Source organism: Girardinichthys multiradiatus, chromosome 1 (assembly GCF_021462225.1).
Source record: "Girardinichthys multiradiatus isolate DD_20200921_A chromosome 1, DD_fGirMul_XY1, whole genome shotgun sequence".
NCBI classification, from domain to species: domain Eukaryota; kingdom Metazoa; phylum Chordata; class Actinopteri; order Cyprinodontiformes; family Goodeidae; genus Girardinichthys; species Girardinichthys multiradiatus.
Window position 1 is genome coordinate 6,995,504 of NC_061794.1, and position 144,179 is coordinate 7,139,682.

The window sequence follows — 144,179 nt, forward strand, 5'->3', positions numbered from 1 at the left end:
TCTTCACAAAAAATTAGAATTGTATGTCTTTATGTTTGAAGCCTGAAATGTGGCAAGAGGTTGAAAAGTTCAAGGGGGCAGAGTACTTTCGCAAGGCACTGTAACTGTAGGCAAGACACACTTGTCTTTGTACTCCTCACCTGGTTGCCTCCACACACACTTGACACCATCTGAACCAGGATGACCAAGATAACTTTATCTTGGTCTCAGCAGACCACAGGACATGGTTCCAGTAATCCATGTTCTTAATCTGCTTGTCTTCAGCAAGCTGTTTGTGGGCTTTCTTGTGCATCATCTTCCTTCTAAGACAACAGCTGTGCAGACCAATTTAATGCAATGTGTGGCGTAAGGTCTGAGCACTGACAGGCTGACCCCCACCTCTTCAACCTCTACACCAATGCTGGCAGCACTCCTCTGTCTATTTTCAAAAGAACCCTCTTGATATGACTGAGCCCTCAACTGAACTAGGTGAGGCCTATTCTTGTTGAACCTTTCCTGTTAAACCGTTGTATGGTCTTGGCCACCATATTGCAGCTCTGCGTGCGTCAAGGTGTTGGTAATCTTCATTTAGCCTAGCACAAAAACACAAAAAACCAATGCAAAGAAAAAGTCAGCAAATCCAAACACAACTGCAAATAACAAAAACAACAGCAAGTAAAAAAAAAAGCTACAAACTCACTCCACAAAACGAAAGTGCACCAGACCACTAGGTGAAGTCAATCACCAAGTCACATCAGACCAGAAAGCTAATTGGGCTCAGTTTGCACATTTTCAATTAGAGGTTTACTCACTTCTGTTGCCAGTGTCGTGAAGCGACATCTTTGGTCTTTGTTGTGGTCTTGTGTTTTCGACCTTTCCATTAGTTTGGGTTTTGTCTAAGTTCCTTTAGTGGTTTCTTTTCTATTACTTGTTATGGTTTTCTTATTACTATTGTTATATTCGTTGTTATTCTAGCTCCTTTGTCTTCCTTGTAGTTTCTAGTTTAGTTTCCCATTTAGTATATCTGTGTTTATTTATGTTTTGGTATTTGTTCACCTGTGCTCTTTGTTTATTAGTTTATTTTCTCTGTTCCTCCTCATCCTGGTTCCCTTTCTGTGGTTTAGGTTTTGTTTATTTACAGTCTGGATTTCTTCATGGGTCCTTTGTTAATTATTAGGTTTTGGTGTTTCTTCTATTCCCTCTAGTTTCTCAGTTTACTTTAGTTAATGATTATTCTAGGTTCTTATGTCTCTTTTGGTTTATTATCTCCATCTATAGTTTTGCTTAGTTCTGTTTCCCTGATTTTTGTTATTTATAGTTTTGTTTTTGTAGTCAGGTTTCTTTGGTTACGTTATTGCCTAGCTTCCCTCATGTTCTCTTTGTATTCTAGTTCGGTCACCTTTGCAACCATCCAGATTCCGTCAGTTTTCTATAGCCTGGTCCACACCTGATTTCCATTCTCACCTGATTACCTGCCTCAGTATCTCATTGGTCCATACTCCACTTCCCTCTGTTCTCTGTTCGTAAGCTCTCTGTTTTTGTCTGTTCTTCACTGGTTCCTTGGTTCGTTCACCTATTCCTCGTCCAAAGCTTCGACTACTATGTTCCTGCTCAGTCAACTCTGTACGTTTTTGGAGTTTCAACTTGTGTTTTTGTACCTGCAGTGATTTTGCTACGTTTGGAAAACCTTTAGAACTTATCTTTGAATAAAGAAAGAAAGACTCCTTTAAACATGCAGCTGCCGAGCTCTTGTCTGTGCTTTGGTCACTCTAAACCTCAGAACGCAACAGCCAGTGGTTTATGCATCAATGACTGTGTTGAGGTATTTTGAAGGAACAGCCAATTAACACTGTTATACAAGCTGTTCACTGACTACATTGTATCAAAGTGTCATATCTTAAATGTTGTCCCATAAAAAGATATAATTAAATGTATATAAAAGTGTCAGGGCTGTACTCACTTTTTAGAGATACTGTATATAGGCAAAGCCAACATCCCTAAACCAGTGAGTGAAAATGGAGACCTGACTTCCATCTTCACTCCTACTCTCTAACCCAGCTCTGTGACTACGTCCTTTTGTGGCACAGAGACGTCACAGCAGTAGGTCAAATTCAACCCCCTACAGAACATATCTAGACTCCAGCTTGAAAGTCTCCTCTGAAAGGGGCTACAGACAAAGAAAAGAGCACCTCCTTTTGTTTCTCTGTCTGTAGCCTCTTTAGACTGCACATTTAAAGATTGGGCAGACTGACTTTTCAGAATCAGAATCAGAAAAGCTTTATTGCCAAGTACGTTTTTGGACATACAAGGAATTTGTTTGGGCGTAGTTGGTACAATACAATACAAATTAAACAGTATAAACATATCTACAATATAATATAAATATATGTGCACAGTTTTAAGTGAGTGAGAGTAAATATAGAGCAGTATTGGGTGCGAGAGCAGTACAACAGCGCAGGTGATCAGTGTGCAAGTATGGCAGTGCAAGTAAAGCAGGAGTCCAAGCTGAGCGTTAATGTAACGCATAGAGTTGCAAGTTACAAGTGTCCTGTCAGCAAAAAGGGGGGGTGTGGGGGAAAGGGAGAGTGTCAGGGTGGTTTCCAGGGTGGTTTGTTGTGCATTGCTGTCCTGTTTTAAGACACAGAGAAGATAAAATGTTGCTGTAAAGACATTAAAAAGACAATGTTGCCTTTCATCTGAATAGCATAAAATGTGTCAAAAAGACATCCACATGAAGACATCTATTGATTTCTGATGCATTGACACTGCAGGCTAAAGTGCCCCAAATCCAACTTTCTTGTCCTCATTTTAGCCATATGAAACAATCTGAATACCAAATCAGACTCAGACTACATTCATTTGTGGTCCTAAATTAAATACATAGCTGATGTTTTCCCCCTCAGTCTGAACATTTATTTCGCATTTTATCTGTCTTTTACGTCACCTAACTATGGCAGACTCCCAGTTTTGAGGCAAAAGAGGTGGCAAGATCAAATGTAAACAATGGACAAACCAAACATGGCATACACCAATGATTCAGTTACGATTTTGTTGGCCCAGATCGCGCAGCAACTTCAGAATTAATAAATGTATCATGTTTAGCATCTATAGTTTTTTCTGTAAACACAACATACTGTTTGTGACGTCTCATCTTCTTCTGTGCATGTGTGTTACTTCAGGGCTGTAGACTCCTTACACTGAAGTCTGACTGTTGTCACCTTTAAATTACCATATGAACATTCTTCTGGGCCTAATAAAGACAAAGACTGGCCATGGATGTCTAATGTTTGGAAAGCTCATCTAGAGCTCCCATTTAATAAAACTTGTAGTTTTCGAAATATTTTTGTGTAAGACTGAGCAGCACAGAAGTGAGAAATGTAGATTCATATGTGTCCACCATGCCAGGGCCTGCAAACTCTTTGTTCTTGTGAACCTGAGAACTACAAGCAAAATAATCTCATGACTCAGTTCATCTGCTGTTGTTTAAAAAAATAATAATAGGGATATGTATGTATGTGTATACTATTTAGTTATGCATGGCACTTCCTCCTGGGATGTGCAGCCAGCAGAGCTGCAGCAACTGTGTGATGCAGTCATGTCAATTTGCAGCATAATCTCTGAGGATTGTTTCTGGCACCTTGTACAATCTATGCCATGGAGAATTAAGAACATTTTGTAGGGTCCACCTGGGTACCAGCAAGGTATACCTAATAAAGTGGCCAGTGAGTGTATTGTTGACGCCTGCATCCCCATGATTTAAATGAAAGACAAGAGTGAACCAAATGTAATATTGTCAGTAAAATAGTTTGCAGAGCAAATTCGTGCTATGCTGCCCTGTTTCATAACCAGTTTCTTACAGTTGATACAAATGGTTTGCTTCAAAGTGAAGATTTTAAATCATTTGACAATATGATTTAAAATCTGACAATATTGACAGCGCAATCTTTGAAAATACCAATGTCCTAATACAGATTAGGACATCCCAATAGTGTCCTAGCTTCTAGTTACCAGTCAGTCTATTGGGATGCTTCATGTGCTCAATAATAATGCTAACCACTATTCACAATACAACCTGATCATTCCTCAGTGACTGATTTAATGATTTAAAGAGAGAAATGCTAATAAATAACTTAAGGTTGGTGAGAAACATATGACTTTGTTTTTTTCAAGCTAGACTTCCAAATTTAAGGCAGCATTACAGCTGATTTTTTTAACCTGGTGTGGACTACTCACTAATCACTAATGAACCACACTATCGGTTTGTGATTAGTGAAAGCCGAGAAAGAGACTCTTTTAAACTTATCAGTTACATAAAGAGGCATTTTAATCAAGGAGTCCTTCCTCCCATCATTTTTCCAATAATAATGAAACTAAATGGCCCCTTTTGCCCACTTTGCCAGCTGAAACACTGACTTCATGTGATGTTGCCAGAGATGTCAGACATATCAAAAGTTCACATTATTTCCCAAGCTTATTTTTAGTGCTTCATTGTCATTTTGAAATATTTTAGTAAAAGAGCCAGAAGTGACACATCAGAAAAGTTTCATTAGAATGAGAGTCAGTGAACTGATAAAGCAGGAGTAGTTAGCCAGGATCTGAGCCGGCAACCATCTGCATGATAACACTTCAGCATTAACATAACTGTGATTAATCTAAACATTTCTTTCACTGTATTTTGGATCAACTATTTTTTACAATTCTCTTAGAGTTACTTGAACTGAATGGCTATTAACTTAACTTAACAAAAATACAGACTGACTTAGTTTTTTTGTTTAGTGATTTGCTAAAATATCTCAATGATGAAGCTTTGAACATTTTGGCATGTAGCCTAAAAACTGGAGTGATTTTTATTGTTCAAAAATGATTGCAATGGTTTAAAAATTATTATTCTGGCCTCCAAAGAGGGTGTTAAAAAACAAGTTCTATACCTGTTTAATCATGTTCACTGACATGGATGAGTTGGAGCCAATCCAAGAGACCAATGAACGAGAAACAGGGTACAACCCAAACCAGTTAACCTACCCTGCAAGTTTTCTGACTGATGGAGGAAACCAGAGAACTCCCAGAGAAACCCCAGGCAAACACAATATGAAAGTGCACAAAGAAAATCTCCAGATCAATCAGCTCATATAAACTGTAATGAACCTGAAATTTCAGAGATTATATCTCGTTTGATGCAAACTATTGAGTTTTTAATAAAAGTTTAGAATGAGTTGCAACTCTTAACAAATCTTCTGAAACACATTTTGGTTCCTGTTACAAAACATGGAGCTACACTGAAAGCTCATCATTGAATAAAAATCAGTTTAGACAAGTGCTGGGATGCAATTTAAAAAGATTGTCATTAATTAGATAGTGATGAGCTAGACAACCCTGAGACTGCGAAGCTTGGTGTTACGAAACAGGGAGCTGGAGCATGGTTTATTTAATTTAAGTCACATGACATTACATGTGACCCTTTCTTATTTATGTGTTGTGTTTTGGTGCAACCACCATGTACCGTCTGAGTGTAAAAGTGTTTGAGGTGAATCGGCACAATGTGCAGAATGCTTTGAATGCTTCATGAAGCTTCCCTGACAATGTGCTAATTAGAGGCTGTTAATACATTTCCATTAAGTGTGATTTCATCAGCTAGCAATGTTTGACTCAATAGTCAAATTTTCAGACAAATTATTGTTGATGAGCAAATCGATAAATAGACATATAAGTATGTGACCATACGGTCATGTCAGAAGTAGACTGACTTACTCTGGCTCTGAAACCCATCGTCTGGTCTGTTGTAGCTAACGTTAGCTCTGGTGTCCATGCAGCAGCAGTATTTGCAATGATGTGATTCTGTATGTGTTAGGTCCTGCAGTACACAACATATTCTGTACATCTGCTTTATAGCTGGCAAGTAATCTTTAGGTGCATTACTGCCACCTACCAGGCTGGAACATATGCCAGACATGAGGGTGCTATTAAATGCGTTTTTTTGTTTGTTTGTTTGTTTTTATCTGTCATGTTACTAACTGATCAAAATTAAAGCATTAAATTCCCAACCCTAGTTTCAACTTTTTTATTTCAAACAGCACTGCTGTAACTATGCTCTAAAATAGACCTCAATTATTCCATACTGTTGGCATATAGATAAATCACAGTATCAGCTGTATACAATGAAAGGGTTAAAGATTGAAATCCAGATCCAGATAGATCTTTTTAAATATTTTCATACAATATATTATCAGAGGGTATTAATGGTCCTATCTGCAGTTTTCTGTTAGGTCAGAGGCTGCAATTTGAGTTAAAACTATTGATTCAAGTTCAACAAAGTGAGAATAATGCCAAAAGTAAAGAAAATGTATAAAGAAGATCAATCTTCCTATTTTAAAATGCACTCCTCCCTGTCATAGCATCAACCAATCTACCACCTTTATTTCAGCTTTTTGCAGACAAGCAGCTGCTGCTCCTCCTCTCTAGCTATATGAGTGAGTGTCGATCCCCCTGAGAGGATAAGAGAAGTTGGAGGATGAAGGGAGGAGGAGGAAGAGGAGCTGGCAGGATAAAGGGTGGGAGCGGATGGGCACAGCTAGACGATTCAGGTCATAGGTCAGACCTGCATGTGCTGGTTGCTTTTGTTCTGAATCCCCCTCTATCACCACTGCAAGTGTTATTCTGCTTTGTGCTCCACCTTTGCCGTGAGCTTCAAAGTTGCAGCCCCACACGCACACATGAAATAGCCTCTGGAGGTTTTTGTCATTGACACACTCACTTGCATGTTCATGGGTTTTAAAACAAGATGTGTGATATATAAAAGCTTTGATTCAACTGCGAAGTTGGAGTCAGAGCCCAAGGGAAAGACCATTTTCTGGCCTCACAGATCCACACGAGTGATAATTCATAACCCACCTATTATGTCATCCACCGTACTTTCTATTTTTGCCTTAGCCTTCTCTAAAGTTTGGTGCTTGTCTTAAAAAAGTGCTGCCTCAATCGATTTTATGTAATTAAAGAAAAGCAGGTCACACAACTTCTCTTTGTTTCAGCACTGCAGACAGGAAGCTGCCATTAGCAAACTCTAAAAATGTAAAATGCTTTGCACATGTACCAGAAATTTCCATAACACTGTGCTAATCTTGTACCTCTGGGAGAAAACTCATAAAGCAAAACTGCAAAGCACACACTAGAGTGCACTAAGAGGGATTAGTGTAGTCGTATGAATGTACTTTTTTAGGTAAATAGTGAGTTGAAGTAATGGGCTGGACAGGTGTTCCATGTCGGATCTGGGAAGGTTTGACAGGACGATGAATGATGTGTGATTTTCAGTGGATGCCAATCATGTTATTTATAGCTGGTGTGTTTCTTTTGTCCTCATGATGCTGTTTGCTCACTAATGTTCTCTAACAAACCCCAGAGGTCTTCACAGAACAGCGGAATGCAGATTATATTTCACACATCTAAATTATTTACTAATTAGGTGACATTTGAAGGCAGTTGGTTGCATTGGATTATACACTGCTCAAAAAAATAAAGGGAACACTTAAACAACACAGTATAACTCCAAGTAAATCAAACTTCTGTGAAATCAAACTGTCCACTTAGGAAGCAACACTGATTGACAATCAATTTCACATCTTGTTGTGCAAATGCAATAGACAACAGGGGGAAATCTTTGGCGATTAGCAAGACACACTCAATAAAGGAGTGGTTCTGCAGGTGGGGACCACAGACCACTTCTCAGTACCGATGCTTTCTGGCTGATGTTTTGGTCACTTTTGAATGTTGGTGGTGCTTTCACACTCGTGGTAGCATGAGACGGATCTACAACCCACACAAGTGGCTCAGGTAGTGCAGCTCATCCAGGATGGCACATCAATGCGAGCTGTGGCAAGAAGGTTTGCTGCGTCTGTCAGCGTAGTGTCCAGAACCTGGAGGCGCTACCAGGAGACTGGCCAGTACACCAGGAGACGTGGAGGAGGCCGTAGGAGGGCAACAACCCAGCAGCAGGACTGCTACCTCTGTCTTTGTGCAAGGAGGAACAGGAAGAGCACTGCCAGAGCCCTGCAAAATGACCTCCATCAGGCCACAAATGTGCATGTGTCTGCACAAACGGTTAGAAACCGACTCCATGAGGATGATATGAGGGCCCGACGTCCACAAATGGGGGTTGTACTCACAGCCCAACACCGTGCAGGACGCTTGGCATTTGCCAGAGAAAACCAGGATTGGCAAGTTTGCCACTGGCGCCCTGTGCTCTTCACAGACGAAAGTCAGGCTACCTTGTTATTAGGTACCGAGATAAGATCCTCAGACTCCTTGTGAGACCATATGCTGGTGCGGTTGGCCCTGGGTTCCTCCTAATGCAGGACAATGTTAGACCTCATGTGGCTGGAGTGTCAGCAGTTCCTGCAAGAAGAAGACATTGAAGCTATGGACTGGCCCGCCCGTTCCCCAGACCTGAATCCGATTGAGCACATCTGGGACATCATGTCTCGCTCCATCCACCAACGTCACGTTGCACCATAGACTGTCCAGGCGTTGGTGGATGCTTTAGTCCAGGTCTGGGAGGAGATCCCTCAGGAGACCATCTGCCATCTCATCAGGAGCATGCCCAGTCATTGTAGGGAGGTCATACAGGCATGTGGAGGCCACACGCAATACTGAGCCTCATTTTGACTTGTTTTAAGGACATTACATCAAAGTTGGATCAGCCTGTAGTGTGTTTTTCCACTTTAATTTTGTGTATGACTCCAAATCCAGGCCTCCATTGGTTCATAAATTTGATTTCCATTGATGATGTTTGTGTGATTTTGTTGTCAGTACATTGAACTTTGTACAGAACAAAGTATTTAATGAGAATATTTCATTCATTCACATCTAGGATGTGTTGAGTGTTCCCTTTATTTTTTTGAGCTGTGTATATAGATGTATCAGAGTAAATGGGAAGGAATAGATATGCCTGCAATGCTTTTGTATCATTTTCCTTGTACTTTACAATTAGGTGCTACTTTGTGTTGGTTCACAATCCCAACATAACACTTGAAGTTTGCGGTTATAATGTGACAAAATATATTCAAGGAGTATGAATTCTCTTGTAAGATAGCTAGATCCAACAGGTAAGGTAGGGTAAGTTCAGGTTTGTTTGAGAGGCTTATGTGAAGTTATCAGCAGTGACCGCCTTACCTGCACTAGGCAGCACTCACAATAGCCTTAGTTTTGAAGAAACAGAGCAAGGTACTCACCAAATAGTTGAGTCCAGTCAAAAACAACATTTAAAAAAAAATGTCTAACTTTAATTTTTTTTAATCAATATGCCTTACGAGCCCAGCTCGTCAGTTTGCTCAAAGTCCATTAAGAGTGGATTACACCGTGTTATTGTGCGTAAGGATGTCATTCATGCAGTGGTACAGAAAGTGGCATAACCCGAGCTGTCCAGGTCTTGTTTTATCAAATTATTCAGGCAGGAATATGATCAACTGATCAGGCAAATCCATGCAGCTAGGCACTACAATCAACATTACTTTAGCATAGTAACACAAGCCTTGTGTGCCTGAGAAAATAACAGCAAAAAGAACATTTTCAGCTTGACTTGTTCTAAATTGCTAAATCAGCTAAAACTGGAGATTTGTCTGATTGACTGTAAGCCTTCCACCCCTCAGGATTTTTTTTTTATAGATTCACTGTTATTTGACATCTGTCTTATACATGTAAGAGTTACTGATAATAACTTTACAAAACAACATTTCTGAAATCTGAACTATCCCTTGAAATCGCCCTGCTTTACTAGCATGTTTTGCAGCCAGTTTCGCAGGGAACATTTTTGACCAGACCGCAGAACAACACGCTGCTAAAAGTGGAAAAATTACGAACACACTTCTCCGTAAATAAAAATCTGCAGCAGAAATCTGAGGTCTAAAACAATATAAAATAACATATACATGGATTTATCTTTTTGACATTAGAGCTGATTTACAACAGAAATCCACCATGGGGCTGGAATCACTCTCCAGGGATCACTCTAGTAGCTCAACTCTCCAGTCAAAGCTTTTTTTATTTTTTAAACTGATGTTGTTCAGAGATCTTTCTAGTGTATGCAGAAAATTAAAAGCTCATATCAAATCCACGTCAAAAAAACCAAACTATCTCTTTAGGTTATGAAAAATCACTGCAGCGAGTAGAAGAAGCATGTGACTATTATAACTTTCTGTACATGGACCCAGAGACACACACCTAAAATCCATTGAGTATGATGCATTGAAGGGATAATTCATTTTTGAAATGAAGCTTTGTCACAAGCAGTTAATATCCTACCTACAGTTGAGAACTCTCTTGGTGTCTTCATTTGGTATAAATCCAGGTCAGTTGGCCCTGGAGGCTGGAGCTAACGGCTAGTCAGAGATGGTCCAAGACTAAAGCAGATTTTTTCCATCTTAAAATCAGCAATCTCAAAAAATCATGGTGTTGTATATAAATACTATTTTATAAATGTTTATACAGCTGTCATGTTTGCAATGGGGGGCTATTTAAAAAGAAGCCATTTGGAGACACCCAACAGTATGGAGGCTGGATAATCTTCCTGTGAGAAACACACACTGAGAACAGAACATATAAAAGGTTTCCAATAATTTTCTAATAGAAAATGAGGCAGTGCAAAAATCATTTAAAGGGTGCTCGTTTAAAAAACAACAGTATTTTTGAGTCCTTGGTATTTAGAAAGAGGTCAGATAGAGAGAAGGGCACCTCATGCAGCTTATGACTTATTTTTAAATGTATTCATTTTGTGAAAAGCTATGCAGAATCTAGCTATGCAGGCTAATACTAACCAGCCAACAGGCAGAAGTTGACACCTGAAGACACAGCCCCTTCTCATTTGCATAATGAGGCAGAAATGCATACGGAAATGTAAAATGCACCAATAAATAGCATTGAACAAATAAATAGAGTAAAAAAAATACGAAGACACATAAAACCGACAGAAAATATTAAAAGATACACATAAAAACATAAAAAAGCCATTAATAGATAAAACTGAAAATTGTAATGGATAATAAATAAATAAGGTAATTATTACAAAGGTGAATAAATGAAGAAGCTAATTAAATTAGACATATACATTTATGTCTCATTGAATAATTTATTTACTGCATACATTTATTTATTTACTGTATTTTTTGTTTATTTAAGTGTATGATTACTTATTTATTGAGCATTTATTTATTTCTGTATATATTCGTAATTATGGCAGGATTGGTCCTCCATAATTTTCATCCATTGTCTCTTGGGAAACAACCTTAAGCAATCACTACTCTGACGCACATCATGATAAGATGTTTTTCTGGTCTTCTGGTTTCTAAAACATTGATGCTCTCATTTTTTTGTAATAGCTCTGCAGAATCACTGCCTATATACCTCAATACCAGCAGATGAATCAGTCCCCCCTGAACCCTAAGCCCTTAATTTCCACAGTGTCTTCTGCATTAGAACCCCCCTCCCCCACCACTTTCCTAATCTGGGGCATCGTGTGGGGCTTGTGCATGATTGCAGCAACATGGAAACCATAAGGACCCTCTGCTATTCACATGTAGAGGCACTTCACCAAAACCATGAATTATAGATCTTGTGAAAATGAATAATGAATCAAACATAATGAAGGTGGGCAGAGATACGGATGTATAGTTTAATCTGCCACACTTGGACATGTTTGTTAACAAACATATCGTTTTGGATCTTTGGGGTTTGATAACATTCTGCTCTGCCATCTGAATCCAGAGAGAACAAAATTAGAGAATTGATTACTTATATTTGTGCTGTGTTTCTAGACACAGTCTAGCAAACAAGCCTCCAAACTGGTCGTCAGCAGACAAAAAGTTCAGGAGCATGAATAAAAGCGATAAAAATAGGTACTGCTGATGTGTCTGAACCTCTGTTTGTTAATAAAAGGTTTTAAAGTTATCTTATAAGATTAACTTTGTACTGCAAATTACATACTGCAAATAATGAATAAACTGAGAGTGGACAGAAATAAGAGAAAACAGTGCTAAAAAGTGGTCAGCATTTCTTCCGGCAGCCTACGCCGACTGCAACATAATTTCAGAGATAGTTCAGGATAATCCAGTTCACCCCAACTATAATGTTTATCAAAGATGACCCATCCTTTCTCAGGAAGTTAAAGTTAATACTGGATGTTCCTATTAGAACCATTTGCAACACCCTTGTCTGTTTTCAACTAATCTGCTGACGTTTTAGTGGAAAATTCAAGTTTTCCTTTTTGTGTGTTGCTGGCATCAAATTCTGGACTTGGTTAGATGTATGTACTTTTTATGTTCCTTTTGGTTAAGGTTCTTCTGATATTTTTCAGACAGAAATCAGGATTTTGAAACAAGTATAGATTTTTCATATTGTTATCTAGGCATATTTGTTGTACTTTGTTAATGCAGCTATCTCCTTGCATTGTTGGTAAAAACAGTCAAACACACGTTTGTGTGTGTGTGTGTGTTCTTGTACTTGTTGCTGAGTGAGAACCATTTTTCGTATTTTTATCGCAAAGTGAGGACATTTTCCTGGTCCTCACTTTTTCAAATTCTGTTCTTGGGACAGGGGTTAGGTTTAGGACTAGGGTATGAATTGAGTTATTGTTAGGGTTAGGGTTAGGTATTAACTGGTTAGGGTTAGGGTTAGTGTTAGGGTCAGGGTTAGGCACTAAAAATCAAGGAAAATGAATGGAAGTCAATGGAAGTAACCGAAAAGTCCTCATAAAGATAGTAAAACACGGATGTGTGTGTGTGTGTGTGTGTGTGCTGGCTGCAGGCTATCAAACTGACGTAGGTCAGTGTGAAGTTTAGGTCAGATGTGTTTCATCAGTAGAAGTTTGATATAAAGCAAGAAGACTGCAACATGTCAGAGGAGATCTGACGGCACCAACAAAGCCCAACTTGTTTTTCTCTCTGCAGATCCTCTGTTTGGAATCTAGGATACACAGACAGGCTTTCTGAACATTCCTGCTTCAGTTTATACAGTGGGTCTTTAAGGAAGGGTGTATTATTTTCCATATGTGTTTGCCTGTGCTGGCAATGATAAATTAGCAATTTTGTGAAATTTGCAGATTTCATGTTGTGAGTAACTGTCTCAGATCTAGATTGTGTAAGCTTGAGAAAACTGGTTGATGTCGAATGTAAAACGAGGTTTTTAGACTTTTGGAGCTGGTCACAAAATATTGAAGACCCTAAATGATGGAACATTTACCTCCATCAGATAAAATACATGCATTTGGTAACCAAACAGGTTCTCATGGTGAGGTCAGTTCAACCGTTCTGTTCAAGCTGTTGCTTGACGGTTACCTTTACATTCATCTTAGTTTACACATAAATTCACTTCATTACTAGCCTATTATGTTTAGCTTATTCCACACCTTACTTGTCTGATATAATTGTTTAGTTTATGTTCAGTTGCACATAGATGAGCTTTGTGAAAAGCATTAAATTAGCTGAGACAGTTTAAGAAGGAATTGTGAAGCATGCTAGGCAAAAGTATTCATACCTCTCAAACTTTTTCATATTTTGTGTTTCAAGATGTAGTTCAAGGGAAATCTTGTACTCGTAGTCTTCTGCCTGTCCAACACCGGGTCACAGGGATAGCAGACTAAGTAGAGATGCCCAGACTTCCCTCTCCCAAGACAGCTCCTTCAGCTTCTCTGGGGGACGCCCAAGCCGTTCCCAGGCCATCAGTGGGACTTGCCTGCAACAACTCCAGGAGGCATCTGAAACAGATGCCCCAGCCACCTCAACTGGCTCCTCTCTATGTAGAGGAGCAGGAGCTTTACTCCGAGCTCCTCTCGGATGGCCAATCTCTAGGGGAGTGACCGGCCACCCTGCGGAGTGAGCTCATTTCAGTCGCTTGTATCAGGGATCTCGTTCTTTTGGTCATTACCCAAGGTTCGTAGCTGAGGGTAGAAACGTAGACCGAAAGGTAAATCGAGAGCCTCACTTATCGGCTCAGCTCTCTCTTCACCACATTGGACCGTCACAGCGTCCTCATTACTGCGGTGGTCTTGTTTGCGCCACAATGGCGCAAACAAGACCCCGACATACGTAACATCCTCCACTCCACTCCAAACTGAAGAGGGCAAGCCACACTTTTCCATTTGAGAACCATGGCCTCAGTTGGAGAAGCTGATCCTCATCCCAGCCGCTACATACACACTCGGCTACGAACCGCCCCAGTGCATGCTGCAGGTCTTCGTGCAGGGGGCCAGCTCTCTGGAAGAAGTGTCATGTAAACAAATGATGGACTAACTGTAACAGTTATGCTACCAGTGTCATGATTTGTGCTTGGCTACTCTCTGCCTTTGCCACACCCATGTGCTCTGCTCTGCTGCAATCAAACTCGCACCTGCTCACAGCTCTATTTTATGCCCTCCTGCCAGATTTTCGAAAGCTTTCTTGCAAGTAAATATCCAGCGTTCTTTCCATGCCCTTGCCTGATCTCCATTTTCTGACCTCGCTTTTGTGCCACGGATTCTACTGCCTTGCCTTGCTCCTGCCGGATTCTTGCAGAATTTCTGATGTCTGGACAACGACCCCGTTTATGCTCCCTGACGTTCGAGTTCTGTCTAACCCCTGGATTTATAAGCCTGCCTCAGCCTCCTTGTGAATGACCTCTGCCTGCTTTTCGGATTTGGTTTTGCTCTCTGACAACTTGCCAGTCAATACTGCAGTGAAGAAAAACCCGGGTCTTCCCCTGCCTCATTAAGACCTGTTGTGACATCATCACTGCCTCTAAAGCATACGTTTGGAGATTAAAGGAGCAAGCTATAAGGGCCAAGCTCTTCAGTCAGTCTCTAAATAGATTAGAGGCGTTTCCTTTGAGTTTTTCTCTTGACACCATTGCAGCCACCAACCTGTCCTTCCATTACAGCATTGCCGGCTTGCTCCTGCAGAGGCTTTCTGACTCCCACAAGCTTGATTAGTAAAATAAATCTTCTTCAAGCTCTGTTTGGTTGAAATTTCAGGTCTTCATTCTGGTGCATTACAACCTGTAGCTACTTGCTAAATTACCACCAAATTAACATAGAGTGCCACCGGTTGGTCTGCATTTCCCCATCGATATGTTTGACTTGGTGAATGACATCAGCCAAATTCATGTACGCTGCACTGCTCCAGCTCAAAATGCCGAACCTGGTGTGAAATGTAAATTGGTGAATCTGTGACACGTAGGGGTTCAGTTTCAGTTTAGTAAAATTAATTTTCAAACCAATGCCTTTAATTCCTAATTACGCAAATACAGATTCAATCTGAGCAATTCAAATTCAGTTTGTGATGGCACAAGTTTCTGCCAGTACTATTAGCCTATATGCCAAAAAAGCTATGTGTGATGGAAAACCAATATTAAACATTACCCTTGCAAAATACAGGGGCAGAGGTTTACTTTCCAAAATGACATTGACCCAGAGTTTACAGCCAGAGCAGTGGCAGTTCTTGCATGTGTGGCACTGTGGGCAAGTTCCTCCTTCTGCTGCCTCCAGATCAACTACAACGCAGAAATTATCTGATATTTTGGGGCTGGCTAAAGACATTGCAGCCCCACATAAAGCACTAACCTTATCACCTTTTCTCTGTGGCAAGACTTGGAAATTGCTGTTTATAGTTTGTGGTTCTAAAGTGAAATCTTTTCATCAAAGAGACGTATCATGTTTGGGTTTTATGATAGACTCAAATGCAGGTAAAGCAGAGGCAGAAAGGTGAAATTAAGTGTCTTTAATAAAGACATAATCCAAACTTACAATGGTGAATTGATGACACGAAAGGAAAACAGGACATCATACCAGCAAGGAAAAAAATTAGGCAAACCAACAGAACTTGGACCAGGCAGGCAAACAGGATAATACAACAAATTATGAAAACAAGAGAGCTGATATACAGAAGGAGAAGTGAGGAGAAAGGCATGGCAAACAGGTGAGAGTACACAGGTGGAAAAGAGGGACAGCTGAGACCAATGAAGGCTGAGGAGCAGAGGGAGAGAAGAGTAAAACAATAAGAGCAGAGAAAAATAGGAGAGGAACACAGAAAATAAATCCAGAACAAAAATACGAAATGAACAAAAATAATAAACCTGACAAAAACCTAATTTACAATGAATGAACTAAGTTGCATCATTAAGAAAACATAAACAACAGGGAAGAAAGAGAAATAATAATAAAAAACTAAAGTTCAAACAGCCAACACTGCAGAATCATGACAAGAACAATTTAACCTTAACCTTATAATTATTTTAACAACAGTTTAAAGAAAGAGAAAAGAAGAAAATCTCAAAATCAGTGTTTGATTATTTAGTTTTAAGGTAATCATTGTGTAGTTTGGGTCAGGACCCCAGGCTTGTTTCCACAGGTCATCCATCATGGGAACTGAATGTTTCCTGACACACAGAGGACGGCCCACAGCTTTAAGGATGCAGACAAAAACCGACCCTTCACCGCCATGGTAACCAACCAACACAGCAGAGCCAGAAACAATGTCACAAGAATACTAACTGAGGAACAAGTACATTGAAAATGAACAAATTTACTGTTATAGCCAATTTTATAGCCTTTTATGGCTTAACTGTAGATTTTTCGGTTTGCTTAAATAAAACAACACAGCAACATCGGCTATTATGTCTGTTATGTGACTGCAATCCTGAATGTGCTGCATATAACTCTGCTGATTAAGACTGGAGTCTGCACTGGTGGTTTATAACAAAAAATCTTTATTATGTAAGAATTTTATTTACTCATTTGATTTGCCAGAATTATAAAAAAGCCAAAAAGAAGAAACTTATTCAGAAGAATCTCTGCACATTATCCTCACATAGTCAGGTACAAGACTCGACAGAAGAAATGCTTTGAAAGATCTTCAGAAAGCTTCAAGAGCATCACTTTACAAGAAGATTAGAAGATCTGGCTGCTGTCAAACAAGACAGAGTGCCTGGCGAAAGTATTCACTTCAGTTTGTTTCACCCTTCGTCACCTATACAACCAAAACTTTAATGTTAATTCAATTCAATTTATTTACACTCGTATACTTGTTGTCTTCCGCTTCATCCAGGACCGGGTCATGGAGCAGCAGACTCCATAGACTCAGTAGAGACACCCAGACTTCTCTCTGCCCAGACATGTCCTCCAGCTCCTCCAGGGGGAGCCCAAGGCGTTCCCAGGCCAGCCGAGAGACAGAGTCCCTCCAGCGTGTTCTGGTCCGTCCCCTGGGCCTCCTCCTGGTGGGACGTGCCTGGAACACCTCCTGAGGAGGCCGCCTAGGAGGCATCCGGTATAGATGCCCGAGCCACCTCAACTGACACCTCTCAATGTGGAGGAGCAGCGGCTCTACTCTGAGCTCCTCCAGGATGACCGAGCTCCTCACCCTATCTCTAAGGGAGTGCCTGGCCACCCTATGGAGGATCTCATTTCAGCCACTAATTTCCAGGATCTCGGTCTTTGACCCAAAGTTCATGACCATAGGTGAGGGTAGGAACACAGTAAATCGAGAGCTTCGCTTTTTAGCTCAGCTCTCTCTTCACCACAACGGACACAGCGCCCCCATTACTGCGGCAGCCACACTAATCCGTTTGTCGATCTCCCGCTCCATTCTCCCCTCACTCGTGAAGAAGACCCCAAGATACTTGAACTCCTCCACTTGAAGCAGGAACTCCCCTCCAACCTGAAGAGGACAAGCCAACCTTTTCCGGTCAAGAACCATGGCCTCAGACTTGGAGGGGCTGGTCCTCATTACAGCCACTTCACACTCGGCCCACTCTAGCCAATATGTCCCAGTAGGTCATCTGCTGGTCCCCAAACCAGACCCCCTAAAGGCCTTCGGCTACGCCTAGAATTCCTGTCCTTTAAAGTTATGAACAGGACCGGTGACAAAGGGTAGCCCTGCCAGAATCCAACATGCACTGGATCAAGACCGACTTAATGCCAGCAATGTGGATCAAACTCCTGCTCCACTTGTACATAGACCGAAAGGCCCCTAATAAAGGGCCCTCGACTCCGTACTCCTGGAGCACCCCCCAGGGGGCACCACAAGGGGCACAGTCAATTGCCTTGTCCAGGTTCACAAAACATATGTGGACCAGTTGGGCAAACTCCCATGAACCCTCGAGTACCCTGTAGAGGGTGTAGAGCTGGTCCAGTGTTCCACAGCCAGGATGAAAACAACACTGCTCCTCCTGAAGCCGAGGTTCGACTACCGGACGGACTCTCCACTCCAATACCCTGGTGTAGGCCTTACCAGGGAGGCTGAGGAGTGTGATCCCCCTGTAGTTGGAACACACCCTCCGGTCACCCTTCCTGGTGCAAAGAGGATGGGGCAGTGGACGAAGGTGGAGACCTTAGGGACCCGATCTCCAGATGCTTAGACTGGCTCAGTTTATTTATATAGTGCAAATTCACAACAATTGTCATCTCAAGGAACTTTACAAAAAAATGTTACTTCAATCTAATCCAGCAGACATATTCACAGTCAATTACATGCATTGAAGTTTGAGTTATTAAACAATACAGTCAACTTCACTTTATTATTCAAATTGATAAAAGTTTTTTCTATCTTGCAGTAATATTATTTTTTTATTTTATGTCATAGGTCTCAGAGGTTTGTTGAATAAACAGCATCATGAAGACAACCGAACACCGCATACAAGTCAGGGAGAACATTGTAGAGAAGTTTAATGCAGGGTTTGGTTATGAAACGGCATCCCAGGCATTAAACATCTCACAGAACACTATGCAATCCATCACCTGGAAATGTTATAACTGGGAACCTTTCATGACATTACTTTGCACCTGACAGGTTAGGCAAGAAAAACATTATTCAGAGAAGCAACCAAAGCGATCCTCTGGAGGAGCTGCAGGGATGCATGAAAACCTATTAGAGGCTGTGAAATAACTGAGACTGGGTAGAAGGTTTACATTCCTGCAGCAGAGCAACCCTAAACATACATCCAGCACTCAATTGGAATGGTTTAGATCAAAGCAAATTCATGTGTTAGTATGACCTAGTCAAAGCCAAGATTTAAATCTAATTCAAAATCTGTGGCAGCAGTTAAAATTTGGTCCTACTTGAGGTTCTCCATCGTATCCTACTAAGTTTGAATTATTTTGCAAAGAAACATGGACACAAATGCCAATGTTTATTGTGGTGGTAAAAACATACCCTAAAAGAAACCCTTGCTTCTGTAAAGTATTGACTCAGAAGGGCTGCAGACAAACGCACCAAAGCGTTTTTATTTATAAACACTTTGAAAACTATGCATCAATTTCCTTCCAGTTCATGAATATGGTATACATTATGTTGGTCTGCAATACAACATGTCAGTGAAATATTGTGAGACTTGTGGCTGTTAAAGAATGATGGAAACATTTCTTGTAAAGAACTATATCAAGGCACGATAACGAAATTAGGGACAATTTAAAACTTTTACACAGTACATTGGGTGTTTGGATTTCAGCTTCATAAAAAATAAATCTTCCAAACCGACTCCTCATGGCCATTGCCAGGATGCAACAAGTAATCCTGTTTTCCTCCACAACAGAGTACTGTATATTAAAAGCACATGGTGATTGTGATACAATATGTTCAGTAAAGAAACATGCGAATGCCGAGCCCAGACACAAACAATGTTATCTCTCCCCGGCAGACTTTCACTTTAGAAAGTAGGCTAAAAGAGGAGGAACTCAGAGGAGGAGCTTTGAAGATAGACAAAATAAGGTCATGATGGAGGAAACAAAGAAGGAGAAGCCTCATTGCTGACAAGGCACTTTATCCAGGTCAGCATAAAAAAAACAAACAGAGGGAGTCTTTCATCGGATGAATGGACATATAGCTGCTGATCTGTTGATCATATGTGCCACAGCATGAGACTAATGTTGGCTGGTAGTGTAAGAGTTCAGAGACACCAATGCAAAGAATCTGATCAAAAATGTTACCAAATGTTTATTTCTTGAACAAAGAAACCAGAGAGAGGTTTTGAGGCTATGTGGTAACAGTGAGTCTGCTGAAGAGTCTGCCTCACATTGAAGAGGAAAATAGACTCAGACATGCTTTGATTTTCATTTCAGGCCTCCAGGAAAACATATAATCTCTGTGGGTTTTATGTTCTTCATGAGGACTCATGATCCTGTCTTCTGTAGTTCATTGAAGGTAATAAATCAGTCGTCAAACAACTGTGCATCTATCCCTGATGTTTTTTCCATATAAATGCTGGGGTTTGTGGGACAGATTATCACCAAACCCTAGATACTTGGAGAGTGTCCAGTACTGTTGCCACGGGATTGTTTGCTTTTTTTTCTGTTTTATCCTGTTTAGATCATTGGTTTCTGAAGTTTATCCTATATTACAGCAGGCAAGAAGTGATAGCAGTATGGACAGGTTCCCAGGCCACCAGACAAATAATAGCAATGCCTGGCATATATTTGCTTGTGGTAGGAAAACCAGAGAAAACCAGACACATGGAGAACATGCTAACTCCCCACCGAACTGCCTTATTACTAATCAAGAATTGTGTTTCTGAGAGTTGACAAAATACCAAGCTCATATGAACATCAGAGGCATGCATGCTGAAGGAGAAATGATGTTTCAGGTCTGCTACTTGGACATCTGTTGGCCAAACAAATTGGTAGAGTTTTTTGGACATGCTTTAAGTAGTTAATGTGTTAAGTGCAGAATAATATTTGGACAGTCCCTGTGAGCTAAAGGCTATTCAGGGTGTGACGAAGTATTTCTTTTATCCTCTTTAATCTCAAATGTTTTACACCATATCACATAAACATATTTAATGATGTATTTTTAAACCAATGACACATTTACATTGGACAGTTGTTGAGGAGTGGCTGCACGGGTGGTTGATTTGGCTGAGTGAGAATGCATGCAATGCGGCGTGCTTGGGGACAGAGGCTGGCCAGCAGAGCCATTAGCTGTGCACAGCTTAGAGTTGACCTCCTGCAAACAACTGCATCAGTTGTTTTTTCCTGCTGTCTGATTCAAAACCAAATGCAGTAATGGAAGTAGTGGAGACTACCAACACTCATCCACCTCTGCAGTTGGTTAAACATGGAGACTGTACACAAACTTGTGGACAAGCTTCATTGCTGACTATGGAGTCACACTGACTTCTCAGAAATCTCTCTCTCCTGCATGGGCATGAAGAGATGTGACAGGTGCTGCTTCAATCCAAAGTGCTGTTTGATATTCTACTTCTGAAAAGTCTAATTCATCAATATCATCTGATCAAGAGAAACACAATTTTATTTCAATGTATATTTTTGACATAATCTGTATAGCATAGAGTATTAGGTCACCCCTCCAAATATTTTAATTTTGGTGTTTCAGGTACTTCCTTTGCCACAGGTTTAAAAATTTAATCACTGAGGCATGCAGACTGCTTCTACAGACATTTGCAAAAGAATGGGTTACCCTCAAGAGCTCAAAAATTCCAGTCTGTTAATGTAATAGATTGCCACCTGTACAGTCAGTGGAGTTGTAAAATTCCTTCACTACTAAATGTTCCACAATCAACTCTTAAGTGGTATGACCCTATGGAAAATAATGGGAACGAAAGAAACTCAGCGCGGGGTTAGAGGATGCTAACGCACAAAAATCACAGAGGTCACCAACCTTCTACGGAGTCAATAGCTACTGACCACCAAACTTCATGTGGTTTTCAAAATACCTCAAGCGAAACCAAACCCTTCATCAGATGAGGTGGTGTAAAGCGTATAGCCACTGGATATTGCTCTAACTAAGGTGTGTGAATCCAAGTGACCCAATACTTTAGGCAATATAGTATTTATTAAGTGAAAATACATTACTTGTTACAGACATCCAAATCTATAGTTCCTAATGCATAAGGCTCCAATAGTTTGTTGTCTGTAATGATGATGTTCCAGTATCAAAGTTACTTTGGATAAGTAACGTAGTGTAAAAGTCATTCAGTTGAACCTGTGTAATATCTAGATTTTTTTTTCTTTTTTTGCAGTTTCTTAGCAGATGCTCAACCCTTTGTATGTGTTTGACATGGAAAGGTCATTGTTAGAGATGGCTTGTTCCAACAATCTGTACTACCCCTTCTTACAATATTGTGTTTCAGGAGAAATACAGCTATAGATAACCCGAAATATGGTTCTGACTACTTAGGGTGTTTTGGTAGGATAACAGAGACAAACATCATGTCCCTAATACTTAACTATAGGCTTCTGTGTTCTGAATATATTTTATGCAAAAACATTACCTATGCATCTTGTGTATGGAGGGACATTTAATTTTTAAGGATCCAGAAAATAACTGGTTCAAAATAACCTCAACCCAATTTTCTAGCAAGAAAAGATTGATTTTATATAAATGGAAGCATAGAAGAATGAGGAGCATTATTTCTACTTCACTTGATGTAGATGATCATAAAAAAACTGATTTAGGAACCATATTTTGAATCAATTTTGGATTATGCACGCATTGCAAGCTGCTTGCTGGTCCCTTTCATCCTAAGTCATGCTTTGGATGTTCTCTTTGAGGAGATGCCAGCAAGGGGGTGAGAACACAGGGCCCACCAATGCAACATAAAGCAGCAGGGTAGAATATGACAGCACTCTATGGCAGCAGGAATGAGGAGAGAAAAGAAGAAATGCAACATCGTTGATATGGGGGAGACAGGAGAATGACCCAGTTACATACAGTCTCTTGGGAAGGGTCTTGCATGCTCAGGTGCTGACAACCCCATGCTGCTGGGCACTGTCAACGTCCACACAAGTTCTGCAGGTGAAGCAAGGCCAAGAGATGAAGAGGTTAAGAAGTGACAGATTGAGCAGGACACGAATCTGGGGTTTCACATAACGCTTCCAGACAGATCTGAGCCACACACCATCACAGAGGGCTTTTTGCTTGCTGTGACCTACATTTGCAGTGGTAGAGGAATTAACGGTTGGTTGCAGATACATTCTCGTGACAGTCAGTGCTCGTAGTGTGTTTTTGGAATTCCTTTAGTAGAGGGAGATTAACACCGTTATGTTGCTATATATGGAAAAATGATGGACATAAGTGAGACACAAAACCCGGACAATTGACAGTTTCAGAGTGTGACCATCAGAGGAAAACTGAACTGAATTCTTTAAAACACAAAGGCATCTAGTTACACTTTATCCACCCAAAACACATCAGTTTTAATGTTAGCAAGCAGCAGGTTAAATCTGTCAGTTGTCTGAATGTCAGATAGGAAATATGTTCTGTTGTTGGGGCTGGTTTAAGGAGGTGTGTTTCTGCGTGGCTGCATGGCATTTGGTCCCTCATTGACAGCAAGCTCCTTTCCAGCTTTCGATCCTTCATTCTGGTGCCGTTACCATTAAGAAAGGATGATGGGTAAGGGATGAACAAAAGGAGGAGGCCTCAAAAGAAATGGAGGAACACCTCCACTTTAAAGGGGACGGAGCTGGGGGCTGGAGGTCAAAGAGGGGTAAACACCCCGCAGAACTCGGAGCACTGAGTGTGAGGTGGAGGAGGGGAGAGCCAGTGTGTTTGGGGATATCTGCACCGTCACGGTCCTCGGCTAATTTCCATAAATGAATGAGGGACGCGTGTCCTAATGTGTTGTGCGTTGAGCTGGCAGCTGCTGTCTTGTTTGACAGATGCTTTGGTTAAATAGCAGGGGGGCAGCAGCTTTTTGTTTGGAGAGTCAAATAGAAGCTCTTTGCTTTAATTTACTGGGATGTTGTTTTGGCTTTGTTTCTTACAGGGCGTGCTGCAGGTTGTTTCAGTTGGTTCGTATTAAATGAGTTTCCAAGATGGAAAACTGAAGCCTGACTGGTTTGGCAGCCTGTTGGTGAAACTGACAGATGACTGTTTTCTAAAGCTGGAACATAAGCATTAACAATTAAATCTGTGTTTAAAAAAAAACAGCTTGGCATGACTTTCAGTATAAACAGATAATCAAATCCTAAAATAGAAACTCAACTATTCATGGAATATGTAGTGGGCTCCTTAAATAACAGTAATTTGACACGCTTAGTAGCCAAAGAAATTCAGATATGAGAAGATTATTTAAAAATATGTTCAGTTTCTGTCTAATAACGTTTTGAAGCTGGTTGTAAATCCTCCGAACACCTGCAGTAAGCGGAGGTAGAAGGGGGTAAAAAATGCAAATGCTCCAAACAGGGCACTGTTTCAACACCAACTGACAAAGTTTTTACTTTTACTTTTTCTCTGAGATAAATCCAAAAGCTTGTTTCTTGTATTTACTGTTTGTGTGGTACTGCCATCAAGTGGACAAATGTGTTATTACTTAAAAGCAATCCATCCATTCATCCATCCATCTATTGTCTATACCTGCTTATCCTTGCAGGGTTCCAGGAGAGCTAGTACCTATCTCCAGTTTAATTTTTTTTTTTAGTTTAGTTTCCTATAATATTTTATGGATCCTTATTTTCTTGTAAAGTAACCTTGTTTTTATTCCAACTTAACAGGAATCCCCTACAACTGACTGATTCATATCTCTTTTTTAATTATTCTCTGTTTGTCTGTTTAGTTAGTTGGATTATTTGTAATGCGTATGTCTAGTTTTTTAAGTCTGTCTTATTTTTAACTTCTGTAAAGCATGTGTTAGACCTGTCTGTAAGAAAAGGGCTCTATAAATAAAGTTTGATTTAAATATCTTTGCTCTATTTGCATATTATCTTTCTAAATTCTGATCTGAAAATAATTATAAAAGATGTAACAAACCTAACAAACAGAAAGTATTTGACAAAATTGGGGGACCCTTTCTGGCACAGTCTCATAATAAATCACAAATATTGTAACTTTGACATGTATGACCTTTGGAGCTTCTTCCTTGTTCCTGTTGAAGAAAAGGAACGGACTGCATGATGCTGCCATCACCATGTTTTATCATAGGGGTGGTCTGTTCAGGTAGATGTGGAAGCTTCAGTTAAAACTAAGATCACAAACTATGTGTCCCTCTACATCACAGATGTCAAACTCAGGTCCTTGTGGGTCCGTGTCCTGCAATGGTTAGATGTTACTCTGCCTCAATACTCCTAGGTCATTAGCAGGACTCTGTAGAACTTGGCTGCCTGAGGAGGTAATTCAGTCACCTGATTCGGATGTATTGGGTTTGGAATGTATCCATATGTTGCAGGACGTCTGCCCTCGAAGACTGGAGTTTGACACCCCTACTCTACATGGTTAGTGGCAAACTTCAAGCAGGACCTCTTATGGTTTTCTGCGTACCACTCTTCTTAGGAGGCCAGATTTATAGTGCAGAAAGAACTAAGTAGTCCTGTCAACTGATTGCAACCGGAGCTGTGGATCTCTGCAGCTCTCCTAGAGTTGCCATGGGCCTCCTGGCTACTTCTAAGATTAATGCTCTTTGCCTTAGGTTATTGTTTAGTAGGAAGCCCAAAATAATTTTTAACCCTTTTTGTGTTTGGCAAAATTATAATAGTTATCTAATTTTCCTAATTTTGGCATTAATGTTAATCCTAGGAGTTTACATGATGGACTTCGTATTTTATTTTCATTGGGCTGATACATGCGAGCAACGTCCCAAGAGAACATTTGTTATGTGGACGCTTGTGATATCAGGTTACATTAGTTAAGGCTTTCCGCCCTCATGCCAGGCACAATATGGAAGATAAGCAAAACACATGTTCATTGCTGCTACGCCTTTTCTGTACCTTACAGAGTTATCATTGTGTTACTCCGATACCAATCCTGGGATCCATAACATTTTTAGAACCTATCTGTGCTTTAAACTTCTCTGTGATTTTATCTCTGACTCGTCTGCATTCTTGATGCTATTTGTTCAGATCAGCTATATTTATACTGAGAACTAAAACACATACTGAAATAACACTGTCTTCTTGAAATGACTTTAAAGTTTCATTTATCAAAACATTTTCAATTTGGAATACATATTTTAAGATTTCTATGTTGTACGTGTGAATAAAACTAACACATAAAGTCTGGAATAACCATTATTCAATGCATGATTTGGTACCTAATGGGTTTGTTTTAAAGGTCAAAACAGAGCCAAATTGACCAAGAGGAAAAAAGAAATTGCTTAAATAACCTATGTCGATACAATCCAGACCAACATTTAAAAAAATGTTCAGTTTTGTTTTTTTCATGTCAGTCTATGAATCCCCAGCGGGTCCAGTTTCCCAGGCTGCAGGGAGCAGAGGCTAGTCCACATCCTGTTTGTACATTTGGACCTTCATGGTGCTGACTCTAAGGAGGGGTGTGTTTATATATTTTTGGTTTACAAAGATACCCAAAACAACAGCTAAACAGAACTAAATATTAGAATTTGAGCTGGTCAGCCCATCCAGAATTAGCCAGGGCACTTCTGTTTATCCTGATTTAGACTAACTGATTCAGTTTCACTAAAACAATAGTACATAAGTGACCCTGGAAATCAATTCAGTGGAGGAGGCCCATTCTTGACCAAGCAAACAGTCAGCTTTAGTTTTCATTGTTGACTCAGGAGTCACAAAGACCAGGAGACAGTCATCTAAAAAAATGTTCCATGTTTATTTTAATGTCTTCTGCACTTTGATTTAGATTCATCATTTAACATTAACCATGTTCAATTTGCCCAACAAACTGAAATTTAAATATGTGATTTAACCATTGTATCATTTTTACAATTTAAGGTTTGGGTATCAGATAATGTAGTTATCCAAAGGTGATGTTCTGTTGATGTTAAACCCATAATGTTTTGACCTGTTTTACTTAAAATGAGTCTTGGATTCCAAAATTAGCACAACTACCAATTTTTCGTTTTAACTGACAGTATTGGCAAGAGGAATGGGGGGGGGGGGCGACCCCTTTGTGGGGATGCCACCCTGGCATCTTTAGTGATCTCTGAGGGGATCCATGGCCTCGGTCATCGCTGTATAGGTGTGTATAGGGGAGCTGGCCCGCATGGGGATTCATGCCAGCACCTAGGCGACCATCCCCTCCTCCATAGCATATGTAACACCACACACCATACATCATTGTGGTCTTGGGATGTAGAACAATGGATTTTGCAGGCATGGGGACAACATCGTGCATTGCCCAGACCCTACCAAAACCCCACAACCCCCAACCCCACCCCCACCCAAGCTATGTTTGGCAATGTCCTGTTCCTCAATTTTAGCACATATAGACACTTAGGACTTTGGGGTTGGGGTCAGATAGACTCTGCAGTCAACAAGCAGTGGGGTGTCGCACAACCCAGCCACAACCACGATTTGAATACACTTCAGACATATCTATCTGCATTAATCAAAACATTTCACATTATTAAATACAAACACTGTGGGGTGGCTTAGGGGCACTGTGTGGTCCTCTTTTGAGGACCCAGTTCCTGTGCTGGGACTGGAGGTGTAGGAGGCCCTGGATTCTCTGACGGTGCCATGGGGTACCGACAGAGGGCTGCCCCCCCTTGGTGGGGTGTTGTTTGTGTGGGGGCTCGGACCATGTCCCAGAGTGGTGGCCTCCCATTGGGTGGCCAATGGCTCCTGGGCATGTGTCTGGCCAGTGGTAGGCTGCAGGGGTTACGCAGGGCTCTGTTGGGTATCCCCCCGTCTTGAACTCCCAGGGGTTAACTCACCAGATGGGAATGGTAAAATACCCTCACAACCTTGGTTCTTCCTGGCTGCCGGCGGACTCCTGTCTGACATGTTGGGGGGATTTCCCCTGCTTGGTGCTGGGTGGTCTTTCTGCCAGTGGTTGGTGGCGGCTGTGGGCCACCAAGGGGACTGGGTCCCGGGCTTGGTCTGCGAAATGGGGGATGACAGTGTGGCTGGGTCCGGGGGGCTGAGTCCCCCACATCGCACCCTGTGCCTCTGCTCCTTTGTTTCACTGACAAGCTACCTCTGTGCTGGGCATATGGCTGCCCATTGGTGTAAGACTACATGATGCTGCTGCGACCTTCTGGACCCGACACCTCCTGTTCTTTGCTGCTCTTGAAGCTGTGTGTTGAAGGCCTTTTGCTGTTCTCATCACTCTAAACACACTTATTTCTACACATACACTCTCACAGACACACACACACCTACACACACCTATACACCCACAGATCAACACACAGATAATCCAAATGTTTGAAGATCATAGAAACACAGGTACCTATTACATTAATGTGGCCTGCCTACTTTGAAGCTGGATTCAGTCTTGACTTGATAAAGTTAATCACGCAATTAGGATTTCGCCCTAATGTATCCTTTTTGTAGAGCAAATCTAGTACATGTAGTTTCTCAATATAGTATGCTTGAAATATCAAAACAGTACACGTGGAAAAACTTAAACACTTAAATCTGACTGACAATCTGAGGAAGATTTCAAAAATACTGACTACAGTTTTATCCAGTCTGACTGAGCTGCTTGAGCTCCCTCTCAAATATAATGACACCATAAGTCTTGCAAAATATGGTAAATAAACTTGCACCTTAAACATTAACAACACTTTATGCCATGAAACCACAGTAAAACCCATTGCATCTGTTAACAGAAACAAGACAAATATTGAGCACTTCTTTCATTTTAAAGACTACTAACTGCCCAAACATTCTCAAAACTCCCACCTGATGTACTTTAACCCGAGTGGCTGCAGATGCAGGGATCAGGTGAACATGCAGTATGCAAACCTAGACAGGGTTAGTTATATAATATTTTGAGTGTTGACCAATGAAACACAAACCACTGACTGACTCCCTAACTCAGTATTATAACAATGACAGAAATTTTGTGTATGCACTGTTAGTTGAGCATTCTATTCATGCCCACAGCATTATTTTGAGTGTTTGTTTTCCTGTGGGAGCAACAGAGAACTGTTTGAAGGTGAACCTGAGCTGTGTTTTGGTGGCAGGAGGTCGCTCAGAGAAACGTTGTCCTTATTTAACCTCTCCTGCCTGTGCTGCTGCTGACGTTTGTCTACCATGGTAAGATAAAGGTGGCCCGGTGCCAATCAGAACCTGTGGAGTTGCTAGGAAATATTTCTGCCAACATATCTTTTAATTTCCACACCTCCTGTGACCCATAGCCCCCCTTTACCCTGAAGAAACAGCTTAAGGACTCTGACGGCCCTACTTGGCCTAATTAGAAGATGGAAGGAGGGTATAGAACTAAAATGGTGTTCTTGTTTTACTTCTGTTCTGCAGTCAAACTAAACCCCTTCTCTGTTTTTGCCAGTCCTCTCACATGCTCTGCTCAGTTGTTTATTTGCCCAGATAAGATCTCCCTCCCCTCATCTAAACTCCATCCCCCTTCCAGCTTCCCTCTTTCTCCCTCTTCCTTTCATGCAGCCTTTGTCGCCCGCCCACCAGTTGATTCCTGCTCAGAGTTAGGAGGTGACAGGAGCGACAGGAAAGAAGCCCGAAGCAGACATTTTTTCACAAGGACTTGGTGCTTTCCTGCTGCATCTTTAAATCTCACCACTACAGTGAGTATCTGGCTTTGGTCACTTAAATCAACAGATGGAGAAGAACTTAAGGGGATAAAACCAGGAATAGACACCCCACCACCACCCTCCCACACACACCAAGTTTATGTCTTGAATCCCAGAAGGTTAGGGAGAGAGAGGCGGACGTGCAGGGAAGATAGGACCACAGATTGACCACAGAGATCAGTGTGAGAAGGCTAAATATGCAACAAAGACAAACTATACTTGTAGAACGAAAGTTGCAACTTAAAAAATAACTTAGTTCTTTCTGCAAGTTCCCGAAGTTTTTGTCCTTGTAGGGATTAAACAGCTGAGCAGAAATAAAATCATGAAGGCTCGCTGGTATTTCAAACATCAATCTCTCCACTTAGATTTCAAATGTAATTCAAGAAAGAGGTCTATTATGAAAACTGTGAAGAACAAAGTTTACATTTCTCTCAGTTTGAAGTGTATATTTACTTCTTTATAAGAAGATCAACTGAAGATCCTGAATTCACTTAATCCCAGTTTCCAGCTCTTTCATTTGCTGTGTGTTTCTATAAAATCAGGGAATTAAGAAACATGGAACAGTTTTTCTGCAATGCAAATCAGAGGTAAAATAAATCAGAATGGCAATACATTTTCTTAGAAATACGCCATAAAGTCTTCGTAGGGAAAAAAGATCAAATCAGTTCAACTCAGTGTCATTTAAGTCTATGAGAAATACTTAGTAGAAGACTGGGATGACATTTAGAGGTAGAACAGTGTTAGTAATGGTTGGAATAGTCCAAACAGTGAAGGGAACAGCATCTGGAGTGTTGCATGAGATAATGCACACAAACACAGATCTGTACCTCTACTGAAAGTCCCTGGTGAACATCACAGCGACTTCAAAGCCATCCTCTTTTTTCCATCCAGTGTCAAGGAAAAATTGTGATTCTGGAAGAACTCACACAGATCAAATCTAAAACATTCAAACATCAAATATATGGAATACATTTTACCAAGTGCCTTTGGGTTGTAGATTACAGGGTCATGTGTGATTAACAGCAGTAGACAGCGAGAGCTAGATGGGCTAAAAAAGGGATTTGGTTTTTTGCCAGTATACGGTTCTGAAGCTCTTAGTGCGATGGTCTGCTTCACTGTTGTAAATAACAACATGGCATACCAAAGCTTAGATATTTAAAGAGACAACAACTTAAATCTATACCAGATTATAGCATTAATTAATAATACCCAACACATATGTAGAGAAGTTGTTCATCATAAATGTAGTAAATGTACTTTATGTGTGTACAAAAGTATAAATGTAGAGTTTAACTTTCTGCCTGAGTTAACCGCAGGTAGTGGTTACTGATTTTCTAAGAGAATAAAATCATACTTTCTGCTTAACAAGTTGCTTTAGTTCACCTTAATACAAAAATATGTAATTATAAGAAATACCAATGTAGTAAAATATAAAAAATAATAGGTGCTGTTTTACAGGTGCTGTGAAATGTATTAGCAAAGTTCAATAAGTATAAGGGCTAATTTAAAAAACATGCAGGATAAAATCTCTAACTTTAATCTATAGCTGCTCTGGCAAAAGGCAAAGGAAAAAATCTAATTTAAATATATGGAAAGTTTTAAATTACCTGAAACACAAGACATATGGTTGGGGAATGAAATGAGGAGCATAAACAGGAGCTTTCATGACTTCCTGTGAACAGGAAGGTAACTGTGCTGCTGTAGTCAAGGAGGTGATGGAAATTATAAAAAACACAAAACAAAACTATCTAAGGATGTTTATGGCTTTTTTTCCACAGTTTTCTACTATCTTCTTTATTAAAGCTACCTGGTCCTGGTTGCACAGATGAAACTAAATATATTTCATTCAAATAATAATAATAATGATAATAATAATAATAATAACAACATTGGGCTGCACGGTGGCGCAGTTGGTAGCACTGTTGCCTTGCAGCAAGAAGGTCCTGGGTTTGATTCCTGGCCAGGGGTCTTTCTGCATGGAGTTTGCATGTTCTCACTGTGCATGCGTGGGTTCTCACCGGGTACTCCAGCTTCCTCCCACATTCCAAAGACATGCCTGTTAGGTTAATTGGTCTCTCTAAATTGCCCTTAGGTGTATGAATGAGTGTGTGTGGTTGTATGTGTGTTGCCCTGTGATGGACTGGCGACCTGTCCAGGGTGTACCCCGCCTCTTGCCCATAGACTGCTGGAGATAGGCACCAGCTCCCCTGTGACCCACTATGGAATAAGCGATAGAAAATGACTGACTGAATAAAAATAATAATAATAATCACTCAATCAAAAAAAAGGTTCCCAATTTTATTTCAGTAAAAACTTAGTAACCTAATGTTGACCGATTTTATATTTACATTTTTTTAGGTTGTTTTATTTTTATTAAATAATTTTTAGATGTACCCACCTTGAAATCTGTATGAATTAATCGGATTGACTTTGTAAAATGCCTTCAGACAACGTGTTGTGAAATGGCGCTATATAAATAAAACTGAATTGATTTTATTCCTATTTTGTCATTTTTATCCTCTTGTTTTTTTGGTTTCTAATTACCTTAACTGTACAATGATTTGGTCCAACTTGCAAGGTTTTTAATTTGCTTTACAAATAAACTAATTTTGGTTCAAACAAGGAGGTGTGTGGTTCCTTCTGTGTAGTTTTCAAAAGATAATTTAAAGTCAGGCCATACAAGAGAATTTGACAGCCATTTTAGGCTGCTTCATCAGTGTTTGTCCATTGAAGGAACAACTGATTCCGGATGCTATCTCTGTAAAAGACTCAAAATATCTAATAAAAAACATTTTGAAAAGCAGATAATGCATATATACATATACAGTACAGCCCAAAAGTTTGGACACACCTTCTCATTCAAAGAGTTTTCTTTATTTTCATGACTATGAATATTGCAGCTTCACACTGAAGGCATCAGAACTATGAATTAACACATGTGGAATTATATACTGAACAAAAAAGTGTGAAACAACTGAAAATATGTCTTATATTCTAGGTTCTTCAAAGTAGTAGTAGTTTTGCTTTGATTACTGCTTCGCACACTCTTGGCATTCTGTTGATGAGCTTCAAGAGGTAGTCACCTGAAATGGTTTTCACTTCACATGTGTGCCCTGTCAAGTTTAATAAGAGGGATTTCAAACCTTATAAATAGAGTTGGGACCATCAGTTGTGTTGTGCAGGAGGTGGATAGAGTACACAGCTGATAGTCCTACTGAATAGACTGTTAGAATTTGTATTATGGCAAGAAAAAAGCAGCTAAGTAAAGAAAAACGAGTGGCCATCATTACTTTAAGAAATGAAGGTCAGTCAGTCCGAACAACTGGGAAAACTTTGAAAGTGTCCCCAAGTGCAGTCGCAAAAACCATCAAGCGCTACAAAGAAACTGGCTCACATGAGGACCGCCCCAAGAAAGAAAGACCAAGAGTCACCTCTGCTGCGGACGATAAGTTCATCCGAGTCACCAGCCTCAGAAATCGCAGGTTAACAGCAGCTCAGATTAGAGAACAGGTCAATGCCACACAGAGTTCTAGCAGCAGACACATCTCTAGAACAACTGTTAAGAGGAGACTGTGTGAATCAGGCCTTCATGGTAAAATAGCTGCTAGGAAACCACTGCTGAGGACAGGCAACAAGCAGAAGAGACTTGTTTGGGCTAAAGAACACAAGGAATGGACATTAGACCAGTGGAAATCTGTGCTTTAGTCTGATGAGTCCAAGTTTGAGATCTTTGGTTCCAACCACCGTGTCTTTGTGCGGCGCAGAAGAGGTGAACGGATGGACTCTACATGCCTGGTTCCAACCGTGAAGCATGGAGGAGGAGGTGTGATGGTGTGGGGGTGCTTTGCTGGTGACACTGTTGGGGATTTATTCAAAACTGAAGGCATACTGAACCAGCATGGCTACCACAGCATCTTGCAGCAGCATGCTATTCCATCCGGTTTGCGTTTAGTTGGACCATAATGCATTTTTCTAACAGGACAATAACCCCAAACACACCTCCAGGCTGTGTAAGGGCTATTTGACCAAGAAGTAGAGTGATGGGGTGCTGCGCCAGATGACCTGGCCTCCACAGTCACCGGACCTGAACCCAATCGAGATGGTTTGGGGTGAGCTGGACCTCAGAGTGAAGGGAAAAGGGCCAACAAGTGCTAAGCATCTCTGGGAACTCCTTCAAGACTGTTGGAAAACCATTTCAGGTGACTACCTCTTGAAGCTCATCAACAGAATGCCAAGAGTGTGCGGAGCAGTAATCAAAGCAAAAGGTGGCTACTTTGATGAACCTAGAATATAAGACATATTTTAAGTTGTTTCATACTTTTTTGTTCAGTATATAATTCCACATGTGTTCATTCATAGTTTTGATGCCTTCAGTGTGAAGCTACAATATTCATAGTCATGAAAATAAAGAAAACTCTTTGAATGAGAAGGTGTGTCCAAACTTTTGGTCTGTAGTGTATGTATATAAACACATTCACCCATCTGCTTCCAGATGCTGCGCCTGACCTCAGGTCGCCTGGGAAGTCTTCTGGCCAGGAGTCCCATCGCAGCCCTGACCACCAGCAGCAGAGTGAGGATGAAGAGCCAGCAGAGTCATGGTACAAATATAACTAAGAGTATTCTGTTGGTTTTCAATGAGAGCTTTGTTTTGCAGTGTTTTAGTTGTAAACTAGCACATGTTCACATGTTGGACCTAATTCTGGACCAAAATGTAGAGCTGCTGTGAATGATTTCTGTTCTTTATGTTTTACTGACTGTTTGTGGGGGAACACTTTAAAATAAGGCTAGAATTCATGTAATCCTCAAATAACACATGACTTATAACCCTTTGAGTATCTGATAGAAGATCCTGATTCTCACCATGGATTAACAAGCAACCCAGTGAGTATTCATGAGATTACTTCACATTAAATACATCAACCTCGGATGGGTTTCACCTATTTGTTCCTTCATTCCAGGTTCATGTCCCACTAAAGCACCCAATGCGCTTAACTGAAGCTGTTGTGATAAATTGAAATACAGAACCCTGTTAAAAGAATCCTACAGACCATAAAAAGCAAATGTTTCAATTAAACAACCACCTAATCAGAGGAAATTCTTCTGTAGAGATTGAAAATAAATAAAACACATAAGGGTTTTCCAACTGATCCATGAACAGGTATTTAATTGACAACTTTCTGTCTAAATACAAAGAGCAACTCTTTTATTAAAGACTCCTTGTTAACAGAAGACAGCTTTAGATTAGAGAAATGTGTCTTATCAATAATAAATCAAATAAAAAACAATGCTTAGAGGAACATTTCGTTTCTTTTAGTTTATTTTTTTAATAAATGTAAGGTCATATGCCTGACAACTGGCCCTTCAGGGCAATAATATTTACATTAAAAAATATAAATGAGGAGATGTATGTCTGTAAAACCAGCAGATGGCACTGCTGCACCATATTGAACATATTACCATCCTATTATAATCCTAGTCATTTTTCTCCTGTCCTTCCAGAGGTGGTAGAGACAGTGGACATGTCTCGGCCTTTGTACTACGACCGGCTGGACACCCCTCTGCCTGACAAACCCTACATTGATATCCTGAGTGATGCTGACAAGAGCCTGAAGCAGAAGGAGAAGGGACCCTGGAGTCAGCTGACCAATGAGGAGAAGATCACCTGTAAGTTTCTCCCATTTCTCAGTCTGAAATGTTACAATATTCCTCCTCTGGTGAGAATTAGCCAAACAAGGCACCCAGTGCACCCAATATCAGTAGCTCTAGTCAGATATAACCTCCCCACCGGGGAATCTGGATACCGACATCATAGACAGACATCAGAGCACATTATAAAGGTTATTCTGGTTTCATTTCCTCTATTCATATTTATTGTTATTTTGAATTTCTAGTCAGCATCACTAGTTTTAATTGCATTTCAAGATAAACTCGACTCAACCTGGTACTGTATTATTATGACAGGGTACTAAAAGTGGTTTTACTTTGATGTGTCACAGTAATAAATTAGTCAAGGAAAATTTTGACTGGTGAACTGAAATTAGTCAGAAATTAAACAGAAAATAGAAACCTTTACATCATCACACTGGTAAAATACCTTGCTATACAGAGCTGTGTTGTAGGTTTAAACCAACATTACTTTTCACACTTTGTTCCTGAAGAAAGTCTGGCTCCAAACAAGCAGAGTGTGCAGAATTGTATCGAACTCCAGACATTTGCGCCTTGAATGGACCATCTGAATTCCTCTCTACTTCTTTAGTGATTCATAGAAGTGTTTACACCCTCAGATATATTTTTCATATTTTGCAGCGTTACCCACTTCTGTGATGATTTACATGGTTTTTACAAAACAAATCTGAAAAAGGTGCAATGCATTTGCTTAACTTTTGGCACAGATCCAGTTTTGGATTTAGGATTGGACTTTGACTTGGCCATTCTAAATAAATATGCTTTGATCTAAACCAGTCCTGTTGTCCTGCTGTATGGAGGACCTCTGCATCCATCTTTCCATCAGCTCTGACCAGCTTTCCTGTCCCTGCTGAAGAAAAGCATTCCCGCAGCATGATCTGCCACCACCATATTTCACCTTGGGGATAGTGTGTTAAGGTTGATTGCATGGTTTTCCACCATGAGTGGCATTTTTGGATGTAGTACAAAATGTCTGGTCTCCCCTGACCAGACCACCTTCTTCTACATGTTTGCTGAGTCTCCCACATAGATTGTAGCAAATAGCAAATGGAAATTCTGAAGACTGTCTTCCCACCATTGTTCCATAAAGACTACATTTGTGGAGTACACCTTTAATCGTTATCGTGTTAACAGATTGTCCCACCTGAGCTGTGGAAGTTTGCATCTCCTCCTGAGTTTCCATGGGCCTCTTGGCTGCTTCTGATTAATACTCTCCTTGCCCGGCCTGTTAGTTAAGGAGTTTGGATATGTCTTGGTAAGTAAACTCTTCTCCTTTTTAGTTAATCAAAGCTCTGTCAGATGTTCAGAATTTTAGTTAATGTTTTATAACCTAAACCTGAGTTCAGCATCTGCAGAACTTTATCCCTGACCTGTTAGCTGTGTTTCTTGGTCTTTATGATGCTCTTTGTTCCCTAATGTTTACTAGCAAACCTTTGAGGCCTTTACAGAACAACTGGGTTTAATCTCAGATTTAGATACACACAGGTTGACACTGTTTAATAGTTAGGTGACTTCTGAAATCAACTGGATGCAATGAATTTTATTTGGGGGTGTAAAAGTAAAGATGGCTGAATACAAATGCGTGTCACATTTTTAGACTTTAGTTTAATATGTACCACTTTGTGTTAATTCCATCACATAAAATCCTGGTTAAATTCATTGAAGTTTGTAGTTGTAACGTGACAAAATGTGGAAAATGTAAACGGATGTAAAAACTTTTGAAAGGCACTGAAAGAACCATTAAAACCCTTGGAAAACACTGAAGTGAGGGGCGTCTGTGACTCAGTGAGAGGAGTAGTCATCTTGCAATCTGAAAGTTGTGGGTTCGATCCCAGCTCCCTCCTCTCACCAGATGTGCCCCTGGGCAGGGCACTTAGGTCCAAGTTGCCAACAGATCTGTGTATGGGTGTATGACTTTGTTCACCTTAGTGAGTGTGATTGGGTGAATGTGGCTCTAGTGCAAAGCGCTGTGAATGGTTGATATGACTAGAAAATTGCTATATAAATTCTGTCCATTTAACGATTTCTCATTTAAGTTGTCAAACTTTTTCCTTTCTTGGTGTTTATATTGTTTCTTTTTAAATAGTTTATAATAATGTAAAACATGAAGGTAGACAGTCATGATGCTAGAAAATTCCTCCTGATTTCCATACATGCCTCACCCTGTCCTTTCTCCTTCCCTCCAGTGTATCGTCTCATGTTCTACCAGACCTATGCAGAGATGAAGGAGCCTAAAGGAGAGTGGAAAACTGTAGTGGGTGGCATCTTCTTCTTTCTGGGCTTCACTGGTCTGGTGGTCTGGTGGCAGAGAATTTACGGTAAAAAGCTTTCACTCTTTTCAGGTCTGACAATAAAAGGAGTGTTTGGTCCCTTGAAGTGGATTACAATCTTTTGTTTTCTCCAGTCTACCCTCCGCATCCCAGGACCAATGATGAGGACTGGCAGGCCATGCAGCTCCAGAGGATGTTGGACATGAGGGTCAACCCTGTGCAGGGCTTCTCTGCCAAGTGGGACTACGAAAAGGGCCAGTGGAAATGAAAGGAATGTCTGGATAGAGCCTGGGATGCCACAGAGTTCTGACTTCATTCTGTTTTATCTCCGTCTCCCCACTCTGCCTCCTCTACAGCTACTGAGGGCTTCTGGCAATTTATTACTGTGGCCATAACATAATTATAATAAAGCCTTCTTATAACTCTGTTTATCTTGTTTTGATATATGGAGCCAAACCAAAACTGTAAAGAGAGGGATTGATGGGATTTTTCTTTTCTGAACTAAAAATTACCTTCTAGCTTTGTTAATAACTTTTATTTTTTTTACATTTTGTCATTTTATTCAGTGAAATTGCTTATAACCCAACCCATCAAGGCTAAGTGATGCATTATGTGCGCAGAAACTACAACCTTAACAATTAACAGTAAAACTAGTAATTCTGAGTTTACTCTGACTGTTATTTCATTGTTTACAGTCTGGGCCCAAGATGCAAGCACTGCTGTTCTACCATCCATGCCCAAATAGTTTTTAAAAGGATTAAACATGTAGAATGGCCCAAAAGATGGACATCTGCTAGGAGGTTTCACCATCCAACCTGCAGGATCCAGAGGAAGAGGGCAACCTTTGTCCCTTAAGCTGCAGTTCTCTTGAACTGCTTCTAATTTTGCTGATATTTTATTTCCACGTTCTATTTCTTAATAAAGTGAAACTGCTTTGTTTCTTTGGTTACCTCTTCGGGAGTTTTTATTTTTTTATCTGAAATATTTTTTCTGTTGAAAGACCCACTCGTTACTCCACTCAGTCAAGAAGGATACTCTCTGCAACATCTCCGCATCACCAGTTGCATTTCGAAGCCCCTTCACAACCTGAAGCTCTATGGTTCCACTGAAGGTAAAAGCGGTCAGATCTTCGGCTGTGGCAAAACATCTCCAGTGGAATCTCCTTTCCATGCCAATAATGTTGGAAGCCATTATATTCATTTTTTTCTTGTCTGAGCATAAAACTTTCTCAAACCTTACACCAAGTTTGTGGCATGAAAGAAGGTAAGGCCTTTAAAGACAAATTTGTTGTTTGAGCCATCCTCTAGACGACGACATCCTTATGCCCGAGTATACCGGTACCGATATGAGCAGAACCACGCCCAGTAAAAGTAGGTCAAACACAGTGTTTTTTTTCTCAAAAACCTCAGAGGATGATGTTTTAATGTTGATGAAACAAGCTGTCAAATTTGTTTTTCACAAATACTTAAGGTTTTACAGCAATTTAAACACACAAGATGATGCTTAGGGGTCCTTCAGGAATATGTGAATCTACACATAGGATGCTACAGGAAACACATATGCTTTTTCCCCACCCTGTCTTTATTGGTATCAATGGAAAGTAGGGAATCCCACCTTTGCGGGACGTATTGCACGTCGTCGTATGACCTTTTCCGGTCATATGATAATTCCCGAGGTAATAAATCTGGGAGTAACTTTCGCTTAGCTTGTTATGTGTTTTTTCCGTGGATTTCGAACATTAGGTGTAAACAAACAATTTGGCAGCCTTGGAAACAAGCAGGGCGGTGACCTCGAAGTAGAAGATTCTTCGGACAGCAGCGAGGATTTTGAAGTGGATGAAGATGAGAAACGTCTTCGGGACCCAGTTCACTAGTAAGTTATAGTTTTACTTTTTATTTCTAGCAACTTTACATTACATGTCAGCTATTTCAACAATGATTTACCGTTTTTTACGTGTGTAACTACTGTTGTGTGGAGGGTCGGTATTTGTGTAACCGGTTGTACTGGCCCCCCAATCCCCCTGGGAATACCAGGTTTGTTTCTGGAACTGGTTTCTGGAATAGCTTGTTATATTGCTATTACATCATTGGCACTTTACCAATACTACTTTACTGTTACAGAATTACATTATTGCTTTTGTATGTTATTTTGTTATTTTTTGTGTACAGTAGGAAATAATTTATTATCTGTATTTTTACATCCAGGAGGCAGGACCATCTGGCACTGAAAGGAACCAGTCTGCTACTACTTTATCCTCTTCTTCAAAGGGAGAAGTCTATTCTGGAAACTATTAATGTTACAAAATAAACATGATGTGTCATTACAGTGTTACCATTGTGTTCCAAATTCTAACGTTGTAATAGAAATAAGTATCCTGTCTGTCATAGAGCAATTCTACAAAACATGCCCACACCTTCTGGGCGGGATGGCTTTATTGAAACTCTTTGGAAATAATGTAGCGACAAGTTTTACAGGAATGAGTGGAGGTGCTTCTTTCTGAAGACTTGAGTGAAAAATGTGTCAGAGGTTGAAGAACAAAGTAAATGAGGTATTTTTTTTCTAGGGGAACATGTCCATGCCTAATATCTTTCAAATAAATGATAAAAGAACTTTGATTTAACTCTTGAACTCTATCACTGAAGAGGAAAATCCACATATTATCTCTTTTTGCTGCAAGCTGTGATTGTGTTTCTGTTGACTGGACTTTATGAGGCTTTTATTTGCGAAAATCTGACACGGGGTAAGAACATTCAGAAACTGCTTGAGGCTCAGAACGACACTGGACTGAAATTTGAAAATCATCATTACTTCATGCCTGACCTTTCTTTGTACTTGCTCTCACAGACATGTTTGATTTTTCTTGATTTAGGTTAGCTAGGATTACCAAATTATGCTTATTTACCAAATGTCAGAATAATGACAGAGAAATCTTTTGGATACTTTCCATTTCTATGCCTTTAAATAATTAGGGAAGCCCAGATGATGATGTTATGGTTTCTACCCTTCTGTTTATTCATATTTGAGGTAAATGCAGACATACTTGTGGATTTATTTTAAGCCAAGACATAAAACCCACAGCCTCCTTGTGTGACTTAATTGGAAACTCAGCCAGACTTAGCAGAAGAGATGTGGAGCTAAACCTGGTTGTGGGGTTTCATTATCCACTGAGAGACGAGTCATCTGTCAACCAAAGCTGACTTTAAAAATGCACCCAGGTACAAAGACCTTAATCTTAAAAACATGACCTGTGGTCTGATGAATCTAAAATTTTATTGTTTGGCCATAACGACCATCATTAGGAAGTCAAAGGGAGAGGTATGGCGGTTGCAGCATCAGGCTGTGTGGATGTTTCTCCACAGGAGGAACTTGTACACTTCACAAAATAAATGGCATAAGGAAAGAACAATATGTAAATGCTGAAGACATAAGCCAGGAAGGTAAAACTTGGGCACAAATGGGTCTTCCTAATTGAGAACCTTTCAGTGTTTTGGAGTGTCCATCACATCGTCCAGAGTTAAAAAGGCAGCCTAGAAACCTCGTACTCGTCGTCTTCTGCTTATCCGGGACCGGGTCGCAGGGGCAGCAGACTCAACAGAGACGCCCAGACGTCCCTCTCTCCAGACACCTCCTCTAGTTCCTCCAGGGGGAGCCCAAGGCGTTCCCAGGCCAGCCGAGAGACATAGTCCCTCCAGCGTGTCCTGGGCCGTCCCCCGGGCCTCCTCCCGGTGGGCCGTGCCTGGAACACCTCCCGAGGAAGGCGTCCAGGAGGCATCCGGTATAGATGCCCGAGCCACCTCAACTGGCTCCTCTCGATGTGGAGGAGCAGCGGCTCTACTCCGAGCCCCTCCTGGATGGCCGAGATCCTCACCCTATCTCTAAGGGAGTGCCCGGCCACCCTACGGAGGAAGCTCATTTCAGCCGCTTGTATCCGAGATCTCGTTCTTTCGGTCATGACCCAAAGTTCATGGCCATAGGTGAGGGTAGGAACGTAGACCGACCAGTAAATTGAGAGCTTTGCTTTTCGGCTCAGCTCTCTCTTCACCACAACGGACCGGCACAGCGCCCCCATTACTGTGGCAGCCGCACCAATCCGTCTGTCGATCTCCCGCTCCATTCTTCCCTCATTTGTGAACAAGACCCTGAGATACTTAAACTCCTCCACTTGAGTCAGGAACTCCCCTCCAACCTGAAGAGGACAAACCACCCTTTTCCGGTCAAGTACCATGGCCTCGGACTTGGAGGAGCTGATCCTCATCCCAGCCGCTTCACACTCTGCTGCGAACCGCCACAGCGCATGCTGTAGGTCTTGGCTAGAGGGGGCCAGCAGGACCACGTCATCTGCAAAAAGAAGAGACGAAATCCACTGGTCCCCAAACCCGACCCCCTCCGGCCCTTGGCTCCGTCTAGAAATCCTGTCCATAAAAGTTATGAACAGGACCGGTGACAAAGGGCAGCCCTGCCGGAGTCCAACATGCACTGGGAACAGGTCCGACTTAGTGCCGGCAATGCGGACCAAACTCCTGCTCCGCTCGTACAGGGACCGGATGGCCCCTAGTAAAGGGCCCCCGATTCCATACTCCTGGAGCACCCCCCACAGGGCATCACGAGGGACACAGTCGAATGCCTTCTCCAGGTCCACAAAACACATGTGAACCGGTTGGGCAAACTCCCATGAACCCTCGAGCACCCTGTAGAGGGTATAGAGCTGGTCCAGTGTTCCACGGCCGGGACGAAAACCACACTGCTCCTCCTGAAGCCGAGGTTCGACTATCGGTCGGACTCTCCTCTTCAATACCCTGGCGTAGGCCTTACCAGGGAGGCTGAGGAGTGTGATCCCCCTGTAGTTGGAACACACCCTCCGGTCCCCCTTCTTATGAAGGGGGACCACCACCCCAGTCTGCCAGTCCAGAGGCACTGTCCCCGACCGCCACGCAATGTTGAAGAGACGTGTCAACCATGACAGCCCTACAACATCCAGAGACTTGAGGTACTCAGGGCGGATCTCATCCACCCCCGAAGCCTTGCCACCGCGGAGCTTTTTAACCACCTCGGTGACTTCAGCCTGGGTGATGAAAGAATCCAACACAGAGTCCCCAGCCTCTGTTTCCACCACGGAATGCGTGATGGCAGAATTGAGGAGATCCTCGAAGTACTCCTTCCACCGCCCGATAATGTCCTCAGTCGAGGTCAGCAGTCTCCCGCCCCCACTATAAACAGTGTTGGCGAAGCACTGCTTCCCCCTCCTGAGGCGACGGACGGTTTGCCAGAATCGCTTCGAGGCCAACCGGTAGTCCTTCTCCATGGCCTCACCAAACTCCTCCCAGGCCCGAGTTTTTGCCTCTGCCACAGCCCGGGCCGCAGCACGCTTGGCCTCACGGTACCCGTCAGCCGCCTCAGGAGTCCCACAAGCCAACCACAGCCGATAGGACTCCTTCTTCAGCTTAACAGCATCCCTTACTGCCGGTGTCCACCACCGGGTTCTGGGATTGCCGCCGCGACAGGCACCGCAAACCTTACGGCCACAGCTACGGGCAGCAGCATCGACAACAGATGCGGAGAACATGGTCCACTCGGACTCTATGTCTCCAACATCCCCCGGGATCTGGTCGAAGCTCTCCCGGAGGTGGGAGTTAACTACATCCCTGGCCGAGGGCTCTGCCAGGCGTTCCCAGCAGACCCTCACTATGCGCTTGGGCCTGCCAAGTCTGTCCGGCTTTCTCCTCCTCCAGCGGATCCAACTCACCACCAGGTGATGATCAGTGGACAGCTCAGCCCCTCTCTTCACCCGAGTGTCTAAAACATGCGGCCGAAGGTCTGATGATACGACAACAAAGTCGATCATCAACCTCCTGCCTAGGGTGTCCTGGTGCCAGCCTAGAAACCTGACTCAGTTAAAGTTGTCCTGTCAGGACGAATGGGCTAAAAATCCAGCAAACTGTTGTGAGAATTGAAATGTCAAGACAGTAGACAAAAAAAGAAAAACACTCCAAAAACTCTTCCTCGTTATCCTGTCATTTAGCACGTCTAATGTTGGTAATCCTAACTGAGCTAAAACAGGAAATGTTTCTTCTGATTTAAAGTCAGACAGTGAGAAAAAAAACTCATGTGTTTCCCCTGCTTAAAGCCATTGCTGTGATGCCGTGTGTGTGGATTACGAAGCTTCTCGTTCATCAAGACTTAGAAAAAAAGACCAGAAAAACTCAGGATACCGTTAAACATTGTTTTATTGGGTTCAGTGTCATCTCAAAGTTTACAATGGCATTCTAAAGACATACTAAGAGACGATTGGACAGAAATATGATTTTTTTTTTTGTTTGTTTGGCTTGTTTACCCAACATCAAAGAGAGCCAAATATCAGTCTCACTTATCTGTATGTTCCTGTCCAGTAGCGTTGGAAAAACCCTTAAACAAAAGAAAAGAAAAAGAACCGACAGGTGACAACACACATCGATGCAAAGATGGAGTATAAGGCCATTTGAAGGGGCACAAATCTGCTTTTTACATCAAATATAAATTAGTTTTAAAAAGCCATCAGTTCTGCTCTTTACTTAAATATGTCACTAAGCTAACTTACTATTCTAATCAATTTAAATAACAAGCATATTTATAGATGTATGTATAGGGTCGTGCCAGTGCTGTCACACTTCCTTCATATGTGCCTCCTTCAGAAACAGGTTGCCTGACAGAAACACCATGCGTCCGCACGCTCACACACACACATACACAGATATCTAAATTGGGGCCGAGACAGCAGAGAAAACTGTGAGCAGCTAAAAGGAGCACACACTAGAAAAATAGCTATATAAATATATTGTACTGGAATGTATGACAGCAGACCCTGGTTAATAGGATACTCGAGATACAAGCATTTCTAACATCAATATCGAGTCAATTGTTTTATTGATTTAGAGAGATATTTGATTCAGAGGTAACGATCAGGATTATGGAGAAATAAATCCATATGTGACGTGTGGATTAGGTGAAGATGTAGGAAAAACAGAGGAATGAGAAGATCTGAGATGTGGAAAGTAGATGATGAATTAAACCTAGATGGTTTTACTTGAATTCTTGAACTCGATCTATTTTACTGCGGTGCACAATGTATGAATTTAAGGTTCAGATGAGAAAACGGCACCGACACACAAGCGCACACAGACCTTAACTGAAAGCAGCATCTGGAAGGCGATCCAACTCTGAAGCAGCCTGAAGATTCTGGAACTGGAGATGGAGCACCATCTCAGTGCTCAACATAAAACCAAAACAGACTGCTAAAGTGAAAGTTTGCGAGTGAAAACTGACTGCATGCTCTAAATTAAAGATGGGGGGATGTTCAGAAAGAAAGCAGAGGTCTCCTCTCCCCCCTCACTGGTGTGTGTGAGGGAGGCAGCAGGTGGGCCAGCTGTGAGTGACACACGTGAGTAGCTGCAGTGACAGCCGTGGGACCCACGGAAGAAGAGGAGGAGGAGAGACGGCTGGAGATTTGACAGATCCTAGGTGTCAGGGGAGGACGGAGGAAGACAAGGGGGAGGATGGCGGACTGTGAAAACGATTCATGGATAACTTGGAGGTTTGGGTGTCTAGTTTCATGGTCCTGCAGCCGCTGACAAGTCATCTAACACATGAGACGAGACATCAAGTTAAACACGAAGGTTTGATGCAGAGCTGCCTTCAACGAGAACAGCTGCTTTTGTTAGTTTGCTACATAAATCTCCTGAAGGCTGTAAAACATCTACTGATATTAACATGAAGTAAGATGCTGATAAGTGTCAGGTCTGAGTAATGAGACAAAAACACAAGCAGCCGCTGAAAGGTCCGAGTAAAAACTGCACCAAATGATCAGGATAAGATTGCAGGACTTCATCTTCATCGCTGTGTTTTTTCTAAGCAGCTATGGACACAAACACTATCTCTGTCTGCACTGGAAATCCTCACATGTAAAAAGCTGAATCTGGTCACTGTTACAACCTCACACAAGCCATCACAATGAAGTGACTGTAAACAGACACGAATAAGGCTAAGAAGTATTTGTTCAAGTTCCTTTCACGAGTACAGCTCTTCTTGTAGAACCGGCTACAGATAGATGGTTGGCATTTAGGGTCAATGTCCAAGGCAATCCTTTAATTAGCCGCAACAAATAGACGAATATGAAGCATTCGTTTATAGTTACAGCACCAGTTAACGCTCTGGACCCCTACAGTATCTCACCATGTTAGTTAAGTCAGCCATGATTGGTTTAATCTGTTTCATGTAGTAAGCAAATGAATGATTGCTGAGGACTTAAATTAAACGTAGAATCTGTTAGAAATTGAACACAGCTGTTCAGACACTCTCCATCCAGTCTGACTGAGCCTGGGCCGTTTTCCACCGGTAATGTGCAGCACTGACTCAGGAAAGCCGAATTAAAAAAAGAATTCAGGTTTTTACTTGTAAAGAACGTCCATCACATTTAAACTAGAGGTGCGCCGATTTTTGGAGATCTTGATTGGCCGCTACTTTCATATGAAACCAATCTTATCTACTTGTCTAACCTATTGTGCAAGTTTTGTTTAGTTTTGAAATGTGAAAAATGAAAGACTAAAGGAACTGCAATGAGTATTACCTCATGCAGTTAAAACCAGTTTGTATTGTTTCATGGGTCGTGTTGTTTTTTAATAATGTTTCTCAATAAAATAAAATTGGAACTTTGAAGGTGTATTGTGACCTAATAACACCCGACAGTGTCAGTTATAAAAAAAAAATCTGTATCGGCCAAAATCGGCAGGTCAGGCCTTTTAAACATCAGTAATTGGCCGGAAAACTGCATTCAGTGCACCCCTACATAAAACCCCACTGAGGGTTTTATGTAGGGGTGCATAAATGAGGTATGTGATTGTAATGTGACAGAGTCTAAGAGTACTTTTGCGAGGTGCTGTAACCCGCTTCATGTTTACTTCATGGATACTTTTAAAATGTCTGTGTCTGAATGACTCACAGCGGTCCTCTCAAGCTTTAAAAAGAAGTTTTGTTGCTACAGTATTTTCTGCATCCTTCAGCTACCATGCAGCAAACATGGAGCAACGGTTGAACAGATCCGGTCAAGTTGTCAAACAAATTGCCGTGACAATCATGAGGTCAACATAAACGGCAAGATCCACCGATGCTTTTCCTTTAAACTGCATGTGGACAGATGATGTTAAGTGTTAGGGATCGGGAGAGCGGAGAGGAATTTGGAACTACCAAGGTGCTTTGCGGGGTTTCACTTTCCATATGGCACAGAGGGCAACAAAACAGGCTTCAGGACACTCCAACAACACACTGACTCTGGATGTGACATGTTTCAGTGTAACTGTACAACTAAAAGCAGTTTCAGCTGTTTTAGAGGAGCAGAATGGCAGACAATAATTTGTTAAAACTAATTCAAACATTCCAAAATAAAAACGAAAATAAGATCTTTAATAAATCTGGACAGCAAAAAAGATAGAAGGAAAAAAAGGAATGTGGAAATAAAAACAGAACTAATGGCTCAGTGAATGAAAACAACATGTCAGTCTTTGTAGAACCACAAAGTCGTAGCAAGACAGAAAAAGATGAACACAAGAATACTAAAACTTTCCTTTTGTCTTCCAGCAACATTTGAAGGTTTCTCAGTCTGCTGTAGGATACACAAGTAAACATCTTCAGCAGTTCTGATGAGACAAACAGAACCTTTAATCAACATCGAGCGTAGTGAACGGATGGTGGAGTTGACGGGATAAAGGAGTGGAGGCGGCTCACAGCCGTTTCTGGGCGAAGATCGAACCAGCTATAAAGGCGGTCACCACGCCCATCCCCAGCAGCACCCAGTTCTTGAAGTTCTCCTGAGACCTTCTGCTCTCAGCTGCTGCGTTGCCCCCAAAGATTTCAGCAAAGCGCTCCTGGAAGATGTGAAAAACATGAAAAAAGAGGAGAAAGAGAAGAGTTAACACCTGCAAACTGTCTACTATATGACAAACGCAGACAGTCCACAAAACAGATCACAACAGGTAGGTAGATTCCCTTTGTACGGATCTTCAGACCTCAAACACTCAGCTGGCTAACTGCATTACTCTCACAACCCACACACATTCACATGTGGAAATTTCAATCCACTGCAGCAACCCGGCAGGTAATCAAGCAGCAAGCCCCCCTCAAAATCTCCTGCAAGGACTATCTGGGCTGTGACAGCACGATCCCACTAATTAACAGGAAAAATCCCAGTCTCCTCCTACTGCCACCTTTCCGGCACCTCATTAGCTCTGCAGTGGATTCCTCCAGAACCGTAGCTGTTGCAGACATTCTTTTCCACAGTTGTCCTCCTTTTGCCAAGCCCACGCTGCTGCCCACTGAAAATTATTTCCTGGAAATGAATCAGCAAATGGCGCAGCTTGCATATTTGGCCACGAGAAGGCGCCAGCCAGTCTCTGATCTCACACAAACAGACCAACCTCACATCAGCTGACATGGACAAGGCCCAGTTGAGTCAGTTAGAGCTCCTTATGTTGTCCACACTTCCAAAGCAGAGACGCCTGACCTCGGTAAACATGATTTGTGAGGCTAATGGTCCCTCTTAGCACTGATTCAGGAACATTTCACTGCAACAACTGTGAAAGTGACTCAGGTGACTCATTGTTAGTCAGAGTGAACCCAACAGAAGGTCTTTAAGAGGGGGGTGGAGGAACATGAGGGTGTGTTTGTGACTGGAAACTAATAAAAACAACCAGATATTGAGTGCTAGGACTGAGAAATAAAACAAAAACACTGAAACAGTAAGCTTTTAGAACTCATCTGACTCTAGTATGTGGATTTACATGATTTCTACCTGTATAAAGAACAAAAGAAACTAAACTGAAAAAATGTAACGGGTTAAAATATATAAAAGCCTCTAAATGGAAAAGGACTGCAGTGAACAATGTTTCAGCTGACAGCAAGTTACTTAACTTTGAGATCATATTAAAATGTTATGCGATGGATGTTGTGCCATGATACTGAGTTGTTCCAGTTGGTTGGGAGTGTAAGTTAACATGTAGAGGGTTCAAATGAGCAGGCCAGACGGGAATCACTCGAAATGTTTCTTCCAACTGTTTTTTTTGCAGGTCTAATACCAATAACAAAACAAACCCCAACAAAACAGACCAAAAACCTCCCAAATTTCATGACTATTTAGTTTAATTTGTTTCTTTGAATCTGCTAAATGTTAGGGTCATAGGCTTTGAGATGTTATTTGGGATGATCTTGTAAGTATTTCCCTTTCTATTAAATTCAAGACTGCTTCCTCTATCAAAGACATTTCAGAATGTTTCCTCTTATGTATTGAAGGCCTTGAGAAAAAAAATGGATTTTAAAATCAGAATCAGCAGGTCAGACCTCAGAGAAAACTAGGAGCTGGTATCGAGCAGAAAAACCGTGGAATGGCCATTGGTGACTTTTAATTAGTGTATTTATCTCTTAATAACCGGAAAACCAACATGATCGGTGAGTCGGGCAAAAACTTAACGTCACTAATGTGGTAAACCAGAGATAAAGGACATCGTCTAAATATCAATCACTGCAAAAAAGCCCTTTATTTTTCTGAAATTCCAGTTATTATTGTTCGCATTATGAAAGCAGAAATAAACAACTTTTCATCCTCAACTTGTATTTTTCCATATTTGTCAAGACATTGTTGGAAACTTTCAAGAGGCCTAAAAAGTCAGTCAGTTGATCACCAGGATCTATTGAATCACTAGAGGTTACCCATCAACACATGCATTCTTCCATGATGGCCTGGCCATATTCCAAGAGGACAAAGCCAGGATTCATGAGTGGTCCAGGAACCATGAGATATCATATTAGTAATGGGCTGGGTACCAGAGAGTCTCCACTGGACTGAGTATTTGTACAATGATCAATAACAGGTCTTATTGAAATATGAAATAACTTTTTGAGAGAACATAACAATGTGACTATGTAAATGTATAAAAAACAGAAGCCGTGGCAAATAAATGTCCAAATCCAAGTTAAAAGGTTGCCAAATAAAACATTAGAGTACAAAGTTTATTCTTATTCCCCCATTGCACATCATCACACATTGCACAACCTTCAGAGAAAATTGGTACAAACTGGGAGAAAGAGGGCAGGGAGGACACATTTGACCATGTTTAAAGAGAGAAAATGGGGTAAAACTGGTGAACAGTGATGATCAGAAAAAAGAAAAAGCATGCAGGATAAAAAGCAACCTAACTGGCTTCTACTAAATATAACCAATCAAATAGAAGCCAAGTAATAAAGGTTCTTCCTTCAATTTTCATTTAAAAATGTTTATTCGGTCCTCCCCTTTGCCAAATTTGCTTAATCTCTTTATCTTTTAATTTCTCTGAGTGAGCTCCAGTCTTTCACGTACCATTGCCTGTTCTTACATTATGTACTAAAGATGATCCTCCATCTTCCATTTAAGAAACACAAATAATATGGGTATTGAGTGCTGCAAGATCTTGTGACAGAAACCAGCATCAAGATCTTTTAAACAGGTGTAGGCTTGTTTTTCACAGCTAAACAGTGAAATAAGAAGCCCGGTGACAGCAAACCAACCTACAGGTCCTTCTCAAAATATTAGCATATTGTGATTAAGTTCATTATTTTCCATAATGTCATGATGAAAATTTAACATTCATATATTTTAGATTCATTGCACACCAACTGAAATATTTCAGGTCTTTTATTGTCTTAATACGGATGATTTTGGCATACAGCTCATGAAAACCCTAAATTCCTATCTCACAAAATTAGCATATCATTAAAAGGGTCTCTAAACGAGCTATGAATCTAATCATCTGAATCAACGAGTTAACTCTAAACACCTGCAAAAGAGTCCTGAGGCCTTTAAAACTCCCAGCCTGGTTCATCACTCAAAACCCCAATCATGGGTAAGACTGCCGACCTGACTGCTGTCCAGAAGGCCACTATTGACACCCTCAAGCAAGAGGGTAAGACACAGAAAGAAATTTCTAAACAAATAGGCTGTTCCCAGAGTGCTGTATCAAGGCACCTCAGTGGGAAGTCTGTGGGAAGGAAAAAGTGTGGCAGAAAACGCTGCACAACGAGAAGAGGTGACCGGACCCTGAGGAAGATAGTGGAGAAGGGCCGATTCCAGACCTTGGGGGACCTGCGGAAGCAGTGGACTGAGTCTGGAGTAGAAACATCCAGAGCCACCGTGCACAGGCGTGTGCAGGAAATGGGCTACAGGTGCCGCATTCCCCAGGTCAAGCCACTTTTGAACCAGAAACAGCGGCAGAAGCGCCTGACCTGGGCTACAGAGAAGCAGCACTGGACTGTTGCTCAGTGGTCCAAAGTACTTTTTCCAGATACCCACAGTCAGTGATGGTCTGGGGTGCCGTGTCAGTTACTGGTGTTGGTCCACTGTGTTTTATCAAGGGCAGGGTCAATGCAGCTAGCTATCAGGAGATTTTGGAGCACTTCATGCTTCCATCTGCTGAAAAGCTTTATGGAGATGAAGATTTCATTTTTCAGCACAACCTGGCACCTGCTCACAGTGCCAAAACCACTGGTAAATGGTTTACTGACCATGGTATCACTGTGCTCAATTGGCCTGCCAACTCTCCTGACCTGAACCCCATAGAGAATCTGTGGGATATTGTGAAGAGAACGTTGAGAGACTCAAGACCCAACACTCTGGATGAGCTAAAGGCCGCTATCGAAGCATCCTGGGCCTCCAGAAGACCTCAGCAGTGCCACAGGCTGATTGCCTCCATGCCACGCCACATTGAAGCAGTCATTTCTGCCAAAGGATTCCCGACCAAGTATTGAGTGCATAACTGTACATGATTATTTGAAGGTTGACGTTTTTTGTATTAAAAACACTTTTCTTTTATTGGTCGGATGAAATATGCTAATTTTGTGAGATAGGAATTTTGGGTTTTCATGAGCTGTATGCCAAAATCATCCGTATTAAGACAATAAAAGACCTGAAATATTTCAGTTAGTGTGCAATGAATCTAAAATATATGAATGTTAAATTTTCATCATGACATTATGGAAAATAATTAACTTTATCACAATATGCTAATATTTTGAGAAGGACCTGTACAGTCACACAGGTTTAATGATAAAAAGAATAAGCCTGGTGTCATTCATAATAACCAGTTCTGACACTGACTGGTTTAAATTAAACGTTTTCTTCGTGGGCGGGGTCTTGTCTGGAGTGGGTATTAAATATAGATCCAATCAAGACTTTTCTGTCCCTGATCCAAATCCGAGTCAGATAAAGGCAAAACTATTGCTGATATGTCTCACTTTTTAGTACTTCATTAAAAATGCCATGTTCAATAAATCAAAATATTATTGAAAAGTTCAGTTATTTCAGTAACTTGGTTCACTGAATGAAACATTATATAAATGCTGCTGTGGATTGTAACTGAGGCCCTGTTTACACGACAACAAACCACTGAAAATGGGTTTTTTCCCCCACATTTCAGTTAACACATCCACATGTGACCGACAGTCTTCTGACTTCACGTTTTTAGTACGACTTGGCACTGTTGGAACCACATCCAACCTGGCACTGAAATAGAAACAGTTAGGCCTAACTGTTACTAATGCAAAACGCTAAAAAACGAGTAGAACCATGCCGAAGCACGCCGAATAGGGACTAGTGGAAAAGGGCCAAAAGACAACTGTTGTAAACTGTAATATTGTCCTGTTGAAAGGCCCAGTCATCACCTCTCACAGACGAAGATCCTCAGACAAAATGGAATGATCTCTGCAACATCAACACATAGGCAGCTGTGTTTGGATGCCTCTGCAAAACCTGAGGGTCCATTGTTCTATTGGAAACAAAAAGGTCCCAGATCATGACTGACCTCCTCTGTGCCGCACAGAATTCCCCTCTAGGGGATTCTCCTTGTCAGGCCAGTAACGTTGGAAGTCTCCAGGAGCATTCAGATTACTTTTTGTCTTTTTAGCTAAGAATGTAACTTTCTTCTATTTTTCAATGTCCCATTTTTGATGCTCCTTTGCAAAGTTTAATAAGTTTATGTTTTGAAAGGACAAATGGCCTTTGAAAGGGTTTTTATTCTTTAAACCATTCTCTCACAGATGCCGTCTGATAATTATGAGGCTGCAGTTAGTATCAGTAAGGGCCTTAATTTGGTTAAAGGATCTGTCTGCGTCTTAATGTTGACCCAAAACTCTCAGGATCCTTGAAGAAATAGAAAATGACTGCATCCAACACTGGCAGCAATGGGTCATTGCGAGAGGCCTTGTTTGTGATGCTCAACGATCCGGCCACATTCAGAGACAGAAAGCCTTCTTGCCAGTGCCATCAGGAGGTCACAGCAGTGTGAATGTCTGACAGAAAAGACATAAAGGCCAGATTTAGGTGCAAATTTGGACTTTTTGGGGCTATGGTCTTAAACGTTTGATGGGCAGCTTGTTTGAGTTTAAATGCAGTTTTCAGTAATTTGCCTACTTTCTTTGTTCTGTCCCCTGCTTCTTGTCTTCGGTTTCTTCTTTTTGCATTATGAGAGTCTGGGTGGGCCATTGGCTGCGTTAAAAAAAAAAGCTTTCTACAACAATAAAAAAACAAATTCATTTCAAGTTTTAATAGATCTTTATTACTCTTACACACTGCAACTATAAGCTCATGTAACTGTAATATCATACACATGGGACATGTTAAAGATGAAAGAATATTCCATTAAAATCCATTACGGTAAGTATAACAAGAATAGTTAATCACTGTGACCAACTACAGCATGACAAATATGAGATCACTCCGCATTGATCAAGAGTGTGCTGTGTGTATAAAGCCTCTCTCTGAATAATTCATTATAATGTATCGGCAGAAAACTACAGTAAATTGTATTATAGTGGTATGTCAGCGTCTTACACACAAGAAGCAGGTGTGATGCAATCAGTGCAGTTCAAACCAAGACGAGAGTCACTGTATTTAAATGTGAGAACAGAGAGAACATCTGACTGATCCCCATGCTTGGGCTGATGTTTTTAAAAGATAACTCTAGAGAATGATGTAATATCGAGCCAATCCTGTCCTCCCATACTAACGTAAATCTTAAATTAAAGAGGTTTAATGAAAACAGGATCAATAAAGAGATGCAGCTGTGAGTCTGACTTGTAAGGGGGAGTGGAGGGGCTCTCAGGAACCACTTTTTTCTGGAACGGACGACGCCAGGAGCAGAAAACACGATGAAGAGGAAGTCATTTCTAGAGCGCCTCACCTGTGTGAGAACAGATCTTTGAGGTCTAGTTCTTTACATGCTATTCACTGCAGTCATAAAAGTGCTTGAACAACTGCGCTGTAATACTTAAAAAGAAAATCAGCTCGCCTCCATGTTCTCTGGAAACACTGGATCTTCCAAGTTGTGGAAACACCAACGATGGGAGAACAGGGAGTAACATGCTCTGAAGGGGAGGCGTTGTAATGTTGTCAAAGTTCTGAGGAAACCAATCTTAACTTTCGCAGCTATCAGAACCCAGGGCGTGAGTGTGCTGCTCTGCGATAAGAGGCTTCAGTGATGACTTAAGTCTGTGGCATGACATCACCAACGTATCGTAAGAAAGCCACAGCTCCAAATGGTTGTTATCACAACTGTAACACACAAAACATCATATATTCCCTGCAGCACAGAGCACCTTGCTAAAGGATTCACACTCATTGAACTTTAATGTTTTTCTACTGAGATTTTATGTAACAGACCAGGATAAGGTAGAGCATGATGGTGAAGTAGAAGGAAAATCATACATGGTTGTTTAAAAAGATTTTTACAAATAAAAATCAGAAGAGCAATGATTGTATTTGTACTCATCCCACTGGGTTCAATACTCTGCAGAACCAGCTGCTTAAAAAAAAAAAAAAGAGAGATGGACTAAATTTGTTTTCCTATTCCTCCAATCAAATAGCTCAAACCCATACAGTTTGGGTAGATAGTGACTATGAACGATCACGTTTAAGTCTCGCTACAGATTTTCAACTTGATTTAAGTCTCCACTTCCTATAGGTCGTTCTACCACATGAATAAGCTTTGATCTAAACCATTTAACTGCAGCTCTGGCTGCATGGTTAGGGTTGTTGTCCTGAAGGTAAATTTCCACCCTAGTCTTTTGCAGCTTTTAACAAGTATTCTTTCAGTATTGTTCTGTATTTAGCCCCAGCCATCTGATAAGCTTCACTGACCCTCCCTGAGAGAAGCATCCCCATGGCATGATGCTGCCACTACCAACTGCAAAGTGACCTTCTTAGGGCATTTTTTCAGCAATTGCTGTCTTCTTGCCACCCTTCCACAACAGTCAGTTGTTAGTTGAGGGGGACGGCCATGTGTTGGTAGGTTTAAAGGGTATGGATTGAACAGCGCTCCAAGATATGTTCAACCTGACGTTCTTCATGATGCTGTTTGTTCACTAATGTTGTCCAACAATTATGTGAAACCTTCATAGAACAACTGGATTTCTACTGAAATGAAATTACATTCAAGTGGGCTTCTTTAATTAGGTGACCTCTGTAGGCACTGTGCTGCCTTGGGATTTCATTACGGGTATCAGGGTTAAGGGGGATAAATATGACACCTTTCTAAGTTTTATTAGTCGAAAAAATTAAAAACTATGTATCATTTTTTCTTCCACTTCAAAATTATGGTCTCCTTTGTGTTGGCTGGCAGGACCGATGGGACTAAGGGGTGCATTGAGATGTGGACGTAGACTATTTAGAATCGATTAACAAACACTGATTATATAATACTGATTTCTAACCTCACTTTAAGAAATGTAAGATTCTATTTGATAATCATGACAAATTTGTTGTTCGAAACAAAAAAAATAAAAAACTATCATCAAAAGTTTTAAGAAATGCTTTTTCTGGTTTGCCTCAGCTTTGAACCCTCTAAAGATTCACAAGTTTTTAATGGTGTGACATAATGAAGACTATGTATTCTCTACTTACACACTCTTCTTTCAGTAGTATCAGCTAACAAAAACAATTGTGCAATAAAACCGGTCAGGTCCTGTCAGGAGACTTTGGAGAAAACACGCTCATCTAGACTGGTCAGTAGAAAAGAGCATGATGCAATTCAACACACCAAGAAAGTTCAAGAATGCTTATCAGAGTTAACAATGAAGCCTTGTCTTTTAGCTTTTACCTGACTTTAAACCCGTTCCGCTAAAACACTCAATTAAACCCACAGAACTCCTCCTCTTCATTTCCTTCCAGCTTTTAGTGACTTCAAAGCTGAAAGCTAACCTTTCGATTCGACTAAAAACCAAAAAGAAGCTGACCATGTTGAACAGTAGCTCTATTCATGCATGGTTTCATTTTATGTAAACACACACAGAAACACACTTCTGCTGTAAAATATTACCACAGTCTCAGTGAGCAAACACTTGAGGAGCTTTTCTTCCACGTCAATGTCGAGTGCATAACCCAGTCGATACCTACGATCTGAGGAATTTCGTAATATGTAATGGATCTTAACAGAGTGGCGGTTTTTAGGCTTCACTGACAGCCTGCGCTGATGAGGCTGGAATTTGTCCTTTAATGTCTCTCATTTCTGATCTCTTACTCAATGAAACCATTTGTCCCTGCAGAGCAAACGCATGACCCACTCTACCAAAGCCTTGGTAATGAGTGTGAGGAATCAAAGGACTCTTTACTCTGTGCATGGGAGGAAGCTTTCAGAGTAAAGTAAATATTTGGCTTCCACCTCACCCGAATGCTGAGCAGGCCCGGATGATGCGGAAGAACACTTCCAGACAGGGCAATACTTCTGTCTATGACTTATGGTGACAACATGGACAGGTCTACAGAAGTTTCTATTATCATGTGAAACATAAAGATGGGTATAATGTATCTGAACACCTAGCTTTTAATAACTATAGTAAAGTTTGAGCTAGTGGATATAGCCACAAGAAGTTAATTAACAACGCCCAAGTATGCGCCACACAATTAAAAATGGCTCTATCTGATCTGAGGAGTCAAAGAAAGAAGGAGTCTCTCCCTTTCTGTCAAACCTTCCAGAACAATGGGAAGAATGTAGGTGTAGCACGTGATATGCCCTTGTTAAACATCCTGAAAGGAAGAAGCCTGGACATGTTACAAATCAGTGTTAAGGGATTTCTTGTGAAACAAAGTTTACCAACTACATGGTGTAGAGATGCTTTGGAAAGTTAACTGAAAACAGCATTAAATATTCAACATTATAGGTGTCTGCCTGTTTAATGACACATCGTCACTCATAGTTAATGTTCAGAGATCCTGCTTTAGTTTGATTCTCAACTAAAATGAGTACAACAAATTTAAAAATAAAATGTGTTATCAGTATTTTAGACATTTAGGTAACTGACTCCAAAAACAAATACAATCATAGCATGCTGCTAATAATTAATTAAGTACAAAAACGGACATATGCCAACCTCGGCTTCAAACGGCATTCCTCGGGGATCATTTCTCAGACTTCTTTTATTTTCAGCATTTTTATAATACTATCATTTCTGATAATAATTAGTTTTTAAAACTAAAAACAACTCTACAAACAAAAATATCTGTTCTTACCCTGCAATCATCTGCTTCATATCAGCAGGGTATCGGAGGAGTGCCCTTTCCATTTATATACTGAGGACCATTTCATGAAACGAAAAAGTTAAGATCATTCTGGTTCACTCATTTTTCAAGCTTTCAGCACATAATTACATTACGGAATTACAATCCGATTTATATTCATTTACATCATCCTTAATGTTCCGTGGCTCCCCTTCACATCTTCATATCCCTTTTCATTTTCTACAACATTCCCTCAAAACATTTGTCGGCTGGACGGATTTGGATGCTTAGGAGTACGGTTGATTGGTTAGAAGAGGTATTATTAGACCTGGGCATCCAGGCCTGCAAACCAATGGCAACAAGATCATGCTCTGGTTTATTTCTATTTTATTTCCAACATGCTTTGTCCATAGACAGCATAAAAAAGAACATTATCCTGATATTTGCTAGCATTGAGCGGTTCCTTGTTTGCACTATTGATACCAAGCTAGTGAGTTATAAACTAAATGCCTAATTCTCCACAGCGGCCTTGAACACACATTCAGCTTGGCAGAACAGTCCATTTCTATTAGACTTGTATTAGAGCTGGACAGTATAACAATTTAAAATCAACAATGCAATATCAAAGCGTGCAATCACAAAGGACTGCTAGGATGTAATATCTGGAGGAATTTTAATTTCAATGTCCTGCATGCACATTCTGCACATCCATAACACTTTTGGCCTGTTGGATAGACTTTGACTGCATGTAATTTTTTTCATGGCAGAGATGGTGAAGCTCACAAAGGGTACCAGGGACCTGGGATGACAAAAAAGTAGGAAAAGAGTCTAGTGAGCTAACAATAGTCAATTTGGCATTATGGTACAATGCAGTACAGTAAAGCAATTACATATTTTCCAGATATTGTGCAGCTCTACTTTTTGTACATATATTGGATCTTAGCAAGTGTAACCAGCGCAGACATGACCAGTGAGAAGATAAATCAAACACTTTAGCTTAACATTTCCACTGGCAGCATGGTTATTATCAGGTTGCCGTGGTCACATGCTACATTTAAATACAAATCACCTGCAAATAGATGCTTCTTTGCATCTGCAGTCATATTTCAAAAATGTGGCTTTTCAGTTATCGACCTCTTAACCTGGAATCTGTTTCTTAACTTGGAAATTAGGAGATGTGCATTTTGCTTTTTCAGAACGCCCTTTGAGACTCCAGCTTTATTTCTTTATCAGAGAACTGCCCATCTATTACCTTTGCACATATCAAGTTGGGACTTGGTTTGATATGCTCTATCTCCCGCTCTTCCTGACAGGTAAACCCCGTCTTTATCTTCTCTTTTCCTTTTGATTTCACATGGTCACGCCTTTTTCTTTTCCTTTATCTCAGCTGGGTTCCCAGAGGAAATCAGCTGCTACGCAGCAGCCTGCAAACTGCTTTAAGACCGTACCTTTTTTAACACAATGTTTTATATGTCTTTAACTTTCCCTTCTTTCGTTAGCTGGGGAAGAATATAAAAGGATGAAGGAAGGATTAGGTCATGAAAGCAAAAAGGTGAGTAGAAAAAAAAGAGACAGAAGCAGAGTCAAAAGTGAGAGGGCTTCTGCAGCTAGTTGCCACGGCTACCGAGAAGCAGCTGATTAGTGTGTGTGATGTGTGCGTCTGGATCTTCAGGTCCAGCTCTGCAGCTGATAAATGGCCCGGTATGCCGTATGAGAGAAGGAGCTTTTAAACGATCATTAGCAGCATCTTCCCATTCATCAGCCCTGACTCGTTGTTGCGTCTATGTTGCAACAGAACAAGCTGAAAAGATCAAATCCCTTGATGGTAAACCCCCCTGACCGTGACACATACACAAACCAGACGTCGATTAACACCTCACATCCTCTTCCTCTTAGGCAAAACAGGGTTGAACCGAAAAAAAAACAACACTGTCTGCAATTGGCAAATGTATTTTATTCACATTAAAACTTTACATCTTAAAAATGGTCCAATGTTGCCACAATAATCTTTTATTAATGCTTAAACCATTAAGTAATTAACTTCTACAGTTCAATTCTGTATTTTTTAACAATTCAGTTCAATTATTTTTTTTATGCCACAGTCTCTAAACTGCACATTCTAATACAGGTCCTTCTCAAAATATTAGCATATTGTGATAAAGTTCATTATTTTCTATAATGTAATGATGAAAATTTAACATTCATATATTTTAGATTCATTGCACACTAACTGAAATATTTCAGGTCTTTTATTGTCTTAATATGGATGATTTTGGCATACAGCTCATGAAAACCCAAAATTCCTATCTCACAAAATTAGCATATTTCATCCGACCAATAAAAGAAAAGTGTTTTTAATACAAACAACGTCAACCTTCAAATAATCATGTACAGTTATGCACTCAATACTTGGTCGGGAATCCTTTTGCAGAAATGACTGCTTCAATGCGGCGTGGCATGGAGGCAATCAGCCTGTGGCACTGCTAAGTTCTTATGGAGGCCCAGGATGCTTCGATAGCGGCCTTTAGCTCATCCAGAGTGTTGGGTCTTGAGTCTCTCGACGTTCTCTTCACAATATCCCACAGATTCTCTATGGGGTTCAGGTCAGGAGAGTTGGCAGGCCAATTGAGCACAGTGATACCATGGTCAGTAAACCATTTACCAGTGGTTTTGGCACTGTGAGCAGGTGCCAGGTCGTGCTGAAAAACGAAATCTTCATCTCCATAAAGCTTTTCAGCAGATGGAAGCATGAAGTGCTCCAAAATCTCCTGATAGCTAGCTGCATTGACCCTGCCCTTGATAAAACACAGTGGACCAACACCAGCAGCTGACACGGCACCCCAGACCATCACTGACTGTGGGTACTTGACACTGAACTTCTGGCATTTTGGCATTTCCTTCTCCCCAGTCTTCCTCCAGACTCTGGCACCTTGATTTCCGAATGACATGCAGAATTTTCTTTCATCCGAAAAAAGTACTTTGGACCACTGAGCAACAGTCCAGTGCTGCTTCTCTGTAGCCCAGGTCTGGGGAATGCGGCACCTGTAGCCCATTTCCTGCACACGCCTGTGCACGGTGGCTCTGGATGTTTCTACTCCAGACTCAGTCCACTGCTTCCGCAGGTCCCCCAAGGTCTGGAATCGGCCCTTCTCCACAATCTTCCTCAGGGTCCGGTCACCTCTTCTCGTTGTGCAGCGTTTTCTGCCACACTTTTTCCTTCCCACAGACTTCCCACTGAGGTGCCTTGATACAGCACTCTGGGAACAGCCTATTTGTTCAGAAATGTCTTTCTGTGTCTTACCCTCTTGCTTGAGGGTGTCAATAGTGGCCTTCTGGACAGCAGTCAGGTCGGCAGTCTTACCCATGATTGGGGTTTTGAGTGATGAACCAGGCTGGGAGTTTTAAAGGCCTCAGGAATCTTTTGCAGGTGTTTAGAGTTAACTCGTTGATTCAGATGATTATGTTCATAGCTCGTTTAGAGACCCTTTTAATAATATGCTAATTTTGTGAGATAGGAATTTTGGGTTTTCATGAGCTGTATGCCAAAATCATCTGTATTAAGACAATAAAAGACCTGAAATATTTCAGTTAGTGGGCAATGAATCTAAAATATATGAATGTTAAATTTTCATCATGACATTATGGAAAATAATGAACTTTATCACAATATGCTAATTTTTTGAGAAGGACCTGTAGGTCTCTCTACCATCTTAAAAACATTCTCCTTAACTCGTACAGCTATCCTTCAGTTAGAGGTCACCCCTTCATCCACTCCACCTTGCTTGCACTCTGCTCTTCACCTCTCTCCTACACTACCCTTTGTTTTGGATGGTAATTCCAAACTTGTCCACTGTCACTTTTTGCAGCCTCACCTTTCCATTCTTCTTCTTGTTTACAGACAAGCGTTCCTTCTCGCTTTGACTAACTTTCTTCCATTTCTCTCCAAAGCATACCTACACCTCCATGGCCTCTTTTCCGACCATTCCCACTCGCTATAGATCATAATATCATCTGCAAACATAGTCCATGTCAACATGTCCAACACCATTTCACACTTACCGCAAACCTCACCACTGTCTGATGGTCCCCTGCATGTCCTGCAGTACTTTGACATCCTTCTCCAAGTAACACACTACTATAATTATTTTCTTGGCAACTCAATCTTTTAAGCAACGATGAAGTGCACTTCCTTCTGACCTCCTCTGTTGTTCACTCTTAAAACAAAGATTTGCTGTACTCTCTCAACATTAAACCATTCCTCTTCTTCTTCAGCTAGTGTGAACCTTTCTTTCCATGCTATGGCACATCATCTTTATCCTTCTATAGTAACCACATATTTTTCTACAAGATTGTGTTAGACCAGTGGTTCCCATAGCTTTTCTGCTGGGCCTTTGGTTTATAAGAAAGTCTAAAATACGGTTTAAAAATGTATACATATAGGGAATGACTTAACAGGGAGACGCCTAGGGCTAAATTACCAATAAAAGGTCCTCACAAAGCTGAACTTTGCATTCAGCAGACCTGAACATGGGCATGAGGGGAAATGCTGCGGCTCTTACTCCGTGAAGCATACAATGTATGCTCCTAAAAAAAAAGAAAACAGCGTGAATCTTTTGTTTACCTCCATTTCCATTAGTATCTACTCTACTCAGGTCAGCTCTACAGTTTGGTTCAACTTCTATTGCAATTCAGTATGATCCCAATGTGGACGGGATCGTCAATAGCAAGGTGGCCCCACAGGCCGAAAAACAAAACCTGATTTGAATTGTATGTGACACAAACACAACATCAGCCTTGAATGCTGCTCAGTCTATGGCTCTTATCAGACTCAGAGTGAAAGAAGAACCAGGGAAGGTTGCCGGCAGCAAGACGAAACACTCTGGATCAGTACAGGAGGGAGAGGGAAGCCATGGAGCGGGACCAAACTGAAGGGTACGAGCTGGAGGACGCAAGAGGGTAAGCTAAGGCTACCTAATGCTAGCTTGCTACAGTGGTCATATACACAATAAGCCTGGCGTACAACAATTTAAAGGCTGAAGATATTAGTAATTATAATATGCTGTGCCTAGTGACACCACCCCCTATGCAATCACGCCTACTGAAAAATAATAATATCTTAATTAATATTTCTTAAAAATAATCAAACGTTGGAGGACCTGGGCTAATCCGAGTCTCTCCTGGCTGCATGTGTGCTTGCATCTCTCAGTTTAACATCTTCACAGGTTGATGCATCGGTTTCCAACATCAGATTGAGACACGCTGCTCTTGACAGACGGAATATGCAGAATATGCTTTCCAGTAACCCACAAAGCACATGATGCTTACAAACCGACTACAAGTGGCAAGAAACCAGTCGAAGCATGCAAAGATGGAGATTGGGACAAAGCTGAGAGGTGATAATCCTACGTGTCAGTCAATAAAATAGTCAGTCAATAAAATAATTGTCCCTTCTCTGAAGATTAGGATGGTATAAGAGAAGCAATTTCTAAGTACTAAGACACTAAAGATGTTGAATCAGAAATGATCAAGCATGGAGGGAACAATTCATTTAAAAGGGACTAGAGAAAGCATGATCATAGTTCATTAGTTCACAAACCCAGAGTGCGATAGTCCCTGGTGGTCTGAAAGATCTTTGGAAAACTTTTGAAATTTACATCAGTCCAGGTTGTAGCTGAGCAACACTTTCCTCAAATTGCAACACTTGGGTTCTTGCACGCAAACAACACATGGCTGCAGTGTCACTGAGCCCAGAATGGGCCGTGCAATACTATCACGTCATGTGTTTTTGTTTATTGAGCAAAAAGTTCCTGTCACATCCCGCTGGCTGACGAAATGCTGTTTGCATGAGGACACATGTAGGAGATATCACGTTCCGGCCGGTGAAACTGAGTGAGATGTCCGGCAGGGAGGCGGCGAGGTTTAGAGCAGTCAGTGAACGCGGCATGCTGTGACCTCTGATTTACACTGTGACCAACAGTCTATGACGGGATTAAAGGATCGGCAAGATGAAGAGATACAGCTCATCAGCTCAGATCCACATAAACCTCCTGACAGAGTGCTGACGTGATGTGAAAGTGTATTCAGATGACTGACTGAATGGCTTGCATTATTCAAGATGATAAACATTACTGAGACACTTTGGAACACAAACAAGTTCTCAGGTCCACTGGCTACACAATCCAACCACAGATACACTTTCTGTTTACTGTTATTATCTGTGAGATAGTCCAACAATTTAATTCCAGGCTGCTTGTGTAAATAGAATACATTGGATTGAGTTTGAAAAGACTCCCCTTTATTATTCTATACACACTCTAATTAAGCTGTGACAGAGGTCTGGGCAAGCATCTCTGTTTATAGAGGCAAAACTGATTATCAAGAAAAGTTCTTCAAGGAAGCAAATGTCTGGCAAATAACAGTCACGGGCCAAGGACATTCTTGTCAAGCACATCCACAACACCCCACTTCTAGAATGGCTGTGCCAAGACAGTGAGACCTGATGAGAAGACGTCTGTCATTAAGTGTCTATAGGGTCATTTCTGACTTAATGAAAACTGACAGAAAAACCTGGAGTTTACAAAATGACTAAAAGTATGGAGAGAAACATTTATGCTGAAGACCCTACAGCACATTTGATCAGCTCAGCTACAACCAGGGATGTAACAGTCTAGTTTGAAGCCACGATTCCCTCCCAGCATGAATTAAGGCTTAGTATGACTTCTTTTCTGCATTGGAGTCCCTAATATAACTATTTTCCTGTTGTTGCAGTATTGTCTATGATTTTGTTTTGTCAGCCACACCATCAATGATCCGTGCCGCAGTGTTTTACACAGTTTATCAAAAGTGCGGTCATATTTTCTTGTATGAAACGTGCAAAACTGTATTACAGGTCAATGAGTTGGTGTTTTCGCAAAAAATTCACCCTTTACAATGACATCTGTTGTAGAGGAGAGACCTTATTGGCTGCTGCAGCTTTCAGTCTGTGTCATGTGACCTACTTTGGATGCTGTGCTTGGATATTCACAGCCATCCAAGAGAAAGCAGCTGAAACACTAGTTGATTTGAGCATCATAAAATTTAACAAAGTATGAGGCAGAACCTTTTCTGTCTGTTTTGTCTGCACATATTTAACTGAAACCACATTAAAACATGTTACAAACTGAAATATGGATAAGTCGTATTGAAGGAGTGAGAAAACATGCCGGCACTAGCTTAGCATTTCATCAGACCTCTCAGCCTAAAAACATTGTTAGCAGGAGCAAGACATGAGCTTTTTGAAGGCTCAATTTGTTGACGATGCATCTTTTACAGTGGAGAAAAACTGATACTCTAGAAAAGGGAACACCAATGCTAAGTGAGTTAAGTGGAAGGTAATACTGATTAAATGTTGTGGGTCATTTTACTGCACAAAATAATCCTGATATTTTAATTAAGAATTGACAAGTGTCAAATTTTGGGGAAAGGTCATCATGGATGAAAGGGAATGTACACAGACAATGACTGCAAGTGGGAGGATCTACGAAGAAAGACATCCTGCTGGTAACTGGCAGCACAGAGCCTCCAAAGCTTATCCAAGAAACTGCAGGTGCTTGTGGGCTGCTGGAATTCAGTTCGGTGTTTGATGATTTGCTTAAACGTGTATTTCCTGGTATACTCTTAGCTTTACCCACTGATATAGTCTGGGTTGGTCACAGCATCAGGTAGCTCAAATTCAAAATAATACAAAACAGGACAGCAGAGAACCTTAGATTGAGCTTGTCCTTTATGCACTCCTTCCTCTTCTTTGACTTTAAATTATGTCAGCAAGAAAGCAATGGAGATTTGTTGTTGTTTGCTTAGTTTCTCCCCTGGCACTGTTCCCTCTGACCCTCAGCACAGGGGTGGTCCAGAAGAAATAAATGAAGGGGTGATTTTTCTTTACAGATGTTTACATCAGCTCTGCATCATAAATTTTTATTACATTTAAAATGTCACATAGCCTCCTACATGCGATGCTTATTTGCACCGTCATCACCATCATATGATTATTCATTTTACAGCAAGTACTTTTATTATCCCAGTCAAGATGTGGTTTCATGATGCCAGTTCAAGTCTTTAAAGCTTCATATCTGTATCCAGTTAAGATGTGAAGCCAACAATGCAAAGGCCTGTTCCTGCATCCTTATCAACGTCCTGATCATCTCAACGAGGCCCCTTTCTTCCTGCTCCTCCTCATGGGCTTCCGTCCCGTTTGCATCCTTATCACAGTTGCCAAAGCATTTGAAAGGATAAGGGAGTCGTGTCTGATGCCAAAGATCCCACATGACCAACAGAGGAAGGAATTTTTGTTGAACAGACAACTGAAGAATGAAAAACTAGTTCGATCTCGCAACTCAGACATTTAGTGTAGGGCTTTTTTTAATGGGCAAGCAGAAAAACTGCTGTAGTAGAAGACAAATAATACTTTATGAAATAGTCAAAAACTCAACCAGTGTGAAGAGATAATATAAAAAGAAGCTTGTTACGATTTGCTGATCCCTGAAGAAAAGGGTATCCATTTGACCCATAATATAAAAAATGTGCATGTGTTAAAGCAGGCTGTTCTTTTTCCATTGCTTAGTAACCCTGGATGTGGTTCCTCTCTGCTTATTTTTCGGATGCACTCCTCGGAATATGAGAAGGTGACAAGTTAAAGCTGACAGGCAGCAGCAACATTCAGAATAGTATTCAACTGAGAATTTTAACAACTCAGAATTTAAACAAATACACGGCCGTGCCAGAAATAAAGCGCCGAGATAAAAACCAATGGAAAACCACCCACCTGGGAGATTACCTCCCAAACCTTCCTGTAACCACAAAAGGCCATTTTAAACTGTCAACTTTTATATCTACTTGTAATCTTTCATGGAGCTAAGGATTTCTGCCTCGGAAACAAGACTATGCCAGTCTGCTTTCTTGTTAAGAACGTACTGATGGGATCAGCATTGCACTTTGAACCTCCATAAATTTGGCCCCAAGATAGAAACTGGGGAGTGATTCAGGACAACAGTTCAAAATTGAGTAAACAAACAAGTCGTTGTAAAAGCTAGCTTTTTTCTGTTATGGATCACATAGTTGATGCCCTACCTTTCTTTTAATGACCTTTAAAAAGTCACTAATGCCTTTATTTTATCCAGCTTGAACAGCTGTAACAATCTAACCAAGCTTTATAAACCACCTGCAACTGGTCCAAACATTCTGAACCTAAATTCACAGATTCTACAATATTTTGTAACAATACAGTGGATTACAATCTGCTTGTACAATTCTTTCTGTTTCCCATATGGTTGAACTCATCGGGCCACACGATAGTGTGGCCACACTTTTCACTGGTACATCCAAGCATTTATACATATCACCCCAACTGTCTTTTTAGAATTGACTAAGACTTTGTTTGTTTTTCAATCCTTCAATGGGGTGGCAGCGTTCTACCCAAGTGATCTTTTGAATTTTTAATTATACAGCCTATGGTCAAACTTTGTTGTTTTTAATGTGCTTTTTGAATAACTTTGGTGTGGCTTTACTTGCATTTCTTGGCAAACAAAGCATCAACGCTGGCCTCCGTGGAGAGGTGGAAGAACTGGTTTAAAGTTTAATGGACAATTTCCAGGCAGAAGAATAACAAACAAAAGGAAATTAAATGATTAAACCTCCCCTCAGTGATACTGCGTGTGATTGTTCATGCCAAGAGAAGAAGTGCCAGAAAGTATGCTTTCTTCTACTTTTTGGACCTTGAAGGCGACACCATGCATGCCTGTTTGTGTTTGTGTGCATATGTGCGCTTGAGTTGAGCCGGCAGTGAGACCATGAATTAAAGAGGAGATTAATGAGTCAGGACAAGGCGGCTCAGACTCCAATCTGTTCCCTGCTGCACTCTGGGGGCTGTTTCTCTACAGAACCCAATTCTGTCAGAAAACACACACACACACACACACACACATCTCATGTGCACACCGACGAGACACAGCAGGAAAACTAAGGACTCTGGACTGTGTGCGAGTCTGGCAGAGACAGCAGATGTTTGGGACAGTGGAGAGAATGACGAGGAGAACAGAGCTCAAGTAAAAGAAGACAGAGAAACTCCAGGAAAGGATGTCTTCAGCAACAACACACTGCACCCTGTAGGCCATCACCCCACCCTGACACCTCACCATGACCCAGAGACCTGCCATCTGTCTGGAAGAGCTGAAGGAGAAAAACAGGGATCGCTGGACTGGGGCGAGACATAACGAAAGAACAAAGAGACGCAGGGTGCAAAACCAAAAAAAGGAAAAACAGAGATGAAACCAGAACAAGGAAGAAAAAAAAAGGGACAAATATGACTGTGAACTGAAGGGGGGAAACCAAAAAGTCTGTACAGAGATTTCCATGAAACCACAGCTTGTATCGTTCATGTCGCATAAAGTCAACTTGAAAGAGACTTTTCTTTAGAAACACTCCACAGAAGATGACTATCTATGGGCAGGCGACCAGTTTCCATTCTGTTCTCTAGTTTGATCAGTTTTTCTCTCTCACTGCAAACCTGCTGATTACAGCTGCTTCTATTACTGCTTCCCCCTGGCCATTCATTGATGAATATAACAGTGATGGCTCTGATGCTCTTTATCATCATTTATTCCTCTGTAAGTACTGTACATTATCATGAAAGACTCATCAGCCTTATTTATCCAGCCCTCAGTTCTCCAAATTTAATACAAACCCGGAGATTTACTAATCCCGTGATATGCTTCATAATCTGATCGTGGATATGAACATGGAGAAGGGATGGAGACAGGGAGAAAGCTAGACAGAGAGGTGGATGGTGAGGGAAAAGTGCAATCAGGAAGGAAAGGATGCGGATGGATGCCTCGGCTGCAGGAAGACAAACCGTAAAAAAAAATATATTTTCCCATAGGAGGAAGAGAAAGGTGGAAAAAATGAGGGGATGAGCAGACAGAGGGAGAGTGGGGAACACAGACGTAGATGGAAGGGGGGCCGGTTACTCGCTTTGTGACCCGATTTCCCCACTAAGCTGTAGAAAAGTGGAGCAGCACGTAGGCATCTGAACGCAGCATCTTCGGCTTGTTGCATGCATCCAGCCGCTCTGTCACACAACATGCAAGCTGCATGCAAAGCGCCTCATTCATGCTGCTTAACCTATTGAACCACATTCTGTTTGCCTATGCAGCCGAGTCACTGGCTTCGCTGTTGCCTCCTTCTGCTTTTCTTTGTCACCTGCATCTCCCTCTCTCCATCCTCGTCTTCTTCAGTCTCTGTAGTGTTGCCGGGTGATTAGGGAAGGGAGGGAGGCACATGTGCTGCCAGCGTGGACACACACACACACACACATTTATCACAGCTGGAAACGTGTACTGCGAATAGAAACAACGTATGGATAGGTTACTGCTGTCACGCCAACATAAGTGATCAAATGAGAGATTCTGATGTGGCATAAATGCTGCACATTCACTCGGAGGCAGCACTGAAGCCTACAGGTCTCATCTTTCACATGACCAACCCATGCTGTTACAGAGGTTGTAAACACATATACGCACATAAGAGAGCTGTTGTCTGCAGGCCTACTTTTTTCCAGCTACTGAATATATATAAATATAGAACGGAACAGAGGAAAAAAACATTGGTTTGAATAGATTCATTATTTCTGCTTGTTTCCACAAAATAAATCACCTAAGCATCAGCACGTACGCAAGCACAGTACATGCAGATTTCAGCTGTTAAGGTCAAAATGGAGTCTGATTATGCTTCTATTCCCTTTTGTCAAGTTCCAGGAGAGTAGCGCACAGTTGTGAAGAGGAAGGACACAGGGTTTTCCAAATTTCTCACCAAAGAAAATCTGAAAGGTGTGCTCGGCATTTGTACCAGCCCCAGTCAGTCAAAACTGAAGAACCAGTTTTCACTGCTGCCACGTCTGCAGGTCTCCACCACACATTTCTGCTCTACTTTCTGTCAGCTTAACAGATAACATCCTACTGAGCAAAATGTGAAAAGCTTTAACGGTAGCAAGACTGAAGTTATGTAGCTCTTCTAGTCTAGTAGGAATGCCTTTGCACAGTGGACATTTTCTCAGACATGAGCAAATACATAAAGACATTCTGCTGCATCTATGTCCTTAGAGATAAACGTGTGCATCATCTGGAAGACCGTTATCACAGCTAAAAACATATAATGATCATAAACATGGCGGCAAGTGAATCACGCAGTCTGTTTGCCGCCGTTCTCAAGCCACGACTCACGTTTGACACACATGAACCAGCGGTCACCTCTGATGTCGCCCAACGGATGCATGGGTTTAATATATGCATACAAAAACAATAGAGAAGGGTCCATGGCTGAGCAGCTACATTCATGTTATCAATCTGCATAGAGCCACCCACCCCACAGAGCCGTTTATTGACAGCGCTCGAACAAAAGTGGCCACCATTGATCCGATGCAAAATAAATAAAAAAGGGTTCGTGGCAGCATTGTCTCTGCGAGGACTCGCGGCATCACAAACCAAAGAAACAGACAAAGGCAAAAGTCGCTTTTCGATCAGCTCATCCTTTGTCTACAGAGCCGAGACACACCTGTGTGGCATGACTAAAGAGACAGTGAAGCAAATTCCTATGTTCGTTTGTGTGTATGTGGCCGCATGTTCTTTGTTTGAAAAAGTCACATGACCAGTCTGACTTGGCGCCGTCCCCTTCCTCTGCAGTGCGCCACCATACAATAAAAATGCTCATATATATATATATATAAGACAATAACACGCACCACGTGTCTGGCTCCAAACACCCACTCAGTTCAGGAAACTTCATTAGAAAATACAGAACTCGTGTTCTGTATGTGCAAGTTCCTGGAAAAAAAACAGAAAGGTAAAAAGACAAGAAGAGGATATGATGGAAGATGAGAAGAAAGGAGAAGGGATGAAGGGAAAGGCAAAGGTGGCAGCTGTGCAGTGGGGGGTGTAGGTACAAGATAGCCTGGATGTAGCCAGGGAGATTCGATGAAGCTGATTTTGATGTTAGAGCTATGGATGGTGTGTGTTTTCCCTAACAGAGTGATGAATGGGATAAAACTCTGGAACATGGATGCAGCACATCAGTGGGAAATGTAGGTGTGTGGTTAGAAGTCTGTGCTGCTTGACTTTAGCTGAGAGAAAGAGACTGCAGGGACAAGGGGGGAACTTCAGAAAAGATTAGCAATATGCAATGAGGGTAGAAAGAAACACAGGGTATAAAAATCAATTGGTGGAAGGAGGATGTGTGCGTGTAAAGGAGACAGAAGGACACAGAGGGAGAGATGTGAAGAAAATAAAGCCTTAGTTGGGGGTAGGAGGCGGAGAAGAGGGAGAAAGGGGGGCAATCCAGATAGGTCCCATGGGTGAGATTTCCTGCTCCTCCGCGATAGAGCAGTCTGACAGACGACTCTGTCGATCTAACGGCGTATCGGATGTGCATGTTAATTACAGAAGAGGTCCGAGAGTAAATACGTCTGCCGCAGAGAACGGCACACTGGGAGCTCAGCTGCCTCCCGAGTCAAAATAAGTCATTGACCCCAACCTCTCCGAGCCTTTAATTACATTCTCAGGGTTCAGTCCACTTCAACATACAGTCCACCTGCTGACGCTCACATTCGCACACGCAGGCACAAACAAACTTGTTGGCACCCTTGGTTAAAAGAAAAGAATAAAAAACCTTAAAGCACATTGATCTTGTTGTGCTACAGCATCATCTCCCTCTGAAGAATAACAACCTTTCATTTGAGCATGGTCATTCAGTCTGGAAGGAGGCTCGTGTTTTCAAATGATTATTGTTACCAAATCACCGGTTGCACAATTATTGGCACCTTTGCTTGTAATCTCTAAAAAGCCCTTTTTCCAACAGGAGCATTTAGTCTGCATCATTTGTGGATTGTTTTCAGAGTCCTGTTATAATCCAGCAGATTCTGGCTCGAAATATCCTGGTCCAACAAGGTTGAGGGGCAGTACCTCTGCCATACCAAACAGTGAACATAAGGTGCTTTCTGACACTAAGCCTCTTCACCTCAAACCCATCTGGAGTGTTTTGTTGCTGAAAGGCTCGACCCAAGTCTCATCTGAAAACCACATGGTTTCACTTAAAGTCCCCGTAGAGTTGAGTGAATTTCCCATTTATATTTGTAATAGTACAATAGGCCTCACTTTTAAACAGTTACCATGTAAACGGCATCTAATGGTTGCTACAGTGACTTACTGACTCCAAGATGCCGCTCTTTGCTGCTTTTTTCCAGCATTAAGTTTTGGATATTTTGTTTTTACCTCCCTTACTGTCCGGCTCACTGTGAGTGGTGTCACATAAATATAGGTCCTCATTAAGCCAAATGGCCAATAGAAACAGGCCTCTGTGTTGCATCATAGGGAAACAGATGGGTATAAATACAGATTAGATGTTCCTCGAAACATTTTGTGCCACCCGGCATTTTGATTTTAAAATGTACTCAAATAAAAGGTTGGATTTTTTTAAATGTTTCCAGTGCAGGATTACGCAACTGCAGTAACAGATGATTTTGTTTTGAAACGATTCACCAGCTAAGCCAGTACATCTGTCCCGAAGTGCATAAGAACATGTCTGGAAACAAACGGGTTTCTGTCTCTCAGTCTGAACTGGGTCACTTCCTACTAACTATAGTCAGAATTTTGCCCATGAAAATGAACTTCTTTTTTTTAAAAGGGTAATTTCCCAAAACACAGCCCGTTTCTGGTAAAGTTATACAGATGTGAAAGGTTTTTAATAGCATGCGTTTTGTGTTCCAGCTGCGTCAGCTACAATGTGTGTGGGACAAGGAGGAATGCATCAGGTCAGGCAGACACAACGTGCTTCTGGAAGGAATCGGGTTTATTAATGGGAAACTAAATGGATTCATAATCAAACCACCAGAATGATGTTTTTATTTCTATTTTCCTGTTAAATCATTCCATTAAAAATGACTGCTCTATTGTCCATCCTGTCTTCAGATGTGCTCCACAGATAAATCTGATGATAAACTCATTTAAATGCTGAACACAACAGCATCAGCAGCAGCTCAGGTGATGGAAAAAAGAAATCCAAGTCACGTAGAAATAACGACTTCCACTGTGCGCACATTCCTCTTGTAGTTAACTTTTCTGTGACCTTACTGAAACTAGCACAGGCACAAAGCCCATCCACTGGACTAATGGTATCGCTTTTTCCTTGTTTTCCCTCTGAAACGCTCCCTTATCCCCATCAAGCTCCAGCCAAGCGTCCCCAGACCATGGCAGCGAGGGTTGCCTTTATTAGGCTGTCAGAGAGAAGAAAAAAAAAACAATGTTTTCCCCAGTAGCTGGTTCAAATATTATTCATCTCTAATTGGTAATAACCCCCCCCCCCCCGCCCCACCCTGAGGCAGCTCAATCTCCACTAAGTAATCACTGCCATCTCCTCCTCTGGTGGAAGCGGCATTATTAGGTCGATGGCACGGTGTCTACCTCTGCTGTCTGCCAAGGAGGTTTATTATCCCACAATATATGGCTTTACGCCGCCGCTTCTTTAAAACCACGAGCTGCAGGAGGCAGAATCCGGCTGAGCCCATTTATCTCACCTTCTTAGATACAATCAAATATCTCAGCAGCCCGGACAGGGAAGACTCCAAAATAGGCTCCGACGGGATCATTTAAGCTGAGGCTTTCACTTTCTGTGATGGCGAGGGAGGCTCTGTTGTGCAAAACACCTTTCACTTTTCAATATGCAACTCCCAACTCAACTATTTCCCCACGTTGGGAATCTGCATTTCCTTTCCCTTCATGTTTTGAACAAAACTGTATGAAATCTGCAGCTTATAACTGCAACCTTCTGCAGCACTACTCCCTGTAGGAATTCTGTAGGAAGTAGGAGATTCTGCACATCTTTAAATTCAAAATGCCATACATTCCCAGGCTCAATGATCTAGATTTGAATGGAGATTTTAAAGCTTTTTTAGGAAATATGAATAAAAGATATTACGCTTAATATCTATAGAATCAAGAAATCATGAAACAAAACAATGTTGGAATAGATTCCAACTAAGAGTGGTATACGGTCATTTCCCCGCTTGTTTTGTCTTTGAATAAAAATAAATTTGCTCCGTTTTAAAATCGTTAACACTTGGACTTGTAAATAATGACCAGCACTAAATGCAGATTCTTTAAAGAGTGGTTCGTCAACAGGGTAACTTTAATTTTGCTTGTAAAAGCCACAAGTCTAGTTCAACCTGAAGTAAAAGTTGCCTAGAGCAAAGAAAACAAAGTGGTAAGTTTACATGAAACAAAAACCTGAAGGGTTAAAATGATTTAATCAAGTTTTGATGTGGCTAAACTCATGGTAAAGCATGCCAGTTAAACGTAAATTAATATAAAATCCACACATTTATTAAGCATTATTACTGCTGTGTTGCATGGAATAATGCTTGGCTTTTAACATCATGTTCCTTGTTCCGCCCAAACATTTCCCGTATTTTTCCAGGTCTGGAAAAGCTTCCAAAAACGTGAACTTTACTGTGTAGCAGTTCTGAAAATTATGTGTATTTTAGTACAAAATTTTGTTTTAAAGTTGTGTTTAAAGTAAATACTTTGAATTCCCATTTATTGGGAAATATCGCTGAGCTCAGTTCAACAGATTATGAGGCAACAGAATAAAGAGGAACGTGTAGTTTTCAGCTTGACCGGCCCTCACCTAACAGTCAGAAATACAAAAATAGTTGGTGTTGAGGGATCTCTCCCCTTAAATAAGGAGAGAGACTTTCGCAGACAACAGGAAGGCAGGCTGGCTGTGTTTTATCGGCAGGTCAAAGCTTCACAAAGTATCCAATCAGTGCATTTCAACCACACAAACCAATTTGTTTATGTGATTCATTCACATCAAATTTAGAAAGTCAACTTTTTTTTTCTCCAGTTTCGATTCCTCTCTTTGGCTCCAACCCCAAATATGAATGAACAAGTACACAGGACTGAGAAATATCTCAGCACCGCAGTCAGTGACCTTGCTGCTTCTTGGGGCAGACTAATATTTCATCAGCTAACAGTAAGAGCACACCTGCCTCACAGCTTTACACAACGGCTTTGACTTCGCTCCTGTGAAGAGGCGTCAGGGGAGGAGAGGAAGGAAGAAAAGGGGAAATAAAAGACAGAAGAAAAAAAATTCTACCTACAAAGTGTTGTGTGGGTTTTACTGAGATACTGGTATGGTTCAGAGAAAGTGTAGGCAGTTTCAAGGGAAGACCTATGATGACAAAGACGGGGAAAACCTAAAGGCACAGGGAAAGTCACAGCGCTCTACAACTAAAGCCCCTACTGGAAGGTAGATTTTAGCTGGGCTCCCACTGTCGGCGCCCCAGCTTTTTACAAATTACCATAAGACACAGATCAGAGTTTCTCAGCTTCCTTGAGGTAAATGGATCCAGAAAATAAACAAGTGACACAAAACATAAAGGAAGTGGCCTCATGTGCTCAAGACAATTTAATGTTTTCTGAAAGAGAGGAGAAGTGAAATAATGGAAGTGAAGGCACCCATCACCATGATTCATTCAAAATTTCTGGTGAAATCATTCACTTCTCCCAGTCCGGGTTACGCTGACATGCTAGTCGCTTACCGTGCTGCATGCTCTATATTTAAAACCATGTTGAAGTGCTGATTGCTAACCAAAATGTGATGGACGAGGAAGCTTGAGATCATCTGCGAATGACAAAAGTGTTGATTAACAACAACGCCGAGAATATCATCATGTGGTCATGATGGGAAATTTAGATTGACCTCCTCACGGTTCATGTTTTCAACGAACACTGTGAAGCACATGATGCATCTCCATTTTGGTTACTAGGGAACAACTTCACCAGCAACAAAAAACAACATCACTATCATCATTCATTTGTGATTGTATTTCTTATTATTAAACTCATCGTTAGGCATCCGAACAGCACAAAACGCTAACAAGTATGGAAGCAGGCAATGATTGTGTGAACAACTCTCATCTTTACAGTTAGTAATCAAATTCTGTAATAGCCAGAAAACCAAACCGGTCAGAAAATTCTGATCTTTAACTTCTATTAAATTATAATGAAAACGGCATGCAGATTCACAACATTTACACAATTCATCTTGAGAGAGATATGTACACAACCTAATGGTAACAGTGATTAAAACATCCCAGCGTGGACCACCAACCCAACAAGGTAATGCCATCCTTGGAGTTGTGCAGCAGTTGGAGCATAACCATGAGTTCAGATCTACAGGAGCTTTTTATGGTGGGAACACCAACTGAACTCCGTTATGTAACATCTAACATCAGCATGTTGTAAAGTTTTACAGTTTACAAAACACATCCTGTTAGCCGCTTGCTAAACCCGACTGCTGTCTCTGCTGTCCAGGTATCAAACAGGGAAGTGTCTTTAAAAAGTGTGCTGCCCAAACAGCAAAGCTATGTCCGCCTTACTAATATTCCTTTAAGGTATGCCCCCGAACACTACGATGTCGGTCTCCATAGAATCAACCTTTGACCTGTTGTTATCCAGCAGTGGGTGACTATAAACAGCACCTCCCCTGCTGCTCTATATCATAAAATCAAATGGCTGGGACAAAGGAAAACAGCTGACCTCGACTGTCCGGGAAATGAGTTTGAGTGTGTTTTGTGTTTTGCACAGAACAACCAAACCCAGAAAAAAGGAGACATACATAGCTTTCATGTGCATGCAGCTGCTTTGGCAACGGACACAAGAGAAAGAAAAAAAAAAAGGGTACTGATAAACTGGTCAGATGGTGAGGGAGTGGAAGCACAAAGCACAGAGGAATCAACTGAATGCGTTAAAACAAAGGGCTATCTGTAAAAGCCCTGGACTTCATCCTCCCGTGAGGAGAACTTCGATCACCAAGGCAGGCGGTCTGCAGGACAACTACAAAGCCCTGATGAAGCCTGTTAAGCCCCTCTTTCGATTCAGCTCACCGAGTTCCCAGCTGCTGATCAATTAGCAGGCGGCTGAAACAGCTGCTGACCACGCAAACATCCTGCTTTTACTGGTTCTAAACCCAGACAGTTCTTCGACACTGTGTGCTGACTAGTGCAGTACGTTCCTCTCTCCCAACGCATCTAATCTGAAGGTCCGTTCACGTCTGCTGGTGAGGAAGGCTGACCCGGACGGCAGGCGTGTCATCGAATCAAAGCCGCGTTCACAGCTGGGTAACAAAGACACAGCCTGTATATGATGAAATGAAAACCAAGCTCTGCAGGTCAGCATCAGCAGGCGGCCCAGCCTCAAAGCATTAACACCACACACTAAAGCAGGTGTAGTCCTGACAGAGAAGCTCAACATAAATGGGATGCACCGATCATGCGTTTCCTGGCCGAAGCCAGTCTCTGGTTTTTCTTCTCAATCCTTGGTGAAATACAACAGTGGCCCTTCTAAAACCGCTCGAATTTACATGGAAGAGATCAATTGTTCTATTTGCTGGTTTTATGCAGCGATACACCAACCAGGCTTGACGGCCTGATACCGACTTAAGGCTTTTTTGACATCTGACCTACCAATTACGATTCCTCTCCAAGGAAGAAAGATTGTATTAGTTTAGAATCCAACAGAAAGGGGTGGAATTATAAAATGATCCTCATTTCTGAATTAAAGCAGATGTTGTTGGTTGGTGCTTTTGTAGATCCATCAGTTGTGATGCATTAAATGAGTAACCTATTTTTCTGTTTGCCACCTGCCCCTCACCAATGTGAGTCAATTCCGACCTTTGACCAATTGATCGGTGCATGTCTATAGCAGACAGCAAAAGAGGATTCAAAGATGTAAATCAGCGCAGTCGGTCCCAGAACCAGTTGGAAAACAGGGAAAGTATTTATTCCTATTTTCCGTCTGATTGCTGCCAGCAGGGTTGCACAAAAAAAGGTGTCAACATGGAAATTTTCCATGCAGGCAATCTGAACTGAACTTACCCATGTAATCAAACCAGCATGTTAAAAGTGTTCTTTGTGATTGTGTCAGCACAAGCAAACAGCATCAGACTTTGAGGAAGTCTGTGTGTGTGTGTGTGTGTGTGTGTGTGTGTGTCTGCGTTTTCATCAGACTCACCCATCCTCCTTGGCTCTGGATCCAAGGATCAATCTGCTCATCCAGGTAGACAGTCATCCACTCCACAATCCTGCCAACCAGGTGACTCATCTCCTTCTCCACGCATTCGACGCACAGCGCTCCACCAAATGCGAAGAGTCCCACAATACGGCCCCAGTTGACGCCGTCCCGGAACACCTCGTCCATCACGTTTTCGAAGCTCTGGTAGGCCGTGGCTGGCGTGATGTGAAGTGTGCTGTGCAGGTCACTGAAGGCGCGGGAGTAGCGCAGCTCGAACTCTATGGCCGTGTCTCTCAGGGCCACCTTCACTGCGTCCAGCGCTGCCATTGATGCTTGCTGCCGCCTCGGGGACCCCGCACTCATCCCGTTAAAAGTTCCATTAGCGTGTGTCTCTAATGTCTGCTCGTCGTCCAACTCTGCCTCCCTGGCACCAGTGCTGTTCGGGGGCACATTGAGCATTATGTGGTTGACTGGATAGTTCCTCTGAGACAATTTAAACGTGATGTAGTAAAGCACCAGTTCTCTGTTTTGAGACATTTTGTGTTTAAATGAGTTTCTCGATCTTTGTCCTGGTCCGTCTCTCTCTGCGCCTCTCTTGGTCAAACCTAGCTGTGGTAAGAGCGAACACACACTGTGCTTCTTCCTGAGGTTCCTCCGTTTAGACCACCATGGTCAGCTGACAGCCACCAGACAGTTGGAGGTGAAAACCAAACCTACAGAAGGCTGACAGGTCAGCTCAGGCCCTGCAGAAAAATAACAAGAAAAGGTCAAAGTCTCGATAGCCTATCCATACAAGATACTGTGAGTGGAACAGAAGGAGGGGGTGCACAAGGACAGTCATGTTCTTCTAAATTGAATTTGGACAGGTGGGGTCAAAGAGTGACTCTCTAATTGGGCTGTTACATATGGAGCAGATGGCAACGACAATAAAGACACAACAGTGGTGTAAATGTGTGTTGGAGAATGAGATGGGAAGTGGGAGAGAGTGAGTGTGAGATGGTGTGACGAAGGTGGGGAGAGATCAGAGAGACGGTCTGGCCCGAAATTTCCACGCCGACAGTCGTCCTCCTTATCAGTGACCTCTGACCTCCAGTCTGAGCTACCCCAGCTCCATGTTGTCACTAGTCTGTGAAGTGTCACACTTACTCACTCCTTTTAAAAAAACAAATCGATTTTGTTGTTTGATCAGCTGATCAGAAAAAAAAAATCCAATACTTTTTCCCATCAGTGAACTAGTCATTCTAAAGCGCTATTTAGTGAAGCTCTTGAAAACGTCTTCGCAATTGATGGTTATAAGAATAAATCATTCAATGAAATCTGAGTATAATGTGAATAGAGAAACCCCAAGAAATCACCTGATGACCGAAATCAATTGATATTTAGTTGGATCAGTCAGCAACTTAAAAATCCAATCCTTTCCAACCAATGAACTCATCTTACATTACAGCAACCATGTCAAACTGACAACACTCTTTGGTGAGGAAGTGGATACTGAGTGGAGAAGACTCGGTTAGCCGTTTTCAGTATCGGTGATGCATTTAAAAAATGAAAACCATAAGAAGCTTCTAGAACAAAAACAGTTCTCCCCTGCAGGAGGAGACTTGGTTGTCCATTCGGGCTGATATTCTAAAACAAGTAGGGAGAAGAGGAAGCCGACCACAACACAACAAAGTTGCTTTGTTTTTATTCTTTTGAAGAGTCTAATTTTATTTATCACAGATCACACTGGACTAGTAAATGTTGGTACTCTTCTGGAAATCTTCAAGTAAAGTAAAGGTCTACTAACACTACAGGGAATTCCCACAGAGACTGAGCACGCCAGTTGCTAATATAAGATGCTACAGACATTTTAAAATGCCAACCCTGTAATAATTTCATCTTGGCTTGAAATGTTCTAAAAATCATATATATCTGCAGAGCTGTGTAACCGAGACTGCCCTCCATCTCTCCATTCCTAATACAAGTATTTTATGAACAATCCCAACAGAGAGGCTGCTGGAGGCTCCTGTAGAGTTACAGAAAAATGAATAAATCCTGTAACAGCAAATCAGACCTTTTTTCCTCTAAAAATATGTAGACTAAGCTGTTTTTTAGGTCTGAATGGATATCTTGATATGATGCAGTTCTATAGGTAATCTGTCTATCTGTTTTATATAACTTTATAACTAAAGGAGATATCCTTTCATTCTATTTAGTTATTTATTAATTGTAAGGATACCTCTGTCCCATAAGCTAAAAATCATTAATTTCACATGCAAGTTTTTTTTTTTTTTTTTTATCAATTATGTTTTTCATTTGTGCAGAAAGTAGAACAAAGGACAGAAAAATCTCTGATTGGTTACTATACTAGATGTTGTCAATCACTGTTTCTTCACCCTACAAGAGGACATGACCACATTTTACTTTTATAGTTACATTCCCGTCCAGTGTGTTTCTGAATCATAAGACTGAGGAGTGCTTTCAAAATATCTGTGCGACAAATCACCCATGGGAGAAGTTAACTTCCAAAGCCATTCCGTTCTTCTGTTGTGGTTTAGTCCGTTCACTGACAATCTACACAAAAGGGATCTGGTTCTCCCACATCCCTTTTATTTCCTATACAACTGGCTGATGATCCCAAATTATCTCCTAGTGATCAGGTGGGAACCTGACATTTCCTGTAACAATCCTGACATTTAAGGCTAAGTACATGCGCCTAATAATTAGTGTATCAGGCAGCTAGATGGGAGCTCCATGCAAATGGCCCTAGCATCATTTCATAATACATGGCGATTTCTGAGAACTCTGGAGATCAGACACTTCGACTAAAGGCAACAGGGAAAGAAATCTTGATCCTAAAATTTCAGCTTTAACTTGCGTCGTTTTCCCAGCTTCAGGCAGACCTGAAACAGCCCAGCGTGGCGGATAAAAGGAACAAGGCAGCAGTGTTTACAATGGCCACATGGTCCACCAGCTGCCAACACGTGGCTCGGGCTTTAACAGCGCAGCCTAGATGTCAACACTGCAGCTCTACTACAGGAATAACAGCGAGCCTGGATATTTTCATTAGATCCGGTAAAACTATTTGATCAAAGGGAAGTCTGGATGGATCTTTACTGTGGTGAAATGTTGGCTGACATTTTCGCATTAAAACAGCCGAGCTTTTGTGGCTGTCAGACCCATCTGCGATTTGGTGACCCGCGTCGAGATTAAATGTGTCAGTAGTCGATGATAACTATAATCCTCGGCTGTTTAGAATATTAGTCGTATTAAATACGATATAACACGAGTGTCTTACCAGAGTTGGATGAAAATAAAGAAATCCTCGGTCCGGGTCGCTCTTTCCTCCTGACAAACGGGTCCGACTCTGTCGATGTGCTGCTCGGTGTATGGAAAAGCTGTCAGAATGCTTTAATGTAAAGACAGCCACTCTGTTTGCTGGGTTGCGTGGGTTTTCACGCAGTGCGCCCTGTCTGGGTCCTCCCCTGTTGCGTAACAGGAGCCACGATCAGCTCGTAGCTCCGTGATTACGCACTATTTGTCAACCGGCGCGGCGATCCGTGCGGCAGATAGGGGGATTTTCATTCTTTGCGAATGACAGCTCAGACCCACTCAGGCGTAAAGACCACTTCAAGCAACATGTCTAACAAGAATAACAGGATTTTTGGGTATCGAGATAAATGAATAAAAAAATAAAAAGTGTCCTTACTAATGACTAAAACCAGCTAACATTACGTTCATAACGTCATAGTGTCGGTTTACTCTGACATCGTTTGCGACTTTACGATGACACCTAGTCGCGCGGGCACACACTTTTAACACCAGCGCAGAGAGAAATCCCCTCTTCCGCCTCATCGTTAACACTTCCGCTTGGCCATTTGCCGGCTGACTGCTGAGGAGCGCGTCCAGTAGTCCGGATTCGAATCGTGAGCTGGACCTAAAGCCGCAGGACCTCTCAACTGCGAATAAGAAAGTGCTAGAACCCACAAAATATAACAAGCAATTAGAATATCTGAAATTCTTACATTTGTCGTCCTTACGTCCCTAAAATTTCATTTATTCACGAAAACGCAATATCTGCTAAAACATTTAACCAATTTAAATAAACAGAACAAAAACGCAGCAGCGTGTCTTGCCAGTACAACCGTATGTGTGCACTGCCTAGTACTGTTCCCAAGTTGTCAGAGAAATCATAAAGTTAGGTAAACAATACTATAGAGACAAAGCTTATATAAACGTTTTGTAGCCGCTTAATTTCGACGATTTCCCCTAGTATTTCAGAATCAAGAAACTGCTGCGGATGAACGGAGCAGTCCCTGAAGGCATCATCAGGCCATTCCATTCTCCAGACTTGGAACACTGAGCAAGGAGCATTAATCACGAAACGTAAACATTACGCCACTTTGAGACAACAAGCTGTTCCATGTATAAATGGTATCCGCCACGCCAGCGATCAAAATCACATTTTGAAACCAGGCAACGATGACTAACGCAGCTCCACCTGTGCCATCCGTACAGAGGCAGGCGATCCAGTGAAATAATGGCTGTCACCTCCCAGTCTCACAGTGGAGGACTGCTTGTGAATGCGTTTCAAAAAACAAGTAATAGTTGACAGAAATCCCCAAGCAAAATTGGAGTTAAGCAGAAAGACATTCAACTTAGAAACAAATCCTGTATGAAAGCAGATAAAGGTTCGCGTTCTTCCATATGTGTCGACCTCTTTGCTGTAGGATTCATGAGGAAAGCCATCCACAGCAAGCGCTCCCCTTTGCACGTAATTTCCCGTTTAAAAGAACAGAGGGATCAGAATGAGACTCATGGGATCAACGGGACCTCTTACTTGTAGGGTGGTCTCCACAAAACCATGTCTATCGACGCAACATCCGAACCCCGGTAGGACTAGGAGCGATCCAATCCGTCATTGCTAGCCTGCTTGGCTAACGCCGACAAGAGCTAGTCTAGAACGATTACTGGCTCCCGCAGATCCGCCCACCGCTCTACGTGGTGCGTGATTCTGCAACAGTCTGTGGCCGTTGTTGTGCCATGATAAAGTGATTGCCAATAAAAGACCAGCGCAACGGTTGCAGGTTAAAAACCAGTTCATCAAACAAAAGTAACACAAAAAACTGACATTTTTCTGTGAAGGACTTTCTCCATTTAACTGACAAACAGAGGGACTTGTGGTTAGGAAAACGGAAAGAGGAATACGTTAATCTCACTACCGTATACTGCTTTATACCCGCTATAAGGCTCCTCAGGTTGGAAGTGGCGGTTGTTGTGCACTGTGCGAGGTAAATGTAAGCTAGGGTGTTAATTAAAACTGGAAGCCATATTACAAAAACGTAAACTTAACAGTTAAGTTACTTCTAATTTGTGACGTTAGCTTTACAGGTGTCCATGCAACAGCTACTGGGCATCTTTACAGTTAAATTGACAACAAAAGATGCGAGAGGTCTCCATAGTAACCTTTGTTACCCCAAAAACCCAGCGCTCATCGGAGCGCCGAACGGTAAGACCAACAGTGCCACCGTGTGGACATTACTGAGAATACCAGAACTACTTCTTACAAAAGGAGGAATGGTTCAAATGTTTTTTTCACACAGGTTTAAAAGCATAATTCCAAATAAAAACAAGTAAAACAGTCTGTTGAGCCGTTCAAACATCTACACTCATGAGAAAAATTTAGCACTTCAATTAAGTATTCAGCTTTGCCTTAAGGAATGTTCACGTAGAGATATCTAAGATTTCTGAATTTATTTCAGGAGAAGAAAATGATTTAAATGTACTTAACAACAAAAATCAAATTACTCATCAAATGAAATAAATTAACAACAAATAATTTCCAGCTAAGAAAAAAACTACCTCCTAATAGCTAGTGTTACCCTCTTTGCTAAAATAAGTTTAGGGAGACGCTTCTTGTAGACAAAGACCAGTCTTTTCTTCTCACATTCAGCTGCTTTAGGGTCTTTTTGCAAATGCAGCCTGTTTCAAGTCGGTCATCTTGCAAGGTTCTCCTTCAGCTATTTCTTCAGTTTTTTTTTTTTTTTGCTTTTTTTTTTACAGATTGTCTCACATTTTCCTCAAGCATCCTCTGATATATGATAGAATTCATGATTGATTTCCTGAGCTGCCCATGTTCTACTGCAGCAAAGCATCCCCGAATTATCACGCTTCCAGCTCTATCCATCAAGGTTAGTATGACGTTCTTTTCCTTGAATGCTTTAGTTGGTTTAATAAAGAACATTATGGAAAACCCAGAGAATCCAGTTCATGAAATGGTCATACAGCACCATAGTTTTTTCAGTCAGAGACTTCTTCAGATCCGTTGTAATGCTGACAACTAGAGGGGATCCTTCCTGACCACATCCATCAGCATCTAAATCAACTCTTTGAAGAAACTTGTAGAATGAGTCACATTAATTTCCCTTTGGGAGTATTTTTGAATATAAATCAGTTTGAATACCCAACCTGTGTTCTGTTCTGGTGTCTAAATAATTCACTGTTGCCTTGATCTCTCCATAGAATGTTCCTTTTTTAGGTAACCTTTAGTCAGCCCTCTGTTTTTAACTTCCCATGGCAGTAAAACTTGTGCTGTCTGTGTTGGATTATAGAGGCATGCACTTTAACACAGACAATCGCAAGAGCATACTGGTAACATTTTAGGGTTTTTGGAGACTTCCTCTAACATCTTGTGGTCTGGTCTTAGAGTGAACCAAGTAAGACAGCCAGTCCTGGGCATGCTGGCGGTTGTTACAGATGTCCTTCACTTTTACAGTGCTTTCTGTGCAATAAAATGGCTGATTTCAAATCCCTTAGCAGACTCATTCGTCTTTTTCAGAATGGCCGAAACAGCTCTTTTTATCTCACCAGGCAATCTGAATGTTGTGGGTTTAAACAGGGCAAACCTCCTTCAAAATGCTGAGTAATGATGTTCTAATCATGTGAAACCCAACGTGATACACCTACATGTAACCATCCAGAGCAACATGCAGGCAGGGTGCAGTGGGTTGAGAAGAATGTCTGACAAAGCTGTAAATGATTGGAGACAATGACTCATCGAATGGCACTAGTCGACAGGTTAGGCCAAACATGGTTTAAACTGCTGCACGTTGGGCTGTTCTTAACATGCAAGTCAAATAAATGTTACTAGTTTTGTCCAGTGCCCTTTTTGTTTTTGTTTTAACATGTCCTGTTGCAGCCTTTCAGACATACCATATGGAGCAAATGGCTACCTACATGTGCCAGGGCAGTTTTGCTCTACAAACCCTAGAGAGTATCTTGTGTTATTCTTTAATTCCAGATTCAGTTCAGCATTAAAGTAGGCAGGCCACATTAACCAATACCTGTAAACCTGTGTGCCAAAAACACATTAGTTAAGGATTTAACGGTTTCAGATGAATAGTTCATGTGGCCCAAAACTCCAGAGGGTTCAGTAGTTTAAACTGAAGTCTATACTTTGTAACATGTAAAGTCAAAGGTGTGTTACTACTTAACTAGTATCCATTTGTTATCCATCTAAGTGAACTAGTGTGAATTAAAGAACACTTGTTAATTTGTGGACATATTTTAGTTGCATTTGCTCACTAGAATAGGCAAAAAAAGGATCCACTAGCTCAGTAGTGTGCAATTTAGGCACTCATAGTTGATGAGGTGAACCTTTTGGTTGCACAAGTTGACTAGTGCTCAAATTTAAAAGTCACTAGTATATAGAGAACATATTTCATCTGGAGACAAAGTTGGAGGGGCAATGCTGAGATGGTTTGGACATGTGTAGAGGTGGATATTTTGGACAAAGGATGAAGATGGAGCTGCCAAGGAGGAAGAACAGAGGAAGACCACAGAGGATGATCATGGATGTATTGGAGGAGGACGTGACAACGCTAGGCGTAAAGCGGAGTCAGATGATCTACTGTGGAGACCCGCTGAGAGAAGGAAAACCGTCTTCAGTCTTTGAAATAAATGGTATTTAGGAGTACACCAAAAGTAACTGGAACAGACCAGAAATCTGATTTATTGATTACTTCACCAAATGTTTGGAAGATTACATCACAATATTATGTATAGATCCATATAAGCACTTTCATTTCTAATGTATCTTACATGGAAAACTTTACAGTCAGTACGTTTTCATTTACTGTATAATATACATATATATTTATTTATATACTCCCTGGCATTAGTAGACATCCATAGTTGCAAGGGAAGAAATGCTTTTCCAAAAAAAAAAAAATAGTTAAATGCACTTTAAATAATTACATACATCCTTCTTCAACAGAGGCATGAAATACACTCCAAATGATCCAGGCTGAAAATATCTCAGGAGATTTTCTGAACACTTTTGTTCAACTGTAAAGTTAAAGTAAATCAATACTGATTGACATTCTGAACTGATAGTTGGGAGGCGCCAATTAGGGAGCAAATTATCTGGAACAGATGTGCAAAAAGCTTGGAAATGAATAGAGGTCCTTGTAACATCTGAGGGGGCCCGGCTAATAGATTCTTGCAGGGTTTCAGGAGCTAACTGGAACTCTACACCAACAGTTGATCCCAGTTTGAAGCTTATGGAGTCAGCAGAAGCAGGAAAGGAACCAGAAGAATCAGGGTTTTTTTCCCCCAGCCTTTTAGTGTAAACCTTCAGTTCTTGTCAAAAAAAAAAAAATAGAATGAATGAAAGCAAATAATCAAAATAAATTAAAGTTCACTGACAAACAAGGAACAGGACATCTGTGTCACAGAGCGATGTCCCAAATGAAGCTGCTTGATCTTTGATAGCATTATGTGCAGCAAAGTTCACGTTTCTATCGGTGAGAATAAGAGGCTACCAAACCACACGGACATGACAGGGAGCATAATTGATAGAATCATCCTTTTTCAAACAGGCACAGTTGGCAGAAAGCCATTTTTCACAAAAGGAAAACTTTAGCTTCACCCGGTTCAACTGTATGCTTCATTTCGATTCTCTTTGACAAGAATCAAAAAGAAACAAAAACAGAGAAACGTCCAAGAAAATAATGGAGAGGACTAGGAACCATAAATTAGATCTTTACAGTTTTATCAGTGGGGCGATGAGAGACGACAGCCAGCTGAGAGAGAGCCGGTCACAGTGCTGTTCATCCCAGAGAGGGAGGAGGGTGGAGGCTTCTCTACAGTCTGACAGACAGTAGAGAAGCTTAACACTAGGATGTAGAATCCCGAATCAAGACTGAAAACATGGTCCTTTTCCTTTCCACCAATTTAACCCCCCGTAATCTGATCCAATCTGAAAGACGAGAGGAAAGTTCCTCAGAAGCGTTCCCCTTCATGTTCTTTTTCCCCCCATTGCCATGCACCGTTTCCCCCTAGGAGATGGGAGTCCGGGCAGGCGTGCCGTCAGGAGCAGCGATTTGGAAGACGGATCCGATGCGCAGGAAGAAGCGTCTGAGAACGGCCCGCAGCTCCGGGATCAGATCAAACTGCATCATTTCACACAGCTGGGGGTAGTAACAGGAAGCATGGGGCTTAAACTGCAAAGGAGAAAAATGCATAGTTAGACACAAATAGAACAGATAGGTCACATATTCCATACAGAGCCTTGGAAATTATTCACATTTAATCTCATTACTACCATAAACTGCAGTGTATTTTGTGGGGATTTATGTTCTAGACTAACACAAAGTACTGCTTAGATGTTAGGTACAAGGAAAGGATACATGATTTTCAACATTTTTACAAAACAAAATCTGAAAAGTGTGTGGTGCATTTATATCCAGCTCCCTTTACTCTGAGACCCCGAAATAAAATCCAGTGCAACTGAGTAAAGATTGTTGAGAAGGTTTTTAAAGTATATATATCCCAAGTTTTGAACATGGCCTAGTCAAAGTCCAGATCTAAATCACACTGAGAAAGGGGGGCTAAAGATAAATTTACACCACATTTTTCAGATCTTTATTTGTAAAAAGAAAAATAACTCGGTGTGTTGAATTTTCCTCCCATTTCATGACTATGAACAACTGTGTGCTGACTCCCTGTGATCATCACTGAAGCTTGAGCAGAATATGTCCATTAAAGTGTATATTTTGCTCCTTTTAAGAACACCTAACTGTTTCCAGCAGCATTTGGTCTAAATAGAAACTGTAGCAGTTTTGAGCTAGAAAACTAACCTCTGAGTCATGGAGTACAGTTAATCATCGATGAATCACAGGCTCATACTGAGAGGCCTTGACTCATAGGAGCCATCTACTGCAGAAAACATGTAATCATTCACATTTGAACAATTAACAGGGTCAACCAAAACACCTTTGATCCCAATGCTTTAAAAATAATGGATATTTAGCTAATATTCTTAGTCCTATCTATAAGTTTTCCAAATAGCTGACATTTGATGAGAAGTAAAGCCTTTGTGTGTTCATGCCTTGTCATCGGGCAGCCGTAGTGTCCTGGTGAGCAGCAGCATCAGCAGGCTGTTCCAAGCCTCTCTGTGGCTCTCTGAAGTCAGACTGATGAAGTAACTCAGAGCTTCGGTGCACACCCTGAGAGACAAGACGCAGACAATAACACTGCAGCTGGGAAATCAGCAGCTTTCCGTCAGAATATTTCGACAACAGAGTGGATTAAGACACCAGCAGCACTTCCTGAAACTAAACTTCTACGTTTGCAATCTTGAAGTGACCCGATGAGTCAGCGCAGCTTGCTCAGCGACAAACAACAAGGTGATTTGTGTCGGGCTTTAACGTGCCGACGTATTCCGCTGATTACACCAGCTCATGCATTTATAATGAGATATGAACCATGTGTGAGAGCACAGCTCATTTCACAGAAAACTAACGTCTTCTGCTAATCAGACAGTTGGTATTTATCCCAAGTTTATCTGGCATCAACCCATTCAGGTCCATGTAAATGTGTTCGTTTGTGTTGAAACCCAGGATTAGAAAAGAAAATCTAAGAACTAAAGACAAGTGGTGCATGAAGCCAAGCCTGGTTGCAAATGTGAGCTCATATGTGGGACTCTATGGATGGGGTTGAACAACTTTGAGACTGAAGGAATCACGGAAAGTTGATTGAAAATTGGAAACATTTGTCAAGAAAAAGGTTGGGTTGAGTAATTTTAGGTGCCACTGTATGAAGCTTTGAGATATATTTTATATGTGAGAAATGCAGAGGGTCCAAAGAACAAGTTGTTCTTCATTTGCTTATGCCTTGGGCCATCCCTGCTTGCCTGGACAGATGAGGCAGCCCTGTCCTACTGGACCGAACAGAACCACAGTGCTTGCTGGGGAGATCAGCGTCTTCTTTGGGAGCGCGCTTTGTTTTCTCAGAGTTCGCACACAACTGTGGATGAGCATTATATGGTTGTTTATTACCTGGTAAAATATGAATCATTTGAGTCTAATTAGCCATCTTGTGATAATACTGATCAACTATATTAATTGACCTTTATAATTCTCAGGAACTGATGGTATTGCTGTAACATGAGCAGAAATAGATGCTGCATAATATTTTAAAACAGTGTTAAATTCAGTTATTGTTTACCGTTTGGTGACTCAGCTGCAGAAGTTATAGTAAAGAAGCATATTTGATAACGAGTTAGATTTACTTTGAGCGATATTTGTTCTTGTGAAGCTGCGACTGAATATTAAGATTTAAAGTCAAAAATACTGATACATATTGTAATATACTTTATTTTGACTTGTTGTCACATTAAATGTCCTTTTAAGTTCATATTGGTATATCATAATAGTACTTCAGAGCATAAAGTCAAAATTTTCTGTATTTTTCCCTGTTTTGGTTTTCCACACTTACCAGTAGAGGGCAGAGTGGACTGCCCTTTACAAATACAGAGAAGAAAAAAAGTCAGACCAGCTTTAGGTTGAAGAAGAAATATTTCATTTCAAAACTCCATAAAAACTCCATAATATCTAGACTCCATTTTCTAGATTTTCTGCCAGTTATTAATTAGTGAAGCAGTGCAAAAACATTAGTTGGGGTTTATTCTAAATATATTATCATTATTATTATTATTATATTATTTCTTTATTGCCCACAATCCCGACACACAGTGCTAAAAGCTGGCTCTGAGTTGGCAGTGCAGTACAGGACTATTCCTAATTTATTTATTTTTTAGTATTCTGACAAGTACAGAGAAAATGTCTTGATGCTTTAAATCAGTGTGATTAGTGATACCCTGATAAATATCAATTCTTTGGTAGCATCTAAGCCGAACCTAGCTCAAGACCATTGGGTCCGGTTTAAATCCCCAGACTAAACAGATCTAGAGGCTAGAGAAGAACCAATCAGCCTCGGATTATTGGCAAATGTTCCCCTGATCGGCTCTGACCATTGAGGTCCTTTGATGGATTTCAAGCTTTGTAAAAATCAGATAAAGCTTATATACACTTTGATGCATAAATGGGATAATCATGTAATTGCTTAAATTTTTCTTGGTTTCAAACTTCTACCTCAACCAAATAGGCTGCAGCAGTTTGTTCTTGGTCCTTGGCATCTTTAAAAACATTCAAAAAATTAAAAAAGGACAATTTTACTGAAAGAAAACAAGCTGTAATGTAGCTGAAAACCTTATATTTGGCTTTTTAGGAATCCGGTTTTGCTCTTTCAGATAATAAAATAAGAAATAGACTTTGGAAACTCAAACTTTTCCATACTGTTCATCTTTCTCTCACAATCAGTAGGTCGTATAAACAGAGATGAACCACTATTTGTTCTGAATCTGAAACTTTTAATCAGATTTGCAGATGGAGGGTGGACACTTTCCTGGTTATGTCAAAAAACATCTGAACTATTTTTCCTTAATAAAATGTCTCAAATATGTTGTAAGAGTTATCCATTGGAACTCTTTCTAACAGGGGCAAGCATACCCATCAGAGGCTGTCATGAGTCCCTACCAAGCTACAGCCCTGCTCATTGATTTGGTGCGGGCAGCATCATCTCGGGTTCACTCACAGCAGCAGGCGTGTCTGAATGTCCGGCCATGAGTCCTGCAGCTTCGGGTCGGAATACATCCTGAACAAGATCCTCAGGCTGCAGGCAAGACTGCTGGTTTCCTGCTTCAACAAGTTGGGCTTAGATTTCCCCTTAAATCCTAAAGGTAACAAAGGAAAGAAAGTTTTTATTTAGACTGGAGAAACAAAGACAACAACAATGCTAATCTAAATGTTCTTTCTTCCTTCTACAATAAGCTCTGAAAAAACTAGGACCCAACATAATAAATGTGTTGTTTATTGTTAATAACTAGAGTCAGTTTAATATGAAAGTGTGCTTCCTGCATGATAGCATACTTTACTTGTTCCTGCAATCAAACAAGTACCAGTTATCAGGACATCTGTGGACAACTATACCAGAACACATTGAACACTAAGCTTCAATTCTACACCTGTTGCTCTTCATTTTATACTGAAATGGAGATGCGGAACTTCTGTGAACTAGAACATCCCAGAGCCTTGGGGGTCTCCATTTACCTGCCCTCCACAGAGCCGTCCTCTGCTCGTTGTTGGAGTTGAACTCCTTGGCGAAGTTGTGCGACTCCAGCAGACAGTCCAGTAGCTTAAAGAGGTGTGCTGACGTCATGTGCCGGTACATGCCCTGATCTGGAAGCGACTCCTCTCCTTCAGCCTCCGACTGCTCCAGAGCATCTCGCTGGGACACAGTTATAGGACGTTAGTTGACGTAAACCCTGTGGTTCAACACAAGCAGCAGGTTTTTCTCAGTGTACCTGTGCAGCAGCCATGTTGTCAGCATCTTCCTTCTTACTGGTTGCTGGGTAGAAGACAATGTTGTCTACGGTCTGGATCAGTTCAAGCTGCACAACACATTTAATCAGCAGCCCTGCAAACAGCCTCTGGTCTGAGACTCCTGGAGGACAGGAAAATAAAGAAAAGCTTAGGATTAAAAGGTCATTCTCTTAAATAAAGTCTATTCTGGATTTCAGTTTAGATTGGGTCATGGCATTTGTTGTGTTTACTCACTTGCGTTCGACTTGCCCTTCCAGGTGTCGTCGCTCGACATCTGGCTGTGTCCCCTCTCAGACACAGCTCTGTCGTAGCTGCTCTGAGACTGACTGTCAAAATCGGCCTCCTACAGAACAGTCAGCCACAAACGGAACAAAAACCCAAAGGTCAGAGTCACACAACTTTAAGAGTAAAAAATAATGAGGAGCTACATCAGGACTCTTCATTCATGTGACTGTTGGAACAATTAGTTTGTTTCCTTACAAAGTGCTTTCCCTCAGCAGCTTCCTCATCCTGTCCAGCCGGTCGCCATGTCAACAAGCTGATTAAAAGAACAGCAACACAGAGGCGGTTAGAATGTGGGTTTTGAAATAACCTCCATCCTGCCCCAGCAGCCTGTACAACGGCCGCATAAAAACTGTCAATCTTTTTTTTATTTTTGCTCGTATAAAGGTAAAAATATACGATTTGTTACTCACGCATGAGGGCTGGTGTTCTGGAAGATCTCCAGCATGCACGAACAGGTGACGTTCCAGACCTCGGGGCTGAACTTCTCCCCGTTCAGAATCACCAGGTTCTCCAGACAGTTTGTCCCCGATCGGGCCAGTTGTTCGTTATCTGCAGAACAAAGGTAACAGCTTTAACACTCCTATGCTAGGATCTACGCTAAATTTAAGTATTAATACGAAACTTTAAGACGGATATTTGTACAATGGTCAGGCTTTGAACAACAAGACTGAGAAAAAACATGAAGACGGGAAGGAAGATGATTGACAAAAGGATGGATGGATGAAAACATCTAGACAACTGAGTAGGAAATACGGTCTGGAAACATAAATCCTTTACCATACTTTGTTTTCTTTTTTCATACTTATCCCGACCTGGAAAATGCTTAAATTAAATTCCATCCTCTTCCAGGCAGGTAAGAAAAAGACTGATTTAAAGGACTTTAGAAAGGAAAATATTTAAACACTAATCAGTATTATTTAGGTGTTTAAGACCTTAAAGTCTGCAGAAGTGTGAGAGGCTTTTTAAAGTTAGCTGAAGGGATACTCTGCACCATCATGGGCTGAAGAATGATACGAGTTATCTCATTAACTTCCCACCTTGCCGAACACACCACTGCAGTTGCGTGAAAATGTCCTCCAGCAGGATTTCACTGAGGGGTTCATAAAACTGGGTGAACACGTCACAGACGGCGTACAGAGCATGGTTACAAGTTGTCGTCATCCACTCGGTTTTCTGGAAGGAAGATCAACAACAGATCAGTAAGGATTTATTGCTTTTATTTGGTGCTTATTAATAAATGATTATTTGAACTGTGACCTCTGTCTGCTGTTCTGGGAGCTTCATATTGTCAAAGATGCGGAAGACAATCCTGAAGAGGTCATGCCACCAGTGCTTCTCAAAGGTGTGGCCATAACTCTTCATGATCTCAAACATAACTGTGAGACCTCTGTGTAGAACAAAAACAGACAAGAAGATCAGGTTTGTTGCTTTATTTCCACAAAAAGATAGAACTGCTAATATTTTATGTTTTCAGTCAAAAACCTAAAGAGCGAGACTGTAAAAATCAAAACTCACACCTTTCTTAATAAAATCTAAATTTGGTCACAGACTCTGCATAGTCGTTCTGACTTTCCCTCCTATCCACCAACTGTAGCATTAGCTTGAAGTGACCTTTAATGAGCAAAACACAATGCTGGAAGACTAACTGCAGAGAGACTTGCAGAGTTTAAGTGGTTATCACAGCCAATATCCCTAAAACGGCTACATTACTACAGTGAAATTTGCACAATTTAAAACACAGTCCAATTAGGTGTAGAAAAGTGAGACTTTTAGCTGCTTCCATTCACTCCTGCTTGGTTTAGCACAACAACTGCACTGCTTGCTGCTATATTCTGATGACTGAGTAATTTGATGAAACGGAAGTGCATCAGAGCCAACGTTGCTGGTCAGGACCAGTCAGAGCACATCTGTCACCGTCTTCACGTCCAGGTAGACTAGGCTAGCCAGAGAGTTCAGTAAAATCCCTGGGTGCAGTACTGGTGTCGGAAAATGGTCTCCCTGGCTTCCTGATCCCAACTGAATAAATCATGTAAGATTTGCCGTATAAACTTCCCTTCAACCTGGAGACTTTGCAACTACGGTACTACTGTGATCTTCAGTGTTCATTGAGTTTGGTCCCATTTTTGGCTGCTTCTCAGACTCTTTTTGTTTGCTTTTGTTTTATTTCTCAACTTAAGAGATGGAAATGATTATAAGTATTGTGAGCTACAAGCATGAACATAGGTAACAAAGAAAACCTCTAAAAGTCATGATGAAATTGTCATTAATAAGTAAAATCCGTGTTGATCAAACATTGTTTTCATGTGGTTGAGGTATAAAGGACCTACGGTGCAAAAGCTAATTCAGAATTAGTATTCAAAGCATCTATCTATTTCTGAGACTCATACCTAGTCTGAAGAAACCTCTAAAGCCTGTTTTCGGCTTCAGTTTGTTAACAGTTCTATATAATAATATAGAACTGCAATATAGTGAAAGTTCTATTTTTTCTCTGCAACTACCAAGATCTTAGGATTAGGAAAATTTCAAAGACATTAACAGGCTACCTCTAAGGATGGAGCATCTTTTTATGATATAAAAGCTTGAGGCTTATTTGTTCTCCTACCTGGTGCGGACATCAAGCTTGCAGCGATTTATGATACAAGACAGCTCGAACAGGATAGGAAACCAGCCACGAACCCAAACCCGATCTCCGGGTGCAACGTTCATGTCATCGCTGGTGTACTCCCTCAGCGCCTGGAAAGCACATTTATTTGTTGAAATGTTTTCTTTGTCAGCTAACCATGTTATTACCCAGTAGTAACCGATGAAAGCTGAGGTGAGGCCACCTGTGGTCGCTCAGAAACATATTTAGCACAATGCCGGATGAGTCGGATGGCCTCCATGCTGGTGTCGGGAAAAGCTGCGTTGCACACAAACTCTGACAAGCACTTCACAGCATCCTGAAAGGAATCGATGGCAGCTGCAAAATGCTGCTGGAAGGTGTTTACTGATGAGAGAGAGAACAAGAATGAACTCAAAACTAATATCAAAAATCACACAGGAACAAAGCTGCCCCCTGCGGTCAGAGTATTTATTTGCTTTTCCTCCTCTTCAGCCAAAGATAGCAGCTCTGGTAGTGTTGTAATCATACTTACTGACAATGTGCCCTGTTGTCTGGAAAGCCAGCTCCACTATCGTCTCATCATGATCGGAGGCGGCCTGGTGAAATACGGAAAATATGTTCTTCCAACCGGACCGAATGTTGGCTGCCTGGGAGTTCACCATCTGAGCCACACACCTGATCACCATGTCCCTGATAGTGGGAGACCTGAGAGACAGAGGAAGACATGGAGAAGCTGAATGTGATCATGATATAGGCCTAGCTGCGTAAACAGAAGGTATCAGGGCTTTTGTCCTTAAAGAGGTTTTACATTTGATCTGAAAAGCTTCTTGAGTCTTTAAGAGGTAAATTCTGTTTATTTTTGTCTGGTGTCACTTATGAGGGGGAAAGAGTGGTTCTTTACTGAACCCATATCTATCCATATTACACGCATCTTCACCTGTTCTTCTTCATGATGTGCTCAAAAGGCCTCAGGAAGTCCTTCTGGAAGCGAAAGTTGGCCAGTTCTCCTTTCTCTAAGAACTTCATGGAGAGCTGCCTGAGTGAATCCACGGCAAAGATAGCAACATCTTCATTGTGGTTACAGCCCACCTAGAAAAAAAGGTCAGAGTGTCACTATTGAAACTGAGCTCTCAGACCCAACTGCGTTCAAATCAAAGCCGAACGATGTGTCGAATCACAGCCCTCAGTACAATATCACTGTGTGAAATCAGCTTGGACGGAATATTTAGTAGGATACTACAGGGGTTAGACAAAGAAACTGAAACACCTGTCATTTTAGTGTGGGAGGTTTCATGGCTAAATTGGACCAGCCTGGTAGCCAGTCTTCATTGATTGCACATTGCACCAGTAAGAGCAGAGTGTGAAGGTTCAATTAGCAGGGTAAAAGCACAGTTTTGCTCAAAATATTGAAATGCACACAACATTATGGGTGACATACCAGAGTTCAAAAGAGGACAAATTATTGGTGCACGTCTTGCTGGGGCATCTGTGACCAAGACAGCAAGTCTTTGTGATGTATCAAGAGCCACGGTATCCAGGGTAATGTCAGCATACCACCAAGAAGGACCAACCACATCCAACAGGATTAACTGTGGACGCAAGAGGAAGCTGCTGAAAGGGATGTTCGAGTGCTAACCCGGATTGTATCCAAAAAACATAAAACCACGGCTGCCTGAATCACGGCAGAATTAAATGTGCGCCTCAACTCTCCTGTTTCTACCAGAACTGTCCGTCGGGAGCTCCACAGGGTCAATATACACGGCCGGGCTGCTATAGCCAAACCTTTGGTCACTCATGCCAATGCCAAACGTTGGTTTCAATGGTGCAAGGAGCACAAATCTTGGGCTGTGGACAATGTGAAACATGTATTGTTCTCTGATGAGTCCACCTTTACTGTTTACTCCACATCCGGGAGAGTTACGGTGTGGAGAAGCCCCAAAGAAGCGTACCACCCAGACTGTTGCATGCCCAGAGTGAAGCATGGGGGTGGATCAATGATGGTTTGGGCTGCCATATCATGGCATTCCCTTGGCCCAATACTTGTGCTAGATGGGCGCGTCACTGCCAAGGACTACTGAACCATTCTTGAGGACCATGTGCATCCAATGGTTCAAACATTGTATCCTGAAGGCGGTGCCGTGTATCAGGATGACAATGCACCAATACACACAGCAAGACAGATGAAAGATTGATTTGATGAACATGAAAGTGAAGTTGAACATCTCCCATGGCCTGCACAGTCACCAGATCTAAATATTATTGAGCCACTTTGGGGTGTTTTGGAGGAGCGAGTCAGGAAACGTTTTCCTCCACCAGCATCACGTAGTGACCTGGCCACTATCCTGCAAGAAGAATGGCTTAAAATCCCTCTGACCACTGTGCAGGACTTGTTTATGTCATTCCCAAGATGAATTGACGCTGTATTGGCCGTAAAAGGAGGTCCTACACCATACTAATAAATTATTGTGGTCTAAAACCAGGTGTTTTAGTTTCATTGTCCAACCCCTGTACATTAGAAGTGTCAGACATTCATACTCTGCATATCAATATTTGGCCAGCTGAATGGACTCAACCCACCTTCAATGTCCACAGCTGTTTGTTTATAGTGTCTGAGATGCTGAAGTTCATTTTAGGCAGATTTGTTTCGGGGGGGGTAGGTGTGGGGAAAAACTCGACAGAACCAGAGCTTTTACCTCTCTGGTTCATCCTGTGTTTGTAGCATATACAGCAAAACAGATAACGCAAACACCAAAAGCTCCGCTCAGTTCCAGCAGCTATGCAGATTTAAAGCCTCTGACATATGGCTGATAGCGTAAAGTGCTGAGGCCAAGGAACAATGTAGGACTGCATTGATATAAATAAAAATGAAATCTGCACAGCCAGGACTCCAGACTAACTGTTCGCACTGCTGCAATTAACCTCTCCAGTGAGGTGCATGGCCACAACATTACGACACATCTTTAAGTCACATTTTTGTAATTACTCAGGCAGACAGTTTCACTTTTTTCACCTCAGTTACTGAATAAATCCCATGTAGAAAGCCTTCTCTATTACATTACATCTGTTTTCTAGCTAAAACCAGTCTGTCTGGTGAACAGAAGGGGACCTTGTGTCTCAATATTACTTTTAGAGAAAACTGTCTATAAAAAAAGTTATAAAAACTAAGGTTTTTTTTTTTTAGGAAAGTGGCAATAATTTCAAAACATCTTCACACGAAACATCTGCATAGAAGGTGAATCTAACACAGGCTGCTGATTATTGTAGGTAATCAGCACACCCACTATACCTGAACCATAACAGCAGGTGGACAACTACAGTAAACTATACTAAAGTACTCAAGACTAAAATGCAAGGTTATCTGAATGACAACTCAGGCTGGACTCCAACTGACCTTTCAACAGATCAGTGATTGTAAACATAGCAGAACATTTACAGCAGAATGGCTGAAAAAGAAATGTTTCAAGGCGTTGTAATGGCCCGGTCCATGCCCGGACCTCCAAATGTTGTGGTAGGACCCTAGGAGAGGTCTGCAAAGATCAATAAACTGAAGCTAATGGATCAAGGCTCCTTCACAGACATGTGAGCAGCAGATTTGATCATTTTGGAACATGATAGGCTTGGGTTCCTCACATTCCGGCTGCACTGACCTTATTGAAGTGGTCTCCTATAACCTGCCAAATTCGAGACCACTGCAGCCTGATGCGGTTCATGTTGTAGTAGGAAATCTCCACAATCTTCTGCAGACTGAACATTCTGGGCTGATGGGCTGAGGCCAGCTCATCCATGGACACCGCACACAACCATCGAACGAAGTCCACTGCACACAAATAAACACTCGATGTATGACTCTTTTTCTAACATTCAAACATGAATCAGCAACTCACCCAAGAGCATCAACTTACCAATCGCATTTCCATCTAGTCGGGTGGAGCCCGTGAAAATCCTGTAGGCAAAGAAACCAACTTAGGAACTGAAAGAAAAGACAGCGTGAAATGCGTATGACCTGTTAAGATGTTGTCCCACCTATCCACAGCCACCACCACACTCTGAGAGCTGGTCTCTCCTACTGATTCCTGGATGTGAGCTATCTGTCTCTTGTCCTGACTTCCAACCAGGTTTCCTGCAACAGCAATGCATTAAACTTAACGCAAGGTACAAATACAATCCACAGCCATAATTAGAGACATGAAAACAAAGTAAGCCACTATATCAGTGCAGAATATGGGTAAAGAATTATAGGTACTGTTTTGAGTATTGGGAACCTACCCAGTCCCAGGGGCATGAACTCCTCAGTCCCAGGAGGTAACCCCCTGATGCTTCCCTCTCTGTCCCGAACCACTCCTGAGATGTAGCGCGTCTTCACCCCTGTGCCAATCAGCTGGGCCAGCTCCAGCTGACTAATACACCTCAGGATCTATAGCAGAACAACACAAATGTGTGGATAATGTACGTGTCTGACATTATAGAGCGGGGATCCCTGAACTCTGGTCCAAATCTGGACCCAGAGAGCCTTTTGTATGGACTCCAAAGCATTTTCTTATTTACTATGTAGATATAGATATTCGATTCCTGCCGCCTCTGACTTTTGAACAGGCGTGACAGGCAGCTATGTGGGTCAGCAACATTCTGGTCCACACTCCAAGCCAGCTGGGGGCCGTAATGCCCCACATCGTTGTATGCCAACCACCAGAAAACGACAAAGAAGAAGCTATGTGGGGTCCTTGGATGCGGGTTGCTAATGCCCCTTTTCCACTGGCTCGTTTTAGGCGATGCGGCTCTGCTCCACTTGGTTTTGCTCTACTTGGTATGGTACCAGTTATGTTTCCACTGACCCACTGACAGCTGGAGCTGGGTGGCTGAAGCCCCGCCTCCAGTCATCAGTGTAGTGTGCTGTGGCGCTATTAACATTACTGTTAATAGCTGCTAAGTTACTATTCTTGGGACCCCAAAGTGTTTGAATAATAGAGGTAGTGGACCTCCTGCTATTTTACTTGGTGATCCCTGATTTAGGCTCTGACCTGAAGACGACACAGAGGTTGTTAACGGGGGTAGCATGGCTGATGTGTCTCTGAGGGAGTGTGAAAGTACCAGAGCTAGTTCCGGGGTCCAGAGCTGCAGAACCGACCCATAGCTGTCGTCTGTCTCAGGCCATTCACAGCAGTAACGTGTTTGTCGCCTTTCTTCAAAGTCACCGTTCGGTGCGGACTTTAACCAAGCCTTAAACGTGTTCCTTATAAGCCATGTGTTGTTATATTTGCATTTTCCCATGATAGCGGCAGCACTACTACATCTCTTTTCGCACATGGACCATCAAGTGATGTAGACTCGCCAATAACACGAAAGCTAATTGGCTGACTGCATGTTCAATAAAGCACAATAAAATGTTGCGTAAGAATTTGAGGTAGCGTTACATGAACGCAAGGAAATTAAGACCTCTTTAAAATAAATGAGTAAATTTTGTGAAATTCTAGTGAACTTAAAATTTTGATTTTCAAATTTGAGATTTTTTAAGACCCAGTGGAAAACCTGTGAAACGTTAAAAGACAAACTGCTTCGACAATGCAACGGTTTCTCCGTATTATTTCTACCATTTCGTACCTCATGCCAGGAGCTGCCCAGGTAGTTTCCATCAGTGTGAGCGACGGTGATCAGCGTCTTTATGGTGTCGATGTTCTTCTGCTTCATCTCGGTGATGCTGGAACTGGCCGTCAGCAGTGTAAATCTGGCCAAGGCCTGAACGTATGCATCTCTCTCCAGCTAAGAGCACAAACACAAGTCACTACCTAGCTATACATTCTCACTGCTGCAGCATCTGAGGTGTGAGCAGACCTGCATGCTGAAGATGCAGGCGATCCTGATGGCGCATCGGATGCCCTCCAGACACAAGGAGGCCACCTCTGGGTCGTCACAGTCCTGCAGTCCTACGCTGAAGGCTGCCAGCAGTGGGGTCCATGCAAGCTGGGATACACAGACATTACCAGCAGCTGGACTATTTCAAGTATTTCATAAAAAAGCCCAACCTTCCTTTAATTCAATGCAATATAAGGTGCCTTGCAAAAGTATTCACGCCCGTTTTCTAACAACCACCAACTTTAATGCATTTTATGTCCTATCATTTATCGTGTCCTTCATGTTGTTGATGTGTCCCTGCTCCAAATGACTGGTGATTCAAAAGACTGAAACGTCCTCAGCATGTCATGAGGTTCTGCAGGAGCTTGCTAATGAACCAATCATTTGATTCGGGTGTGTTGGAGCGGGGAAATATCTAAAACACACAGAACATGGCTCTTTAGAACTGGAGGTGGCCACCTCTGTGTTTAACCCACACAATGAAAATGATCAGGGACTTTTGGACCATTATGCACATGTGATCACCATCTCTGAGTCAATATTTTGCAGAACTGCAATTACAGCTGCTGAAGTAGATCTCTACAAGCTTTGCACATCTAGAAACTGAAGATTGCCCCTTTGCTCAGTCGGATTGGACGGAGAGAGTCTGGGCATAGTTAACAGGTCCTGCCACAGATTCTTAATTGAATAAAGGCCCTGAAGATGCAGTTCAGTCTGATCCTGATACGGTCCATGCCGACGTCTAACACATGACTCTAAAACACAAATATGCTTTAGCCTAAACTATTCTACCGTAGTTCGGGTCGTATGTTTAGTGTTGCTGTGTTGTTGCGGCCTCCAAGTGCCACATTCCCATCATGGTAATGGTAAATGGCATGTACTTCTATAGCACTTTATCAAGTCCCCAGAGACCCCAAAGTGCTTGACACTCCATTCAGGCATCCCCCATTCATACACACATTCACACACTGACAGTGGTGAGCTACATTGTAGCTAAAGCTGCCCTGGGGCACACTGACAGAAGTGAGGCTGCCATACACAGGCGCCACCGAGCCCTCTGACCACCGTCAGTAGGCAAGGCGTGTGAAGTGACATGGACACAACGACTGAGACAGACATAGCGGTGGCTCGAACCGGCAACCCACTGGTTACGAGACGATCATAACATCACAATGCTGCTGCCACCCTTTTACTGTGAGGATGGTGTGATCAGGGTGATGTGCTGTGTTAGTCACCCCCCAGATTTGACTTCAGACCCGTCGCCCTGACCTCTGTGGTGATGAAGTCCTTTGAGCGCCTTGTGCTCTCACACCTAAAAGACATCACCGATCCCCTCCTGGACCCCCTGCAGTTTGCCTACAGAGCCAACAGGTCTGTAGATGATGCAGTCAACCTAGCCCTTCACTTCATCCTCCGGCACCTGGACTCCACAGGAACCTACGCCAGGATCCTGTTTGTGGATTTCAGCTCTGCCTTCAACACCATCGTCCCAGTTCTGCTCCAGGAGAAGCTCTCCCAGCTGAGTGTGCCCGACTCCACCTGCAGGTGGATCACTGACTTCCTGTCTGACAGGAAGCAGCGCGTGAGGCTGGGGAAGCACGTCTCTGACTCCCTGACCATCAGCACCGGTTCCCCCCAAGGCTGTGTTCTCTCTCCTCTGCTCTTCTCCCTGTACACCAACAGCTGCACCTCCAGTCACCAGTCTGTCAAGCTTCTGAAGTTTGCGGACGACACCACCCTGATCGGACTCATCTCTGATGGTGACGAGTCCGCGTACAGATGGGAGGTGGACCATCTGTTGGACTGGTGCAGCCAGAACAACCTTGAGCTCAACGCTCTAAAGACAGTGGAGATGGTTGTGGACTTCAGGCAGAACCCAGCCCCACCTGCCCCCATCACCCTCTGTGACTCCACAATTGACACTGTGGAATCTTTCCGCGTCCTGGGAACCATCATCTCCCAGGATCTCAAGTGGGAGCCAAACATCAGCTCCCTCATCAAGAAAGCCCAGCAGAGGATGTTCTTCCTGCGGCAGCTGAAGAAATTCAACCTGCCAAAGACTATGATGGTGCACTTCTACACAGCCATCATTGAGTCCATCCTCACCTCCTCCATCACCATCTGGTACGCCGCTGCTACAGCCAAGGATAAGGGCAGGCTGCAGCGTGTCATTCGGTCTGCTGAGAAGGTGATTGGCTGCAGTCTACTGTCGCTCCAGGAACTGTACACCTCCAGGACCCTGAAGCGGGCAGGGAAGATTCTGGCTGATCCCTCCCACCCCGGTCACAGACTCTTTGAGACTCTCCCCTCTGGCAGGAGGCTGCGGTCCATCCGGACCAAAACCTCACGCCACAAGAACAGTTTTTTCCCATCTGCCACCAGCCTGGTTAACAAAGCCCGGAAACCACCTTGACATTCTCCCTTTCCCCCACCCCCCCCCCTTTTTTGCTGACAGGACAATTGTAAACTGTAACTCTATGCGTTACATTAACGCTCAGCTTGGACTCCTGCTTTACTTGCACAATGATCACCTGCATGTATTGCTCTTGCATCTTATACTGCTCTATACTTACTCTCACTCACTTAAAACTGTGCACATATATTTATATTATATTGTAGATATGTTTATACTGTTTAATTTGTACTGTATTGCACCGACTACGCCAAAACAAATTCCTTGTATGTCCAAAAACGTACTTGGCAATAAAGCTTTTCTGATTCTGATTCTGATTTGTAGAGTGAACAACCAATAGTTGTCTCAACAGAGCTTTGGATCTCTGCAGCTCCTCCAGAGCTGCCATGGATCAATCCTCTTCTTGCCCAACCGGTCCCATAATGCTCGTCTGGCCTTCACAGAACAATTGGCTTTATAAGTAAGCAAAAATTAAATTAAAAGGAGGTGGACTCTCTTTACTGATCAGGTGACTTCAGAAGGCACCCTGTAGTAGATTTTATTGAGCTTTCCTTCAGAGTGAAGGTAGCTGAATACAAAACCCACACTTGAGATTTTTATTTGTGAATTGATTTTGAAAACTGCCATTTTCCTTCTAATTATTCACGGCCTTATGTTGGTCTATCCAACAAAATACATTTGAGTTTGTGGTAACAGGACAAAATGTGAAAACATTATAAGGTTATGAAAATGTATGCAAGGGACTGTTCTTCTGTTTCTATTTCTGTAGTTTTCACCAACTCTCTAAACAATCTGTTTTTCTGGACTCATTTTGCAATTTTCTGTAGATGAAAATTAGAGGTATTATTATTCAGAAATATCCAAAAGTTGTAAAGTACCTTCTTTAATAATTCATTTAATCAATAGTTCTGTATGCTAATGTCTTCTTTGGATGCTAACCATTTTCTCCCTGGGCCATTTAAAAAGGCTAACATGATGCCCTCAGCTTCAGAACCACTTCTAAGTACCTGCGTGTGATACAGTGAAGTACACTGATACCTTGAACATGGGTCTGACGTGCTCCAGGTGTTTGGCGCTGAAGAACGGTGCCTGAGCGTGGCTGACGGCCTCCATTAATGCTTTAGCCGTCTTCGCCATCTGCTCCATCTCCACATTGTACAGCAGGCGGCGCTGCTTCTCACTGGCCACACCTGGAGGCAGAGACACGTAACAGTTTCTCATGTTTATGTGGTTGACTACCAAAGGTCCAGAAGATGCTGAGACAGATGTGTCTGATTTCATTTTTGGAAGAAAACAAACTTGTAAACGTTAGCGTGGCTGAAGTACTCACTCTGCTTGGCTGACTTTGGAGTGATCGAAAACTCTTTGCTTTCCTTCATTGCAATTTTCTTGCCAGCGATCTCATCGTATATGGAAGAGAGATACTCCTCGGGTAGGTCCTTACTGTCGTTAATGCCGCGGTTCATCTTGATGTACTGCTCCTTTGTCATTTTGTTCTTCACCTACATAAAGACGGAAACACAACCAGGTTGCTTTGGTGTTTTGTGTGTACAGCTTTCAAAACTGTATCAAAGCCATGCCCATTATATTCTTGACCTAAAGCAGGTGTGTCCAAAGGGCGCCCCAGGGACCATTTGCCGCCCTTTGAATGATTTTGTTTTTTTCCTTTTATACCTGCCGGTCATAGACGTTAAGTTTCAGACAACAGTGGTGTGTCTGCAGTGATAAGCCAGCCCGAGCTGGGCCCCCCATACAGAGGACTCAAGTAACAGGAATCATTCTGGTTGAGTTTTGGCATGAACTCTTTGTGAGACGTGGAAAATAAAAAAAGGAATTATGAAAATGAAATATTACATAAATTGTCTTCTTTTTATTTCAAACGCCCCCAGATGAACACATGCTTGTCTTTCTATAAACAGCAGGGAACAGGAAATGAGGTAAAGAGCTGGCAGGAATCAGCAGTTCTTACTTGAGGACTGTGCAGGTCCGTGGTTAGCATGATGATGGAATATGCCAGCACGTATGCAGTGTCTGCACTGGCAAACAGGGTTTGTCTGCAAAAGATGACACGGTTCATGTTTAAGGGTGGCGAGCTTCATCTCTGCATCTAATCAAACATAAGCTCTGAATGTCATTTAAGAGAAGCTCGACTAAACTTTATAGTCTAATGTAACGCCTCTTACCCTTGGTTACATTCGAGGTACCGCGCAGCAAACTTCTCCATAAGCCTGTCGATCTTCTGGGCCTCCCCTGGCAGCCTGAAGCCTTCCAAGAACATCCTCAGAGCAGAGACAAAGTCCCGTCCACAGAAATCAAGCTGGTCCACGTAGCAGTACATCACCTCTTTGTTGAACTTGGTGTTCTCACCGAGGAACTCCCCCACCTGCGTCTGTTGATGAGCACACAGAGCAGTTAGGAGATTAGTGAGCATGAAAAAACGACCTCTATCAGTGCAAGAATGAAGGTTGATGAAGCCCTGACTGTGTCCAGCCGGTCCTCCTGGTGTAGAAACTGGCCGATATCTTCTGCTGTGGAACCAAGCATGCCCTGGTCCTGCAGGTACTGGACACCACGCTTGGGCTTCTTGTTGAACCTGCAGAGAACACAGACAGATTTATTTGCTTCCACTCCCTCCATCTGGCCCAGATGCTGCGTGCCTTTCCAAAGTATTTCTACCCCTTAACATTTTTTACATTTTGTCAAGTTTCAACCACAAACTGTAATGTGTTTAATTGGGATTTATGTGATGGAGCAACACAAAGCAGTGAAAAGTGTGACGTAAGTTTGTATTTGGCCCCTTTACCCATATACCCCAAAATAACATGATAAATAAAGCCACCTAATTAGTAAATACACTCAACATGTTCGTAAGCTAATCTCAGTATGAGACTAAAAGGTCGGGCAAGGAAAGCCAAGAGGCCATGATAACTCTGGAGGAGCTGAAGAGATTCACTGCTCAGGTGGGAGCACATCTATTACTCCAACATATTACAATCCGGCCTTTAAAGATAAATGTCACAAAGAAAGCCATAAGACGTCTTGTTTAAGGTTTGCTACATGCCATGTAGAGGACACAGATGTCACAAAACACGAGAAGGAAAACAACCTGAACATATCATCCTCAGTGTAAAACACGGTGAAGGTGGCAGCATCACACTGTGGGGATGGAAGGTGGTCAGAGTTGATGGGAAGATGGATACAGCTAAACACAGGACAGTCCTGGTAGAAAACCTGTTAGAGACTGCAGCAGACCTGAGTGTGGGCCAGTGGTTCACCTTCCAGAAGGACAGCCACCCTAAACATGCAGGCTGAGCCGCAGGTGGGGGCAGAGGTGCAGTGACGTTAAGAGAGTTTTAATCTTGTTCTTGGTGACCAATAAAGTGTGGACTCCAACTTCGGCCTTGTGATTACTGAGCTAACACAATCCATAGAAAGACTTGCTGCTGCCGCTCAGATCTTCTCCGTCTATCCACTCAGCTTGAGCTTTTTAGCAAAGAAGAATGGGCAGAACCTTCTGCGTCTAGATGCGAAAAGCCTGCAGAGGCCTACAAGACTTGCAACTGTAATTTAAGTAAAAGCAGTAATTAAGGGGAGCTGAAAACAAAGGCACACCACACTTTTCAGATTTTTATTTGGAGAAAAATAAACTTTCCTTCCGCTTCTTTGTGTTGCTCTATCACATAAAATGATTCATAAAATACTTTTGTATTTGTGCTTATAGCATGAAGACATGTAAAAGAATATAGTAACTGTAACTCATCCTAAAGCTTATTTCCAACAAAGCTGAGGAAAAGCTCACAGTTCGATTCCGTGCTCGATGATGTCCTTCTGTTGTTTGATCACCTCATACTGCTCTGGGTGATCTGCCTGAGACATGGCGATGCTGGAATAGTTGGAGTCCAGAGAGCTGACGCTGTCTCGACGTCCTGTCGTCTGCTCAGGGAGCTTCAGCTCTGCTCCCTCAGAGTCAGATGGATGCTCCTGACCTGAAAACAAACACACCCAACGTAACCACCCGTTCAGATGCCCCAGTCTCCTGTCTATGGATTTACACCATGCACTCACCCAAGTTAGCTTGAAGGTTCGGATTCACGTACATATCTTTGCTCCACTCCACCATACATTTGAGAATGGACACGAGACACTCCAAACCTTTCTTACGTAGGCTCAGCTCCTACAGGAAACACAAAGAGACAAGTCTGTGACACACTTTGATTAGCAATGCTATGAAACAAATACCCAAATAACAACCATGTGCTGTGAAGAAATGAGCGAATACGCCAAAATATAACCAGCTGATGCTAAGAACAGCCAATCACAGCGACAGAGCACGTGTACCTGCAGAGGAGTCATCCCGAGTTCCTGACCACTCCTGCCCTGAGCAATCTTAGAGAGGTCGTTGACAAGACGCTCAAAGATGTTGGCAGCGTTTAAATCACAATCATAGTTGACATAGATGTCAACCACACACTGGGCATCTGAGGGAGTAAACAGAAAAGCTTTTAAAATATACTTCAACATATGCACACACACACCCTTGTGATAACACCTGCAATGGAGCTTAGTAAACACTGTAATCAGATCTAACTACCAACAACTTCTGGATGCAAACAAACGTACTTCCCACAACCTCCTACTGAGGCGACTGTGGCTCAGTAGGAAGAGTAGTCGTCTTGCAATCGGAAGGTTGTGGGTTTGATTCCAGCTTCCTCCTGCTGTATGTCGATGTGCCCCTGGGCAAGGCACTTAACCTCAAGTTGCCTACCGATCTGCGTATCGGTGTATGAATGTGTGAGCGTTAGTGAGTGCAATTGGGTGAATGTGGCTCTACAGTAAAGCGCTTTGAGCGGTCTGTATGACTGGAAAGGCACTATATAAGTTCAGTCCATTTACCATCTTTTACAGCTGAGTGATAAACCAGCGGTAGCAACGCAGCACTTGATGAAACGGTAGCACAGCATGAAGATGTACTCATTTTTGCCTTTTAGGAACTCCTCTGTATATGAGCCTTTTTCTCAGGCTTCTCTCTAGGTCAGAAAGCTTAACTAGCCAGTGCAGTCTAGATGTGAGCTAGTTTGAGTATGCAACACAAAAATACAAGAAATGATTTCCCCTGGAGGAGCTTTGAGTGGTAATCTGAAGAGGTTCTAAATCAATGTATCCTGTTTAATTTAGACAGAGTGAGGTAAACTTTTAGCTTTAACGCTGATCAAATCAAAGCAAGAGTGGAATATTTAATAACATCCTAAACCCGCTGATCACACAACATTTACCCCAAAACACACTAAACAATACCACCATGAAAAAGCGCGTTTGGTTTGGATAGTTATTGATGCTCCTTAAGCGAACCAGCGTCTGCAGGAGGGAGCAGGCAGAGAGCAGCTACCTGTAATCAGACTGCCTTCATCAGGTCAAACGAGAGGAAGACCGCGTCGAATGCATGGAGCATGAATATCCAGCCTAAAACCAACTTCACTGCGGTCAGAAGTCCATGGTGTTGCGCTTTAAAGTCCTTGTCCCTGTATTGTCATGGCTGAGATCGAAACTTCCTCATAAAGCCCAGAATGTTAACTTCTTCAGGCAAACTTTGGAGCTTCACCATCCAGACAGCAGCATCTCTCCTCTCTGCTTCTCCTGCCACCCCCTCCTCACATCAGAACCCCTGAGCTTATTCTATAAGTTCTGGCTGGGCTGTGGTCCAGATAATTATCCTAGTGGATTATTTTAGACACAAAAACCATATAAGACATTTTTACATATACAGTAATACAAACATTAATTTTGTTTTGCTTATGTTTTTATTTCCTATTTATTTATTATGGTTTTTTTTTTATCATTTCACGCAGATTATTTTAATGTGAGAACGTGACACGGTAATGTTAATAGCAGCACAGCACACTGACCCACTGACGGCTGGAGCCCCGCCTACAGCCGTCAGTGGGTCAGTGGAAACACAGCAGGTACTGTGCCGAGTAGAGCGAGACCGAGTGGAGCGGAGCTGTGAAACCCATGTAGAGCCGGCGGAAAAGGGGCAATAGATAGTGCTTTCCTATCCTATGCCTTCTCTTCTCATCATGCTAACAGGCGGGCTGCTACCCAGAGCAGAGCCACACACCCCATGTAGACGACAGCTGTAGAGGCAATCCCACCTGGCATGAATCAGAAGGCAGGGATGAAAAGCGAGACCCAGCAACCCCTACAACCTCTCCAACAGCAACAGAATTCAAGGCTGGGGAACTAAAGAGTTCAGCTTAATCATGAGAAGTTGTTATTCTTTTATCTTTTACCTGCACAGATGCGTGTCAGGGTCTGAATAACCATCCACTTGTGCTCAAAGGAGCTGGTTGATGTCTCCAGGATGGTCAGAAAAATCTCCCGAAAAAACACCTGATATGGACAAGGTAAACATTCAGTACCATCCACCATGATCAAGAACCATTACCTTTTTTTGGTAATTGTGACAGTATACTAAGCGTGTCCCAATCAGGCCAAATGACAGGTGCTTTGTACCTCAATCTGCATCTTCAGGTGGACCTTGAAGTGGGATAACAGAGTTAAGAAGATGGCTAGTGACAGCTCAAACACCTCGGGCACAGAGGAGACGCCATTTTTGGACAAGGCTACGCACAGGTACTGTTTGATGGCGTTCACAAACATCTCGTGGGTGCGAAACACCGGCCCGGCACCCTGCAGCACAGAGAGCAGCAGCTGCAGGGAGACGATCTTAGAACGCAGCTCATGGGACCTGCAGACAGGAGCAACTGTTAGACATAAAACCCACATTCCTTCATGTAATAAACTGCAACACGTTATTCTGTTCAGGTAGATTAATAACTCAGTGAGATATCTAATGAGGGGCAGTGACGTACTTCCTGCGCTCATTCCACTCTGACCTGTTTACTGACTGGTCTGAGGTCTAATGTTACAGTAACCAGAGCCACACCTGGATAGGAGGATGCTAACAAACCTTTGGTAAACAAAGAGCCAGCTTCTTCTGCTGTGCTTCAGGTAATGGTCCCACCTGAACTTTTCCACATTTTCTTATGTTACAAACACAAAACTTAATGTATTTTATTGGGATTCTATGTGAACACAAAGTAGTGCGTAGCTGCGAAGGAGATAATGATACAGGGTTTAAATATTTCCTTTAAGAAATAACATCTAAAGCCTTAAATGTCAGCCAATTCGTTATTTCAAAGTAGCTCAGACTCTGCCATATTGGACAGAAGTTGTCTGTGAACATCGACTTTCAAATCTCACAGTCACAGATTCCTAATTGGTTTTAAGTCTGGACTTTGACTGGGCCATTTTAACACACAAATACGCTTTGATCTATTCCACTGTAGCTCTGGCTGTATGTTTAGGAGGCATGGTGCAACTTCTGGCCTAATGTTAAGTCTTTTGGCAGCTCTAACATCATATCTGACCAACTTCCCTGTCCCTTCTGAAGGAAAGCATCCCCACAGCATGATGCTGCCACCACCCTGTTCCATCTGCATTCATGGAGATATGGAGTCTCAGTTTTCTGCCATACAGTCTTGTCCATGTAGGCCAGGACTTCATATCAGTTACTATCAATGATTAATTTCGTCTTGCTCCTCTTCAGTCAAGGTTTAACAGTTGACTAATAGAGTAATATTTGTCTTGTCCCACCTAAGCAGTGGGTGACAGAGCAGCTGGACTATACAGAGACTGAATTCCACATTCTTCACTATCTAGGTGCCTTTTTAGTTACATTCGATTTTATTTAGGGGTAAAACAGTAAAAAAGGTAAAAATTTAAATACTCCCCACACTTTTCAGAGTTTTAATTGATGGAAAATTTAAGAACTTTGGATTGTTATTGATTGCAAAATTATACACTACTTTGTGTTGCCAGATAAAATCAAAATTAAATATTTGTTTGTGGCACAAACAGTGGCAATGATTTTAAACTTTTTAACATGTAAATTATCATCTAAAGAATGTTGTGGAAGGAAGAAAATGAAATGTTGGAGAAAGAAAATACACACTTGGGATCAGGAGGTCCATCGGCGAGTGGTTTCATGGAAAGTTTGCACAAAGAGCGGAACACCAGAAAAGCATCTTTCTGCAGGATATGAGAGAACCGAGCTGCGTTGTTGGGTCCCTGCAGAGCTTCAGCATCCTGGGACAGAAAGACAGTATTCGTCTCATTTTACAGAACAAATCTGCACTCATAAAACATAAAGGACTTCAGCTCATGTGCTGGGCTGCTTTCATACTGAGACTCAAAACTACGGATCTGTCAGTAAAACTGCTCAAGTTCAAGATAAGGTTTGTTAATCAGACATGAGATTTGTATGGTAATATCAGTAAAAATACATTGCAGACTTCACAGGAGCAATGATAGAGTACAGTTATATCACATTCAGTTAGTCTCACTCAGCTAATGTAATTTCATTTCCTTCGATAACATTCCCTTTTCCATTTTAAGGAAGCTATACACATTTACACAATTAGCAGGGAAACATAGAATTCAAGGCTAAATGAAAAATTATTAAGGAAAATACAAAATGGAAACGTTTTCCCACCAGAATGTCAGCAGAGGAAACAGAAGAGCGGTCCTCAATGATGCCGTTCATCTGCTGAGCCTCTGTCCTGCCTCTGGGGGGAGCCACCTCCATCTGCACAGGAGCAGAGAGAACTGGTGGCTCACCACCTAAAACAGGGGAATGAATAGACATCTTCAAATCATGAGCGTCCAATAAAAATGCTAAATAAAAAAGCTAGCATGGTGCAAATCAGCAACAAGAACCTGTTCCACTGTGCGTCTGCTTCGGCTCTCCTCCTTCAGCTGCTATAGGAGGCTTCTCAACACCTTCTTCTTCAAACACTGAATCTGACATTAAAGGACAAAGTAACAGCTCCATGAGAACAATCCAATCCATACTCTTAACCTTGATTTTTTTTAAATCCCATATTTGACAAACCTCTTGATGGCGTGACCTGTTCTGAACCTCCATCTTCAGGTTCTCCGTTGACAGAAGGCGTGTCATGATCCAGGTCAGCTGCTGATGGTGGGGGGGTGGAGCAGGCGGGGTCAGTGGTGAGGTCTGGAGTACTGATTCCTGGAGATGGGGAGCTCTGAGGTTCAGGGGTAGGACTTGTGTCAGATCGAGGGGAGCCGGACCTCCTGCTACCTAGAACCGGGGATGGGTTCTGATTGGGCAGACGCAGCCGCTCCTTCTCCTGCTCCTGAGCCTCCAGGGCCTTTGGACACCAAAGGAGAAGAATTAGAGGCAGAGAAATAGCTCCAAAAAAGAAATGGAGATTTGTCAGATTAGTGTTCATGAATGGTCTGGATACTATGGCGCCTTAATAAATATCAATTATTAACTAGTACTAATATTGTCTTTACCTGCTTATCCTTGCAGGCTGGTGGAGAAACCAACTAATCCTGAAACATTTAACCAGAATATCCCTGTGTGTAAAACCAATAAGCAGTGCTACTGTTCAGGCTGCTCCTACATGTGGACTCAGGCTCCACATAAACACAGAGGCATGAGCCTGTTACCCTAACTAGGTGCACCCAGGTTTTAAAACCACGATCATTTTCACGTATTGCTACTCACTGCTTGTCTGTTTAAATCAATGTTTAAAACTTTTCTGTTTGAATTATTAAACAGAGATTAGCATAAGAAGGCATGGGCCAGTATGAGATCATCTTGTATTTGTACAAGAACTTGAAACGTTTTCTGTTACAAAGTTTAACTTTCAAAATCTGCCTAATTGTTAGTGTAGTGTGAACAAGTATTTCTCACAGAACTGCTTTGTTGTCACATTTTAAGGTTTTGGGATCCTTACATTTTTTATTTTTACTGCACTAGCTATTTTGAAAAGTAACTGGGAATAGGGTGGAGAAAGAGAAGGGAAGACATGCATCCGGTGACGGCTCCTTCGAGGACTGTAGCCAACATGCACGGGTCGCCGGGTCCGGATAATCAAAGATAAACTGAGTAAATACGTGATGATTTCATTCACTAAGGGAAAGCAGCTATACTACCCACCATTCACTACCCACACCCATGGCTGATCACTGTCTGACCTGAGGAGTAAAACCACATTACGTAAATAGAACCTGTCTGACAACATGAAGTGGGCTAAAAGAGCTCAAAAAGCAAGAACATCATGACAAGTCTGACCCAAAGAAATTGAAGAACAGATGAGAAACAAAGCATCAGTCTGGAGAAGGATGTTCTCACCAACAGTCCTCCTCTCCTTCCACCAGCAGAACACACGATCCAGGGAGGAGGCGCTACGTAGCCCACAGATCATTCTGTGTCTTATTCACACCTGATATTCACTAGTTCAGACAGTGTTTGTGTTGACAGTCCACAGTGTGATTAAAGGCATTACTTCTTTTTTTTTTAACACATTTTTTCTTTAATTAATCAAAATAAACATATTAAAGTCCCAGCCCTAGTTTACAGTAATCCTTAAATATTCCAGCATGTTTCTTCTGACTGGTAGTAATATTAACGAGTAATATTTGGCCCGGCCAGAGATCCGACATGAATCTGATAGAAAAGCTTTACAGGGAGCCACAGATTAAGGTGATGACAAGGAGGCCTTCCAACATACAAGACTTGAAGCTCATCAGAATACCAGTGGAAACGTACAAAAAGCCAGTCAGCAACTATTAGTAGGGTTTGATTTCTTTAATAAAAATAATATTCTATTGACTTTTGAGAAAGGTGTATATTCTGACATCCCGTTTTTCCTTTAAATGTGGATAACTGATCTTTTTATTTTTCAAAATGATACTCCAACGTTATTTTATCATTTTTCAGATGCCCGTCTCATTTTCTATCAGAACCAGGCTTCTTGGATGAATGACAATAGTCTAAATCTAAACTTGCCAGGTTCAGGAATAATCTTAACCTTAAATGGTTCTAAAACTCTAAGGAATCCTTTCCTTCAAGGGTGGCACAACTGGTTTGGAGGTTTAGGGGCAGCAACTTTCCATATTAGGCCTGTTTGGTTTTGGATAAAAAACTTTCTCCCTTAATAAGAATCATTTGACATATTAGTTTAGTGCAGGTAAGACACTGACTGCTTAGAAATCCAACCCGACCCCACTCTGACACAACTGCAATGTCCCTTTAAAAAATGTACAGAAAAGGAGGAGGAACTCTGTCCATAATTAGAAATGCTCCAGAACTCCATAAAGGGTTGTATGCTTTTGCTCATTTAGAATATTGCTTAATAGAAACTTCATTAGCTCCAATGTTTATCTATTTCCCAAAGGTTATTTTAAGGTATTTTGAACAAATAAGAAGTGAAGACTCTCCATGCCACCCATTACCCCGTGTACGGACAGTTGCTTAAAACAAATGAAGAGTAACGTGTGAAACTAACAGCCTGGTTCTCCATGCGCGTGAAGATCACATTGAGCATCTGAGTGAGGGTGGCCTTGGCTGTGGTCTGGTTGATGAGGTTGCGGCTGGCCAGGTAGATGTTGTAGCAGGTCCGGACTGTGAGGAGCACCGTACCTTCATGGATCTCTATGTGCGGGGAGGTCACTGCTGTCAGCAGGGCCTGGACAGACACAACAGGAAGTTAAGACTTTATCAGTCAGGATGCTGCCCCTGCACCTGCTGACTCACCATTCCACTTCCTTTTATCTATCACTTACTTAGGGTTTCACACTCATTACTATGTTGCTGAACTTTTAGAGCGGAAACTAAATATACTGAGCAAAAAACTGCGCCAACACTCAGGTCTGGCTCAGCGTACAAACAGATGTTGATTATCAGTCTATAAATCTTATGTCAACAGTTATAGGACCACGCTGACTGAAGGACACACACACATTATCCTGTTCTACCAGCCAGGATACGCTTAAAGATCCTGAACAACCAAAAGAATGAAAAGATTTAGAATACATCTTTAAAACTCTATCGATATTTAGCTAAATTATGCTGCAGGAAATCTATTGGCTGCACCAGTTTATCCACAATCACACAGTGAACTTTAGACAAAGAGCTTAAGGCCAAACAAATATGTTCCAACTACAAATATTCGAATCACCTGAACAATAAAAAAAAAACTAATATTTGTGAATACTTTTCAAACTCAGAGAAGATGTAGCATCTAAAGGTTTTTTTTCTCTCTGTGCCAACAACATTTTTATGTCTGGCTTACAAGAGATTGGTTCCCAGTAAATAATTAACCTGACAGCTGGACAATCAGACAGCTACCGTATGGAAGGAGCATCGCTGCGTGTACCTTGATGATCTGTAGCTGGACTCCCTCGTCTGTTTGTGGGCCCTGGAAGCAGTTGCAGATGGTTTCCACCAGCCGGTCGATGAGCCGCTTGCCCGGCGTTTTGCCATCTGGGGCGTTGCCGGTGATGTGACCGTACGCGATCAGTTTCTACAGAGGAGACATGGGGTCCAGGTTAGGGCAGAAGAAGGAAAGAGGGGATATGGGGATCTGAGCTGATGACCCCAAATCTCAGGCTGATACTCAAATTGTAATTACCGTAGGTGTGCGTGAGATTACATTTAATGTTTAATCATAAAAACTGCAGGTTAAATTATTTTCACCATCTGGCAACAATGCCTGAATTTATCAATGTTGTTCATAGAATGGATCTGTTTAAGCGCCGATGTAGTCAGCTGGTGGTCCAGAATCTATTCAGACTGTAAAACTAAAGCAGAGAAAACTGTCTCAGAACCACTGATCCTGATGATCAGCAATTATTCCAGGCTAGGCCCAATCAGATCACCCAGGACGGAGGCTAACGCTAGGTTTGACCAAAGCCTTGTACTTCCACAGAAGACTACAAACCAAATAAATCAAACCTTCATGGTTTGTCATATCCGGCGTCAAATCAAATACCACTAAAAGGATCCAGATTAGTTGTTTTCACCCTAATTTAAAGGCTGAAACAAGAACTAGGCTGTCCTCAGACTGTCTGGGTGCAAAAAACCAGTCGGCATCACTACATCACCGCCCTGACCGAAGCCGGCGTGTCCCGTAACGACCGGGCTGACTTCTACCCCCCTCGCTGCATCGGTTTCCTTCATGAATCCCACCTTGAAGTGTTTGACGAAAGAGGCTCCCGTCATGTGAAAGCAGGCATGTATAACAACCTTGTCAAAGATGGCAAAGATACTGCTACAAAATTTGAGTTTGAATATTAAAAATAATAAAAAGCATTTATTTACCACATTAATAGCTTGGAAACAGTAGCGATTAGATGACAGAACACACATAACTGTGAGAAACAGGATCATTCCTGAATAAAGTCACCAGGTCAAGCTAGACTCAGAGTTGCAGGAAAAAATGTGGAGTCTTTGTTTTAGGTGCACACCAAGCATGTGGAACAGGTGTAGCAAGGTTTCACCAACACACCACCTTGCAACATACCGACAGACAACCAAACATACCTGCTGTGGAAACGAGACATAAAGAACTTTTATCCAACTGTATTCAGGAGCTCAAACCTGCGTGGGTGTGTGTGTGTGTGGCAGTGGAAACATACCTGTAAACAGTCCAAGGAGGTGCTAATTATCCTTGGGGACTTGGACTGACATGCCAACTCAAACGGCAGCACATATTTGTCGGCTTCTATGTAGTTGGCTTTGGGTGGGACCACTGTTCCGTCCCTAGGAGACAAACAGCTGGCTTAGAAACACAGGCTACATTATTCTAGACCCTACTTTGTCTAAAACAAATAAAAAATGATAAGTACTGCACATTTATTTCAGATCACTAAAGCTTAAGTTTTAAACCTTAAAAACAACATAATTACTAACTATCACCAAGAGGGTTTATCTTCAGCATCAGACATGCAACCTGAAGGCCATCTGAAGAGCTGCCAATAGACTGAGGCTGCAGTAAATGACCTCAGTAACACACGGCAGTGAGCTGCTACTGACTGCTGTTATAGTCCTATGCCCTGTGCCTCATGTTGAAAGGAAAGCTTAATCTCCTGCATGCATGTAGCGATACTTACTTTTGTTTTTCCAGTTCTTCCTTGATTTCATCTAAGACAGGGAGACAAGAGAGGTCGCATGAGAACACACATCCGAGGGTTACTGGGTCACTCACAGATCTGACAACATACCGTTTCTTTGGCAGACAAGCGGTTTTGTCGATATGGTACCGATTCTCGGTACCAGGGAATCGATACCGGTACTCAGCAGTACCAGTTTTCGGTACTTTTGTGCGTGTTTGTGTTAATAAATGTTAATTTGTTTAATAATAAAATCTAAAACATAAGACTTTAATGAATATATCAAAACAACATCCAGCTGTTGGTATTGCAACATCAGTTGTTTCAAACATTCAACATTAAAACCCTTAACTGACTACGCCGTGTAATGCACAAGTTAAAACCCGACCATGTTGCTGGCTGCAGACAACGAGTCGCTAACGGATGCAGGCATGCCAACGGTGTTGAATGTTGTTGTAGCCGTAGATCTGAGGCTGACGAAAATTGTCTCTTCAGCCTTGACAAAAATCTTGTGCTTAAACAAGTGAGTGTATAAACACACACACTCAGAAGAATATATAAATGTCTGGGCCCATGGTTTCCTCTGACTGCAGCCTGTTTCAGCTGTCTACATATTCAACAGAACATTCTTACGAAAATAAACTCTGAAAAGTTTATCTTCTACCTACTGTATTTATATATGTCTATATCTTTCTTTATCTTTAACTGTCTCTCCATCTTTCTGTCTCTTTGTAACGTCTTTTATCTGTTTCTGTCTCTTTCCATCTTTCTTTCTTTTCTCTATCCATCATGAATGTATTTAATTACCAAGCTCAGTCTTCGAGATCCAGGGGGATCATTTCACCTCCGACTCCCAAGCCAGGTCAGAACCTTTTATCCTGTGGTGATTGGACTTTTGCTGTGTGTCAGAGGCAGGGCATGAAACACTTCGTCTATGTTGTGTACTTCTACGTTCGCCATATGTACCAGCAGTAGGAGAGTTAGCCTTGCTGCTGCTCGCAGGAGAGGAAGTGCTGCCATCAAAACTAAATTTGGCGCTTTTTAAAACCGCAGATATCCTTACCTGTTTCTAGGTTTTAGCGCATGTTTTTCTGTCCGCTGTCAGGAGCTTGTGTTCACCTGCGTGGGAGCGCACGTAACTCAGTGCTTGCTTTGTTGACGGTACCAGCAGCTACTGACGTCATTATGCTCTTGCGCGTGTTCATGTCCAAGATGGAAAATCACCCACTCTTCCACTCCCTCAGTGTCACAATGATGCGTTTAGGTACCGAAACATGGGACTGTTTGATTCTACGTGAATCGGTACTCGGTAGTACTGATGGAATTCGGTCGGTACCTATAAAAGTACAGAATTCGGTCCCATCCCCAAGGATCTCATCATCTCATTTCCTCTCCTACTGAAGCTTTTCTGACTAAGTCGATATCTTCATATATTCTATTCAGCTTGGGCTCCACAGTAACGTGACCAACCGAATCTTTTAGATGCTGAAAAATGATCAAGCTTAAAAGAAAGACCCGGTTGACTTCATTCGAAGTCCTTTAGTGTCACTGATATAGGAAATTATTTTGTGCAACATATACCAGAAATGTCACAATCACAGTTCTACCATGACTACATTTTAAAACAGCTACCAGGAAAGTATGAGCCTTGGCTTTCTACTTTCAGCTGGGTGTGAACTAGTCCAGGATCTAAATACAAAAAGTGATTAATGTGACATTGTTTTAACTCTGATCACTGTGCTGAGCTCTAATATTTCCCCAAAACTGATTACAGTTAAACTCTCTTCAGCAGCGAATGAGGACGCAGAAATGCTGGCAACATTTAAAGAAGCAGTTTTCATTACAACAAAATACAGACGTGTCAAAGTCTCGATCATGCCTAAATCATTTACACAAATAAGATTAAACGCACTTTGCTGACAAGTTCAGTTGATAATTTGACAAAACCATCAAGTGCAGCAAAATACAGCATGAAAGATGACAAGGTGCATAAAATCTGCAAAGTCATAAGAGGAAATGAAAGAAGTAGTAACTTCTATGCAACTAAAGAATTTTTTTACTGAATATAATAAAGTACAACAGTTTGTTTTTAGCTTCTAATAAGTGACAAAATACATCTGAATAAGAACAGTAATTGTATGAAGAATCTTGGAAAGTCGACCTGTGAACTGAATGCCACGTAATCATTTTCCTTCTTTGTTCTCACAGAAATACAGCGAAGCACCAGAGGTCAAAAGGTTGGTTAAGAAAAGATCCAAGTAAACTCTTACAGTTCTAATCTGAAGTTTAGATACATTTATCATCTGCATTTATTATGTATCTATTTTAGGCCTTTATGGATTGTGGGTTTTTTTTCCAGGCGACCTTCAACTTGTTTTTGATGGATTTTCTCCAAACCACACAGGCTCACAATTATACATACAGGCTTACATACATACACATACTCCCCCATTACCATTTGGTGTAATGTCCTTTATCAAGATGGACCTTGACCATATGCTTTTTGTAGAAATCAACAAGCTGGTCAGCCAATGATTGAGCCTTTTGACCACAATGATAAAAGCATGTTTACAGAAAAAAAAGGGAGGTTTTTTAAACCAGCCGTCCTGCATGGAGGAGATGGCATCATACTAAGGGCCTGTTTTGCAGCCAGATATTGAGGGACCTTGCAAAAGGTGGATGGAATAATCAGGCCAAATGGCTTAACTTTATCTCAAATCAGTAGCTATATGGCTGAAACCTGGACATAGTTGGTGTCCCAACAGAACAATAATCCACAAAACACATGAGAGTCTATTTGTGGAATAGGCAGAAGCAGGCCAACATTAGGAACGGCTTTGACCTCAAACATGTTAAGGATTTATGGATTTTGCATGAAAGCGAGACCCATACCAAGAAGAGCGGCAAAATATGCCAGTCTTCTTGATGGACCATTTGATCAAGCTGCAACTTCCTAAGGTACATTTGTCTAAATATGACGAAGAGGTGTATAGATATATTTCAGGTTGACCCAGTGTATTCAAACTCAGTCCTTGCGTTTAAAATAATGAGTCTTGGTTATCGTTTAATCATTCTTCCATGGAAAAAGAAATGCTAAAATCATAAAGTTGAAAGTCCAACGTGAATGTGTGCAAACCTCTTACTAGCACCGTTTATAATCTACATAGCAACATAGAAAGCTGCAGAACTGATCGGATTAAAACCACAACTTGCTGTGGTGCACTTCCATACATCTGCGGCTCACAGATCCACGCCATTTGATTCAATTCAAACAATAAATCAGGTTCAGGTTAGATTTCACACTCAAATGGGAAGGTTTAGAAGCTTCCCAACACCACCAGCTGGGTGTGAAGCTGGAATGAAATGCTTCAAATAGATGTCCACCCTGGAGATGGGAAGAGTTCCTCTAGTTTCATGAATAATTTGAATGCATCACCTCAAGCTGGTATTTCAGGTGACCAAACAAGACCTGAAACCCTGTGGTGCAGCGCCATGAATACTCCTCATTGTCAACAAGCCACAGACATGAAGCACTAACACACACATGCATAGCTCTTTTTAGACCTGATAAGGAGGCGAGTTCAGACCAAAAACAGGAGGGTTGAGCTAATAAATAAAAATGTAAAACACCGTGAGCTCAGCAGCCTGTCCTGTGTAACACTATCCGTGCAGACAGGTTAGAAGATCCGGGAGGTGGATCCCTCCTCTGTGTGTTGATGTGGCTGCAGAGCAGAGCAGAGCAGAGCAGGACCGGACGGTCTGGCTGGGTGACAGTGCTACGTTCAACACACGGATTGGTCTGTTTTGGCTAAACTAGCCTCAGCTAGCTAACGACTGCTACAGTTCAAAGCGATCCGTAGTGACATTAACCACAGTTTCCTACCCAGAGGAGGGCGACTTATCAAGGCATGAGAGCGACGACAATAACGAGGCAGCGCTGCCGTTCAACATGAAGTGACCGCTGAGCAGACAGCACAGGCCGACAAAGTCCCCGGAGCTGAAGTTAGCTTCCGATATGACGGTTCAATTCATAGTTTATTTTGGTATCTCAATACATTATGAGTTCGAGATTTTAACGTATTAAACTTACTTTTAAAAATGAATTTCTAATACAAAGGTTGCGTAAAGTAACACCTTCATTTCAGTTATGTACGTTGAAATAAGAGTTATTTCGATTATTTTCTGGGCATCTTCGCCGCCGTTGGTCAGGTCCTGAGGAAACACCACAATAATTAGACTCGTTGAGCCTGTTGTGGATCAGCCTTCAGAACCTTTTCTATAAATCAGCAAACCCAAAAAAAAAAAAGACTACTTCAGGTAGTGTCCCCCAACAACCAGCCCGACACCACAAAATATATATTAAATCTGACCCATAACACGGCGTGGCGGAACCAGAACCCGACATAAACCACGTACCGAGAGCCACCTGACAGGCTTTGCGCAGCTGGCTGTGCTGGCTCCTCTTCACCTCCTTATCCGACAGGATTTTCTCCAGCGCCCTGGACAGAAACATGCTCTTGGTTTTACTGTTTCCTGACTGCGTGTGTTGCCGTTGCTGCTCCCGTGGCGGCCGCGGTCGCTGCTCCTGCATCTCTCGGTCGTGTAACCGCTCCTCTCCTCAGGCCGTCATGTTCGGCCTGGCCCCCCGCGAAGAAAGCAGGTAACGAGGGAAGCTAGCGAAAGCCAGGCTATCGGTGGCTGTCCAGTAGAGGTTCTACCTCAGCTCCAGCGCCGCCATGCTGGCTACACGTCACGTCATGTGATGGTGATGCTCAGCTACTGGTGCGTCGCTCGAAACCGAGTCAGAGCCTTGGGTTCTTTTAGCTTACCCGAACAATGACGACCATCTCCTGTTGGTCCCAATGCAGTCATTCTGGCAACGGGACTATTTTATCATGACGTTTTCATTTTAAACACTAGGTTAAAAAAGTCAATAAAAATAAAAAAGTCAATAAAAATGAATATTTATTGTGCATTCTCGTATACAGATAAAGTAATTAAAAATAAGAACTTTGGACTTGGCTTAACTATTGGTTAAAAGTTCGGAGTGGTACTAACTAATGAACTATTTAGGAGCCGGGGACTTATCGGCTGTCTTGACTGCGCTGAACAATATGATCCGGATCCAGGAAAAGATCCGGAATTTCCATCACTAGATTCAGAACTAACTGACGTGGAAAAACACTCTTTTTGTGGCCTAAAGTGAAACATTTAGCCACTTTTCCAACCAGTACTGCTGAAAATTCGTCGTTTTCTTTACTCAGTAGCTACGCCGTAAAATACAGCGAAACTTTGGCAAGCCCTTTTCCTCACATCACGCCAGTTTGTTGACGCTCAAATTACGCCACCTACCCGTCGCTATTTCCGCTTCTCCATGACAACTCTGGAATATACTTATTGACCTCTAGAGGGCACTCACGTGTCGGGTAAAAACCAGAGATTAACTGCTTCTTCTTACGTTTGGTTCTATTTAGGTAATTCTGGCTTCTTTTTTATTTGACTCATTTTAAACATTAGGGGCAAATGCCTATGTAAAAAACGAATATTTGCATTTTGTTAAAAAGTAATATTTGCCATTATCATTCTACTCACTAAAGGGAAAAGATGGACCTTGGTTTAACAGGTCAAATGATGCCTGTTTCTCTGACACATTTTCTGTTTAAGATTTGTGAAGAACTCTTTTGTGTGGACTATTATGGATTGTTGTTCGGTCTTAAACAAAAAACAAAATCATAGCATAACTTACATTATTCTGATGTCATCTAAATCGTTTTACTGCAACATTTTTGTTTTTTAATGCTTTTGGGGATCATATATATATATGCATAATCAGTTGTTTGAGCAAAGTAAAGTTCCAGTGTTGTGCAAAATTCTGTTCCCCTGAATTAATCCGTTCCCCAGGTCACGCAGGACTGGTGTTACACAATGGGCACGCCACATGTATTTCATCATGTAGTGTTGATATTAAGACATATATTTTTAAATGTCTCATTTTTCAAGCCATGTTTCTTTTTCAGATTGTAGTAGATAAAAATTTTTAAATTAGCCTTGAATGGAAACAACTGATCTTACAGAAATAAAGTTTGGTGACCTACACGGTCATTCACTGAGTATGAGCAATTTTGTTTTTAAAGTAAAACCAAATTGTAACCACTGATCAATCAGAAGGTATGTATACATATTACAGACTATTTTACCATAGAATAGGCATAGCTTTCGTCAGAGCCCAGACGGTGGAGCACAGAATGAAGCACCATGTTTGCAACATCGTCTGCAGCCCTTTTAGTTGTCTAGCCATAATGCAGGTGGTCCAGGAGAACATCCATAGATATGAGATTTGACAGCACCAGGTGCACAAAAGACTTCATAACATGTAGGTCAGGGCAGTGTATCTAGTCATTGACTTTTGTGTTCTTTGGACACTTAGGAACATACAGTGCCTTGTGAAAGTATTCGGCCCCCTTTGAACTGGTCAAACTCTTGCCACATTTCAGGCTTCAAACATAAAGATATAAAATTCTAATTTTTTGTGAAGAATCAACAACAAGTGGGACACAATCATGAAGTGGAATGAAATTTATTGGATGCGTCAAACTTTTTTAACACATAAAAAACTGAAAAGTGGGGCGTGCAATATTATTCGGCCCCTTTACTTTCAGTGCAGCAAACTCACTCCAGAAGTTCAGTGAGGATCTCTGAATGATCCAATGTTGTCCCAAATGACTGATGATGATAAATAGAATCCACCTGTGTGTAATCAAGGCTCCGTATAAATGCACCTGCTCTGTGATAGTCTCAGGGTTCTGTTCAAAGCGCAGAGAGCATCATGAAGACCAAGGAACACACCAGGAAGGTCCGAGATACTGTTGTGGAGAAGTTTGAAGCCGGATTTGGATACAAAAAGATTTCCCAAGCTTTAAACGTCCCAAAGAACACTGTGCAAGCAATCATACTGAAATGGAAGGAGTATCAGACCACTGCAAATCTACCAAGACCCGGCCGTCCCTCTAAACTTTCATCTTGAACAAGGAGAAGACTGATCAGAGATGCAGCCAAGAGGCCCATGATCACTCTGGATGAACTGCAGAGATCTACAGCTGAGGTGGGAGAGTCTGTCCATAGAACAACAATCAGTTGTACACTGCACAAATCTGGCCTTTATGGAAGAGTGGTAAGAAGAAAGCCATTTCTCAAAGATAAAAAGTCTCGTTTAAAGTTTGCTACAAGCCACCTGGGAGACACACCAAACATGTGGAAGAAGGTGCTCTGGTCAGATGAAACCAAAATCGAACTGTTTGGCCACAATGCAAAACGATATGTTTGGCGTAAAAGCAACACAGCTCATCACCCTGAACACACCATCCCCACTGTCAAACATGGTGGTGGCAGCATCATGGTTTGGGCCTGCTTTTCGTCAGCAGGGACAGGAAAGATCATCAAAATTGATGGGAAGATGGATGGGGCCAAAATACAGGAACATTCTGGAAGAAAACCTGTTGGAGTCTGCAAGAGACCTGAGACTGGGACAGAGATTTATCTTCCAACAAGACAATGATCCAAAACATAAAGCCAAATCTACGATGGAATGGTTCACAAATAAACGTATCCAGGTGTTGGAATGGCCAAGTCAAAGTCCAGACCTGAATCCAATCGAGTATCTGTGGAAAGAACGGAAGACTGCTGTTCACGAACGCTCTCCATCCAACCTCACTGAGCTCCAGCTGTTTTACAAGGAAGAATGGGCAAGAATGTCAGTCTCTCGATGTGCAAAACTGATAGAGACAAACCCCAAGAGACTTGCAGCTGTAATTGCAGCAAAGGGTGGCGCTAGAAAGTATTAATGCAAGGGGACCGAATAATATTGCACGCCCCACTTTTCAGTTTTTTATTTGTTAAAAAAGTTTGATACATCCAATAAATTTCATTCCACTTCACGATTGTGTCCCATTTTGTTGTTGATTCTTCACAAAAAATTAGAAATTTATATCTTTATGTTTGAAGCCTGAAATGTGGCAAGAGGTTGAAAAGTTCAAGGGGGGCGAATACTTTCGCAAGGCACCGTATGTGGAGACATGAAAGCAGGGTGGAATGTGACAGATTTCTCTCGAAAAATCTCTTCATCTGAGGTTCAGGAAGGAGGAAGAAACAAAGATTTTGAATTGAGGTTTGGAACAGGTCTTGTCATTACAATAACTCACCTTAGTGCATATTGGTCATTCTTCCAGAAACTGTCCTGAAAATCCCCCAGTAGGTGCACTCCAAACATGCCAGCTTCCTTTGTCCACCTTGTTGATGTGATCAGTGATCTCAGGTGCTGTCCTCTCTGGATGGACTTTATGTTATAGGAGAGGTATCACTTGTTAAAATCACTGGGAAATATAACTAAGGAGTGCAGGTTAGTACGCTCCATGCAGTGTATCTGGTCAGTGAGGGTCCACCACCAATTCATCAAGTTTGCTTTCAGGGAGCATGCGAATATCAACCGCAATGAAAGAAAACTCTTGAGGGTTAAATAGAAAGGTGATCATGAACAGATGTCTCTAGCTCTGCCGTTCAACAACTGAGAGTAATGTTTGGAATAAAGTTCAGTAATCATATTTAGACCGTTGGCTGTCATTGTGTTCATATTGATTGAAGTTTAGTTATCTTTTAATCTCTTTCAGGCCCTTCTTTAAAATCCTCCAGAAAGCTCCAATATCATGGAGTTTTTCCTGTAATCCTACTAAGACACACAGCCAGTATGTTGATGCAGAACACCAGTAGAAAGAAAGAGGACAGTTTTTATTATTATTATTTTGTTCTTCCAATAAGCGTTAAGTATTGATAAACACAAAACAAGCTTCAGGCATATGTGTACATTTTTACCATCTCAGTTCAATGTAGCAGAACATGTGGCGAGGGTAAAATGGCAATGTCCACGTTGATCCGTGGATGTAGAAAGACATTGTATTTGCCAGTATTAAATTAAACACAGCTTTCAAGATAACTTTGAGTGATAACATAATTGTGCGACATAAGGGGTTAAATCAGAAAAAATAGAGTCCAGTATAAATTTGTGACTCTTAAAAATTATAATTACGGAAGCCTTCTTGCTCAAAAACTGAGATTAATTGCAACATCTGCTGGTGGTGTAGTTAAAGTATGTGGCTGGGAGGCAGGGAAATGGCTCCTCCACTCTTAAACAGGACTATTTTCTATCATAGGCATAGACTTAAAACGCAATGCAGTAACCATTGGAAACACTGAATACTTTTTTGAAAAAAAAAAGATGTAAATGATTATCGTCGTCGTCTTCCGCTTTGTCCGGGACCGGGTTGCTGGGGGGCAGCATACTCAGTAGAGACACCCAGACGTCCCTCTCCCCAAACACCTCCTCCAGCTCCTCCAGGGGAAGCCCAAGTTCATGGCCATAGGTGAGGGTAGGAACGTAGACCGACCGGTAAATCGAGAGCTTCGCTTTTCGGCTCAGCTCTCTCTTCACCGGCAGCCGCACCGATCCGTCTGTGGATCTCCCTCTCCATTCTTCCCCCACTCGTGAATAAGACCCCGGGATACTTGAACTCCTCCACTTGAGGCAGGAACTCTCCTCCAAGTTGAAGAGGACAAGCCACCCTTTTCCGGTCGAGAACCATGACCTCGGACTTGGAGGAGCTGATCTTCATCCCAGCTGCTTCACACTCCCCACCGCATGCTGTAGGTCTTGGCTAGAGGGGGGCAGCAGGACCACATCATCTGCATCTCAATAATATTAATATTAATAATATTAACTACAACAACATTTAATTTTCCTCAGGAATTAATAAAATATTTTTGAATTGAATTGAAAAGAAAACAGGTTTATTTACCCTGGCAGTTATTTTTAGCTTAGTGACATGTGAGTGCCCTCTAGAGGTAAAGAAATAACATTTAATTTCCCTTTGGGATTAATAAAGTATTTTTGAATTTGAATTTGAAATCCTGATTCCTCCGGCCAATGGACGAAGCTCTTTTCGACGCTCCCAAAGCCAATGGGCGTTCAATGCGTAGGTGAGTGACGTAAAAAGCGACGTTCAAATGAAGGAAGATACGAGGTTCTGCTCGGGATTTAGCCGAACTTTATGACGTAACGAGTTAAAAAACGTACAATTTCATAACTGGAAGGGTTGGAAAAGTGGCTAAATGTTGCACTTTGGGTTATGAACCACACCAACCAGTGCTCTTCTTACCGCCTGGGACCCGTGGACAGTTCTTCAACGATTTTGTGGATTAAAAGCGTTTTCCGAATTGCCCAGCAGATGGCGATAAAACACAAATGGTTAAAATCATCTTAATTTTGAAGAATGCTGATTCAATGTGCTGAATATTCTCGGTTTGTAAAACGCGTGTATAAAACAAATAAAATGGTTGGACATTGTGAATACAAAAGGTATGTAGCTGGTAATAGGAAACAGAGTAGAGCAGAATTAAAAAAATATTCTTGAGAATATTTTCTCCGCTTTTACTGCATCGATTCCAAAATTGAAAAATCCCATTATTAATTAGTTGTGTCAGATTTTCCTAGGTATTTGCTTTCTGACACAAGGAGTTTAATATGTCAGTCAGGTTATCATTTACATAATTAGATTTGTTCAGACGTTTGTTCTCTAAGACCTCAGGCAGGCATATATTTTTTCTCTAAAAAATAAAAGATGCACCATATTTACTAGAGAATGTGTAGTTTTGTGTCATATTTACAAATTGTGCTACAAATTTAACCCACTGAATACTCCATATATTTTTTGCCATGTGTTGAATCAGTCCTTTTTAAATTCACTTTCCACTAACTTGAATAAGGTCTCCAAAAAGTGAAAGTTCTATCTATGCAGTTATGATTCTGTTAATGACTGACATCTGCTCTGATGTGCAACCCCGTTTTATCAATGATTCGGGAAATGTTTGTTTTTTGTTCTTGCACTAAACATAATCATGTCATTAGCCAAAGCGGCTTTAAATCTCATATTCATTCTATCATCTATAGGTACTTAGTCATTTTCACAAGCATATTTGGACTTCCAGGTTTTCTGAGAATGCAAGTGGAACTGATGTTAACACATAAACATATAAGTACATAGTCTGATGTCTATTTTTCCTGCATACAGGACACATGTATAAAAAGGTGAGACGTCTTGTGAGACGAGACCTAAAGCCGACATTTTGCCCCACATGCAAAATGCAATGTGGCCGCATCATGCAGTGGGGATGGTTTTCCTCTGGAGAGAGAGGAAAGTGGGTCAGAGTTAATTGGAAAAAACAATAAAAGCCAGACCTATAATGGAATTGTTTCGATCACAGCATATTGATGTATTAGAATGGCCTAGTCAAATTCCAGACCTAAATTAAAATTTAAGTCTGCAGAAAGACTAGATAACTGATGTTCACAGATGCTCTCCATCCAGTCTGGGCTTCATCTATTCTGCAAAGAATAGACAAAAAAAAACAAAAACTCAGATGCACACCAAACATTTCAGATTTTCTTTGAAAGAAAATGTTTTCCTTCCACTTCACAATTATGCCCTGCTTTGTGTTGGTCTGTCACAAAATCCCAATAAAATAGGTTAAAGCCTGTAGTTGTAAGAAAGCATTTTAAGTCATAATACTTTTGCAAAGCCCTGTGTGTGATGTGTAAATGTATTTGTGTTGTAGACAGAGTTTTGTTATCCGTTGCCCACTGTGGTTGGGTAGCAGCTTCACACTAGTAGAACTTCAACACAAATAATTACCTCCACACATGAAAAGACAAAAACAGTAAATATTGCTACATATTACTTTATTGTATCCAGCTCTGCCGATCAGCAGTTACAGGTGTACATCTACTTTTTCTTTTATCTCCAGTTTAACCTTAAAACATTTTCCTTCAGCTGATAAAAATGTACATCATACATAGAACATTGATATGAAAATACTGACATTCTTCATTACAAATCTATATCACAGGATTTATGTGGCAAGAAAAAAAAACCAAATCATTGCCTGATCACTTAAAAACAGACTCAAAGCGAAACACCTGCCTATGTTGTGGTTGTTAATACAGCTGTCTGGCTGCCGCCCAAAATAATAATTCACAGTATGAGAAAAGACAACAGAAATAGTGTTTAATTTTTTTGCAAAGATCCTCCTGTTGCTTCCACCAGAACGATATAATCTACTGATATTAACTCTAGAGAAAACTCTACCGTACCTTGAGATTTACGACCAAAAACAAACAAAAGCAATTATCATGAATACACATAAAACATACATTACAAAAATATAAAGTCATAAAATGTGTACAAAGTAGGAACATAAGAAAGATTACAGAATAAATAAAAATTATTGATATGGTTACAATCCCAGTGTCCTGTGCTGAAGTTCAAAGATAAAGCTAATAAATTAGCAATAATTACTAAAGATTTCCATTCAGAGTATTGTTCCTGGCTATGTTTAGTGCTGGGAATGAAAGAAGACAGAACCCCACCTGTGTTATCTGGACCACAAAAGGCCAAAAACCTAAAACATAGTAGCCTGTGCCATTATAAAATTAGTTTGAATCATTCATGCATTTTCACAATCTAAAAGCCTCAGACATAAACACAGCTACAAATGACGGACGTTAGAGTCACACTGATCTTAATAAGTTTAGTCTCATTTGAATAATTAGCTAAAAGTGGCTGTGTGGACCCTAGTTTTATGTGACAGAGTAAATCCAACGCTAAATAAGGCTTAGCGATGTTATCAGGGGAACAGATGCTAAAACAAATCCAAAAGGAGGAATTTAACAGACCATGTGTTCACTTTTCACAGAGCCACTTTACAGCAGAATGCTGCAGAAATGGATACACGGCATGTTTCCCATAAATGTTGGATATCCTATAAAAGGATTTTGACTGATTATATCTGGAAGTAACAAGACATTTCAAAGTACTTTATTTCTTAAAACTGCGTCTTGAAATATCGGACCGAGGAGACAAATTCTGAAGATTTGTTGTAAAAACCGAAAAAACTATTTTATACCGCCTGGAACCACCAGAGGGCGCCATTCCCCCGCTCAACAATGACGAGGATGACATTTCAACGAGATTGAATTATGCTAAGTTACAGTTTTAAGTAGTAAGAATAAAAGTAACAAAAGTGACCAACAATATGAAATTACTTTAGCTCTATCCTTTGTAGTAATTATGCATAAATAGTAAAAAATAATGTCAACATTATCCCAAACGCTCCTGTCAACATTGTTATTGATAGAAATGAGATCAAACAATTCCAACAGGGGAAAAAAAGAAGAGGAGGATTTGTGGCTAAAAACAGTTGGAGTCAGATCCAAACATTTTAAATGAAAGCAGACCTGTAAGTACCCACAAAGCATTCAGCAGCTTCACTCCTCATATTCAACACTACTGTCTAAACACTGCATGATGGCACATCAACATATTTGTGCTTCACTTTTCAGTGCTTTGCGGTTTTCAGTTTTAGCTCTTCTATGTTCAGACAGGATTTTATGATTGCTTAGAACATACTTCATATGATCATGATCTGCAGAGCACAGTGATAAAGGAATGCACTTTGTAAAGGCATCAAGCTCCAGAAGAGATCCATTCATTCTCTTATGATATAACGAATACAGACGATCTTCTGGTCACACCTCAGTTGGAAAACAAAACCGGCAGATTTTTTTTTTTTAAAGCCTACCTAGACCTGTTGTAGATTGATATAGAGCAGTGAACTCATTGTCCTCACATATCTGTGTGTACACCAGCTTGATTTCCCCCAATCCAAATGTTTAGTGTTCTGAAGCAGGAACTAAACATGTTTTATATTCATTCTTTTGCTCTTACTCAAATTTTTTATTATCAATTTAGTCTATATAGTTTATATAATGAGACACTATTACCATGTTACTAACAGATTGTTTAACAGGACACAATTACAACTTCTGCTCCTCTGAAAATGAATACATTTATCATAAGTATCCAATATTTAATATAGAAAAAATGATTATTTTGCTAGTTGTTTGAGCTACAAACTGTATGACAGCTGATCATGTTACAGTTTCACTGATACAGAACCACTCCCGCTCTGGTTTAATTGGATGAGTTTCATTTTGACACGGGTCAAATTATACAATTCTGGAAGTGAAACGTCAGAGAGTTAAAAGTGGACTACACACAGGCAGGGTAAAAAAATGACCCATTTGGTGGTTCTGGTTGTTAAATCTAATTCTTTTACATCTCAAAGAAGCAATAACTTGAACAGAAAGATTCCAGTCATAGTCATACTGCTCATAACAGAACAGCCTCACCTTTAACAAACAGAGAGAGTTATTAGTTTGTGGCAGCAGTAGCTGCATGTGTGTGTTTGGAAATGACTCAACCTGAGCAGGGACTCGGACACGTCAGTTAAACTCACCTGGGAACTTGTGTTTACCAACAGGGTTACAGCAAAGCTATTTCTGGACCACTCAGCATCGCTGTTAAATATTACAACTGAATGGAAATCAGGGATTCAATTAAAATGAAGACAAATGGAAAAGGGCTTGAAGCAGATGAGCTGGAGAGAAGATTTCGTGCAAGAATGTCAAGATTTTCATACAGATGCAGATATAATTGGTACCCTTGGTAAAGATGCGGTAAAAAAACCAGAAACCTAGAATAATTTCAGCTTTTGTTGCAGTACTATTGTGTCTGATGAACCACTTCGGTCATGATTCAGCAGTGTTTTTATGGTGGCACCAGTGCCCTTTCTTTCTGTTGTTTTTTTAAAGTAGGCAGACAGGAAGTGGGGTGAAGAGAGGGGGAAGACATGCAGCACATGTCTCCAGGTTGGGACTCAAACCCGGGGAGCTGCGTCGAAGACTAAGGCCTCTGTAGATGGGTTGGGTGCTCTACTGCTAGGCCACGCCCCCCAGACATTTTGGATCATCATCTTGTTGAAAGACCCAATGCCGACTAATTTTCAGCTTACTGCTGTTTCAAAGAGTTCCAACAAGATTCTCTAACCCTGTGGAAAAGAAACAGGCCCACAGCATCACAGATCCTTCACCATACTCTACAGTGGACAGGAGATGCTTTAAGACAAATCCATCCCACGTTTCACAGCAAGAGTGTTTGTTGCTGGCACCTTGGTTTCATCTGACCAAAGCAAACAGTTTCAGTTAAAGTGCCAAGAACACGCAAAGTCACGGATCAGGAACTAGAAGTTCCTAGAACTTCTGAGCACCTTAAAAAGGTAAGTATAAAGTAAAAAAAAGTTCCAGCTTCAGCCATAAAAGAAGACTGTTAGATGTGACTTGTGCCACTTGTGATTTCATTTATTGGGATGTTTTTTTTACTACATACAACCTGTACTACTACAGGTCCTTCTCAAAAAATTAGCATATTGTGATAAAGTTCATTATTTTCCATAATGTCATGATGAAAATTTAACATTCATATATTTTAGATTCATTGCACACTAACTGAAATATTTCAGGTCTTTTATTGTCTTAATATGGATGATTGTGGCATACAGCTCATGAAAACCCAAAATTCCTATCTCACAAAATTAGCATATCATTAAAAGGGTCTCTAAACGAGCTATGAACCTAATCATCTGAATCAACGAGTTAACTCTAAACACCTGCAAAAGATTCCTGAGGCCTTTAAAACTCCCAGCCTGGTCCATCACTCAAAACCCCAATCATGGGTAAGACTGCCGACCTGACTGCTGTCCAGAAGGCCACTATTGACACCCTCAAGCAAGAGGGTAAGACACAGAAAGACATTTCTGAACGAATAGGCTGTTCCCGGAGTGCTGTATCAAGGCACCTCAGTGGGAAGTCTGTGGGAAGGAAAAAGTGTGGCAGAAAACGCTGCACAACGAGAAGAGGTGACCGGACCCTGAGGAAGATTGTGGAGAAGGGCCGATTCCAGACCTTGGGGGACCTGCGGAAGCAGTGGACTGAGTCTGGAGTAGAAACATCCAGAGCCACCGTGCACAGGCGTGTGCAGGAAATGGGCTACAGGTGCCGCATTCCCCAGACCTGGGCTACAGAGAAGCAGCACTGAACTGTTGCTCAGTGGTCCAAAGTACTTTTTTCGGATGAAAGCAAATTCTGCATGTCATTCGGAAATCAAGGTGCCAGAGTCTGGAGGAAGACTGGGGAGAAGGAAATGCCAAAATGCCAGAGGTCCAGTGTCAAGTACCCACAGTCAGTGATGGTCTGGGGTGCCGTGTCAGCTGCTGGTGTTGATCCACTGTGTTTTATCAAGGGCAGGGTCAATGCAGCTAGCTATCAGGAGATTTTGGAGCACTTCATGCTTCCATCTGCTGAAAAGCTTTATGGAGATGAAGTTTTCATTTTTCAGCACGACCTGGCACCTGCTCACAGTGCCAAAACCACTGGTAAATGGTTTACGGACCATGGTATCACTGTGCTCAATTGGCCTGCCAACTCTCCTGACCTGAACCCCATAGAGAATCTGTGGGATATTGTGAAGAGAACGTTGAGAGACTCAAGACCCAACACTCTGGATGAGCTAAAGGCCGCTATCGAAGCATCCTGGGCCTCCATAAGACCTCAGCAGTGCCACAGGCTGATTGCCTCCATGCCACGCCGCATTGAAGCAGTCATTTCTGCAAAAGGATTCCCGACCAAGTATTGAGTGCATAACTGTACATGATTATTTGAAGGTTGACGTTTTTTGTATTAAAAACACTTTTCTTTTATTGGTCGGATGAAATATGCTAATTTTGTGAGATAGGAATTTTGGGTTTTCATGAGCTGTATGCCAAAATCATCCGTATTAAGACAATAAAATACCTGAAATATTTCAGTTAGTGTGCAATGAATCTAAAATATATGAATGTTAAATTTTCATCTTTACATTATAGAAAATAATGAACTTTATCACAATATGCTAATTTTTTGAGAAGGACCTGTACATGTACAAGTACTCAGGTTTTAGCTGATTTTATTCTAAAACATTCTGCATAAGATTATGTTACTGCAATTAAAGATTCATTTATCTTGAGGGTTTTTGAACATCCTTTCCAGGGGGGTCAATACATTTATCCACCTGTGTATGAAATCAGGGCATGTCTGAGAAAATGGCAGAATAATGAGAGATATAAGACAAAGAAAATCACTTTCACATCATTTCATCTGCCCATCATGTAGCAGAAGAAACAGCCTTCGTCATGATAAGCAGCAGTGAAACTTGAAGGATGTATAATTCATTCAGAGATGTCTTATTCCCAGCTGAGAAGGATCTTCTGGGGTTAATCACCACTTAAACTGGTGTGGTCAGGTAAACCAATCAACGACTGTGAGACTCTCAATGATGAAAAGATAAACATGAATATAAAACACAGGCTTCAGAGTAAAATCTTTTCACTGATTCTTTCTAATAATGATGACCTTTTCATCTTCAGGAAGATGAGTACAAGCAGTGGTTAAAACCGTTGAAGCTGATTAGAATGCTGGGAAGTGGAGTTTACCATGAAGTAAATCTGAAAAGATGAGACGGAAGGTGATTTTTTCTTTGGGGGGGGGGACATAACTTGTTCACTGAACCTATTAAAGACCTACCAAAAAAGTAGAGATTACCAGTTAAAAAGCTAAAAAGCAGTAACTGCACTGGTTTGGATATGAACTGGGGAGCAGCTCTGGGTCTCTATGTTCTTGTTCATCACCACTATGGCACTGCAGCGTGATGGTTGGCGTGTACAGAGAAGCAATATCAATAAACTGCTCCTCAGGTGCAGTCCCTGAATGATGGGACTGATGTGCTGCTGCTTGACCTTCCACCCCACCTGCCCCCAGGCTCCCAGGGGTCTACAGCGTAATAACAGTGCCTTCCTCCTCCAGGCTCCGCCTCTCCTTCGCTCTGTCAGGGGACGGTGTGGTCGAACTGGCATTGGGGTTATGTAGTGATCCGCTGCTGCCGCTGCCGTGCAGGGTCCCGTTGGCATTTAAGGAGAAGGCAGAGCTGGAGTTGGTGGTGGTGCGGAGGTTCAGGTGTGGTTCATAGCGAGGCAGAGAGGGTATGCTGAAGTTAGAGGAGGTGCGTCTAATGGTCTCAGCCTCACCTCCCACCTCGATCACCAGGTCCTCGTCGTCTTCGTCGCTCTCCAGCTCCCCGACGGGGAAGTTCTGGATGATGTGCGTTGGCCCAGAGGCGGCGGCAGCGTGGGATGCGTAGCCGTGGTAGCTGGCGCCACTGTCTGACGAACGCCCTGAGCTACCTGAGGCAGCACCGCCGCCTCCACCTCCACCGCGAACTACATTGTTCCGCTGATTGGCAGGCTTCACGGTGATGATGAGGTTGTGGCTGTTGGCGATCATCATGTCCGTCACCTGGTCCAGGGACTTGCCCGCCACCTCGATACCGTTTACCTCCAGCACCTCGTCATTAACAGCCAGCAGGCCGGTGCTTTCGGCCAGGCCGCCGGGCACTAGGCGAGAGATGAATATCCCCGGGACCTTCTCGAGGCCCTGCGGAGTGACCCGCACACTGGAGCCGTCCCGGATGTAAAAACCTAAAGGCTTTTCCTGGCCGTGCTTGTAGAGGCGAACACGCCTGTGCGTCTCCGGAAGGATGTCCACGTCGATGATGGAAGACACGGGGCGGAAGTCTTTTGGGAGGCTTATGATCACAGGAGGCTTTTTTTTGTTTGGGTCGGGCCGCAGAAGAACTGCTGAAAGCACCGTGTTCTTCTTCCTGGTCAGAGAGTCCGTACCAAATGCTGTATAATCAGCTTCCTCTGCAAAACACAAGAGAGAGGAAGTTAAAAACAAAAAAAATGAAGTAGAGAAGAGGAAGATGGAGGACAAATATGGAGCATGATTTAAACAGAAGCAGGAAGAGAGAAACGAAGCTGCTGCGCATTCCATTTCTACCTTAAGGTAGCCACACATGAAACTGTTACTTAGCTTGACATTCTGTTTCATCATGTAGTTTGAATCTGAATGTTGTCGTTGCTCTCAGCCTGAGGTGTTGCTGGAAGGAGCCTGTGATCCAGACAGCTCCCTTCAGGTCACACTGATGCTAAATGCTACAGCCGCCAACAAGTCGCCTCTTTTATTCAGGTTTTTTCCAACATGCTAAAGCCAAACATGAAGCCTCCTTATGCTCCAGAGCCCTGAAGGTGCATGTGGTGAGCCGATATGCTGCATTATTTATTTAACAGGCATATGGTTGGTTTAGCAGATTGTTCACATGAACTTTCTATTCTACCTCTGATGAAATCATTTAGCAAACAACCAAAATCTCTTGAATATTAACCTCTTACAAGAATGGGTAGCGGTCAGTTCAGCGATGAGTATTAGGGTTGTGATGCTAAAACTCAATGTTAAAAAAAAAACATCTTCAATCCCACTTTAGATGTATAGAAGAGATGCACAGAAAAATCATGAGGTTCAACAAAAAGTGAGTTTTTTTGGTTTGATCAGGTGGCCAACAACTGAAAAATTCAAATATTTTTCAGTTCAGTGACTGTAATAACAAGCACTACCACACTGCACTGAAAACAAAGTCTAATGGAGTGGAAGCTGTTGCTAAGGGAAGAAGAAACTAAGTAGTCTGGAAAATCCACTGGACCCGGGACTAACATTTCCATTCTCCTGGAATCGTTAAAATTTTAGAATTATGATTCCTAGTTCCAGTCCGCCGACCAGAAGAAGAAGCCACTGAACACCGATGAAGAAGAGTCTGCAGGGAGTGTGTGGGCAACCATTGATGGCGTGCAGCGGCGATTGAAAGTGTGGCTTAACGTTAATAAAAGAAATGACCAATCAGCTCAGTGCAATACCTGCAATAATATTAGAATCATACAAAAGGACGGTACACGACCACCGTGATTAAACACATCCAGGTTCCTTCCTTCCTCAAGTTCTGACTCTCTAGCTCTGCACTGCAGTCAGAATCAGGGACGTAAAACAATCAAATACGTCTTATACCAACACTGAGGGAGCCAAGAAGTTATTCTTGACCTAAAACGGTGGGTCAATTCAAATGCAAATACCCAGCTAATGTTAGCTCGTGTTTTTTCATAGATAAACAACCTGAGGTTGCCAACGTTGGCCAGACAGTTGACCAGATTCGGATGTGCCACACCGTTCACCATAGCGTCTAAGGGAAAGATGTCAGTTCAACAAATTGAAAAGTAAACCGTGTAAACTTTTGAGACCCTGCCTCTTAAAAGAATTGGAATCGAGAACTGCTAGAAACCAGAATTGAAAGTAGAAATTGATTTTGTTCAAATTCAACCAAACCCTAATTATTAGTATTAGTGAGGTGTTTAAAAATGAAGTCAGAGGAAGCACAGACGTAGGAAGCCATTTAAAAGAAAACTGTTTTCTAAGGAGGTGTGTCGGATGTTTAGGTTATGTTTCTAACGTGTCAGATAATCTTCATTTATAAACAGGTAACAATAAAAATTGGACAACCCAGTCATGTCAAATTTCTGCCAAACATTTCTGCATATTTAAAGCCAAAATGTTGCATTTTGGTTTATATTATTATTACTACTATTATTAACAACCATCTTTATTGTAATTGTTCCAGCACTGTTTTATACGTATTCCCCCAAGCCACTACATAATAATCCAGATATGGTGCAATGAGTGACGAGTACAGGCTTTACTTAGGAGTGCAATACTTACTCTAACGATCTAGTTTATGTACATTTTATTTGTTGTTTCAAGGACATTTTATTATAATAAGAAATCATACATGATGATATAGTAGCTTTCTACAACAAAGAGTGAGATTTTCAGCAGATAAAAGGAAGGCTTAACTTTTTACAGTCAACATATTTTCTCCCATCCATGATGGAACTAGATGGATCAGGTAAGGGTCTACATTGTCTATAGTGAATACACACTGAGGCTAGCAACGCTAACCACGCTTACCGAAGTTGATCGAAATGTTATGCCCATTTTCCGCTGGGTCTATTTGGCCCTACTCAGCTCGCAAGTGTTTCCAATACAGTTTTTTCCGTACCAGTACCTACTTTTTTGGTCCCTGCTCCTGAGCAGGTACGACCGGCGCTGAGCAGGGACTACATGTGACGTAAACAGACTGCTGTTCACTGGTTGGCCGTGGGACCAGGAGAAATGGGAAGGTTTCCGAGGAGGTAGTGAGGAAGAAGTTAAGAAAACTCAAGGGACTACAATAAAATGAAGGACCACAATGGCCTGAGCGGGCCAAATCGAAATATACTTTTACTATTTACGAGTCATAAATGATGCCTGAAGGCTGACAGAAAAGAAAACGGAGGACGAGCCCGCTGAATCCGCAGAGCACTAATATGCAATATCCAACCTAAAACGAACTTCAAAGGTCCACGGTTTTGAGCTTTTTAGTCTCTGTCCTTGTTATTACCATGGATAAGACAAAATGTTAACTTCTTCAGGCAAACTTTGGAGCTTCACCATCCAGACAGCAGCATCTCTCCTCTCTGCTTCTCCTGCCCCGCCCCCTGACATCAGAACCCCTGAGCTTATTTTATAGGTTCTGGCTGGGCTGTGGTCCATCCAGCACTCTACACTCATGGCTGGAGGCGGGGCTTCAGCCGCCATAGCTTCAGCCGCCGGCGGGTCAGTGGAAACACAACAGGTACCGTACTGGGTAGAGCGAAACAGAGTGGTGCGGAGCCGAGCCGATAAATATCTCGGTGTTCACCTGGACAACAGACTGGAGTGGAGATGCAACTGTGAAGCCATCTACAAGAAGGGACAGACTGTACTTCTTGAGGAATCTTAGGTCCTTTGGTGTTTGCAGCAAGATGCTGCATATCTTCTATAAGTCTGTTGTGGAGAGTCTGATCTCTTCTGCCATCATCTGCTGGGGAAGCAGCATCAGTGCAGGGACTTAAAAAAGCTCAACAAGCTGATAAAGAAGGCTGGCTCTGTTCTGGGGACTCCTCTGGAACCTCATTGTGTAAGTAAGTTTACTACAATTTTTGGATGAAAATCTCACATTTTCATAGTTAAATTCTAAAACCACATGTATCCATTTGCTACCCATTTATTAAAAATAAAACCCGAGTCATTACAGGGTATTTAGCCAGTCACATACCATTCTCTGGAACGGATCACAGCCACAAATAGCACTAAACTGGTATATGATGGATTGTGGGTGGATGGGCCACCTGGATTCACCAAGTGGTCCAAAAACACATAATTCCTCCTGAGACAATCAGCGGCCAGCAGCACTGAGAGGGCCAGTTTAGAAAAGAAACTGTCTATTGAGAGAAAGACAGGATAACCAGGAGACATTCATCATGAGTTAGCATGTATACTGAAACCAGCTAAACCTTTGACAAGCAGAAGTTTATTGTAGATAGCCTCTATGCAAACAACCTGGATGTGCAGAAATGGCAAGCCGTGGTTTCCTCCTTCTTTGTGTGGCTCAAATACTCCTGTGGTTTCCTGGAATCTTGTTTTCATCTCCAGTAACTTTATGTTGCAACACTTTGTTATAGACTGCTGTGAAATCAACATGTTAGCAGAACTGGCAGAAGAGATCTCAGCGAGACCGGGCAGAGCTAGGATGCCAGCTTCTCTGTATTTCATGTTTTTAGGCCGACAACAAACAGAAGCTCTCTAACTGGTTTGGACAGAACAAAAAGTCTACATCTAAACCAAAACTACTTTCACAGCATCACAAAAGAACCGGGCCTCTCAGGACAGAGCCAACACACCATTGAGCAGTGTGGCTTACAGAGGAAAAAACTGAACCTTGAAACTCTAATAGTTAACCAGCATGTAACAAGCAGCCAAACCAACATCTGTGAGACTGCCACTCTGATGTTTTAGATGTTACTTTTACCGTTTCCTTTTAAAAACATTTCAAAGTTCTCAACGTCTCCATTTATAGCAGTTTGTGTCATGTGTTTTTGATGTAGATGCTCTATAAATAAAGCACCAGTAATATTTATTTGAATGTTTGCGTCACCCTCTAAGTGCGTGAGAGTAATCTTGGAAAGTATCCGCTCAGGTGGCTGATGAAAATTTCAGCTCTCAGGCTCTGACAGGTACGTGGCGCGCCGCTGACCCGCTCCATGCCCAAAACCAAAACAAAGGATCGATTGTCCCGGGAAAGAGCTGGCAGCTCACATTTCTGTTCCCATGAGGCATAGGTTTAGTGTATTCGCGCCTCTGATATCTGTAAAGGCATACCAATGTGTCTTTTGCATGTGTTGCAGTTACGTAAACACTGAGGGGGATTTTAGCATTATGGTGTTTAAATGCACAAACACATCTTTCCTCCATCGCCAACAAGGCCTGCTCAGTCAGTGCAGTCATGCATGCGACAGGGCTGAGCTCTACATCTCATTTCACTCTTAGCAGACGTCTTTTGATCCGAACCATCCGTCCATAACGTCACATTGGAGATCCAGACCTTTTATCAGGAACCTGACCATCAGCGATGGTCACACACACCAAGCAACAACAGAGAACATGGATTTGGGGATGTCTGACACTCTCACACTGCACAGCTCCTAAACCATCCGTGTCCAATAACTGATAATGCCTTGGCAGTATTGACAAACTCAATACTATGTAAAACTATAGTTTAAGGCTGAAATAATTCATCGGATTAACCGTGATCAATCGATTATTGAAATAATACTGGAGTATAGACTCTAAAACATGGCACTTGCTCAAAGAACAACCCAGTCTGAGCAGTAAGTAGGTCAAAAGTATACAAATAAATATTACCATTTTATGTTTAAGATGAAAAAACCTTTCTTTGTCAGTAAATATGTTCTATCCAGAACTCCTGAAGTGGCAGAGCTTTAGCTTCACCTGGTTCAAAGTCAAAAATAAAAAAATTGCCATTAAGCACATTTTGCCATCAGAATATTAATTTAAAAAAAACATCGACAGATTATCAAAGTAATCATTAGTTGCAGCCCTACTATATTTATTCAATTATGGCTGGTTAGAGCACCAGTCTAGCGCTCAGTCTAATTACCTGCCGGGACCCATAAGAGAGTTAGTTAATTATATTAACTAAATATTAAAAAGCACATTCATAACTCAACTATAATAACTGAAAACTGTCTCTATTCAGGGAGTCATTCAAATGAAATGTACACAAAGTCTAAAATCTATAACATCCTAATTTACATTCATCAAATGTTGCCACAGAATAGATTTTCTACATAATGTGAACGTAATGAGAATCTGCTTTAAGGAAGCCGCATGCTGATGATTCCAGCCTAGAAACAAGCCGACCATCATTTGACTTCTCCCCAGCATGGTCTGAGAGAGCTGCTGTCCTTCAGAAGACGCAGATTAGAAATTAGATTGTTTTTAGTCACTCTGTGCTTGGTAAACACTCCAAAGGTTGACTGTGGTGTGCTGCACCCACACTGTACAGGTATGTGGTATATTTGGCCAATGATTAACCTGCACAATCAGAGAGGAACTATGAGGGAAGCAGATAAAAAGTTGATTATTGTCGATCGGTAATCTAGAAAAGTAGGACTACTTCAAAACTATTGTCAGCACTCTCCACTTCCTCTCTTGGAAACAATGGCATGTTCAGATATTGTACAACCCTAAAATCCACCTATTTCATTAATCAGGGAAACAATGACTTCCTGTAATCAGGCAGCAGTAACTTCTTTCTTAACAGGCCGTTTTCTGTTTGTAACGATAACTTAAAATGGTGCTCGAAGCAACTACATCATTAGTAGCTCTCTTCACTGAACTACTCTAGCAGACACATGATTGGTCTGCATGATAACAACCTAGCCTAGCTTCATATGTTATTACAGAGGATTAAATCTGAGCCTGGCTAAAAGGCCAACTGAATTTATGATTAACCCAGGGTTGTTTCTAAACTGGCTCAGTTGGTTTCTTTTGTCACCTTCTGGCCCAAGCAAATAATCCCAACATAGACCCGTGGTAGCTGCTGAATTAGGGTGTCCGGTTTAGAAATAATCTCCATACTCTGAATAGAGAGCACAATCAGCAGCTCAGCACAGCTCAAGTATTCCAGCAATGCAGTGGTTGCTTTGATTCCCACTCGCTGAATGGAGTCAATGTGGAGGGAAGGAAGCAAATCAATGGAGGAGAAAATGATGCTCTCTGCTGTTTGTCACCTGGATGTATAGATGTGTTGATTCATGTATGAAGCTGACCAGGTTCTGACAGCTGTGAGCAGGTATTCCAGCCCAGGACTATTGGACAACAGTCGAAGGTCCATCAGCATTTCTTGATTTTGCCTCAGAAACAACTGTTCACCAATGTACGAGAAACATCCCCATAGCATGATTCTTGAGCCGCCGTGCCTCAGTGTGTTGTGGCTACAATTCAGTGTTTGGCAGTCGTCTGCTAAACTGTCTAGATCCAATTTTGCTTTCATCAGTCCATATAATGTTGCACCATTTCTCTTCAGGCCAGTTGATGTGTTCGTGAACTAAAACCTGTTTAGCTTGGGTTGGTTCAACCGAGGGAGTTTTACAGGGGATTCTTACCTAGCTTCACAAAGGCATTTAATTGTTACGGTTCTCTCAGGTAACTATAGACCTTCTATGATCACCCAGGAGCTGAGTGGTAGTCTCCTGCAGCTTTCTCACATCTTTCTGGTTTTAGTTTGCATTTTAGATCAATTCAGCTGACATTTCTGCACTAAATTGTCCCCTCCCCAATCAATGTTTTAATTAAAGTTTAGAGTTTATAACACATTCAACACAGATGAACGTGCTATAAACAGCATGTAAAACATTTCCTTTCTCCAACCTAAATAAGACAATGAAAACCTCACTGTTTAAAGTGATATCAGCATGGAGTTCAATCAGACTTTTTCATTTAACGACTCAGTTACACAGAGTCAGCAGCATGTATGTCATGACTGTTGGGTTTTTATCTCTCTACTACACCTACTAGGTAGAAACCTGCCATGTAAAAATATCATTCCTACCATGAACGATTATTGATGTGGTTAATGGTGGTAACAACATTAACCATGTAGAGGAAACTGATTGTTTTGCTGAACACATTAGGTCCTATGATCGCTCTGTATGAACCCTGACATAAAAAAAAAAAAAAAAAGGCCTCTGTTACTAGATACAATTTGCTGCATGTTTGGACCCCAAAACGGAAACTGAAAAAAGTCAGTTAAAAACATAAACCATAAAAACAGAAACATGAACATCTAGTGAGAGCATTAATGTACTTCCTGGTCCAGCGATGCATTCATGCAGACTCTTTTGGTTCTCTTCTTACAGCCCCTTCTTGAGAACCCACTTCACTGCTGGTATTCAGTATCAAAACTACAATGATCCTAAGTGATACGATGCTTTCTCTGCAGCATAATTATCTGTAGCAATAACGCTAATGATCCATTATTTTCCCACTACCTATCTTTTTGGGAAACCTGACACTACTCCCAGGTTTTATCATGACCAGGAAGTAGCCACACACACGTCCCAAGCACCATCAACATCACAGCTGCCACAACTGTAGCTCCTTTGTTAATATTTCAGCTATAAATACATCTGCTTGAACAGAGTAGCTAGAACCATCTGCTGTGTAACACTGTAACACTGCAGTGACGGGAAGGCCACGACACTAACGGATAGAAGCCTAACAAACATACAGAGCCTCGCAAAAGCTTCCACTTTTTTACATGTCAGAAGTCACCCAATTAGGAAATAGTTCATCCATGTGTAATTTAATCTCAGTATAAATGCTGTTGTTCTTTGAAGAACATTAGTAAACAAACAGCATCATGAAGATAAAGATGTTCACCTAAACTGACTGGCCTTGAAATGAGAGCAACCACCAAAGAAGCAGCCGTAATAACTCTGGAGGAGCTGCAGAGATCCACAGCCCAGAAGAGAAAAAAAAAGTTTTTTTTTTTTTTTTTACATCAGGCGATAGGATAAATATTATTCATGCACTCCACAAATCTACCCTGTATGGAAGAAAGCTTCAGTAGAAAGAAAGCCATAAGTGGTCCTATTTAAAGCCTACCATAAGGACACAGCAAACATGTGAAGCAACATGCTCCGGTCAAACGAGACCCACACTGAACATACCATCCCATCTGGGAAACATGGTTGTGACAGCATTACGATGTGGAGTGTTCTTCAGCAAGGAAAGGGAAGCTGCTCAGAGTTGGTGGGAAGATGAATGAAACTCAGGAAAGCACCATCCTGGAAAACCTGTTAGAAGCTGCATAGATTTGAGACTGGGCCACAGGGTCAGTTTCCAGCAAGACAACCCCCCTGAACATACAGCCACGGCTACCATAGAAACACTTGGAGATCAAAGCATGTTCATGTGTTGGAACAGACCAGTCAAAACCCAGACCTAGATTAAAACCCAGGGCCCAGACCCCCAAAGTCATACAGCAGTAATCAGAACAAAACGATGTTCTACAAAGAACTGACTCGGGTTGTGAATGAAATGCTCACCACACTTGTCACAAATAAATATTGTCCATTTTGAAAACACAGATATATTTTCCCTTTGACTTCATAATGACTTCACTCTGTGGTTCTCTATCACATGAAATCCCAATAAATGCAATGAATACTTTTACAAAGCAGCATTTTAGTCAAGGATGATAGTTTGAGGAAAATCTATTTAATAAATAAACACAAACATGCTGCTTTCACTGTTAATGAAATGAGTCTCCTGTAACCAATCATAGGACATCAGAAGGCTGAGAGTGAGACGGCCGTGATTAAATGAAGACGAGCAGTTGAAGACTGTGGGGTTCTGGAAACAGTCAAGTTTGTTGATGACAGGCTTGGATGTTCACTACACAGCCGGTGCCATGATGTTCCTAACACCAGCCGATACAAGAGGAGGGGGAGGAGTGTGTGTGTGTGTGTACTTTCCTAGAAGAGAAACAGAGGAGAACAACACGATACAGGATAAAGAGACAGAAACACAAACATTATAAAGAGAAAGGAGGGCTGGAAAACTACAGAGGAGGTGATTAAATAAAAATCTTTTCAAAGGGGTACATTCCAGAACGGTTACTATTCCTGGTGGGGCGAGCATACCTCCCTGGCACGGCCCAGATAAAAAACTGCCTTAATGCTGCTGATAAGAGAAGGAGGAACAAGTTGAAGAGGGAGGTCAAAGAGAGAGTCCTGAGAGAAGGAGGCAGAATAAGGCCAGTGATTATCCAGACTGAGGCAGAGTGCAGCCAGCTGATATGAGTGAAGCTTTCATGAGAAGGTTCACCAGACTGGTGGAGATGTGAGGCCAGATTCAGCACAGGAAGCGGGGATGTGTGAGTAACTGGGCCCCACAGTGTGAGGAATTAGACCAAATGTATTATTTAAGACTTCTTGTCATTAAGACTTATTATCCTGCTGCCAGGCCTCCTCATATAATGTCAGACCCAACT

The 144,179-nt window shown here is 41.8% G+C and overlaps 4 protein-coding genes and 2 long non-coding RNA genes across 15 annotated transcripts in view; 3 read left to right on the top strand and 3 right to left on the bottom strand.

Moving 5' to 3' along the window:
• Nucleotides 1–547: 547 nt before the first annotated feature.
• On the bottom strand, nucleotides 548–82,088 carry bcl2l1 (BCL2 like 1). Of its 6 annotated transcripts, none has more exons than XM_047366969.1 (4): nucleotides 81,808–82,059; nucleotides 76,989–77,731; nucleotides 52,816–52,890; nucleotides 52,399–52,694 (listed from the first exon to the last, which is right to left on the bottom strand). In XM_047366969.1, exons 2-4 carry the CDS (start codon nucleotides 77,523–77,525, stop codon nucleotides 52,677–52,679), a joined length of 630 nt encoding a protein of 209 aa, XP_047222925.1. In that variant the 5' UTR covers nucleotides 77,526–77,731; nucleotides 81,808–82,059; the 3' UTR covers nucleotides 52,399–52,676. The 6 variants fall into 6 exon arrangements, with proteins under 6 accessions (XP_047222933.1, XP_047222903.1, XP_047222925.1 ...); XM_047366961.1 differs by lacking the exons at nucleotides 52,399–52,694; nucleotides 52,816–52,890 and adding exons at nucleotides 74,368–74,392; nucleotides 74,516–74,598; XM_047366977.1 differs by lacking the exons at nucleotides 52,399–52,694; nucleotides 52,816–52,890 and adding an exon at nucleotides 548–572 and having other exon boundaries at nucleotides 81,808–82,049.
• On the top strand, nucleotides 29,068–37,782 carry LOC124869169. The gene is made up of 5 exons (XM_047366925.1): nucleotides 29,068–29,394; nucleotides 33,893–33,998; nucleotides 34,900–35,064; nucleotides 37,272–37,403; nucleotides 37,490–37,782. Exons 1-5 carry the CDS (start codon nucleotides 29,083–29,085, stop codon nucleotides 37,621–37,623), a joined length of 849 nt encoding a protein of 282 aa, XP_047222881.1. The 5' UTR covers nucleotides 29,068–29,082; the 3' UTR covers nucleotides 37,624–37,782.
• Nucleotides 57,977–71,821, top strand: LOC124869209. Of its 3 annotated transcripts, XR_007038523.1 has the most exons (5): nucleotides 57,977–58,208; nucleotides 58,395–58,447; nucleotides 58,568–58,720; nucleotides 61,722–61,851; nucleotides 62,118–62,362. It is a non-coding gene; the product is annotated as an uncharacterized LOC124869209 (long non-coding RNA). The 3 variants fall into 3 exon arrangements; XR_007038525.1 differs by lacking the exons at nucleotides 58,395–58,447; nucleotides 58,568–58,720 and adding an exon at nucleotides 71,685–71,821 and having other exon boundaries at nucleotides 57,981–58,208; nucleotides 62,118–62,288; XR_007038518.1 differs by lacking the exons at nucleotides 58,395–58,447; nucleotides 58,568–58,720 and having other exon boundaries at nucleotides 57,982–58,208; nucleotides 62,118–62,353.
• Nucleotides 82,089–82,201: 113 nt separating the features above from the next.
• Nucleotides 82,202–89,928, top strand: LOC124869220. Its single transcript, XR_007038526.1, has 3 exons — nucleotides 82,202–82,476; nucleotides 83,031–83,158; nucleotides 89,807–89,928. It is a non-coding gene; the product is annotated as an uncharacterized LOC124869220 (long non-coding RNA).
• Nucleotides 84,952–120,608, bottom strand: arfgef2 (ADP-ribosylation factor guanine nucleotide-exchange factor 2 (brefeldin A-inhibited)). Of its 3 annotated transcripts, none has more exons than XM_047366911.1 (40): nucleotides 120,241–120,608; nucleotides 115,825–115,855; nucleotides 115,351–115,474; nucleotides 114,090–114,236; nucleotides 113,220–113,399; nucleotides 110,792–111,071; nucleotides 110,617–110,700; nucleotides 110,393–110,520; nucleotides 109,853–109,986; nucleotides 108,352–108,586; nucleotides 108,129–108,228; nucleotides 106,180–106,319; nucleotides 105,907–106,015; nucleotides 105,641–105,827; nucleotides 104,323–104,434; nucleotides 104,025–104,230; nucleotides 103,811–103,895; nucleotides 103,172–103,343; nucleotides 102,880–103,031; nucleotides 99,408–99,536; nucleotides 99,177–99,335; nucleotides 97,845–97,992; nucleotides 97,602–97,698; nucleotides 97,481–97,521; nucleotides 97,226–97,395; nucleotides 94,516–94,667; nucleotides 94,111–94,283; nucleotides 93,802–93,962; nucleotides 93,579–93,709; nucleotides 92,234–92,363; nucleotides 92,014–92,149; nucleotides 91,387–91,525; nucleotides 91,172–91,229; nucleotides 90,926–91,034; nucleotides 90,673–90,812; nucleotides 90,419–90,596; nucleotides 89,904–90,042; nucleotides 87,358–87,475; nucleotides 87,107–87,182; nucleotides 86,336–86,470 (listed from the first exon to the last, which is right to left on the bottom strand). In XM_047366911.1, exons 1-39 carry the CDS (start codon nucleotides 120,413–120,415, stop codon nucleotides 87,150–87,152), a joined length of 5,322 nt encoding a protein of 1,773 aa, XP_047222867.1. In that variant the 5' UTR covers nucleotides 120,416–120,608; the 3' UTR covers nucleotides 86,336–86,470; nucleotides 87,107–87,149. The 3 variants fall into 3 exon arrangements, 2 of the variants coding, with proteins under 2 accessions (XP_047222861.1, XP_047222867.1); XR_007038508.1 differs by having other exon boundaries at nucleotides 86,445–86,470; nucleotides 87,107–87,185; XM_047366905.1 differs by lacking the exon at nucleotides 87,107–87,182 and having other exon boundaries at nucleotides 84,952–86,470; nucleotides 120,241–120,606.
• Nucleotides 120,609–132,622: 12,014 nt separating this feature from the next.
• Nucleotides 132,623–144,179, bottom strand: part of pard6b (par-6 partitioning defective 6 homolog beta (C. elegans)) — a 23,259-nt gene continuing 11,702 nt past the window's right edge. Inside the window, exon 3 of the mRNA XM_047346620.1 lies at nucleotides 132,623–134,559. Coding sequence (XP_047202576.1) covers nucleotides 133,631–134,559 — 929 coding nt within the window. The 3' untranslated portion in view covers nucleotides 132,623–133,630. The remainder of the gene's footprint in view (nucleotides 134,560–144,179) is intronic.

Coding starts and splice junctions, on each gene's coding strand:
- bcl2l1 (XM_047366937.1), bottom strand. CDS start 77,525: ATGTCTCAAAACAGAGAACTGGTGCTTTACTACATCACGTTTAAATTG. Junction 53,585..76,988: donor TCCAGAGCCAAGGAGGATGG/GTGAGTCTGATG, acceptor GTTCTCACACAG/GTGAGGCGCTCTAGAAATGA.
- arfgef2 (XM_047366905.1), bottom strand. CDS start 120,415: ATGCAGGAGCAGCGACCGCGGCCGCCACGGGAGCAGCAACGGCAACAC. Junction 106,016..106,179: donor TCGGGATGACTCCTCTGCAG/GTACACGTGCTC, acceptor TGTTTCCTGTAG/GAGCTGAGCCTACGTAAGAA. Junction 99,537..102,879: donor ACGTCAGACCCATGTTCAAG/GTATCAGTGTAC, acceptor TGTGTATCCCAG/CTTGCATGGACCCCACTGCT.
- LOC124869169 (XM_047366925.1), top strand. CDS start 29,083: ATGGTGTTCTTGTTTTACTTCTGTTCTGCAGTCAAACTAAACCCCTTC. Junction 33,999..34,899: donor GAAGAGCCAGCAGAGTCATG/GTACAAATATAA, acceptor CTGTCCTTCCAG/AGGTGGTAGAGACAGTGGAC. Junction 37,404..37,489: donor CTGGTGGCAGAGAATTTACG/GTAAAAAGCTTT, acceptor TGTTTTCTCCAG/TCTACCCTCCGCATCCCAGG.